The sequence below is a fragment of the Athene noctua genome, chromosome 3, assembly GCF_965140245.1.
Source record: "Athene noctua chromosome 3, bAthNoc1.hap1.1, whole genome shotgun sequence".
Taxonomy (NCBI): Eukaryota; Metazoa; Chordata; class Aves; order Strigiformes; family Strigidae; genus Athene; species Athene noctua.
Window position 1 is genome coordinate 30,283,204 of NC_134039.1, and position 103,507 is coordinate 30,386,710.

A 103,507-nucleotide genomic window follows, 5' to 3' on the forward strand; every position below is an offset into this window, starting at 1 on the left:
TCCTCTCGGGGACACAACTAAGCACAAACACGCTGTAGCTTCACATCAGATGATATGCCGAACTGTTGATAGACCCATCTGTTTCTTGATTAATCTTGTTTGGACAAAGACCCCTCCTACAGTCCCAGCTTTTGGGGTGGAAGTATGAAGATACTAAGCCCACAGAAGGGCAAATTTCTGTGTTGGCGGCAGGTGGAGTTAAAAATGTGTGAGACAAGATGTTGCCAAAAGCAAAAATTTAAGATGAATAAGACTGCAACATTAGTGGTTGGTTTGTCTTCTAATCATTTGAAATATCTTTAATTTTGCTTTCTGGTATTTCAAGCTCTTATGAGTCATGTTTTGAAGCTTCTCCCTGCAGCCATGACATCTAGAAACATAATTCTATTATAAAGTTTTTTTTTTGAAAAAAGTGCACATGAACTTGAGGAAATGAGACTTTGTTTAGTGTATCGAGGAATTCAATAAAATTGTTATGTTTTGGCACTACTGAAACAGCCATATTTCCCTCCCTCAAGAATCCAGCTGGACTAATGCTCTGTACAAACTCTGTTTAGCAGTGATACTTGTCTCTCTCAGGGGGGATCAGCATGCCCTCACCATTCCCCCTCCCCCTGACAGTAGCTCCCCACGTTGGCTCTCCAACTCTCTGGAGGGTGCTGGGGGAAGGAAGCTGCTGTTTTCAGCTCTCCTTCCTTAATGCTTGTTCTTTCTATAGCTCCATCTCTATTTCTTTGCTGTTCCAGCCTGCCTGGAAACAGTGGCCTGCAGGGGAGCGAGGAGCATTAAGGAATCTGCACCTCTGGGAAGCATTAGGCTGAAGATGGTAGACAAATCTGGGGAGAGCTCAGAGTGGAGCTGCGTGAGGGCTTGCAATGCCACCCCCTCCACCATCCCTTTCTGTAAGGGTCTGCCATAGGAGCAGAGCCAAGTGTGGCAAGCTGGCTGTCAGAGAGACCTTTTTTTCTATATCACCTCCTGCAATCATGACTTTTCTTTCCAGTCCCAGCCTCCCTGCTCCCCATGGCACGTTGTTAAATCATGTTGTTCATCTTCTACCCAGCAGCCCAGCAGTGACCATGCTTCTTCCTTTTCTACAGAGAAAATGTTAGTAAAAACAGGAAGACAGCAGTACAGCTTGGCACCAGAAATACCGTGTGTGTATTCCCTAGCACTGGGCACAAAGAAGCAATGAGAAACAATAATTATTAAAAGAGAGAGGGGGGAGAGAGAGGGAGGAATAAGAGATGTGGGAGTTTAACATGAGAGAGGGAACTGTGGATCTGGTAGGCACTGAATCATGTAATTCATTTACTGGTGCATGGATGATGAGGTTCAGTCTTACTGGTACATGGATGATGAGGTTCAGTGACTGACATCCTGCATTCTTGGGGAGATTCTGGTTGCATGAGAGTACAGCATGGTAATTCCTGAGAGGATTTACAGAAAGTAAGAAGCATAACTAAAACAAAGGATAAAATAAGCTTGATCAATACAGCCAACTAAAACTCGGTGCAGTATTTCAGTCTTGTGAGTGCTGCATAAAGCTATTGCTCTCTGAGCAGATATTCATGAAGAAGCACACCAGCTTTGGTAGCACTTTCCTTTGGAGGACTGTGAAATGCTGAACAAATATGCATTTAGCACTGCAAGCAGCCTCATTTGGTAAATCTTACTATTCACTTTTTGCAGGCCAAGCAGTTAATTGCCTCACTCAAGGTTAGGGCAGAAGTTCAGTGACAGGACCACAGGAATATCCAGACAGAATCTGGCACAAGTATTTCTTCACCAAGAAAAAAAACGTTTTGCACCAGGTCTGTGTTCCAGCCTGAATGGGCAGGAAAAAAAAATTCAGAATGACAAAGATTAGTGACTATGAGCTGAAGCCAGACATTTAAATTAGGAAAAGGGCACATTTTTAACTGCAAGAGGTGACTAGTCGTTGTATAAACAAAGTGGCAGCTTTTCTTTAGGAAAGTTGTTTTGCTCTCTCATCGAGATCACAGTCTGCCCTATTGCACCCACACAGACTGCTCTTGTTAGCCTCAGAAGATCTCACTTATGGATCTAAGAAGACAGAAATGACTCCTAAATTCCCAGTCCTGAAATGTGATACACGCTGGCAGTCTCTGAGCACACCCAGAGCCTTACCGATTTCAGTGGCGCTCTGAGCAAGGACAGGGTCTGCCTGTGCTCATCAAGCTGCATGACTGCAACCTTGAATGTCATTAAATAAGCATAAGCTTCTGCTGCAATGCTGAAGAAGTGACATTGTGTTTTGAAGCAGAGAAACTCGCCTGTTGTTTTTAATGACAATGCTGTTCCACACATATTTCTGCAGCACCAGGAATTCTTCTTGGTACTGGTAAGAAAACAAATCTTTATCAGTACTAAATCTGTCCATCCTACTTTTAATGCAGACTTGAGACCCATTCCTATAATTATTTGTACCCACTTACAGCTTTACACACAGGAGTACTCCAAATTGCATCGTTGAGACCAAGCTTATACAGAAAGCTAAACATACGGAAACTTGTTTGCAGACTGAGGTTCTAAATTTAGCATTTTCTTCTACTTTTGGCCAATATAACCTTTAAAAAAGTAATTCTGACTGTCTACCTAAGTCTGCTTGAATGGCTGAATATTTGTGAGCCTTGCATTATGGGGAAGGATCTGTAATCTTTGTATATTTAGGAGATGTAACAAAACAACAGACAAAGGATTTACGGGAAAGGGAGATGGAATCCTCCAGCAGGATACCCTGCAGCAAAACCCATCATTTCATAGAATGAGGTTAATTAGCTAACAATTATTTCTGAAGTGTGTCTGGATCTGATATATTTGCCACAAAGATGTCATTAAGAGTATCAAGCCACTGCTGGAAGTCAAGACTACTTAACACTCCTACCCTCACCATAACTGCACTGCTACACATGACTGAAACAGTACGTCTCTCATGTTGGAGAGAGACCCTTAAGCCTCAATTCACACAGGGAAATGTGCTCGTCCCCAAGATTCCCACTGTCGCAGTCTGTCTGATGGCCATCACTCGCTTCAAGATATGCCACTCACACACCTGGAGGGCTCTTGTGCGGACTTACAATGCTGAGAAGGTGGTGGGAATGATCCCCGTGTCTTCCTCCTGCTTCAGCTGAGCTGATTCAAAGAAAACTGTCCCTCCTGAAACAGCCTACCTCAGCCTACAAGGGATGTTAAAGAAAAGCAAAATTAGTAATCTCTGGTTGTCTGTAATCATTCAGGCAGGCACACAAGTGATTTTACTGTTGTGCCTGACTTGCGACTACCAAGAACTGCTCCAAATTGCAGTGGGTATTACAGAATCACAGAATTATCTAGGTTGAAAAAGACCTTGAAGATCATCCAGTCCAACCATCAACTCAACATTAATAATTCTCAACTACACCATATCCCTCAGCACTATGTCAACCCGACTCTTAAACACCTCCAGGGATGGGGACTCCACCACCTCCTTGGGCAGCCCGTTCCAATGCCCAACAACCCGTTCTGTAAAGAAATGCTTCCTAATATCCAGTCTAAACCTTCCCTGGTGCAACTCCAGGCCATTCCCTCTTGTCCTATCGCTTACTACTTGTTTAAAGAGACTCATCCCCAGCTCCCTGCAACCTCCTTTCAGGTAGCTGTAGAGGGCGATGAGGTCTCCCCTCAGCCTCCTCTTCTCCAGACTAAACACCCCCAGTTCCCTCAGCCGCTCCTCCTACGACCTGTGCTCCAGACCCTGCACCAGCTTCGTTGCCCTTCTCTGGACACACTCAAGTAATTCAATGTCCTTTTTGTAGTGAGGGGCCCAAAACTGAACACAGGAATCGAGGTGCGGCCTCCCCAGTGCCGAGTACAGGGGTAAGATCCCTTCCCTGCCCCTGCTGGCCATGCTATTGCTGACACAAGCCAGGATGCCATTGGCCTTCTTGGCCACCTGGGCACACTGCTGGCTCCTGTTCAGCCAGCTGTCAATCAACACCTCCAGGTCCCTCTCTGACTGGCAGCTCTCCAGCCACTCCTCCCCAAGCCTGTAGCCCTGCTGGGGGTTGTTGTGGCCCAGGGGCAGCCCCCGGCATTTGGCCGTATTGAAACTCCTGCAGTTGGCCTCAGCCCATGGCTCCAGCCTGTGCAGGTCTCTCTGCAGAGCCTCCCTACCCTCGAGCAGATCAACACTCCCACCCAACTGGGTGTCATCTGCAAACTGACTGAGGGTGCACTCGATCCCCTCATCCAGATCATCAATAAAGATGTTAAACAGGAGTGGCCCCAAACCCCAGCCCTGGGGGACACCACTCATTATTGGCCGCCAACTGGATTTAACTCCATTCACCACAACTCTTTGGGCCCGGCCATCCAGCCAGGTTTTCATCCAGCAAAGCGTGTGCCCATCCAAGCCACGAGCAGCCAGTTTTACCAGGAGAATGCTGTGGGAAACGGTGTCAAAGGCCTTACTAAAGTCAAGGTAAATTACATCCTTTCATCCTACAGCCTTTCCCTCATCTAATAAGCAGGTCGCCCTGTTGTAGAAGGAGATCAGGTTTGTCAAGCAGGACCTGCCTTTCATAAACCCCTGCTGACTGGGCCTGACCATCTGGTTGTCCCGCATGTGTCGTGTGATGGCACTCAACTGCTCCATCAGCTTCCTGGGCACTGAAGTCAAGCTGACCGGCCTGTGTATTGAGAACTATCTGTGAGCTGTCCTAGACACCTTGCCGTTACTATCCTGAGGGCATGGTCCCACTACGTCCTTATTATGGCCTGCAAAGGAGTGTGAGAAAGGGCTGTGAATCAGGTGTGCAAAGAGGTACACGCTTCTCCGGGGTGTCACTTCGGGAGCTCCAGCGCGCTCCACAGCATCGCTCAGGGCACGTTTCCAAGTGCCCTCAAACCCGACACACCAGCGCGACGCCGCGGGCGCGGGCACGGCGCGGGGCGGAGCCGGAGGCGGTGGCACTGTGTGCCCGCGCGCCTGCGCTCGAGCGCGCCCCGCCGCTCTCGCCCATTGGGCGGGGGGGAGGTGGAGGCGTGGCCATCCCATAGCAGGTGGGCGGAGTCGGTCGCCGCCGCGGGCTGGGGGAGGCGGGTTCCTGCGGAGCGGCCGCTCTATCCGGCGGACTCGGCTGCTCTGGAGGAGAAGGGTGAGCGGAGGGGGGGGAGGAGGTCCCTCCTGCTCTAAGATGGCGGCGCAGAGGAGGAGTCTGCTGCAGAGTGTGAGTGGCACCTTCCCCCCTCCATGCACACGCACCCCCCCCAGGGTGGGTGCGAGGGGGATACCCGGGCCTCCTCCTCAGCCGCCCCCCGCAGTGCTGTGTGGGAAGGTGGAGGCCCGGCGAGGGCGAGGAGCGCCCCACCGTCAGTGGGAAGGTGGGTTGCTGCCCTCCCGCTCCCTGTGCCGCTTGAGGGCAGGGGGTCCCATCGTGCGGGGGGCCCCTGCGTGGTCGTCGATCCCCACCCTGGGCTGACCTGCCGCTCTGCAGCGCTGTGGGGCGGCAGGTGGCTGCGGGGGCCGTGCCTGTGCTGCGGACATCGGGGTGCCTGGCTGTGTGAGGGGGGACAGCAGGCGTTTGCAGGCCGTGTGTACGTGAACTGATAGTGTCCGGCAGGGAGGTGGCGGCCCCAGGGATGTCTCCCTGATTGCTGGCAGCAGCAGGGCCTCAGTCCCCTTGTCCTGGGTGAGCGTACTCCGGCGAGGGAACCAGAGCCTTCCCTGTACTCCCGTGCCGTGGATGCGTGAGGCTGTGATTCATCATATGAATAGCTAAGCTAGCGCTATATCAAGCGTAAAACTTGGGTGGAAATTTCATTTCTGGTTTCTTGTTAACAAGAGCCAGAGGTGCAGCCAGAGCTCAGCTTCATAGGGAAAGGAAGTGATAAGTGATGCAGTTCTGCACCAGTTAATACGAAGTTACTGGCTGGGGTGGTGTGCTACCCTGTCGGCAAAGCAAGAAGGGTTGGAAAGAGGGTGGGGATGGACTTGCAATCTGTACTGGACCAGGATCCTCATGTCAGGCTGCTTGGGGTTTATGTGGTCTCTTTCCTCTTTCTGCCTCCCAGGAACAGCAGCCCAGTTGGACAGATGACTTGCCATCCTGCCATCTTTCCGGGGTGGGCTCAGCTCCAAACCGTTCCTACAGTGCAGATGGTAAGGGGACAGAGGGTCACCCCTTGGAAGATAACTGGTTGAAATTTAGGTAAGTGGGGTGTACCTGGGACACAGACTCCTGCAGACACAAGGGCAGGTAAAAGTGGTATTTAGTTTGTCACACAGGACTCTGAAGAAGAGGGTGGGGTCCGAGCATGCAGGAGGTGTCTGGAGGAACTTGTTACATATGCCTGTGTCTTGCAGACATCTGTGGCCTCTTCGCTTCTGCCCTCTTTTGACAGGAGTGAGAACAATTGCTACCTCTATGGTGTCTTCAATGGCTACGATGGCAACCGAGTCACCAACTTCGTGGGTCAGAGGCTCTCTGCAGAATTGCTGCTGGGCCAGCTACATGCAGATCACAGCGATGCTGATGTGCGTCGAGTTCTGCTGCAGGTAAAGAAGTTTTGTCTGGGAACGACTCCTGCTTCTCACACTACCCGCCTGCTCTTTTTGCCACCATGGGAGCAGCATCTGGTTTCTGTGGGGGTTGGAAACATCTGCCAATGGTTGCAATTGCACTCATCCTGAGCAGCTGTAGTGCTTTGTTTCACTCCCGCCTCACATCCATCTGTCCCCCTGGCTCTGTCAGCAAAGTGCTGAAAGCTGCACCTAGTCTTCACTGGACATGCAGGAACAAGTCAGCCTGAGAAGGAGATGACAGCAAGTGAAAGGGGGAAGTTAATGTGTGGGGAGATGGATTTGTGAGTGCACTTTCTTGAGTGATAGGCAAGATCTTACAGTCAACACACAAAATCAGATAGGTATCTGACATTGCTGTAAATGTAATTTTGATGTTTTTGTCTCCTGTTTTGAGTTGTTGTAGATTGTTTTTAACAAGCTATTCACTAGTTGTACCGAAACAATTGTGTTTCGATTGTGATGTAGTGATCCTTGAATGTAAGAGTGCAGTGATCATCCACTCTTACAAGCCAGTCCTAGGTGGGGGTGGGTAGCCTCAAAGGTTAGTAGGCATTGGATAAGAGCTTAGTTTCTCTTTATGGCCTTTTTTAGGCTTTTGATGTGGTGGAAAGAAGTTTCCTGGAGTCCATTGATGATGCCTTGGCAGAGAAGGCCAGCCTGCAGTCACAGCTACCAGAGGTAATATAGCCTTAAGCATGGAGATTGCTGGAGGTCCCACCTTCCAGATTGCTAGATGAGGTTTGGGCATATTAATCAGTCTGGTTTAAGGGAGGATGTAACTGAAAATTATTTCTCTGTGGTTCTCTTCTGGGAGCTTGCATGAAGTGAAGCAAGCATCTTGGTCCATTTCTCAGAGTTTCCACTGTTCATACTGGCACTACTTAGACCCATCACTGAGTATCTTAGTAAGGAACTGAATATATCAAGGAGAGGAGTTCATTCTATATGTGTGGCTTTTCCAGGACAAAGCCATATGACACAGATGTGGATTCTGTTCTTCAGGTGAACTGGACTGTCGTCTCCAGAAGCATATCAGAGCAGTGTCATTTGTTAGGATTGAACAAATAATTGTCTTTCACAGTCTTGGCATGAGGCTAAGACATGCCATGATGAGTCCCTTCCCTCCAGAATTTTGATTTCAGCTGTGCATTTTGTGTGGTGGACAGTGTATTTAAGCTTCCCCCTCATTTTGGGTTTCAGGGTGTCCCTCACCACCAGCTGCCTCCTCAGTACCAGAAGATTGTGGAGAGATTGAAGGTTGTAGAGCAGGAGATCTCTGGAGGAGCCATGGCTATTGTGGCTGTTGTTCTCAACAACAAGCTCTATATCGCCAATGTGGGTGAGTGGTTTTTTTGTCAGCAGCTCAGTCTAGGCATTTCTGAGGATGACTGCGGTTCTAGGAAGTGAAAGAAATTTGAATGTGGGGGACAGTTTCTTTGGTCTGTGGCCAGGGAGTGATATGCTTGTTGCTTATAGGAGCACTTGAAATAAGCCCAGCTCTTTATTTCTGCAAGTGTTGGCTGATGCAATGTGTATGACCAAAGAGCAGAGGGAAAATGGGTTGAGAGGCAGTAGTGCAGGTTCACTGAGAAACGGAGAGCTTTCTTGTGAGGTACCAGCTCAGGCCAGGATGAAGAGCTGTCTAGCAGGCCTACTATGCTGCTAGCAAGGCTACTTTTTGGAGATCATGATGAGACAGTATATGAGCCTTTCTCTTCTTTTCTGTCTTTATTCCCCTCTCCTGTTCCTTTTCCATTTGGATATGTTCCCCTTCTTAACAGCAGAGCTATCTGGTGCCTCATCTCGCTGCTCCCACTGCAGGTACCAATCGGGCACTGTTATGCAAGTCAACAGTGGATGGGCTGCAGGTGACTCAGCTCAACGTGGACCATACTACAGAGAATGAGGATGAACTTTTTCGCTTCTCCCAGCTGGGTAAGTGTTGGGTTTCATGTTCTTATCTGAGAACATCGCGTGCGTCCGTTTATCTGGGGCACCAGGAATGACTCAAGCTGCTGCAAACAATAAATGACCACAAAAAAGAAGCTTACCATGGTTTCAAATGGCCAGTTCAGTGCCACCTTTTTCTGCTTATCTAGCCATTGTGAGGCTACAGAGTGAGTAAATCCAGCTCACTGCACCAGCAGAAAACTATTTCTTTTTTTTTTTTTTTTTTTTTTTTCCTCCAAGCTTTGAGTGTTTTGTGTCTGACTGCCAAACTGGCATTGATTTGCCTTCCAGCTGTGTGATTGCTGGAGTCCATAGGAAGGCGGGAGAAGAAGCACACAGCCAGAGGGTAGAAGTGGGATGAACAGTATATGATTGTGCCTTTGGAGGCAAACCACAGTTATGCTGGGTTAAGTTCTGTGTGATGCTGCACCCTCGGGATGGTGCGTTTCTATATGCCTTTGTGCAAGCTGCTGAAAAAAAAAAAAGCAGCTATACTTCAGACAGAGCCGGGCCAAGCACTGGCACTCACTGCTTTCACATCAATAACTATTGAACTCTTAGTGCAGACATTTTGCTTTAGGCAATTTCCCTTTTCCTTTACCATGTTTGACATGTTTCCTTTCTTGGTCTAGAACTAGCCCAGACCGTTTGTGTGATTGCTAGTACCAAATTCTTCTTATTGAGATACTTAAGTTATGTACCTTTGTTTGGGTAGATCTAGCTTGGTGTTCTTCATTAGGTTCACCTAGTAGATATATTCTTATCTGGTGAGGCAACTGATGTAATTTACTGCTGCTGGGTCTCATTTTATTCTATTTCTCTTCTGTTTCCTCTTTTACTCATATTCCTGCAGTAAGGGTTGTGTGCTATGAAGCACAAGACTGAATACAAGAATCCAGGGCAAGAGACCCTCTAACTGCCTTTCTACTGCCAGAAATGTAGAATTTACCTGCAGTCCATAGCAGAACAGGGGTCTTCTAGAAGTGATGACCTTAACTTGGTGCAGCAGTGGCTCTTCTGCTGGCAGTCCCACCAGAAGGGAGAGCCTTGAACAAGCCAATGTGCAGAGGCTGTTTGATATTTTTTGCAGGGTGAGGTTGAAGGACAGTGATAAGAGGTAGTGGGGATAGCATTTGTCATGGTGGTGCCTATGTTGCACCTCTCTTGGGGGAAGGTAGGGAGAGGTCTTAGACCTTTGTGGCTCTTCACCCAGCACGTTGCAGCTTGTTCAGTGCTCCGGGAGAGTTACTGTGATTTAGACACAACCTCTCTGGCGTTCTGTGAGCCTCCCTGTGTTTGTGTCTGTCGGCAGCATGTATCCCCCTGCCAGGAGCTGGCAAATAAGCCAGGCCATGTTGATGAGTCAGCTGTGGTCTGCAGCAGATGGCAGAGTTGTGTCTTACTGCTGGGGTAGGTATGGAGCCATCTGTGCAGTGAGGCTTTGTTTGACTCTGGGAGAGTTTCAGTTGGACCCCTGCCTTCACCTTCTACTGAGGACAGTCATCCCCAGATAAAATCTCAAAATAACATTTTCTGCCTGTTAGCTCTAGGTATAACCAGGAAAGGGGAATTGCCAGAACAGACCAGGTAAGTGGCTCAGATAGTAGCCCCACCCAGATGGTCCCTGTTAGAACCTTCAGGATGGGATTCCTTCCTAGACCCTGCCAGAGGTATAGGCTCTTAGTTTTATTTAAATAAAGACTTGCTTGGTCATTATCTTTATTTTAGGACTAGCCCACATCAGTTTGAGCACTTGAGCAAATTCAGTACCTCTTGTAGATAGTTCTCCTTTTCTCCCTCTGCAATCTAGTGTATTAGTGAAATTGTCATGTGGAGTTTAGGAGCAGGGATCAGTAATATGCAGGAGAAAAAGCAGAATCCTTAACATATATTTTCCTCCTTCCTGCCTTCTCCCATCGCACAGTCCAGAGCTGACAGGCGCAGATGTTCCCCTGCCTTTTCAGCAAATGCCTGTGTGCCCAGGCCAGCTGCTGCCAGTGGCTTTGAACCAGGATGTGGGCTTTGTCTCAAGGCCAACTGTTGCATTCAGAGTGCATGTGGCCTGTGTGTATCTCTCCTCTCTCCTTCCCAGACTACAACTAATGAAAAGGTGTCCCTTGGAACACAGCAAACTGCCCTTCCTTTTCTCCCTGTTGGGCCCCTGATAATTCTTTGGCATCTCAGTTTGTCTTACAGCTCTCTTTAGGTGTGGATATTTCTTTTCTCATTCCTGACAGCGTAGCCAGAGGAAGTCCTGCAAGTTTCCCAAAGTCAATTAAACTTTTTTTATTTTTCAATCTGGCAGGCTTGGATGCAGGAAAAATAAAACAAGTGGGAACTATTCGTGGGCAGGAAAGCACTCGGCGCATTGGAGATTACAAAGTCAAATATGGCTATACTGATATTGAACTACTCAGGTCAGAAAAAAATCAACTTTGTGGTTTCAAGCCCTCCTTTTTTTGTGACCCCTCCATTCTCACCTACTACATCACCATCAAATACTAAATGATACCATCTCATTCCAGTGCTGCTAAATCTAAGCCCATCATAGCAGAACCTGAAATCCACGGTGGCCACGTGCTGGATGGCGTGACTGGCTTCTTGGTGCTCATGTCTGAAGGGCTCTACAAAGCACTGGAGGCAGCTCATGGGCCTGGGCAGGCCAACCAGGTGAGCCTGCTCACAAAGGAGATGTTCCCTTGGCTGTTGACACACTCTGTCAGTGTCAGCTGCTCTCATACAGACTCTCCTCCTCGTCTCTCCTGTGAGTGCTGAATGCCTGTGCCACCCCATTCCAGTCTGTAATAATATGGGAACTGCTCTGCCAAGCCAGTTCTTCCAGGCAGCTACCTTTCCCTTTGGAGCTGCCCGTTGAAGGGAATGGGGTGATCCAAGGCGCAATGGCACATACCAGCAGGTAAGACAGACAAGCGTCAGATGGGTTGCCGTAAAGCCTCTTTGATGAGATGGCAGGGAAAAGTTTCCTCCAAAATCTCCTAAACATCATTCCTCCATTTTTATTTTTTCCTCTCATTCTCTGCTCAGGAAATTGCAGCCATGATAGCCACAGAGTTTGCCAAGCAGACATCGCTGGATGCTGTGGCACAAGCAGTAGTGGACAGAGTTAAGCGGATCCACTGCGACACTTTTGCCAGTGGTGGGGAACGGTCCAAGTTCTGTCCCCGGCATGAAGACATGACGCTGCTTGTGAGGAATTTCGGCTACCCCCTGGGTGAGATGAGCCAGCCCATGCTGACACCAACGCAAGGTATGTTGGGGAGAGAATGAAGCAAAATGGAGGGTGGAGGGTAAGATCTCTTGATTGATCCAGCATTGACCTAACATTGGGAGAGTAGATGCTTGGTGTAGAAGGAATTTTCTTATTAAAGGGATTATCAGCTTCTGAGACATAGATTCTGTGACAATTTGATACTGTACGGCATCTAGCAAGGCAGTTTAATATAAATACTTGGGTTCTTTGAGCTTTTTTTACTGCTGTGCATCTCCAATCACTCATGTTTCAACTGCATTTTATAGCTCTTATTTTTTCCCTTCTCAGGGGGCCGTGTCTACCCAGTCTCAGTGCCATATTCCAGCTCCCAAAGCACAAGCAAGACGAGTGTCACACTGTCTCTTGTCATGCCTTCCCAGGGCCAGATGGTCAATGGTGCCCACAGCAGCTCAACTCTGGATGAAGCCACCCCCACCCTCACTAAGTAAAAGTCCTGCTCTCTCACTGCCTGCAGTTTCTCCCTGTGCCTCACTCTGTGTAAAGTGGTTGAAAAGCAGAGACACACCTGTCAGTTACCTGTCAATCAAGCCCTTATCTGGAGCATGGCCCTCCTGACTGCAGTGCTGACAGCCATCATAATGTGTTAGCTGGAAAGCGATTGTGTGAGGAGTGGGAATGAATAAAGTGAGCAGCTTGGAAGCCAGCTCTGGGAACATGGCTCGAGAGCAGCATCTGCTACTGTTCACAGAGGGCACTCTGGCAGCGAGCAGCTCTTCTCTTTGGATGTTGTGTGCCAAGTGTGTTGGGTGTTGTGCGTGGAGGGAGCGTGGGTGCCCTTCATCTTAATAAGGAAGAGGGGCTATGCAGGTCACATGTAGGGCTGCTGGAGAGGCTGTGCTATGCAAGTTGGCTTGCTCATGGGCAGAGGCCAGGATAGAAAAAAATGAAAAAGGTTAGAACTGGATCTTGTATTCACTTTGCAGTCATACTAGTTACTGGTTTAGGTTCAGCCTTTGGCACAGGCTGGTGTGTGTACACACTGCAAAGTGAAGAAGTTCTCTGGTTACTGTGTTATGGTAGCTCCAGAAACAATGAGGCTGATGCACTAGAGCTGCTTTGGCTGCAGCATGGGTCATGCAAGAATAGCTTTCCTTGCTGCCAGACTCTTCCTGTAAAACTCATTCTGTATGGGTATGGGGAGGCCAGCAGAGTGCATGCCTTTTTTTTTTTTTTTATTCACCTTTTTTTTTTTTTTCCTGCTTCCTCTCCTCTGTTCCTTAGATGCCTTGATGTACTTAAGGCCTTCCAGTTAAATATGAATTGGGTATCTGGTGTTTATCAATTCCAAGCAGTTCTCAACACTTCTAATGCTCTGATAGAGCAAGAGACTGCAACTTCCTACCTCTTTGCTAGGCATAGCTTGATCTGTGAAGAGGCTGGCACTTGTTCTGGTGCATTTCTTGTCCAAAGCATCAGATGTGGAAAAATAAAGATGTCTTCTCTTTTTCTCTCCCTAGCCAAAGCCCAACTGTGACACTCCAGTCGACTAATACTCACACGCAGAGTAGCAGCTCAAGTTCAGATGGGGGCCTCTTCCGCTCCCGGCCCACCCACTCGCTCCAGCCAGATGAAGATGGGCGTGTGGAGCCCTACGTTGATTTTGCAGAGTTTTACCGGCTTTGGAACATGGACCATGGCGAGCAGGGAGCACTGACTGTGTCCTAACATGGAAATCTGCCTCCTCCAGACACCCTGCGCTTGGCTGCACGAACAGAGACTGAGGCAAGAATGAGAGCGCTCCACTGAGGGCTATGTTGTGCCAAGAGTTACTTGCTATTCAGGCTGTGTTGAACATGGCTGGGGAGCATGTGCAGCGTGCTTGACATGTGTTGCCTGTGCCATGCACCCTGTCCTGACCAACCTTGTTCCTTCGGAAGCCCTGTGAATAGGGGAGGGGGTCTTCAATGCAGCCCTCGCTGCAGGTTTTCACAAATAAAAGATGCAGAGAGGACTCCCTCTGGATAATGCAAGAGTAGGGGCCTGTACAGTTGCGGGGGGTGTGTGTGCGTGTGTAGGTGTACACATGTGTGCCTGTGTGTGTGCTGTCATAATGTTTCCACAACTCAATGCTGTGATTCCAGTGTTCAACTCCATAGAAGATACCTCTATTTTGCAGAATAAATAACTTATAGCTACACTCATTGGCACCTGTGTGGCTTGCTTACATTTCTTATACCATGTGTGGGTGTGACAGCTCTTCCTGGTGAAACCCTCTATTCTTCCAGAATAGGGGGTTGTACCTTGCAGCAGGCAGGCTTTTGTTGTAAAAGTGGCCTGAGCTCTTGCAGGTGACTTAAAAGCATAAGGTGTTTGTCCCAGGCTTACTTCTTTGCTGAGCTTTGGCGCTGGATTATGGTTTGGAGTTAAAAACCAATAATCTGAATTTGTAGTTTGTAGGCAAAATGCACATTGTTTCCTTTAAATGCAGGCCATCTGGAAAGTTGCAGAGGGCAGGTGGGGTTTGTAATGCAGTTTTCCTGTACAGGCTTCTGGAACACAGCAGGAAATCACGTGGATAGAACCAAAACTGTGTCGTGATGCGGCTGCCTGGAGGATGCAGATGTGCACCCTCGTATGGGAGCAGAGAGGGGGGGCAGTGAGGAGAGGACGGTCCGTCGGTCTGCTGGATACATGTTGGGTCAGCCAAAGCCTGGTCTCGCTGGTGGAGGCGTCGGGATCATGGCGATCTTCCTCTTCAGTTCAGGCTTCTGACAGCAGGCGGCAAGAGAGCCTCTTCCCGCTCTTGCTCCAGCCCTCCTCTTCAGCCTGCCTCGCTGGCTCCCTGGGGAAGGAGCCTTTCCTCAGCAAACGGGGAGGCCTCGGGGGTGACCGCTGTGCTGCAGCGCCTGATGCCTTCGTGGGGAGTTGTGATATGGTACCAGGCAAAGCCAAGAGAGTGCTAGAGGAGATTACAGGAGAAAGGGCAAGTGAGGGAACCAGCCTGGGTTCCATCCTGGATATATTTTTTTTTCTTCCAGGCTTGTCACCTTAGGAAGGAGAAGGGGAATACGAAAGGATCAGGATGAAGTAGCAGAGGATGCTGTAGCCAAGCCCTGGTGTGTGCAGGTTCAAGGCACCCGTAGTGTGGAAAAGAGCAGAAGGGGGTTTATCTCTTTGGATAAATCAAATACCACCGAGTGCCCTGAGGCAAGATTTGAGTTCGCCGAGAAATACGTGGGCAGGATCAGAGCAATGAGAAATGCCAGCCTCCTCGGCAGGCACAGCAGGGATCCCCTGCACGTAGGTGTGTGGCTCTCCACTGCTGCCCCGTCCAGGCCCCGCTGCCACAGCTTTGCCCTGCAGGGTTTCACGTGAATTGCGTGGGGCTCTCAGCTGCTGGGCTGCCTGCAGAAGCTTGTGTTTCCCTCCCTCCTGTAGTTCCCGGGAAGGCTGGGTGTGCCGGACGTGCCAGCACAGGCACCTACCGTCAAGACCCTTCCAACCCTACCAGGGAAGTGGCATTCAGTGGTGTGGAGGGAAAAGCAGCAGAGGTGTATGAGGTTTGGTGCCATGTCCCCAAGGGTGATTGAGACAGCTGCTGGCAGTCCCTCACCGGTGTCCTGTGAGGAGTTTTGGTATCTGAGCCCAGACTTGACTCTGTTGTCCAGGACCACTCCAAAATGTCATTTGACTCGGGGAGCCTATTCTTTCCTCCGGGTTGTTATGTGGCTATTTAATAGGATGCTGTGATCCTGATATGGACTAAAATGGAGTTGAAAAGGTTTTATCCTATTCTGTGTTCCCTAACCTGGCATGGATTTTGATAGCTGTATAAACAAGTCTTTTTTTGCTTATTTCCCCCATCTATGTTATTTGCTAATTTACACCGAGAACAGTTCCAGTGGGAAATATTCCAGCATGAGGATGCTCCAGATAAGTTTTAAGAATTGCCAAATGTGCTTATATAAAGCAGAACACGCAAAACAAACTTATCCTTAGGCATAATTACAAGTTTATGAAGTGGGTAGGAATGGGTGGATCACACTACAGTGTGTCTATGCAGCCACTGGAAAAAAGATGAGGAAAATAGGATTTTTGCACATGCTATATATGCTGTGGCTTAGGACTCCAGGTCGAAGAAACAGACTGAACGTTGTGTACAGGGGAGGGAGGCTCGTGAGCAAATGTTAGTGTTTAATATTGTCTGTAGGGAGTGATGGGAAGATGCAGGCTGTAACAACAGTGGAAAAACTTCCTCTTCCCTGCCCCTTTAAAATGAAGGAGTGGGTGGAAGAGGACAGAACCAGAGCAATCTGGAGAAACAAGAGCAGGGGCCTTTTTGCAGTGTAGTGAAATTCAAAACCACTAGAAACATAAAGTGCTAGGCAGAAAGAGAGAAAAACAGTGCAGCTATGCACCACAAGACTGCTGCAGAGGAGCTGGGAAATTTAAGATTTGGATATGCAGAATAAGCCTGCCGTAAAGGCATAAATATTATATTTCAAGAGGTATCCCCCTGCAAGATAAGGGTAGAAATGAGAAGCCCTGTCCCTGTAATGGGAGCAGTGGGGATGCTGGCTGAGGGTTGTTAAAAGTTCTCAGGCTCTGGCCGGTGGGACAGGCTGGGAGAAGGTCCCAGTCCCAGTGCTCACAGAGAGTCAGCAAAGTGAGCAGGAAGCTGAGCTGAAGCGTGTGCTGAAGATGATGCAAAGACTTCAGACGCTCTTGGGGAGGGCCAAAACCTTATGCACCTTGCTGCACATCAGGGGTGTGGAGAAAACCCAGCAAAGACTGGAAAGGGTTTTGTAGACCCCCTGCTGCCTTTGAACACCTCCAGAAAGAGCTGACCGAAAGAGGAGATTGTGTTAGGGCTGGTTTCAGTACAGAGCTGGGGCTTGCATTGCTCTGGAGTTTGAAGCAGTGCCTCTGCCCTGAGCCACGCCCAAAAGCCTTCTCTCAGCTTGCACTTTTGTTCCTCCCCATCCATCTTTGTCGCCTCACCAGGTGGAGGTGCCTGGGTGGGAGAAAGGAGGTGCCCCATTGTCCCTCTCATCACTATTTTTCTGTTCCTCCTTGGTTCTCCTCCCTGAGAAACCTTTCCAGCAGCCCGGTGGGGAGCACCTGGCACCGGTGGAGGAGGCTTGGCCGGTGTTGGTGAGACACCCTTGCTGGCAGCTATCTGCACTTTCTGCCCTCCCACCCATACACCTTTCGGTCCCAGGACAAGCAGGGGCGTCTCTTCAGCACAGGGAAAGGGTGGTTTCCAAAAAATGCTTGTCAAGGTCATATCCACCCTAGCCTGAGGTGGAAATAAGCCATCAGAGGGAGACCTGGAAACTCCTGGGCTGCCTTGGGGTATGGGGGACTGCAGCATGGGGAATCCTTTGATGCTACCTAAAACTGAGGTCCTCACCACCTCTGCTGATGAAGGATCACTGGGTACTTTTTTATTTTAAGCTCTCCATTAGCTGAGCAGCACACCCCTTTATAACAAAATCTTTAAGCAGAGGAAGGGTAGGTAGCCAGGCAGGGTCATGGCTGGCTGTTAGTGTTAAGTTCCAGTACACAGTCTGTGGGCAGGTCATGCACACCTTGGGCTTTCTTCAGCAGCCGAGGCATCAGCTGAAGCAAACATGGGCTGGTTTGTTCCCATTCACCTCTTCACACTAAGTTGCTTTCAGCACACCTGGACTTTCCAATAGGGGAAACGTGCAGTGAGCGAGTGCCACTTGGTGCCACCAATGCTCCCTGGATCATGCAAGTGAAAGGCAGCATCCTTGACCAGAGTCTCTGCTTCTTCAGCTGCCGTGGTCTGAAGAGGAAGGAATGGGTTCCTCTCCCCTCACCCCTTTTATGTTCACCACATTAAGGTTCTCAGAGTGTTAGGAGATAGCAGAAGGGTTTGTGGCACCACTGCAAAAAATGTTGCATTTGGCCTTCAGTTATCACGAGACAGAGATAGCCATAGCTGAAGGGTGAAGCTGCCTAATTTTTTTTTTTTAATTTGATAGCTAATGGATAGTTGTTTATATATAATAGTCTATTTTTTTCCTTCCCTAGAAATTCTGCGGTAGGGCTTTAGAGTAATCCTCTATAGTTCAGTACTCAAGTCACTTGCCTCTCTCTCTGGTTAGAGTGTCGCTGGCATCCTAAAACGTCAGTGCTGTTAATGTAAGTTGTACATAAACCACCAGGGATGGGTTAGGTATTTTAAATCCTATAGCTCTTTCTGTAAGCATAAGAATGCTATTTGGAGTATTCTGGCTAAAATTCAGCATGAATACTTATATTCTGCCAACTCCAATCCCCTCCTGGAGTTTCAAATGGATATGATATTTATCTTCACTTCCCCTCTTAACTATTGTGTGTTGTCGCTGTAGGTTGCTAAACAACTGCTGTCTCATTGGTGGTTGTATTTTGCTGGCAAATAAAGTGAGCCCCATGTGCATATGAACTATAAAGCTATTTGGAGTCCTTGCATAAGAACCCCAAGATACATGTAAGCTGTTAATATTTATTATGTGGAGCTGAGAACATCTCTGAAGATGGAGGGATTAGAGTAACTGAGTTCAGGCTGTTGAACAGTCAGACAGAAAGGAAGAGAAAACAGATGACCTGGAGGAATAAGAGCAAAAAGCATGAGGAATTTTCTGCATGCAGGATTAGACTCCAGTGGAGCATGGAAAGAAAAAGCCTGGGAATGCTCCAGAGAGCCAGGGCAGATAGGACAGATGCAGAATTACAGCTTCTTGTTTGGAGGCAAATCTTCCCCTCTTCACTTCCCCCAAACAAGCAGCAGCTTAACCATAGGCTCACTGGACTGCAAACAGCAAGAGGCCTGTGAGAAGGGACCTCTCCTCAGCAGGAGGCAGGTCGGATGAGGTGTTTTCAAGGCATGTGAGAGAGGACTTGATCTTCTGGGCTGTGCAATCCTAGGGCCTGGCCCTCTCTGATAGGTGTTTCAAGAGTCTCCTAACCTGTTTTCTCTTTTTGCCTCATCTCTCAAGAACAGTGCAACCTAGAAACTCTGCATTTCTTCTGCTGGTTTTGCCTGAGCCAGGCAAAGAGCTTTTCTCTGTCTTACAAAAACCAAGCAATGGCAGAGAGCAACACCAGCCCCTTTCTGCAGAGCTAGGTCCTCAGTAAAATAGCTGCTTTGATGTCCAAAGGTCTGGTAGCAAGGAAAGGCAAGGCTTGGAGAGCCAGAGGCTCTGGAAGGGTGGCCAACCCTACACCTCTGTTCAGGAGCTACAGAAATGCTTCTGCCCAGAGCCCTTCTGGTTACCGTGGCACTAATGTGGCCAACAGCCACCAAAACATCTTGGGAAGCCACTGTGGTTTGTTTCCAAAAGCAACCACAAGCCTGGTTATCCAAAACTGAGGTTCTTAGAGGTGGTTGGGCATTTCCGAACACGCAGTGCAGAGCTCCCAACCAAAGTGGAATCGGGCAAACACTGCTGCCTCTGACCTCTGATGAAAGTTTGTTGCTTTGGAAAATTCAGGACTTCTTTAAAAGTTCAGGGATCAAAGCTGAGCTGTTAGTGGTTTCATGCATCAGCAATTCGGAAAGTCCCTTACTCCAGCCAACAGCAACTGGCAGTTGAAGCAAAACAGGTAGCTGTTCTCATTTGCCTGTGTGCTGTGGGTTCCTCCTGCCCTCCTTGGTGCCTGAGCCACTTGACCCCTGTCCTGGCTGCAAACTTGTTCAGCAAAATGGCTAAACTGGTGCATCCGTCACCTCTGAGGCAGCTGGGCAGGGTCCCCCTCCCAAGACCAGAGAGAATGTGGTTTCGCATTGCTGTCATACAGAAGGGGACCATACAGGGGAGGAGGAGAGCTCTGGTGCTTTGTCTTAACCAAATCACCCCAGACCCACTGTGCAATCCCCATGCAAGGGGCACCAGCCACCTTCATCAGGAAACGGTTGCCTCTGTGCCTACTTCTAGGCAAAATGGAGCAAACTGGCCAGGTCACACAGTTTAGCCTTGGTTAAAGGTTTACTGTGTGGGCCTGCCATGGTATGGCTATGAGGGCAGAAACGACAACTCATCTCTGAACAGGCTCACTGGGTGCTGCTCATCAGTTTGGCATGGAGGCTGGTCCCAGCCAGCCCTCCCATGACCCATAGAATTTTTTACCTGCAGCCATGTGCTATATGAAAAGGGAAGAGGCTCTTCTCTCTGAAGCAAGAAATATGCAGAGAAGCAGCTTCAGAGCTCATCCCTAAAACACAGCTCTTAAATATAAATGAGAGTCAGGCACCAAGGTGATATAACTTTTAGATACAAATTCTTTATCCAGGTAGTTCAGTAATTTACTGAACTCCTCCCTCTAATCCCAGTATATTCTGGGGCCCATTTTGCTTTTTCTTATTGCTCCTGTCATTAGCTCTTCCAGGAGTTCTCAGCTGCTGTGGTGAGAAATATCCAAAATAGTTCCACAAGGGACTTTTCAGAGATCTGAAGCCTTGAAACAACAACAGAAAAAAAAAAAAAAAAAAAAAAAAAGCTAGATGGGAAATGGAAGAGGTGAGGAGACAAAACCAACATGCAGTCAATAAAAGCTTTCAGAGAAGAGATAAGAGCAACAAAACACAGAATGGCTTACTGCTAGCTAAAGGTGTGATGGGAATGAAAAGAGCTTTTGCAAATGACTGGAGGGAGAAAGAAATTAGAGAAGTGTATCCATTAGTAAATGAGTGTGTGAGTGTATTATTCATGGCTGCAAATATCTGATCTGCAAAAGTGTGACATTTTTATTTCTATCTGCCTTTAGTGGCAAATTTAAGAATTTTGGATAGCAAGGGAGTAATTAAGACCTAATAAAGCAGCTTGTGCCTGCCACTGCAAGCAAGGAACGTAGCAGCATCCCTCCTAAACTCCACAGGGCTGTTCACCTGGACAGAGTTACTCTGTGTTTGCAGAACTGCAGCTTGAGTCAAACTGAAAAAACCCAAACAGATACAGCACCTTGACAGAAATAAGGTACAATATTCAGTGATTTAGCTGAGACGCATATCAGCTGGTGCCCTTCACCATGGGATTTTGTTTTTGGTAAGTCACTAAGGTCCTGCAGCTGTTTGGCACCAAGGGACCCTCACTGTCATCTCCTTGACCCCCAGCAGTGCCCCTTGGAAGGGTACAAGAGGATTATGCTGCACTTGGAAGCAAGGTGGGCGGCCGAATGTGCCTGCAGTTTGCAGCTGCCATTGCCGGTCCCACCACAAAGCGGCTGTTAATTGTTATGCTTGGCACCTCCAGACAGCCTGGCTACATCTGGTCGGTCGCCTGCCAAGTGTGTGAGCAAATGCGTAGTTCTGGGGAGACATGTTGTTGCACTAATGGTCATGTTGAGCTTTAAGTAGGCTGAAGACCTGTGACTCTCCAAGCAGGAGAAGCATTTCACTCTCCTCTAATTAGACCAGTTTCTCAATCCAGGCCATTGGAGTGGGGCTGTGATTCCTGGTTAAAGGGACGGCTCTGCAGGCAGTTTGCCAAACCCGATGCAGGCGAGGGAGAGTCCTGAGTTAGCAGAACCCCGGATGCAGGGGAGCTGGGAGGCACACTGCTGCACCAAGCCTTTTTACCACAGCCTCTTCCACACCCCATGGCCAGATATGTGCCAGTTTTATGGTTCTCAGGGCAGCCAATACTCCATGACACAAGCCAAGACATGGACTGGGGGAGAGATGTGAGGTCTAAGTGTTAGCCAGGTTCCACATCCACTGGGAAAGCCAACTTCATGCCAGCAGCAGAGAAATGAGGGTAGTTTCCAGAAGAAGAGCAGCCACAGCTAGCAGAGATCAAGGGATGAAAGAAGAATATGTTGTGACAAACTTCATTTGAGAGGTAGCTGATGTTTACTGAACCACAGGAGCGTGGCAGCTTTGATAGGAAATTTCCGCAGAAATATAAGTATTTCTGTATTTCTAAAAAAAAAAAAAAAAAAAAGAAAATTGGCATGGCTATAAATATAGCCATGTGAAAGCACACTGCCTGGAGGACCCAGACTGCAATGATAAATGACTGCTGAGTGCTATTTAGGGCATGGAGGCCTAAGGAAGTGCCAGCGAAGTAAATATCTAGTCGAGTCTTGGCATCTTCACTAATGAGTTCAAAGGAGGATGGCAAAAGGAGCTGCTCCAGGCTCCTTACTTATCCGGGGCTGGTGAAGTCCCCGTGCTGGAAATAGCTCTGAAAGGCATGAGCTTCAGCAGTGTCACTGCAGAAACTCCCCTAGGCAGTCACACTGGGGTTGTGATGGCCTCATTAGAAAGTACATTCACTGAACTGCATTAAGCAGATCATCTAGGGTAGGGACGTGCCCAGAAGGTAGCACAAAACCAGGCTATGACATGTACGCTTGGTGGGGACAACCCACTGAAACATTAGAAAATACAATGGTCATCAAAACCAAAAGGGTTTGGTGGGATGCATCATGTTGGACAGCCTCTGGAGAGAAAGTCCTACAGAGCTGGGCTGTCCAAGCAACCTGATATGCTGATCACTCCATTTACTTCTGCTAGCATGATCAAAAAACTAAGTCACAGAAGTGTTTTCAAATCAGAACAATTCCCTGGCCAAACACCAATGAAATTCTGCATTTTTATTCCCATCTGGTATGTAAACACATTTCAAAGGGCTGCAGCAGTGGACAGGAAGGAATCTCTACTCCAAGCCAGCTCTGGTCTGCAGAGAAGAGGCTCTGGAGTTTGGTGTTTCAACTCACTTTGGATGGCTGATGTTGCAGCTTTATTGCCAGTGGGCTGAAGTCTATGGTGTCCCTGTCCTCCCACCTGCCTTCAGGATGCCCTTTGGCTCTTTTGGAGAAACCAGAGGAAACCAGGTCAAGGAGTTGAGCTGGATTTAAAAAATAACCCGGGGGAAAAAAGAAATTTTTTTTAAAAAAAGGATTTTTACAGCCTGATCAGTTCCCCAGCTGGGCTTGGCGAATGGACTCACGTGCAGCCAAGCTGCTTGCAGCGCTCAGTTTTGGAGCCATTCCCACTGCGGGGGTTGGACTGTGGACAGCAGGCTGGAGAGGTGCAAGGGGGCCTGAGAAATATGAGCAAGATGCAGCCTTGCCAAACTTGTACCTCGCAGGGACCGCTCACGGGAGGAGGCAGAGTGAGATACACATCTCCAAGGGCTGGGGAAGCTGGAGAGGAGCCAGCGTGGTGATGGCAGGGTGGTGATGTGGGCAAAACTGGATTCTCCTACCCTGAGGGGAGGGACAGGCTGGAGACAGGAGGGTAGAGAAGCATAGTGCAGGCACAGAAAGCAGAGGAGGGCCCAAGTGACTGCCTGCACTGCTTGCCCTGGTCCTGGCCACTTGTGGCGGTGGCCAAGGTGCCCAGATCTTCCTGCCATCAAACAGCTCTGGTGCTTGCCCGGCAGCTGGCAGCTGGGGAGGGCTGCGGTGCGCTAGCATGGGCTTGGCAGGTTGACGACTGTAAGATGGATTCAGTTCCCTTCTGACAGCTGAGATCTGAGGAAAGATGTGCAAACCACCCCATCAGTGGTGTTCCTGTTTCTGCAGAGCCAAGGACAGGGTTCCCCAGTCTCCTGAACTCAGCTCCCATGTGCTGGCCGTGTCTGTTCACGGAGTTGGACAGCAATGTCTTGCTCATCCCCAGCTTCCTCACTCTCCTACTGAATCCCCAAATACCTCTAGTTTATCACTCCAGCAGCAGTGGCATTCCCATGAGGGAGCAAGCGCCATCGTTCGCTAACCAAAGCATGTCAGAGAGACGCTTTCGTTCCCTCTTGCTCCAGCTACGCTGAGTGCGTGGGCTGACTGGAAATGAGAGATACCAGGGGAGATCAGCCCCGTGGGAAGCATATCCTCCCTATGGCATTGATCTGCTGCTCCTGGGGAGAATCGGTAATGGGGAGAGAGTCAAGTCTCCATCATCTGCAGCACAGGGAAGGCAGGGGGATTGCGGGGAGCTGGCAGGAAGATGGAGGAGCTGAAGAGATGCAGCAGAGTTTGCGCTACGTTTACTAAATGTGTCTAAAACATGAGGCCAAGCCATTTATTTATGGTCTGGCTGATGTGCAAAATTTTGACCACAGTGCTTGCTGCTAGAGAAAGACCAGACGCCCTTAGAAAGGCCGCCAGCACAAACCCTCTGCTTGCCACGTTCCTCCTACACAGGTGCAAGAGGCCACTATAGACTTACAAGAGCAGCACTGCTGCACACAAAAGCATGGTGCAAAAGCACAAGGATGCAGGTACCAGCAAAGGAAAACTGCACTCAAAGAACTTCTCTCAGCTATTTTGCAGGAGCCTGAGCCCATGTGTGCGTCTTGCCCCGAAACATCACTGCTTATTCCCAAATACCTGCAAAACACCATACCTGGCCAGTGCATTATGCAGATACCTGAAGGCAGGAGAGGATGATCTATGCAAGGGGGTATGTGGGTGGAATGAGATAGCCATAAAACCACCACCACCAACATGAATCTTGCTAATTTAACTAAGCCTCTATATTTATTCACTGATCCATAAGGCCTTGATTAGATTGGCTAGGAAGACATTTGTTTTAGATTATACGCAGGAAAAATCTCATGGTTCTGAGAAGGCTCTGCTGTGTATCACTCCCAGGTGTTCAAACACCATGAATCAGATCCCTTAATATTCTTATGTTTGGCTTAAAATAAAAAGAAAATAATACCAACTCCTTTCCATTTATGTTCTGCTCTTCCAGCCTCTGAGGTGCCTCAGGTAGCTTTTCCAGGTGATTTTTTGCAACCCTCTTGGCCCGAAGCTCCCAGAAAAGTAAAAGGGACAGGACAGGGCGAGATGCAGCCAGGGGATGTTACCTCCTCACCCTTCTCCCCAGCTCAGCGCTTTCCCCCATCCCACTGACACTAAATGCAAATTCACCAGGCCTGAGCTTGTTCTGTCCTTAAGGCATCTGTAGTATTTTGGACACATGCATGTTCCTCCCACCCTCTAGTTCCCATGACACATCTAAGGGGCTGGGGAAGGGGCTGCAGCCCCAGTGGGCAGCAGCTCCCATGGCTGCTGCTTAGCCCCAGGTGGGTGAGCACTTCCCCTCAGCACCAGAGCATCTCCTTGGCCTTGGCTGTGAGCAATGGGCTTTGTGCTAGTAGTGATCCGGCAGCCTGAGGGGACTCAAACTAAATCTGAACCATGGGAACGTCTGTCTGCATCCCCACCAGCCACAACCAGGGAAGTAGGTGCTCGGGAAGACCTTGTTAAACAGAGTCCACTGATCCCTCTTAAATCTGGAGAAAAGCTCTGCCAACATCTAAAACCTGCCTCCTTTCACCTGCAAGGATTGTTCACTACAAGAAAAACAGGTTTAAATAAGCAAAAAGAAAAATAAAAGAGCACTCAAAAGGGAAATGGTTCTGCAAATTGAGACCCAAAGTATCCCGGAGTTATTTGATGCTTGAACAGCTGAATGAGATGCCATTCTGCAAGGCGAAGCATTCGGACTCATTTATTTATTTAAATTGGCATCGAGACGCTGCTCAAATTTGCTGCCTGCAGCTATCCATCAGCTGGGATACAGCGGGTTGACAAGGACACCGCAGGCACTGCAGGATGCAGAGCCCTCCTCACTCAGTGCTTTCCTTGGGAGGGTTTTCTTCCACACAGTGGGCACAGCAGCGAGGGCGGGTGAAGTAAGGGACTGCATAATCCCCCAGCATCCCAGAAATGCATTGCCCTCTACTCCAGACACAATTTCCCAAGCCAGATGCCATCACATGGGCGGTGCTGGGGTGACCCGTGGTGATGGGACCATCCTTCACTTCCCGGGCTGTGACATTTCTGATATCACGTCAGAAGGTGGTAAAACAGCCCAGCAGCAAGGAGAGCAATAATTCACTGAGTGGTCTGGCCCTCAGCCGACAGTGCGTAAAGCACACCAGGGAAACCCAGCTCTGGGATGCCTGTGAGATAGGGCAGCCTGTGGCAAGTTGCCCCAGATTAATTTGGGAGGGGGAGTTAGCAAAAGGCAGGAGTGGCCTGTCAAACCAGTCCCAACTAAAGGTTTTACAATGCCAGTAACACCTGTACATGTCTGGACAAATCATCATCAGGCTCTGGATGCAATGTAGACCTCATGCAGTGATGTGGAGCTGGGGCTGGCAGCCCAAACACACTGCTGTCTCCATACAGAGATAACTGCTTTTTCCACCCTGTGGCATGCAGGGACAGAGCAGTTTCGGTCCTGGCACAGGACAACAGCCGAGCGAAGAAGTCAATAGTTCTCCTGAGCATCCTCGTCAACCAGGCACAAGACCCTTCACCGGGCAGGAGGGCTCCCAACACCAACCTGCAGATGGAAAAGGTACTGGTTTGGAGGGGTGGGTCCTCAAATACAGGACCCCACTTGGAGGTACCCACCAGCCCTTCTCCTGCTCCATGACCCAAATGCAACTGCTGCAGCTGGTGGAGACAAATGGCTGTCAGGGCAGGAAGCAGTAGGAAATGGGAATAAATTGCATGAGGTTTGACAGGTCCACATAGGACCAGACCACCTCATTTTTCGCCACCAGCCTCTTCCTGGCCTCTTGCAGTTCAGGATATATAAAACAGCCCATGGGTTACTGCAGCCTGTCAGGACTGACCCACAAAAAATCAGGCAGGTAGGAAAGCAAGGAAAATTTTGTTTCCCACCCACAGCAGGCCCTGAGCTCAGCTGCATTCAGAGGAGAGGTTTGTTGGTTCAAGGTGGAAATAAAGGTGAGCTAAACCCAATCCAGGCTTTGTTTAACCATGTTATGCTCCTCTCTCTAGGGCTCTGCTGACACTGTACGCTGTTTTCCAGACTAACACCAGACATTTTCTGTGGACAGATTCCCAATGTCTTTCCACACGAAGAGCTGCGATAAAACCTAACCTGTTATGTTGTAGGGCACTTCCTCTTCACCCTTGCATAATCCAGGAATGGGATTTATTTGGGATATTTACAGCTGCAAAGGAACAGCACCTGGGCAGAATGTATCACCAAACAAAAAGGAAAACCCCACAATTAAAATGCAGCTAAAGAAAACATGTGAAACCTGAGATATGGAACAAATCCCAGCTTGAATCATCTGGTTCCAAGACCTGCGTGGAGCCCATTGAGCTTGAGCTAATATCTATTCACAACATGCAAGAAGCAAAGACAAATAGGAATGGCCTGGAGCTAAAATTACACGGAGCTGCATCCAGAGGTGATACCAGCCCCCTCTTCTGTTCTGACACCGGTCAGGACACCAGCATGCCTCTGTGGTGCTGTCACCACACTCTCAAACCTCAAAGCCCTTCTCCAGGGAGGGCAGGACCACCACCAATGGGAGCACACAGCCCTCTGCAAACTCGGGAGTTTTTTGGCGTACCTTGGACGTGGAAAGCACCTTGGTATACTCCTGGCCCCGTGGCAGCCCTGTGGTGCTGGTGCATGTTCCACCTGGAGGGCCGGCAGTTGCACAGGGCACTTTCTGTTGTCCTGACCCCCAGCTCATCCTCACCAGGGAGCTGGCTGGGGAGCCGATAGCTCCTGGTCAGGTATCCCTCCCATGGGAACTAGCCAGAGGCGTAACATGCAGCACCCAATTAGGTGTTGCTCCCATGGAGGTGCCTTCAAGCATGCCTAGATGCACTGCATCTAGGGGGGTGAGATGGAGTGAGCCATGTGTAGCACTTTGGAGCACACATACTTACTGAAGCCTCCTTTGCAACCCTAACTGACCCACAGGACTCGATCTGCTGGCAGCTGCGCCCTGACAAAAAGTCACCGCTGGCTTTCTCTACCCTGGCCAGGACAGTGCTGCTCCTGGCTGCCCACCCCACGCGAAGCCCTGCCTGCACCAGCACAGTCAACACAAGCTGGGCAAGAAAAGGCTGGCTGATGAAATAGTCACAGTCAACCTGAGTCACTTGAGAAAAATAGGTTTTGCAGAGGCTGAGCCAGTAATTTGGAAAGTGCCTGGGAGGAGGCTGAGTCTGCTGGCAGGTGGCTGGTAGTGACAGCTAGTCGGGCTCAGTTACCTTTTGACCCCGCTCAGCTGCAGGCAGCTCAGATGCTATCAGACCTTTAGCTGTCATTTCCCTTCCAGGTCTCATTTTGCTTTCAGGGTGTTTTCCTAATTTTGCATTTCTGGGCTATCAGGAATCTGTCCTGGCTTGGAGGATGAGTAAATCTCCATTGAGAACTCTGTGCCCACTTGCAGCTTCCCAGTGAACTAGAGAGGGGTGGGGAGCCCCCGTGAAGGCACAGACTGTGGGTCTCTGCAAAAGCATGCCAAGCCAGACACAGCAAGCAGCTCACTGCAACATAACCACATTAGCCCTGCAATAAACTGTCACCCTGAGCAGCATTTAATAGTTTAGTTAGATTAACGAGCCTGGGAGAGCTGATCTGGTTCATGCCCCAGCCATATGGTTTAGTCACTGCAGTGAGGGTGAGCATCACCGTTAAGCCAATGCAGCCAAATTTTGCCAAATAAGAGGCTGCAGGGTCAGGGCAGCCCTGCCAATGGCGATCCTGCTGGCCTTCCCACCTGTGCCTATCACCCCTTCCAAGATGGTCTGAATGGTTCTCTCTGGGAAGCTTTGATAAGACGCTGTATGCCATGGGTTCTTCAGAAAAGGGCAATAAAATAAGAAGAGGGGCTTACAGGACAGGCAGACCAGAGGAGAGCAAATGTTGTATTTGCTAGTTGCCACATGTAGATGACAGCCCCCTCCTTGGCATCCCCTTTGAAGGGACAGGCAGCTGTTGTCCTTCCAGGATGTCCCTCTGCTCCACGGCCCCTTCTTCTTCCAGGGTGGAGGAGCCATGAGTGAGTCAACATGACCCAGGTGGAAGCAGGGATGAGGCAAGCAGCTCACCAGCATAGTGTGGGACAGGCTGAGGTCTCCCTCCTTGTCCTGACCACTGCCCCAGCCCAGCCACAGGGCACAGGGTTGCTCTGGCTGCTCACTTCTTGCAAGGGATGTTTTTCGAATGCTGTAAGCACTTGCTGCTACCTGCCTCCAGCTCCCCTCTGCCAGAAGTGAGGGAACCGTACCTTCGAGATGGCCCTGTCCAACATTGATAACTCCTCTCCGCAATGTTATCAAAGGCCTTATCAATGCAGGCAGCTGGCGCTGGTTGCAATGAAATTGGTTTCAAGACTGTTTTCTTTACAATTCCCTAGCTGGACATGCTTGTATCAGTCACAGGGGCCAGGGAAATCAATCCAGCTCCAGTCGAAGCTCATTCACTCAGCAGCATTTTAACTCGTTTGGCTGCAAATCCCACCGCAGTTTTGTCTGTGTCAGAGGTTGGATGAGGGAAGGCAGGGGTAGCAGAGCCCACTATGTTCCCCGGGGAGGTCGGCCGCAATGCGAACCAGCCTCACCTTGCATGGGGCTGGGCTCATGGGGGGCTACAGTGCTCCTGGACCTACCCTCATTCCCTCCCCAAATCCACTCACCATGTCTCTGCATGGCTGAGTGGGTTAAAGTCCAGCCTGTGGCTTTTTGATAGATGCAATCCTGATAAGAAAAGATGCTGAATCGAGGGAGCCTCATATCAGCATTGAGGGCTAGGAGGGGAGGGCAAGGGAAAGCAGAAGGGTATAGCTGGGCTGGCGCCTCACCTGAGACCACTGAGGCAAGGATGTGGTTTCAGGGAGGCTGTGGTGGGAACCATGCCATGGGGAATATTTCAAAACAAACTCCATAAAATGCCATCCCAGAAGCAAATCTGCAAGTGGGTGAGAATAGCTGTGGTTTAATGTGGCTCCCCCACCGTTGACCTGTGGGAGGAAAAGTCACAACTCAAAGGTGTCGGGACCATCCCCACGCAACAGGCAGCCAGAGAAAAGCCACGAGCTGAGGTGAGCTAACAGTCTCAGCTCCAACAGAAAACTCCCAGGATCCCTTCCTGGGTACCCCAAGGCAGATCCCTCCTGCTCTCTGCACTGCTGGTGAGTACTTTAAGCCCCTACAGCATGCACTAAAGAGTTAAATGCTGCTTTGCCGTAGCCACAGTGAGCTTCCTGTGGTTGCTCGCACTGCCTGCCATCCATCCCTTCACTGTTTTCTCTCCCACTTGCTGCCCCAGTGACCTGCCACATCCCTCTGACAGCAGGCTGAGAGTTTTGTGGCTAAACGGCTGAGCTGCGCATGAGTTCTGCTACGACTCAGGCTTCACGTAACAGGGTAGATGTGGGCTCCAGGATTTGGCCATGTCCAGTCCAACGGCACCTTCCTGCATTTCTCCAGGTTTCTTCTTTCAGCCCCAGAAGCTGACATCTGTGTTAAACACTGAGGTTGGCCTTTAGCCCCGTGTCAGGGCCCCGGGGCTCAGACTCCCATGGCACTGCAGTGCTGCGGCACCGAGGCTTTTCCTCCTCTGTGGGTGCTGGACGTGGCCAGCAGCAGTAGCACCAGGGGCCACCCCAGAAGCTGATAAAGGTGAAGGTTCGTCTGGAATGAATGGAAACAACAAAATAAAACCCCTCCAGACTGCAGTCACCAGACAAAACACACCAGCATGACATTTTCCTTCCCTCTTGTTGGTAAAGTGGCTCTAAGCCACATCTCAGTACACCCAAGCACACGGCTGCTGCTGCTCTGAATGGACCTTTGAAAGAAGAAGTTTTCAACATATCCTCATTTTGTCTGTGGGTATTGCCTGGGACACTGCTGGGATGGTATGAAGTGCCTGGAGACAACACGCCAGGTGAAAAATGTGACATGGAGATGCTGAAACTCAGGTCTGGAAGAGGCCCTGGGGTGAGGATTGAAGCTGGCAAGACAGGGGAGAGCACATGCTGATCTTGTTTTCCCCCTCAGCACCCCTGTGGGACCAGGGCTTTCTTCTTTGATGTGTAGGCACAGCTCCATTTTAGGGGATTTGGAAACTTCATCGTGCTGGCCCTGCTTTCCCCACAGAAGTTCCCAGCCCTCCCTCAGGAGCTCCCAGCAGGCCAGGACCACAGCAAGGTGAGGCACATGAGATGGGAAGTCAGCAGGCTCAGGGAAGTGGGTCAGTTTGACCTGAGCCTGGTTAAGCAGGGAAAAATACAACACAGGTGCCTGCAATGCCGGGAACTGGGGTCTGGAGAAGGGTGACAGGTGATAGCTGAGGGGTGCTGTGTGTGTGAGGAGGAGAGGGAAGCATGGTTCACTTTTTTCCCCTCATGTTGTGATAATTATGTTTACAAGACAAAATTAACACTCTTAAGAGTGAAGAGCAAAACTCAGCCCTGGGAAGGATGGAGCAAACTATCTCCCTCCAGGACACCTGCTTCTCTTTGACCACAGCAACAGCTCTGTGCATACCCAAAGGAGGGCTGATGCACCCAGAGTCCTTCCACCCCCTGTCATTGCATCACTTGTAGAGATGCGTTCCTTTTGACTTCTCCTTTATCTTTGTTTGGGCCAATTCTGCATAGTGAAGAAAAAAAACCCCAAACCTCTGGTTTATTTGGTTTCCAAGGCCAAATGGTGATGACTTGTTTGTTGGCTTGTGCATGCAGCACTGGGATTGCTGGCAGGTACTGACTTCCCTGCAATCTGGAGGGTGCAGGCTAACCTGAGCTCATTCAGTGACAAGAGCTAGAGAAACAAAGGCAGGCGACATTCTCCTTTTCTGCTTGCTGTTGTTCCTGAAGGGAAGACACCAGAAAGGTCCCAGCCAGGCAGCATTTTTTTCCACAAGAAGGGGTTTGTTGTCACACTCAGAACAGGTGATTCAGAATAAGAGCATCCAGTGACACGGACTCTCGCTGCCCTCCACTGCTTATATGCAATTGCTGTTAGAGACCTCTTCTGCCTTGATGCAGAAATGCCTCTGAAGCCAGCTATGCACATGCTTTTTCTTGACTGCATGGTGGGGTTTTTTTATAAAATTTATGTAGAAACATAATCTGTTGCTGCCAGGACAAACTTTTCCTTCACCATTCTTCCGACAAGCCACCACTGACTTGCTATTATTTATATTTCAGCTGTTTTAAGAGGAAGTGATGGAAGCTCTGATACATCAAGTGGTCTAAAATCATACAGCAAAATATATCCCCATACTAAAGAGTCTTCAGGCTGGAGAGGCACAGCATTAGTACATACATGTGGCGTGACCTGGGTCTGGCAGGACGCTGGTGGCAGCAGACACCCTCACCTCCGTGTCCACCGCCTGGGGCAACAGTGTCACAGCTGCCACCCTCCTTTGCTCTCCCAGCTGCAGAAAGATCGTATTTTTCATGCTGCCCAGAATCGCTCTGTAGTAGGAGGTGAGGATGAAACTCGATCACTTTGCCTTTAAGATCGCTAACTGAAAAAAAGCCAAATGCATTTCAGCAAATAATCCAAGGAGCAGGGCTGCCAGAAACTCCTAAATGAGAGCAAACAATCCTTATCTGAAAAAGTTTTACGTTACTTAACACCAGTGCAAGTTTAAAGGCATTTGATTGCTTCTGTTACACACAAGGCAGGAGGATTTTCTGAGAGGATCCTGTTGTTAAGAGTTAGTCCCTGAGTATTTGAACCAGCACTTATTCATCTTCCCACTTGCTCGACTAAAGCCTGATTGCTGGAAATGGTGATTGCCGGTGACTGCAATTTTTTTCAGATCTGAGGCCTCAGAGCACTCAAGGAGGAGATAAATATCATTGTCTTGGGCTGTTTGCCTTGTGACCGACGATAGAAATGTCACTTTGTTGTTTTCCTCCCCGCCACCAGCAGTGCAAAATGAACAAGGGCATCGGATTTCAAGACTGGTTGGCTCAAAGGAGGACTTTGTTTGAGTAGTCTAGCTCAGAAGGGTGTTAAAAGGACTGTAATCCCAAAGCGGGGGAAAAGAGGTGACCTTTTGGTGATCTGGGAAAAGGGCGGCAGTGAAAGTTAGGCTCTGTGGGGATCAACTTGGGTCTGTAACTCAGAGTGAAGGAGTTAACCAAATGTCAAATGACTTGCATACAGGGAGCCCAAGAATCACTTCTCAGTAACAGCCCCATGGTGAAAAAAAGATCACATAATAATGACCAAGTGGGAAGTGTTTAAAATTCCTCTTAGGAAAGGAAGGGACTGGCAGAGTTGCCTCTTTCTGTAGCAGGAAACCCTTAGGCACAGTCCCTCAGATGGGAACCGGGTTCACACAGAAGTGTAGAAGCGCCTTTCCACACCCTGCCTTTGGCTGGCAGGTACTAGCTACCAGGTTCTGCTGGGGTTGGTAAAGCCCAGCACACATATGACACCCTGCCTGGGAGGCTCTTGCCCACACCACCAACTTTTGGTGCTGCCCATGAGGAAGAAAATAGGGCCATGTCACAGATCATGACAACAAAAACCTAAAAAACCCACACAGGACAATGTTTTGCTTCAAAGCCTTGCACATGGCAAGGCAATAGCATGGGGTGGGGAGGTGCAAATTGGCACGGGACTGAGTGCATCACCAAGGAGTTCACCATGACTTCAGCTGCAGACAGAAGTGTCTCAGCAAACAACCTGAGCTGAGGGCTCGGTTGTGGCTGGGTGGTGTTTTATCTCTCTTTTTCCATCAGAATTCATTTGCATGCAGAGGTGTGGATTTTAAAACCATTTAAGGTTAACTCATTGCAATATGTTAATCGGCTGCTTTCCCAGAAGACCAGCTGCTGGGGGTTAGGGAGCGTGGAGAGCAGAAGTTGCTCTGCCATCAGTGGGATGAAGGGTCTCCCACATGCGTGCCTGGGGTTGCTGCATGCCCAGGACATCCCTGCCATGTGCTCAGCTCCCTCCTGGCCTCGCCGCACATTGTGCCCTGAGCTCAGTCCTTTTCTCTCACCCTGGAGAGGGGCAGGAAGCATCACACACCATGCCAAGAGCGGTGCCTGGCCACCCCTCAGCCTGCAGGCATAGAGGGGCACATTCTGCTTTCTTCCTCTCTTCCCTCCCCTATTTCTTCTCATCATGGAGCTCAATCAAATTGCTTTGCTTTAAGATCCCCTCCTTGCTGCCGGCTTTGGTTGAAATTGGCCAGTGGATTCAAACTGTATTGTGGGCAGCTGATAGACAGGCAGATGGACAACATGATTGTGAGAGCTTCATTTCTGTAAGAAATCAGGCTAAAAATGACTCTTTATCCCAAGGGAGCTTGTCCAGCATGTCTCAGACTGAAGTATGCAAAGCAGAGAAAAAACACTACACAGACAGCAATGGTTAGGGTGCTAATTTGAGATCCACAGTCAAATTTCTCCCCTACCACAGCTTCTCTATTTGGCCTCCAGCAAATCACATAATTTTTCTGATCCTCTGCTCCTTTTACGTAAAACAGAGCCAAAGGTTTTGTATTTTTACCTTTTGGAGAGGGTATGATGACTAAGTAATTTAGAAATCATGAGGTGCTTGGATACTACATCTAAGCCTACACCTTCATTCTAGTGCCATCAAAGCACATATTGCCACTGAAAAAAAAAAAAAAAAAGAAAAAAAAAAAAAGACTTCTGCTGTCTGGGCCCACAGACCCAGAACCACACGGGTTTGGAAAGAAGGTCTCACTCGGGAGGAGGTACATATAAGGGCAGTGCTGGGGCCAAGGAGGTACTAGCATGCTATTGTATCTAGTAACATACTAGCACATGCTGAAACAACAGCCTTCTGCATTATTCTGCTCTGGGGTTAGCTTAGGGAAGAAGGGCAAAATCTTGCCTTTCCTCACACAAAGATTGAAAGGCAAAGCTAAAACCCCCCTCCAATCTTTGCAGAGTGTAACAGAGGGGCAAACACCTCCAAGGAGGCTGAGGGAGCCTGTCTCTCTAGTTAGGAGTACTCAGTGTGGCAAACACTGTTTGTCACAGGACAGGGGAGCTGTGGTATTGCAGCTGCCTCTCTGTGCACAGGATGTTATTCTGACTCTAGATTTGTGGTCTGATGTTCTTGAACATTTGCAATCTGAGTGAGCCTGTAAGCCTTTAGTTTTATCATATTAACACAGAAAAGTGTTGGCTGTCTTCAAACCGCTCCAGGGATAATATTTGAAGCAAAGGGATAAAGTTTTGCAAGCAAAGAAGGTCCAAAACAACAATGTTTTCTTCCCATTAGCACCACCACCCCTTCCATGATGGGTGTTCACTGGGAAATGAATTGGTGCTGCCCATCCCTAATAGGATTCCAGAGCTGAAATCACCCACACAAGCAAGGCTAATGCCATCACTTGCCAGCCCTCTCAAAAAAAAAAAAAGTAGTTGTGGACTCGGTGCACATTGAATCACAGCTGCCAGATTCCCCCTAGTTTTCTGCTAGGGAACCATAGCTGTCCCAGAGAGCATCATCTTGCAGGCGAGCAGCTTCATACCTAACCCACAGAGACGGGGATGTTGTTGTCTTGCCAGCATGTTCCCACTGATATGCTATTGCTGTCATTTGAGATGGAGTCTTTTGGCGTCCTCAAGGACTTGTGCTGGTGTGGTATTGTGCTCTGCCACAAAATGACTTCCCTCATATGGTGAGAACTTCACTTGCTGTATTGTTGTCTTCTTCCTCCGACCTCATTCCTTTCCCTCAGTACTTCTGCAATACTCCCAAGGCACTTCTGAATCCAGCTGACCTCTGGCTGTCTTTAGTCATCCTTCTAGCTGAGTCTGCAGTGAGGAAAATTCCCCTTTGCTTATACTATCTCTTTGCCTGAGCTCTGAGATGATCTCCATCTTGGCTTCAAAACTCAGAATTAGGGTGGCCCTTTCCCAAGGAAGCCCCTCTCTGGTGCCAGCTAGGTAAGATGAGAACAGGCAGAAGATCAGTCCGTAGGGCAGATTCTTGCACATCCCCTGTGGGTCGCTGCAAGCACCGCTCAGGCGGCGGCAGTTTAACAGAGCTATTTCTCCCTTTCTCCCCAACAAGCCTCCCCATTCGCCCATCTGATAAATGGCAGGTTGGAGGAGTGTTGGCACCGATGCTTTGTTTTTAATGCGTTGTTTTTCTAAATTCCCATCGAATCAGGAGGAAGGGTGTACTCTGGTTCTGCTTCCTTTTGACCTCTCCTAAGCTCTAGGCCTCAAGGGGTGAAGTCTCATGCTTGTGTTTCAGCATGTTTGTAGCGGTGCCGTTCGGCCGGGGGGGGTTGTTTTGGCATGGCATGGCTTTGTTTTCCTTTCCAAAGATGGGCCTGATGTGGAAGAAGGCAGGGAAAAGTTGAATTAAGAAAAGGCAGCTTTTGCGGTTGGGGCACAGGATCGAGAGTCAGCAGACGCAGGTTCTATTTCTGGCACCGCAGCAAAACTTCCTGGATGTCGCTGGGCAAGGCGGCTCGCACATCTCCACTTCGCTTCGCCTCTCTCCCGCCAAACAACGACTGCTCCTGCCGCCCCCTCGCCCGCCGGGGCACGGCCGGGGGGTGCTGCCGCGCCGGCGGAGGGGGCCGGGCTCTGCCGGAGGGCTGCGGAGCAGCACCGCGACTCCGCAGCATCCTCGGAGGTCACCGCCTGGCCCGGCGCTGGCTACCGCAACCCGCTCAATAAAGCCCCCTCGGCCTTGCCACGGACCGCCGGCCCCCGCCGCCCCCCTCCTCGCCCGCCAGGACCCCCGGTTACAAGGCGCCCCTTTGTGCGGGGAGGCGGGGGGCGGCCGTGCCGTGCCCGGGAGGGGGGGGGGGGGCGGGCGGCGGCGGCCCGGGGGGGCGGGCGGGCGCGCCGGGGGAGGAGACAGGCGGGGAGGGCGGCACAAAAGGGGCTGCTGCAGCCCTGCCCGCCGCTGCTGGTGGGGCTCGGCTCCGCATCGCATCGCATCCTTTCCCGCGGCCGGGAGGAGGTGCCGGGCCGCTCCGCGGCGGCGGCGAAGGAGGAGGAGGAAGGCGGCGGGGGGCTGCGGGCTTGCCTCGCCTCGCCTCGCCGCGGCCGGCGCCGAGCCATGCCGGGGGGCGGCGGGCGGGCCGGGGGCGAGCGGCAGCCTCGCCCCGCCGGGGGCCCGGCGGGCACCGACGCTGCGCCGGCCGGGGGTGAGTGAGTGAGCGAGCGGGCGGGGGGGAGACGGGCGACGGGGCGGGGAGGGGGGGCAGCGCGCACCCGCACTCCCCGGTGGAGCCGCCCCGGGGCGGCGGCGGGACCCCCCCTCTGTCCGTCCCCCACCCGCCGCTGCCGCCACCTGCAAGTTGTGCCTCGGCCCGGGGCTGCGGCGTCATCCCCTGCGGGCCTTCCCCCGCCGAGCCCCCACCTTTCCCCTCCGTATTTATTTATATTAGTGTTATTTTTTTTATTCTCTTCTCCCCCACACACACGCCCCCCCCATAATCCCGGCATCCCCTGCTAGGGAGCATCAGCGCCGGGGAGGAGGGAGGCGATGCTGCCAGCCCCCGGCCCGCAGATGCGGGCTCGCCGGGGATGGGGGCACCCTCCGGCCGGGGCACTGCAGTGAAAGCCCATCTGCTGCCCGTGCTCGGCTTGCAAGGAGGGCACGAACTGGGGATGCGTGCCAAGCCCGCAGCAAGCGAGGAGTAACAGGAGAGTGTGCGTGGGAGGGAAAACATACATACAAATATATGTGTATCATCATCATCAAACATCCCCTCTCCCCCTGCTCTCCGTCGCTGTGTCAGATTGCTACAATCTCCCTGTTGGGGGCTCCCTGCAAAGGGACAGGGGCACCCGAATTCTCCCGTGACTTGTGCAGGGTTGTCAGGTCATTTGGAGGCTAGAAATAGCTGCGTCCTGCTGGAGTGGCACAGGCTGGCGTAGCTCTGTCCTTGTGAGTTTTGCTTCCCCGGGTGAGCATGACAAGGGTGATGGGGAACAGGCATCTGCTGCAGCTCTAGACTTCCTCAGGCAGCTCAGCAAGGGAGGGAGTGCGGAGCGGGATGGGGAAAGGCTCCGCTCGGTGCCTCAGCCCGTGGTTTTTCTCTGGGGACTTCTGCAGGTTGTGTTTCCATGAGCCGTGCCTGGGTTGTTCTGGAGCCCTGACTGTTGACCAGAGCAGAAGCTGGGGTCTTGCACCTCTCCCTTCCACCCTGGGGCAGAGCTTGGGTCAGGAGGGAGCCTGCCCTGTCTCCAGCACATGTCGTGGGTGTGGAGCACCTGCCTTCCCAGAGAATGGCCCTCCAGTTACCTCCAAATCCCTTCTCTTAAGTGGGAAGTTCAAGCCTGTGAAAACACTCGGGGGCACCACTACTAACAAGTATGACTTGAGTCACCAGGAGCCCCCAGCCCTGTGCAAACAATTTCAAGTTCCTGCCTACTCCTGCCCCTGCCTCCTCCACTGCAGCAGGGTGTGAGTCAGCAGGAACTTTACAGGCCCCCTCCCCAAAGGGTGGCTCATGCTTTGTAGATCCCACCTGCAGAAGTGATGTTCGAGTCCCCCTGGAGCCTGTAATTTAGGAAGCACCAGTCCCTGTTGCTGAAACTTGGTTGCTGCCAGCTCATCTGAGAAGAGCTGAAATAAAGTAGGACCTACCATTTCTTGACCTACTGAGAGCCATCTTGGGGAGGGGGGAGGAGGAGGAGGAAAGACCAGTGGGCTCCCTCTCCTCCAGCACACCTCCAGGTTCCGAAGCTCCCCCTAAACACAGCTGTAGCACCTGTGCTGGTTTTTCAGCCTCAGCAGTAGTGCTGGGAACATGTCATCCAAGCTGGGGTGGGAGAAGAGCACTCCTTTGAGCTATTCCTGGGGAGCCTCCAGCTTCCCTGTAACATAAAGCAAGCTTTGAATGAAAGCCATTATGAACTGCAGAAGAGGAGTGAAGCTGCAACTCTGCCACTGCATGTCATAAAAGTCCTCAAAGATTTATAGTCCCTCTACACCCTCAGGTGGTTTTGCAGTAGTGGTAAGAAATCCACTGCAAGGTGTAGCATTCCCTCCCTGCAAGGGCTCTCAGTTATACATGCATAGCTTGTTTATTGATGCCCCTTAGGAGAGGGGAGGGATTCTGGCTAGCTACAGGTTGGTTTTCTTTCCCCATTCCTAATGCAGTGGGCCAGCTGCTGCCTTTCGTGCTGGCACACCTTTGGTCCCAGGTGCTGCTGAGGCTTATCTCCATCAGAGGTGCCCAGTATGCAGTGGCCCATTTCCAAACTTGGTTCAGGGACTGAGCTGCTGCCTGCCTGCCTCCCTCCCTGCAAATGCTGGTAAGACTGGAAAAAGAGGTGCTTTTGTGTCACACAAGGGTTGCCTTAGCGAGGAGGTAAAGCAGAGGAGGTGGACAATAGTGTGTGTATTTGCACAGATGTTAGCTTCAGGGCATGCTCACAACTGTAAAAGCCTCTGTAGAGTACTTCGTGCCCGACATGAGACGGGGATAGCTGGACTAGAGGGTTGCTGGGGCAGCTCGGTCATCGCAGAGCCTGCTTAACCTAGGCCAGATGCACGGCAGCAAGCACAGATACACTTGGTGTGTTTGCTCGGGGAGCGTTCCTCTGAAGTTTGTGTGCTCATGCGTTTCCCATACGTCTTGTGTTTACCTTTCTCCTCCTTCTCCCACATGCAATTGGTTAAGTATGGTGTGACTTTGTTGCCTGCCAGATTGGTGTAATGTGCTTATTGCATGTCTTTAAGGGATGCTTGTGTGACAAATGCGGGTGGGTGTTTGCTGGGTGCATGCAGCAATGCACACAGGTCCTGCCGGGTGCACTGATTGTGGAACACATGCACTTCTGTGGAGTTTATGCCCACAAAAAGTGTGGCATGTATAAGCAGTCGTGTCTACAGCAGTTGTTCAGGACAGCGCACGTAGATGTTATTGTGCATGTTCAGTGCATGAAGGACATTTTAGAACAGACAAGTTTCTCTCCGTCCCTCACTTGCTTTGACCCATCCGCAAGCAGAGATAAACTGTCTCGCGGCAGTGTTTGTAGCTGAGTTTTCAGCTTGCTGTGTCTGAGCTTCCTCCTGTCTCAAGAATAGCATCTTTAAGATGCACCTGCTATCACAAATTGACATCTCTGCCCCTGCCTGCCCGCCCGCCCTTGCGTTGGATCATAGTGGCGGAGGAGGAAGTGGGGGAACTTGGTGATGAATAGATGGGGCAAGCTGCTGGGCCAGCTTCATTCCTAAAGGCTGATTAGGTTTGAGGTGGGGTTAGTTGCTCTAAAATGAGTCCTTTGTACGTTGTTGTAATCTGTGACCCAATCAGTGGGATGTCGCTGGAGGAGGTGGTGCTAACGAAGGCTGGTACAGCTGACAATAACTCTGGCAGAGAGGAAGGCGGAGGGGGTACTGACTGCCACAAGAGGCATCTTCACATCTTTAGGTCAGTGAAAGGTGCCTCAAAGGGCTGGTTCATGTTATCAGCCCTGACTGTAGAAGTAAAAGTGTGGCTGGTTATCTCCACCTGCCTTTCCCTACTGTCACCCATTAGTTCTGCAACAAAAGGTTAGGCTGCATTGCATTTGTCCTGACAACAGGATGGCATCTTGTGGTACTACAACAAAGCATTACAGTAGGATCTGAAATTTGGGGAAGGTAGGCACATGGGGCAGTGCAGTGCATGGGGACATGGGGGTACGTCTGAGGAATGCCCCTTTCTTGGAAAGGGGGTGACACATCTGCAGTGCACATGTGGACTGTACAGTCAGGTCTATGCTGTAGTAACAGTGCTGTGTGGGGTGCCCAGGACCAGCTGCTTGTCCCAGGGGCCAGTGCAGAGTTGCAGTCACAGAGCTGCTGAGCTTCTCCTGGAGGAGCTGGGAAGAGATGTCATGTGCTGGAGCCGTGGTGTAGGGTGCACAAGACCACTCTGTGCCTGCATCCTTGTGAAATGGACTCTGACTGCAGGTGTCAGGAAGACAGAAACATGATTTATTTACGTTCCTTTCTGACTTCTTTGCACTCCCTGCAGTGCTCTTCCTGAAGCACAACAGGTACCTTCTGTTCTTCAAACTTCTGAACACCTGGAACAGGGCAGGCATATTTTTATGCTCAGAAACTTGCCTGGTAGAGCTGATGGGTGAAAGGGAGTGCAGCACAGCACTCTGAGCTTTCATCAAGCAGGCTGAAGGATGAAGCCTTACAAAATGCGAGGGCTTGTTCTTGAGCTGTGATTTAGGAAGTGATTATTCCCTGCTTCAGGATAGCAAAAGTTACCTGAGCTTCTTGCTGTGGGGCCCTTGGCCTTTCGTACTGAGAACCTGCTGACTTGAATAGACAGCTTGATGAGCTCAGTTAATGTTCCCTGTTTCCCCAGCTAGGGGAGTGCCCAGGCCTGTGTCTAAATAGGCTTTTTTTAAAAATCAGCCACGGTTGTGGGGTATGACCAGACCGAGCCCTGCCAGTAGTCTTTCTCAGCCTGTAACGCACAAGCTGCAAGCAGCAGGAGAGGTGGATGTGGCTGTGGCTGTCCAGAAGGAGAGAGGCAGTCGGGGCAACTCTGAGAATCATTTGAGTATTGCATTTTATGAGAAAGGTTTCTCTCCAAGGGCCTCAAAGCAACCCATTAAGTTTCCATTAATTAGGCAAGCCCCTTACCTGGAGTATAAAAGTCACACTCTGATTTCCCACCCAGGGAAACTGAGGCATGGAGCAAGACTGCAACATGCCCAGTGGCACACACAGGGGCTCAGCAGGAGAGCACGGACTGAAGTGCAACACCTTCCATACTTGCTTTGCTCTGGCTGTCTTGGAAATCCCAGATAATGGCTGGGTGTGGGTGCTGAGCCAGAGGTTATTGATAACTTTCTGGTCACTGCCTGGATTCTCCTGCCCTTTTCACCACAGGTACCACCTCCTTCTTGATCGGCTGCCTAATCTATAATCCCAGCTCCCTGCTGCCTTTCCCTTGGAGATTTTCCCCTTGGTGTGTAAATTGTACGGTTTGAGCCAGGGTTAGCGAGCAGAATCAGACTGTTATCTCTTTAAGGCTTTGGGGTGATTTTTATCTCGGGATATTGCTGCATGTGTCTTGCATGATACCAAAGCTGCAGCAAGCAGATTTGAAGCATACCGAAAGACTAATGCAAATTAGACTCACTGCATAACGGCTTCAGCAACTGTGAAACCTGTGATCTAAACACAGGTATCTGCTACGCTGACTTTATCTGCGTTAGGATCCCCTGTTTCGGCATGCAGATACTGGAACAGAAAGCAAGAGAGAAAACATGGCAAAAAGACATGAAAGGGAGCCTTTCTCCTAGATGTTGAGCCCTTTAAGAAAGAAGGGGAAGGTAAGCTAGTGCCCTGAGATTTTAAGCTGGTTCTGCTGAGGCTGAAGAGAGGGCTATGGTAGCGCTTTCTATTCCTCCTTCCTCTGGCACAAATGCTTCTGGGTGGGCAGCAGGGAAAAGGAGGAGGATGGAGGCCTGTGCAGACTGAGCATGTTGGGCGCAGACAGATCTTGGAGTCTGCAGGAGCTGGGAAAGGTAGTGCTTTAGAAGAAGGGTTTTCCTGCATGGGGGCTGAGAGTGGATGGTGCTCAGTGCGTATGAGGAAGTCCTGTTTTTGTGGAGCTTGTAGTCTGAGGGCCAGCTCTGAGGCAGAGCAAAGGGCAGGGTAAATGAGTAGAACAGTGCCCTGAAGTGATCAGCGTGAGCTGCATGCTGTTGCTTAATGACCCCATTGCTGAGGGAAACGTCGGTGGCCCTGATATTCAGGGAGGCAGTTTTCTCTCTGCTTTCAGCTCAGCCTTCCCCATACATTATTTGTGCTAGCAAAACTGTTCCTTCGTTACTGCCTCCAGAGTGTTTTCAGTTCCCTTTTCTCATTCCCACCTGCCCCAGCAGTGGTCGTCTCCCTGCCTTGCTGTGCCAGTGCTGTCCAGCTGCAGCTCTTGCCAGTTAACCACAATCGATGGAGGCAAGATGTACCAAGCAGCCTTGCTTGAAGTGGACGTTATTTGCTGCTTTTTCTCCTGGGGCCACGTGAGGTCTCTGGAGAAGAGGTGGGTTAAAGGAATTGATGTTTCCCCATCAGCCCTGTGTCCTCAGATACACTAAATACGTGCTGTTGTTTGGTGCAGGCCTGACAGCAAGTGGCTGTTGTGCTCTCGGATATGTGCTATTGGCACAGAGCCTCTGTGGCCTCGAAATCCCTATCTAGCAGCAACTTCTGGAGCAAGGGTTGACCACACCTGCATTCAGCTTAGCCAGGGGGATGATGGGATTGCTTTTGCATAATTTAGCAGTCTCTTGAATTATTTATAGTGTAGTTGTGCTCTGGAACAGAGTCTTCTCACTTCCCATGAGCGCTGGGGGGGAGGGAAGGGGAGTTTGTCAGGCATCCAGAGTCTATCACTTAGCGATGAGGAAGTGCTGTGGGTTTCCTTTCTGCCCATGTTTGTTCCCATATGCCTCTGTGTTGCTGAACTGTCCTGAAAATCCAGTTCTGGTTTCTGCATCACTCAGGTGTATGATACAGTGGAGCATCTCCATGACTGGGGACTGTGCAAGAGGTTCCTGAGTTTGGAGCCTTGTCTTTGCAGTAAGGAGATGGTGTGAAGCTGGAGACAGTGAAACTGGTACTTAGATTTGGTCCCTGACTCAATTACAGGGCTGTGCTGTGGATCTGGGGCAGGGATCATTGGGACTGCTCTGTAAAATATTCAGATACTTGAGAGCATTTTTTTCTTTTGAAGGCCCATCTTGTCCTGCCAAAGTGTGTTTTAGCTTTGGCATGACACGGTCCATTGGACTTTACAAGAGATCATCAGGACCTGAAGACTTGGAATATCAGGTGGTTGAGTAGCAAACTGTGCAGCTGAAATTCCTGTAATTTCTCAGCAATTAAAGCCAGAAGAACAAACAGTTGAGGGCAGAGGGAGACTGGTGCAGTTTTTTACAGGCTCTAGCAGCAGAGGAGCATTGTGAAGATGAGCTGGGTGGTCTGAGCACTCACCCCAGCTATGTATGAGTTGCATGCCCTTTGGCCCTGTGCTTCACAGTGACAGTTTGCTGTACCATGCAGATGGGCTGTCCCACTCCTGCCCTGCTTTGTCCTGGCAACCTCAACATGACTATGGCTTCCCCCACTGCCTTGCACATACTTCTTGTTCACCACCAATTTTCATGGTGTGCTTACACATTAGTTTTGTCTTCCTCCTCTCCTTCCTTTCTGACTTGGCTGTGGCAGCTGACTTCGCAGAGTTCAATATAAATGTTTGTGTTACTGAAGACCTGAAAGAGGAGGGAAGGTGCTGAGGGTGGAGAGGGAAAGGAACTTGGCCTGTAATCAAGTGATTGTGGCATTAAACTGCTCTGTCTACTGTACTGTTGATCAGAAATGCTCAGCTTCCCTGTTTTTATCTGCCCAGTGTCAGTTTGTGGCTTTTGCATTTAGGGAGAAGTTGGCCAGACAATCACCAGATGTCCCCTGGACAAGCTGTGCTGTCCCACCTAGCCCTGGCCTGGTTCTTGGGTTCTTCAGCCTGAAACAAAATCCAGTCTTTTATCAAATGGGTTTACCTCTTGTCAGGGATGTCAGCATCTGGCTAAATGCAAAATTCGTCCTCATCCCTCCCAAGAAATAAGGCCATCTAAGGGGATAATGTGAAGACAAATGGTCCCAAAACCTGTGTGATGTTCAGGATGACATTTGATTCACTGATGAAGACTAGCTCTCTCCCTCTTTCCCCATAGACTTGCTCCAAGTTATTTCCGCTTGGTTTAATCTGGAGATCAGGGTACTGCTTTGCTTAGTGAAAGGGAATGTTTGTACAGAAGTAAACATATTGTTGAGACCCAGGCCTGCTGCAATGCCTGTAAACAACATCCAGCCGTCTGTGGGAGGCAGAAGAGAGATTTATGTGACCCTGAGTTAAGTGCATTAGGAGGCTTTTGATTTCATTCTGGGAAACTGCCCCTTTTTGTGGTACCATATGCCTGTTACCGGCATAGAGCCATTATGAAAGATTTGATTCGTGTGGATTTAATCCTAAGGGCTGTGATGCTGCAATCAGAAGGATTACATAAGCAGGGGGTTGTCTCTGCAAGCCAGAGCCCAAAGTGCTCTGCAGAGCCCTGCGAGCCTGTGCCCTTTGTCCACCCCAGAGGTAGGAGTCCGGGCTGATTCACTTCTGCCTTGGGGCAAGGCATTGAAGAGCTCTCTGCCTATCAGGGCTTTCTTTCTGAAAATAATAACAAAGTGAAGTGGCAGTGGGGGATCCAGGCAGCACTGTGTCGAGGTCTTGCTTAAGTCTTGAAAGAGGAAATGAAGAACAAAGGCAGAAGAGACAAATAAATAAGGGTCTGTTCTTGGTCCAAGAAAAATTCCCATGGGTTTGTGTAACATTCTCGGGAAGGCACAACACTCCCAGGACTGGAGTTAGTTTTTGAGAAATAAAAGGAAAGGGGAAAGAGGCGAGAGAACAAGGAGTGGGGGTCAGGGATGGGCAGGAGAGAAGGAGGGAAAGACACCCTAGAGAAACCTCTCAGCATGGACTCAGGTTTCTCTGGCTGTTCCCGGTAAAGAGGGGTTAATGCTCTTTGCATAGGATTGGCTGGTCACCAGACATTCAGAGAAGAGGGGGATCTGGGGGCTGCCAAGTGGGACCCCTGTGGCCTGAAAGGAGGGGAGGAGGGGAAGGAAGAGGCTGGGAATGCTCTTCCAAACAGTAATAGATCGGCTACTGTGAGAAAGTGAGCACACTGCCAAACCCCAAGTGGTTGGTGATGGATGGGGGAGGAAGGAGGGTGGGGATGGAGGGCCAGCTCTTCTCCGTGGCTGCTAGGATCTTGCTGCTCTTCCATAGCCTCTCTTTATTTATTGTCTTCCTGGGGTTTAATTGCTCCCCTCCTTGATCCATCTTGGAGAGCTTTTATCCTGGGGATGCACAAACAACTGCCACCTCCTTCAAAAATAGCTGGAGGCAACGTGGTTTCTGCCTGCCTCTGTGGGTCTGTGCACTCTACCCATCTCCATGGCATCATGTGCTTCTTGACTCCTTAATTCTTTAGCTGCCTTGCTCTGGGCCCACGGGGCACCCTCCTCACCTTCCTCTAGGCTGTTCAACCTGCTTGTTACTTGGACTGTTAAACAGTCCCCAGGAACTCTGCTGCTTTCCTTTGCACAGAGGCTATGTGCATGGTCTGACCCATGGATCCTCAGCTCTGAGCATAATCTTGACTGCTCATCTTGATGCTGTTCTCAGGATTTGTGACTTGTACTCTACTTGCTTGGCATACATGGACTGCCTGCCAAGATCTGCTTTGAAAGCAGTTACCTGCTGCTGCTTCTTCCAGATCCCTACTTGAGATGTGTTCCTTCCCTGATGCTGCTGGGAGGAGTTAGAAAGCTCATGATAGTTGAATGGGGCCCTCACTGGAGATTTAAAGTCCTGCAATTTTGAGTGTCTGAAGATGTATCTACATGATATCACAGTTTTGGTGAGAAGTGAACTGGTGAAACAACTTAGAAAGTTTCTTCTGGTCAGCTGCTTGTTCCTATGCCTAGGCACCTCTCTTGAACTTTATTTTTAACCCAGTTAGATCTGCTGCTGATTTGGCTTTACAAAGCAGTCTTTTATACAATTGACAACTTGAATTCATACAACTGACAACTGAGGGGTAGTGAGCTATGAAGGTGGTGAGTGAGGGGAGAGAACCTATGAAACAACAGCCTTTGTTACCACATGCCTCACTTGAGGTCTCTGAAAGCATGATTTTCTTTTATCCTCAGACAAAATGGTTTTGTCCTGTCCCTCTCTGCAAGACACTAAGACTAGCTGGGAGTTCTTGCGTACTTCTTTGATTACCCCATGGCCTGTCTGAGGACTTAAGTTGCTTTTTTGTGTAGTTTTGTCCCTTTCTCCTTTCCTATTCTTCATCTCATGATGGAGCATTCCTTCCCTGTAAGATACCAATGTCCAGAAGCAAAAGAACTAGCCAACTCCATTTTGCACTGCTGTAACTGCTGCACTTGAAGCAGTGAGCATCAGCAGTACTGTATTTGGCTGGGAAAATGGTCTTGCATCCTTGGGGGGGGGGGGGGGGGTGCGTGTGTGTGTACGACAGAGTGCAATGAGCAATGCCTCAGCTCACCCTCTGATGTCCTGAGAGATGCAGTCTTGGAGCCAAGTGGTGATGCAATCTCCAGGGCCATCCAGCAGTCTTTGTGGAACCAGATGTTTTGAGGAGGCAGTAAGCTGGATTGAGGAAGACTCCTTCCAGGATATCAGGCATAAGTGAAGGAGAGAAGAGGATAGAATTGCTGCTTCTCCTTTAGCAGAAAGAGCACTTAGACTAGTGGTGCTAAGAAATAAAAATTGCGGCTTCTGAGAGTGTCTGAAGAATGAGAGTGTGCCGAGGCATCTCTGGAGCCATGGAAATACCTGTGGTGTGACTGGCTTTAGCTGGAGAGAGGAGATTCGTTACAAGGGATCCCAGTACAGCTGAAGGATACTGAGAAGACTATTTGATAGTTTCCAGTGGAGTTGGAAATCCAGTTTGAAGTTTTCTTTAGCATGCAGTACTGTACCCTTGTGTTGTCCAAGTCCTTGGATAAAATTAAATTGGTGTCTCATAGGTCCTTACTGGATTTCAGTAGAGTTTTTTAGTCTTCTCTGAGCAGATCTTTTAAACCGGGGGTTGGAGAATTATATAATTATGCTGCTATTAGTATTATGGTAGTTACAGTAAGAACAGTCTGTTCAAGAAGAGGGTTTTATAATGGACTCTGAAGTTGTTCAGATGCTGGTCTATTCTGCTGACTTCTGTCAACAAAGACCACTTTACCTCCAGGTCCTGTGTGTTGTGTACAGAGGGTTAAGAGCTGCTTTGTCCCAGAGTGTATGAGTATCTTGATGTGGCATTTAAAATAACCAAAGTTTAGTCCACCAAAGAACAGGACAAGACACTTGAGAGAACAGTTGAAACAGTGAAAACCTATGGAAAGTGCAAAGTCCAAAAGGTGCTGTGCTTCCAGGAGCTGAAGGAGGAGGTGAGTAGCCACAATACTTAAAAAGCTGGAGGCTTTGTATTGTGTCCATCTTAATTTTTATATGCAGCAGATTGTACCTACTGGCATGGAGCACTTTGGTTTCCTATAAGAGCACATAGGAGAAGACACCTGTTTTCTTTTTGACTACGGATGCTACTGGTCAGTGGAGGCCTATCAAGGCTGCACACAATCTGGAGGCTTATGGTTGATATAAGGTATATCATGTGTCTGCCTTCACTGGGAAGGGGAAGGCAATGCCTTTGTTTCTCAGCTGTGCTCACATCCTTCCCTGGCCAGCCTCATCTTAGCCTTGCATAGAATCACCCTTTAGCGGTCTGGATTTTTTCCTGCATCCAGTTTTCTTACTGGCTTGATGAGACCCTTTAATGGTGTGTGGATGACAGCTCTGGAAGTCAAATGGATGCTATGGTGGCACCCCGTTGAGAGTGGTCACCTTATCTGCTCGCTTCCCTGTTGGAAGGGAGGGACGATGCTTAGGACAGAGCCTCGGTCTCCCATAGCCTGACCTTACTTGAAGAGTAACTGTGCTGCATGGCTTGCTCCAGCTGCTTGTCCTGGCAGCAAGTCATTGGTACTTTGTGGTCAGTTGCTTCAAAGCTGCGAAGGAAGCGCACAGCATGAGGTATTGCTGTTTTGCGTTAGCGCTGTGGGCAGCAGCTCTTGATGAAGGTTATGGAAGAATATCGTATTCCGACCTTGAAACTTGAATGGAAACAGATATGGACCTGCTTGCATTCAAACCATCTTGTACTGTGACTGCCAGAACTTCCTGCTGTGACATCATCCTAGATTGCAGTCCTTGAAAACACCATGGCATACTTCATGTGAGAGAAGTGCTGAGCCCTAGATACCTTCTGATACATCCTGCTTCTCTGCACTTGCCCTGCTGCCCATCTTTGTAGGATAACCTTCTCTTCCTGTCCTTATGCAAAGCGCAGTCCTGCTGTCCCCAAGCTAGTCACACTTCAGTTGTAGACAAATAGTAGGTTTTATAGTTTTCTCCCTACTTCTGTAGGTGTTTGCAGGACAAAAGTAACTTGAGGTTTTAGAGTGTTTTGAGGTACTGTAACCCCAGTGCAAGTTGTGATTCCTGTGCCCTGTGGATGGCAGGTAGATCTGGTACTTTAGAAGTGTGGAGCCTGTTCATTTGTCTTTAGCTGGAGCAGAGAGAGAGGGTTTAGCTGTCAGGTGGAGTGGGGGATGGAAGTCATGCTGGATTTTAATCTGCTCTGTGAAAGCAATTCTAATTTGAATTGTTGTTTTGTGTTGAAGTGTCTGAGTGATGGGCAAATATTACTGCATGGGTGTTATGGGATAACTTTTGGCAGAGGAGATGAGCATCTCTGTATCGAGGAAAAACAGAAGCTTCTACTCTGACTTGTCCTTCACAGCAGCTTTTCTCCTGTAACCACAGGAGAGGTCTAGGAAGTCTTGAGTCCCATGCCCTAACAAGGTGGAGTGTGGGGTATCATGCATTCGATGACCTGTTGCATGGCCTCTTGCCAGTGTCTTCCAGAAAAGAACATTAGGACTGGTGAACTGCCAGCTCTTAGTGGTGCGTATCTTTCTCTCTGGCTCCTTGAAAATTCAGGATATGATTTCAGGATGGTATAAATCAACTGGTCACTTGATATAATGGCAAAGTAAATCGGTAACAGGTGCCTGGGGATAACTCATGCATACTGCTTCTAGCTTTCCTCCTTCTTGGAAAGCCCTTCCCCTGCATGGTAGAGACATAACTTCAAGCAAGGAAATATCAAAGGGATCCCTTACAAAAAGAAGCTTTCAGCTTGTCTTGCCGAGACTGAATGTTGCTGAAGCGGTTTATAACTGCGTGTTCCCTAAAGAGTTTTGTCTTAATGGAGCTGACTGTCCATACTCCTTCTGGCTTTTTCTTCTACTTGAACATTAAAGCTTTTCTTGCTGTTGTTTTTAACCTGAGAGCAACTTGATCATTCTCCCTGAGATCAAGTTGACTTTTTGCTTTCCCCTCCTCACTCAAAATTGTCAGAAGGGAAATATCTCTTTCTTGCTGTTTTGTGTATTTCTGGTAACTGATGGCTGCTTTGTGACAGAGCAGCTGGACTCTTATGACAAACTGAGATGTCTACCTGACTGGTACCTCCTTTCTCATTTTTGCTGCTTGTAAACGTTCTGCATGGGGAAGGTGGGTAATAATATCTTCCTCCCCTACTGGCTTTTGTCTCCAATTAGCTACCACTCAAAGACACATCTTTCACTACAGTGCTAATCAGAGGATATGGGAAGGGATATGTGACTGATGGTTTTTAGTATCTCAGCCCATCCAAGGGTGCATGAGCTCTTGCCGCTCCCCAGCAGAGGAATCCCTGGCATGTGAGAATGGAGGTGGGCTCCTGGGGAAGAGGTTTTGAAGAGGTCACAGCTTGCTGCTTTGCTTCCCTCCTTTTAGGAGGGAATAGGAAATGGGTTCATGTTCCCACTCCCTAACAAAGGCAACTGAGCAGTGAAAATTGCCTCCTGGGACATGTCAGAAGCAAAACAGCAGAGGGTACTGCAGGGCCAGCTTGCTTTGGCAGAGCTGGAGGAGGGCTGTGCACGCCAGCCCAGCTCTTCCAGGCGCAGACTGCAATAACAGGGAGGCAACGCAGCCGTGCACAGACTGAGTTTTGCCAGTGGGTAAAGAGCTGCAGAGCCGTGTGCTGAGCCTGACAGATACTGATGTATGCAAATGTCAAGTGAGAAGAATATGCTTTACTTCCTAAAACTGTGTCCTGCTATGTTGACATGGCACATCACATCCCAGAAAGTGAAGCAGTTTGCTGAATGTCAACAGCTACAGCTTTTTGTCTGGGAATTTACCGTGGCACAAGGATCATCACAGCCATCTGGGAAGACGATGGACGTATGCCTTGTGTGGCTCCTTCAGCACCTGCCCTCTGTCCTGAGCTGGCCCAGAGGAAGCTGGCTGCCCTGCATTTCTGTGTCCTGTAGGAACTGGAGGGAAAACCAGCACTACCTAGCAGCTATTGGGATTGCCTTATTGGAGCGGGTCAGCTGTTCATCTCACCCAGGTTTCAGCATCTGAGAGAGCAACCTGATGTCTGGAGGTAATGCCTTGGAGAAAATGCAGGACACCTGATTGAAGAAAGCGGTACTCATTTACCAGTGAGGGACACTTTCTCCTGACAGCCAGTCACTGCTAATTTAGTGGTTTCAGCTTCCTTGTGCCCTTCTCTTCCCCACACTTCAAGACAAAGCAAAAACTGGTGACATGCAAGGAAGAGGCACTGGATACTCCTCTACCTTGCAAGTGATATCGCTGTTCCAGCAAGATATTAATGGGGCCTTAAAAAAAAAAAAAAGAAAAATAAATACCCTGGACACAATGAGATGCTGTTGGGGGTTTCTGCAGACCCTTGTTTTGCCCCCATGAAGAAAGTCTGACAGCAAGCCCCAACATGGTCCTTCACGGCTCTGAACAAGAGAACATCCAGCCCCTTCATGGCTGGGTCACCACAAAGATGGCCTTCCACAAGCTGGGCTGTGAGGTCAGGCCGTGGAGCCATGGCAGGTAGGTGCAGGAGGTGAGGGCCTGCCCTGGCATGGTCCTCTGAGGAGAGCTGCCATTTCTTCCTTCCCAGCCTGCCTGACAAGATGACCTCCTGGGGGTGCACAAAGCCAGAACCCTGACCCTTTTCTGGTCTGTGTCGTGTCAAAGTATGTCAAAAACTGTAATAAACATTAACAAATAGGATCAAGCTATCTCTCTTTTTCTTGCTTTTTTTTGTTTTAATTTTTTTCCCCTCCCATGGCAGTGCTGAAACTTTTCTGCCAGCTTCAGCAGTCTCCCCGTTGAGAGCTTGACATGGGGCTCCTCACTGCCATGGAAGCATGGGGGATGGCATCAGTGGACAGTGGCTCTCACTAAAAATGTGACCGTGAAGTGTCCAGAAACACTTGTTGCTGAGCTGTAATGTATAACCGCAGACAATCCTGTGCTGTAAGGTATAACTGCAGACAACCCCTCTACCAAAGTCCGTATTGGAGCCATCTGTAGAGAGGCAGATATGTTTTCCTTTGGGCAGTTGCCATCTGTCTAAATGCTTTATGGCTTTTCACTTTAGTATTAAATTCTCTCCAAGTTAATCAGTAAACGCGCTTTGCTGTTTTTACTTAATACCCTCTGAAGTGGTGGGAGCAGGCTGGGTGCTTCTTCCCTCTGCTTCTGTGCTGGGACATATGTTGGCTGTGAGGAGCCCTGGGGCAGGGGAGTGGGACAGCCCCTGTGTGGGGCTGGTGGTGTGGGGCAGCTCCTCCGTGCCCCCCAGGAGGGAAGACCTGCCTCCTGCAAAGGTGGCGCCGGCACCATTGCACACTGGGTGGAGGGTTTATAGATAACGGCATGGGGTGTGTGGTGCCTCTTGGGAACTTTGGCCCTGGAAGAGGAGATGGCACCAGGGCAGAGAGCTGCCATGGGGGAGAGTGTTATGGAGGGGGCACAGCAGTGTGTGCTGTATGTGTGGAGCTTGGAGGGGGTCTCTGCTTGTTTGCCTGCTGCTGCACAAAGGGTGTCATGCTCCAGGGAGAAGAGAACCGCCTCTGCTTTGCAAAGGGCTCTTGGGTGACCTTGTTTCCCTGCCCATCTTTGCCCCAACTTTCCTTCCCTAAACAGCAGAAGGTGAGTGCCTTTTCTCCTTTTCCTTGGTGAAGCATTGGGTGAGCTTAGGGGTTTTTTTTTATTTTCTTCTCTTTTTTTGTCCTTTTTATGGATTGCAGTCTTCAATCACTTCTCTGCCTGACAGCAGCTCTGTGCTCCCTGCCTGGGCTGGAGGAGGGGAGGTGATGTAGAGAGAGGATGAAGGCAGTATTTCATGTTGTTTGGAAGGAAGGGCTCTGCACCACTGACTTCTTGCTGGCCTGACATGGATCTGTCATGGTGGCACAGTATTACCAGTGGAGACAGCTAGATGTTTATTTTGGTCCCCTTGATCCAGATAAACCTCAGAATCTGGTCCACAGAAAATGAAAAACAAAGGGCAACATTTGGAGATACAGTGAACTTGGGAAGGACAAGAGAAGAGTAAAAGTGACACAATCTTTTTTTTTTTTTTTCCCCTGCTCCCCCACGTGAACTTGGGTAACATTTCCTAGGAACAAGGGTGGTTTTTAGGGTGTGTGTTGAGCAAACACTGAAAAGATCTGGGGAGCGTAGGTGTGTTCCTGGCTCTGCCAGCCTGGCTAATGATCTCAGTCCTTTAAAACTGCCTCTTTTACGCTGGTCACGTTTCAACCATGTACCCCTACTCAGTCTTGTCCCTCTTGCTCTCTCTTCATTTTCGCCCAACCCTCTGGTGATGCAGGGGCTGTGGAAGCTTATGTTCATTTTGTTTTCATCAATGAATAGGGAGAAATCTGCCAAATGCGGTGAGTTCCTGGTACTGTGGATTTCCCATCTTTCCACCCTGTTGTCTGTACCTTTCTTGTCTGTGAGTTTATAAGACTGTGACTGATCTAGAAGAGGTTCAGCTTAGTGTAGCCCAGCTGAGGCAAAAGACCCACTGAAGATGGCAGGGGGTGGGGGGAGTAGTTCTTGGATTCAGGTCTCAAAAGATGCATGCTGAATTTGAGCCAGCTTTCTGCCACCCCCAGCCTGTCTTTCCACCAGTGGTAAACTTTTTGCACGTCAGTAACTATTGAATGTGACTTTCCTTTTCATGGCTTTTCCACAGGATGAAGATGAGACGCCATAAGCTCTTTCTGACTCTCTGCATGGCTGGTCTCTGCCTCATCTCCTTCTTGCACTTCCTCAAGGCCCTTTCCTATGTCACCTTCCCCCGGGAGCTGGCTTCGCTTAGTCCCAACCTTGTCTCCAGCTTCTTCTGGAACAATGCCCCCGTCACACCTCAGGTCAGCCCTGAGCCAGGGGGTGCAGAGTTTCTTCGCACACCCCTGTACTCCCACTCCCCCTTGCTCCAGCCCCTGCCTCCCAGCAGAGCCAGCGAAGAGCTGCACAAAGTTGAGTTCGTGCTGCCGGAAGACACAACAGAATATTTTGTCCGTACCAGAGCCGGCGGCGTTTGCTTTAAACCAGGCACCAAGGTGTTGGAGAAACCACCTGTGGGAGGGCGGGCAGAGGAGCGAACAGATGGTGCAGCTTCGGGACGGCCAGCTCGCAAGCCGCTGAGCGCCAGTGGGACCAAGCGGCGCAAGTGGGTGGAGTGTGTGTGCTTGCCAGGCTGGCACGGCCCCAGCTGTGGGGTCCCCACTGTGGTCCAGTACTCCAACCTGCCCACCAAGGACCGCCTCGTGCCACGGGAGATTCCCCGGCGGGTCATCAACGCTATCAATGTCAACCATGAGTTTGACCTGCTGGATGTCCGCTTCCACGAGCTGGGAGATGTGGTGGATGCCTTCGTGGTGTGTGAGTCGAACTTCACAGCCTATGGAGAGCCGCGGCCCCTCAAGTTCCGCGAGATGCTCCTCAACGGCTCCTTTGACTACATCCGTCACAAGGTGCTCTATGTCTTTCTGGACCACTTCCCCCCTGGTGGCCGTCAGGATGGTTGGATTGCTGACGATTACCTGCGCACCTTTCTCACCCGGGACGGCATCTCTCGCCTCCGCAACCTGCGCCCAGACGATGTCTTCATCATCGATGATGCCGATGAGATCCCAGCCCGTGATGGCGTGCTCTTCCTCAAGCTCTACAATGGCTGGACAGAACCCTTCGCCTTTCACATGCGCAAGTCGCTCTACGGCTTCTTCTGGAAGCAACCAGGCACCTTGGAGGTGGTCTCAGGCTGCACCATGGGGATGCTCCAGGCTGTCTATGCTACTGACGGGATCCGTCTGCGGCGCCGTGAGTACTACACCATGCCTGGGTTTCGGCAGTACGAGAACAGCACAGGACACATCCTGGTGCAGTGGTCGCTGGGCAGCCCCCTTCACTTTGCTGGCTGGCACTGCTCCTGGTGTTTCACCCCAGAGGGGATCTACTTCAAACTGGTGTCGGCTCAGAACGGGGACTTCCCGCGCTGGGGTGACTATGAGGATAAACGAGACCTCAATTATATCCGGGAGCTGATCCGGACTGGTGGCTGGTTCGATGGTACTACACAAGAGTATCCCCCCGCCGACCCCAAGGAGCAGATGTATGCTCCCAAGTACTTGCTCAAGAACTACCAGCGGTTCCGCTACTTGTTGGAGAACCCCTACCGAAAAGCGGAGGGTGCTGGGTGAGGCCACCAGGGTTTGCATGGGAAATCAGAACTTCACAACAAGGGAAAGAGTTGGGTGTTTTCTTCTGTTCCTTTTTTTTTTGTTGTTGTTGTTGGTTCTGGGTGGAGCGTGCCATTTCTCTGGGGTCTCTGTTCTGTCTCCCTTCCTTCTCTTCTTCCCTTCATCCCAGGGTGACCCTGGGGACATGAATTCCTCAGTCGTGTGATGGGCAGGAGGAGGAGAGAGATTTGGGACCTATTCTGGCAGTAGCATAAAGACTTTCCTGCATCTCCCGGACCTCTCCTGCTGGCTGGACAGAATGTCTGCAGCCAGCTGGTGGATTTTCCTCTGGGACAGGTTGGGAGGGTCCCATGGGGAGAGGGGGCAGCTGTTCCTGTCCACCCTTGTCCTTTGTGGATTGGAGCAAGCACAGATGCGAGCCTGGGCTATTCAGTGAGCATGTGAGTCAGCAGGCACAAACCGATGCGAGTGGTCATGTGTGCACATGTGTGTCACAAGCATTTTTGAGATGCGTGAATGTGCAAAAGCATCTAAGTATGTGTTTATTTTTTTGCATACCTCTATATTCAAAGAGTATTTTGGGGAAGGAAAATCCTTTGCTTCCAAGGTGTTCTCCCCAAGATGCTGCTTTCTCCTGCAGGCTTAATGCATCTGTTCTTTTCTTGATACTCTCCAGGATACAGTCCTGGAGCAGGCAGATGGGAAGCAGAGGAGAAAGCTGATTTTTTTAATTATCTTTTTTTACACTCCTTTGTCACCCCTATCCCCACAACACTGCACTGGCTTGGCCCACAGAAGCTAAAGCATCTTCCCCGCAGTATGTGCTTCTACTGGGGCTGGGATAAGCTGCAGGGGACTTAATCAGATGGTGGGAGTGTATGTTTACAAGTGCATGGTTTCCTATGTGCATGAGTGCTAACATGCATGGTTTTAGTATGCACGTGGGCGTTTGTTACCAGAATTGGGGGGGAAGGGAAATAGTTGGGTTTGGGTGTGTGCTTTCAGGAAATGGTGGGATCCAGAAGCTGTGATCTCTGTCTTGGCATGGATGACTTTTTGGGGAATTCATAGGAGAGGGCCAGGGAGAGCATTGGTTCTGCATTGCAGTGCCACACTGTGGGACTGTTGGGTGCCTCTCTGGCCGCCTCTGTAACCCTGCAGGCTGTGTCTGTTGCAGGGTTGCTGCTTACATGTGTTGGCTGTTCCTTCTTGCCACAGGGTAAAAGGAGAGGAGAAGGGCAAAGCTCTGAGTCAGCGGTGGGTGTTGTGGGGAAACACAAAGCCTGTCAAGGCACAGGATCCATCTGACTGCTCTTAGGGTGTGAGGGAGCTTGTGGAGAAATGGGCCATGGGCAGATTCTCCCTGGGGTCAAGAGACTATTTTGGGACAATCATGCAATAGAGAGAGCATGTGCAGCCCACACATGCAGCCTGGGCCATGCAGATAAGACCATGAAGAGGAGAAGGGATCTAGGAGGACTCTAGTTGCAGCTGATTAGGCCAGTGTCTGCCCAGAGTTTGCCAGTGATGGGTAGTCAGGATCTAGCCTGCTCTTGTACTGAATTGGTTTGGCCCACTGAGGCAGCTCCATGTCTCCACCCTTACCACCCTTCCTTAGTATATGGCTTAACAGGGTGCCCGGAGACTGGGCTGTAGCAGGCAAAGGGTGAAAAACATGAGGAACTCGCTCTGTTAGCCCCGTAGTGGAAAGACTGGATCATATTCCAATCAGAGAAGTGAACATCATATAGAGGAGGAGGAGAAAAATGTCTTAAGAAAGAATGACCCTGACATCAGGCCAGCTGTGTGAAGCAGGAGGGTTTCCATTGCCATTAACTCACCTCATCAGGGCTCCAGACTCCTCTGTTGCCCAGCCCACTCCCACCCTTGTACCTCATTCCTATCTCTGTATCTCTCTTTTTTTCCCTCCTGTTCTCCTCTCTAGAGAAGTGAATAACATCAACAAAAATAACTTGATTGCCTAATAAGACTGAGACTGAAACAGAATGAAGATTAATTTCTTTTTCTGATCAAACTGAGATAGAGTTCATTTTAGCTCCTTCCACATCTCATATGCCATAATGCCTGCTTAGATGAACTGAAGGACCCTCTTTTTTTGTTGTTGTTTGCTTTTTAAATCACTGTTCTCATTTCTGTGTCTTCCCCATGGATAGAAAAGCTCCTTTGGGAAATAAATAGAGGGAGAAGCTTTGGTAGGCAGAATGTTCTTCCCACAAAGGGAAGCTGTGGCACTAAGTCCAGACTTCTTGATGCAGCAGAAGGAATGCTTGTCACAGTAATGGGGTCCTTGTGCTAAGCAACTGCATAGAGGTCGTGAGTATAGAGAGATTATAGAGAAATGGGGACCCAGCTGAGAAAGGAGGAGCCTGTGTTGAGCAAGATGAGAGAAGTAACACTGAGGCTGCACAACAAGGGAACAATGCTTTCCCCAGGGGCAGCTGGAGGAGAGTAGGTGTGTTACCTCATGTGATTCAGTAGCAGAAAAGTATGGAAGGAAGAAGCTATTTCTCATTTTTACCCTTGGAAGGGAGCCTGACGTTTGCTCTCAGACCTTTGGCTTTACCTTATCTCAGTGACAACACAAGCCCAGTGCCAGACCTTGCTGAAGACAGGAGAGAAAAAGAAAGCAGTCTTTTCATGGGTGCTTTGGCAGCACCAGAGCCCCATGAAGCAGGGGCTAAAGTGCATGCATGCTGGGGCTGCATCTCATTATCATCTAAGTGGGAGCAGCCTCTCCTGCGATACCAGCCCTTCCCATGCATGTGTGTACTTGGGGATTTTTAGTGTACTGCGAGTCACACTTTCCTTGCCTGAGGTATGGCCCTTGTCTCTTGGGAGTTTCAGATGAGCCCACAGCTGCAATACCTGGTTCTCCTATTCATGAAATACAGCATGTTGCCTTCTCTTCACCCCTCCATTATTTGTTCCATCATTCTGCACCTCTCCCTCTGAATTTCCTCTCCCTTCTACCCCCTTGGGCAGGAGGAGAAGGTCCTGCTGGAATTAGTGGCACTGGAGCTCTTCTGGAGGACTCTGGCCCTGTCTTCATCCTGGACTTACTGACTTCCTTATTCTTAGGAAATTAAATTTATAACAGACTCAGACTTCTGTTGTGGTGGGAGGAAGGGACTTTACAGATAAAATGCATTCTGTTTTGTTTCTCTTTTTTAAGAATCGTTTAAACATTTTTTGATTTAAGACCAAACCAGTCAGTGTTTCTGTCTAATTTGTCTGGCTAACCCTGTGTTTATTATCCTTAGAGAGCTAGAGAACTTGTCATTAAAAATCATCCTTCTTGTCCCTGGAGGGGGTGGGGACTAGCAAGATGAGTTTTGCACAGTGATTTCCCAAGGAGGTGGTGTGCCCTCGTTCCAGCCTTGCCTTGTACTGCTATGCCCGGACCTCCATGGCCAGCACACAGGGAGCACCCTTCCAGACATCTTCCACAAGAGGGAACCCAAAAGCATGTGGGTGTGTGGGGTGGTGAGAGAGGCAAAGGAGGAGGCAGCTTTTATCAGATCCTCATTTCCCAGTGCTGAACTCTGAGGTGAGTGTTCAGGCTCCTTGGTCGTGTCTGAACCAGGTCCTGAGGTGTGAGAAGGGAAGGACTGAAAAACACCATCCTGCCCCTGGGCTGGAACTGGGATCAGACCACCAGAGCCTGATGTCTGTTGGTTGGTGCAGCCATGAGTAGTGAAGCCATATGCCCGCTGCCTCTCTGGGAGTGAAGTGCTCTGGTGAAGGGAGGGAAAGGATTGCCAGCCTTTCCCTGCAACCCTCTTTCAGCTCTGTCCTTTTTCTTCTCCAAAACCTTTCCACCTTCAGATTAATTGGTGCAAAGGAGGGCCAGATAGTAGGTGAAGCAATGTGTACCTTGCTCTTCTCTTTCTGTCTGCCCATCTCTATTCTTGCCTTTCCTTGTGCTTCCCACCTAAAAAAGGGATTGTGTGCCCATGCATGGCTTTGGACTGGGGAACTAATCTTCCTCCTTTGCAATAAGTGAAAGGAAGGACATGGGCTTTGGTGGACCTGCAGCCAGTGAACTTGCTAAAGCAGAGGGAACAGGACAGGTCAGCTGTCTTTTGCCCTTCTGGATGACTTCAGGTAATGCCGTACCCAAGTGATGGACAGAAAAGATGGGGTGGTTTTGTGCCTGTGTGGTTGGTATGAAGGACGACATGCTCAAGTCCACTCTCACTGTTGCTTTCTCTGACTCCTGTGTCCTGCTGAAGTGTTTGCTGTCATGCAGCTCAGGCCAGCCTGCTCTTCATGTCTCTGTGGCAGGTAAATGAGGGGAACTTGTGGCCTCCAGGTAACATATGAGTCAGGATGGAGGGAGAGTCTCAGAGCAGAATGAGTATTTGGTTCCCTTCTGCCATCCTTGGTGTATCCTTGTGGGATGGTAGTGTCTTTTTCATCCCCATGGCTCTGTCCCTGTCTCCCAGCTCCTGCCAGCAATCTCTGTGGCTGCTATGCCTCTGCACTGTGAAGAAATGCGTCCGGGGTCACTCCTGGTCCCATTAGCGAACACTGGTGGTGAAGGGGAAGGGATGGCTCATCCTGGCTTCACTGACCTCAAACCTTGGTGAGAAAGGAGGGAAGTGAGTGGAAGAATGGATCCTGGATACTTCCATCGTTGTGTTCTCCCCACCCCCCCTAAGAAAACTCCCTTCTGATTTCTGAGACATTGGACACACTTGCTCTTATTATGGAAAGAGTGGGGGAGCTGGAGGTAGGGGGGTGGCAGGAGGGGCTCGGATCCAGCACCAAGAAAGGAGAGCTGTTTCTAATGCAATACACTGACACTTAAAGGTTTGGGGACTACATATAATGGATTAAGAAGGGATCTGAAATACTCTGAGACTAAGAATTCAAACCACTTTTTTTTTTCCTTTCTGTGTGGATGATGATGCAGTATCATCCTGGAGGTAGTCCAGCTGCACTACCGAGTCTGGGGTCCACCTTGACCTACTGGTGGTGTTGCCCCTGAGGTGGCCCCAGAACACCCCGCTTTGGCAAAAGAATGTGTGGACTTGCCTAAAATAAAAAAGGAGAAAATAAGAGCGTCTGCAAAGCTCCTTTCAACTCTGTAATTTATAAACAGCAAGTAATAATGAACTTTTTGTAAGGATAAATCGAGTGTACATTCTGAAATCATTTTCTCTGTAAATGGTTGGATTTCATTTCACCCTTAAAGGGATGCTTAAAAGGAGGAGATAATAATAAAAATTTAAAAATTTACAAAGTATGAAAGGAAACCAAGGGGTGTGTGTGTGGCAGCTTTTATTTCTGATCGCTTGGAAGAGGGGCCGCTGGACAACGGAGTGAGGGAGGTTGCTTCCCACCTTGGCAGGACCATGTTCCCAAGAAGGGAGATTGAGGGGGAACCCGACTGGTTTAGGGAATGATTCCTGATTTTTGTAGGCCTGGGTCAGACCTAATCTTCTGCGTGTTAGGTGAGTATGAGCACGTAAAGGCACATGAGCGGGCAATAATGGGTACCAGGCGGCTCTGGGAAGAGCTGGTGGATGTGGGAACCAGCATCACCGCTCATGAAATGGTCCCTTGTCGCCATCTTTCCCTCCTTAGATAAATCCACATTTTCAAGTAAAGCTGTAGAAAACCTGGAGCCCCAAATTAAATCTTCCCACTGCAGAAATGTGTCTCTGGTGGCTGACTTTTGGCATGGTGCATGAGAGAACATGACCTCCTTGTTCTGGCTTATTTTTAAACCTGTCTAATATAATTTTGGCTGTTCCCATTGCTTGGTATCAAAGCCTGGTCCTGCTCTGAATCCTCCTAAGCATCTGGCCTCAGCAGTGCCTTTGGCAAGGGTCTTTTGCGAGCTCATGTGCCATCTACAGCTATTTAACTTTTTTACCCTTTTAAGCGTCTTGCACTTCAGGTTCATTTTTGGTCCCATTTGGAGTAGTGAATGTAAGCATCATAGGTTTGTTTCATTATAATCATTAGATCAGCACATTCCCTTTTCTGTCTTTCACATCAGACTCTTTTCAGTTCTCTTGTGGAAGGGTCTCCATCAAACTAGAGACTTGCATTGTGCATTGCTTAATGCCTTTCTGCTGCTTCTGTCTCTGGAACAGAGGGCCCGGGATAAATATACCACTGAAAATTAACTACTAACATTTTTTTATTAACAATTTTTAGCATTCTTAGTGATAGCTGTATTTTTGTGCCTGAATAGGAGATAACCTAAACATAGATGATCACCCAAATGCCTGAACTTTCAATTTTTCAAGAGGGGAAGGTAAGTATATAAGCTTAGGCCAATGGCAGTTTAGCAAGACACCTTAAGAAATGGGAATTGACTAGGTCAGAGGTTCTTCCATGGTTTTTTTCTTGCCTCCAACATGAAATCTTTTACTGACATTTATATTGCTTTAAGAAGTAATGTAAATGGCATTTCTGCAGTTTCTTGTGAGGTTTTAAAAGAAGGCACTGACAGAACCCAGGACCTTTTTCCCAGGAAAGCACAAGCTTCTGCTGCAGGATCTCAAAGTGCCTCTGTGAGCGAGGGGTTGACTCTTCCACAAGCCAGTCTGCAGTGGAGATCCTCAGTTGCAGGAGCAGTGCTGACAGCCCAGCACAGGGGGCATGTGGCTCTACCGTGAGCCTTGTACACCATCTCTCAGAGGGTCCCTCAAGACATCACAATGGATCTTGGTACATGCAGTATGCATCCTGGATATGGGTATGGAGCCCTCAGTGCCGTATTGAACAAGGAGCACGCAAGCCACCTAACACCAAGTAAATTCTGTGTGTTCTGCAGCATTTCAGTACCCCAACAGGTGTTATATGGGAAGATGCACCCTGGAGGGGCTCTGGCATAACCTGCCTGGAAATAAGCTGTTTCTTCCAAGTTCTCACTGTATGTCAGGGATGTCCAGTGCTCATCGTGGGCGCCATGCAACACTGTTTGGTGGGAACTGAGGCTGTGGCAGACCCTCTGTCTCTGGCTTGCGGTGGGGGCTGGCTCCGCCTGATAAACTGATTGATGCCTGCAGCAGGTTTGCTGGTGGACATGCTGTTTCCAAACCCTAGAGTGCTTTGAAACAAAGTAACTTCAATATAAACTTTAGAAAGCTGCAATGGATATACCAAGAGCCTGTCTTGCTGGCTGTTTTTGTTGCTCGGATATGTTTGTTCCCTGTGTAAGCGCACAGCTTAATATGCTGTTTATCAGGGACAATTAACTTTTAATTAGTCCAATTTGATATTTTTTTTTTTTCTAAATCTCAATGCTTTAGTGGCTCAGCTGGGGAAGCAGTGAGATTTCAGCTGGCCGGCAGGCAGCCCATGGAGCAGCCAAGGAGAGAGTTGCTCCAGCCCTGGAGAACGTCACCAGCAAATGGCTTCGTGCTCACATGCCCCCAGCTACAGGTGCCGACTGCCCTGCTTTCCAGAGAGCACTGCCACAGAGAGGATTTGGCCACAGCCATGGCAGAAAGGAGGCATATTCCTGCTCCTGACAGTGGCATGTGTTTCTGTGGCTCACAGGCACGGTCATACCCCAGCTATGTCAAACCTTCACCTGGGAGCAAGCCTTGCAGGGCTTTGCTCTGTTGCTGCAAAACAGCCTCAGAGAAGCCGTGCAAAACTGTCCCATCCGGAGAAAGGTCACTGAAGTGAGAGGCTGACATAAGGGATATAACCCATGGATGCTTGGGAGAGGAGCCTGGCTTTGGGCCAGGCTGCTGCAAGCTTTGCCTTTGTCCGCACTTCAGCAAAAGGGTAAAGGACAAGCCCACTTCAGGTAATGTTTAGGACGTTAATGTAAGCATCTCTGAGAACCCCAAACACAAACCCTGACTTAGAACTAAGGAAAATTTGTCAGTCCTGTTATTTCCAGCATTTCTGGGTATGCTCTTTTTAAGCAAAGTGAGAAGAGAAAATATTCCTTACAATCTTTTGAAATATATTATAGCTATGTAAGAATACAAATCTTTCAAGGCCATATCTCTTGTTACCCAGCCAAATGAAATAAAAAATAAAACTCCATTGTTTTCCTCTTATGTTTCCTGTGCGTTATGGCTTGAACCATGGATTCTCTTGGCTGAAGTCCATCCCAGTAACGATTTAATTTGGGAACACTTCACCCTTCTAAAAATAAGGAAAACTGAGAAGAAGAGCAACTAACTTGTGCTGAATAAAGATCTAAAATGACTTCTTCAGGATCTCAAAGAAAATATGTTACTCAGAGAATGTATAAAATTAAATATTATAAGCTTGCCTCTATGCAGCAAACTCTTTCCTGGCATTTTAGCCCTATCTGGACCTTTTCCAAAGGGAGAGAACAACTCATCAGTCATATCTTTTTTTTCCTTCTCAGACACTTACTAAGAACCAGGCACACACGCAAAAATAAAAGAATGTAGAAAACATCTACCCACTTCTGTTTGGTTCCCAGTGTTTTTAAAGCATTTGACTCAAACTGTTACCCAGAAGTGAATGTCAAACTACTGCAAAACCAGAACCAGACATATTTCCCCAAATGGGACAGAAATAAATCTATCTAAGGACCTGTGACTTAATGGGACAAGATGTGCAATGAGTGCCTTCGCCTAGAAAAAGAAGAGAAGCAGCAGGATATAGCAGCTCTGCCCTTCTCAGGTTGTGTATATATATATATATATGGGACCAAATCCCACATGATGCTGTGAGTCCAGATGTCCTTTACACAGACCAAAATCCCATGTTCATGCTGGGAGGACCTCACAGCAACATGCAGTAGGTAGAGGAGTACAAAAAGCCTGGGGTCAATGAGTGCAGCCCTGCTCAGAGAGGGCTGGTGTCACCAGCTGCAAGCTCTCAGCTCTCTGCAGACTCTTCTGCAGAAAGCCCACGGGGCTGTTAGAGTGATGCAAAATTGCAAGGATAACAGCCCTCACAAAAGCAGGGTCTCTGAATGGCTCTGGAAACCTTCTGTAGTATGCAGTTGGTGCAAAGTGAAAAAGGGGGGGGGGAATCTTACTAGCCAGAGAATTAAAAAAAAAGTCCCCAACAAACTCAGCCACAGGGAAATTTGGCTGAAGAAACACAGAATGAAGATGTGCACAGACCAATTGCAAAAATACCACAGCAGCATTTTCAATTTGTTAGGTAATAAAACTGAGCTTCCTCAGTGACCGTTGGTGCAGACCCTCACAGTGGCAGCAGCTCTGCATCTCACAAGAGACCGCTTGCCGCTACCAGTGTTTGCAGCCCCCTGGGCTGCAGGGATGGGGAGCTGAAAAGTCCCACTTCAGCAGCAGCAGGGCTGGGAACCTTTCATGTCTTGACCCCTGGCAAAAACATACCCTGAGTGTGGCTCCCTGGAGTGGGTAGTTACTCTCTGTTACTAAAATCTGGAATCAGGAGTGCCCTTTGAAAGGCAGCTGAGTACCTGCCGTCTCTCCTCCCTCAGCACCTGTGTTCCTTCCCATGTGTGCTCAACATCAAAGCTACTGGGGGTTCAGGGAAAGAAGCCATCTGCGCCACCCTTGGCCCTCTGCCCCTCCTGGCTTATTGCAGCCAGAGAGCAGGAGCCCAAATGGCATTATTCCTTGTGATTGCTCAAGAAAAATAAACAGGGCTGCAATGAAAGAGAAAGCTGCTGAATGGAGTTAGACTGCCAAAACACCTCTTGCAAGATCCATTTACTAGAAGATACTAAGGATATTAAGCCCAAGCTCAGATGGCATTGGTGGCTCACTACCCATCTTCCCTCTTGTGTTCTGGTATTGTTTTCTGGCTCCTGTGAGAGGCCAGCCTTCAGTTACCAAGTGCAAGGTTTTTTCCTGACCCTACAGAGCCCCTCCAAGGTGCCACTTGCAACTCTGTGGGTCACTCCTTGATGCCCAGGGAAAGTTTGCTGGCTGGTGGTGGGCAGTACAGGGATGTTTGCCTGGCTGGGAATGGTCCTGCCCTTTCAAAATGGGTGATGGGAAGCCCTGGGGTCAGTGCTTGACTCCCAGGAGCAGTGTCTGCAGGCCAGGCTCAGAGGCAGCAGTTTGCTGCTTTTAGTGGCCATCAGAGCCTGCGGCAGTGGCCGCCTGAGCGGGAGGACGGGCTGCAACCATGAGAAGACTGACAGAGGAGTGGCAGCTCCAAAGACTCCCGGGGAGGTGGGGGACAGGGGATGTCTGTGCCTTATCCTGGGTAACAACATGGGTTATTGTGCCCCATCACCCATGTTGCTTTTGATATTTCACAAGCTCACTTAGTCATTTGGGAAAACAAAGGCTGTTATTGTTCTCCAGGCACAAGCTAAGGTTCTCTCTCCTCTCTGCCTGCACCTCACCCCGTTGGAGCAAGTAAATTCCCTTTCTTTCAGGGACGCAAGTCTGGAGTCATAGAGGCCACCCCATTCACAGTGGGTCCATGGGCAAAGAAGCCACAAGGCAACAGGGCTCTGCAGGCAATCCCATCAGAGGAGCACAAGTCTTTGGGGGTGCGGGGTGGGTCCCCACTGGTGTGGCCGCATGCAGTGGGTCATCAGAGGACCCAGCCAGGTTGGGAAACACTGGAGAGAGGATGTTGCGTCACTGTCTCAAGGCAGAGTTCAAGTTTACAGACCCCGGCAGGTCACCAGAGGACCTGGACTCACACAGCAGCTGGAATGGCGTTGGTCACGTGTTGCTCTGCCACTGCGCTTGCAGCGTCTTTGCAAGACAGAAGGGGCAGGCTGAATGAATGAATACCCCTGCCTGCATGGTGTGGGCGTGGGGAGCAGGCAGTGGACACAGCAAGTGGCCTCCCTGGAGGGGCTGGCGCAGTTGGGAGGCACGGTGGCCAGAGGAGTTCACAACACGCACACGCAGCTGCTGGTGAGGGGCCCGTGAGCTGGCGGCCAGCCCGAGAGGGAAAAAACAGAAAGAAACACTAAAACAGGCACAACCCAAGGGGGGGCAGGCTGGGGAGGGGGTGTTTATGGAGTCCTGCAGTCCTTGGCTGCCATGGCAGGAGGGCAGCAGGGTCGTTGTGCAGCCCGATCCGGCAGATCCCATTCATAGCACATCAGGGGTTTGCTGCATGTAGCTGCACAAGTTTTGATCCTGACTTGAGCGTTTCAGGGACTGGGCTCATCAGCGCACCTGTCCAGAGGTGACAGAGCCCTGTTGTGAGAAGTGAAGTATTTCTGTGGATCAGAATGCAAGGAGGAGGCAAGAAGCCGGGAGGAAGGTTCAAAGATCGATTTTCATTCTGGCAGAAGGTTAAGGGTAGAGAATACAAATGCTGCCTCCAAGGTCCTGGAGAGCTCAGTGTATGAACTGATGATCTGGAAACAAAGATGAGCACTATACCAAACATTTTTAAGAGATGACTCAAAGCTATTGACTCTTGAGGAGATCAGAAAGGACTGTAAGTAAAATGCAAATGTGGCAAATGGGCAACGCCATGCATTTGCCAAGGTTTAACTGAGCATGTGCAAAGATAGAAAAGAATAAAACAAATTGCATGTAAGAATTACAAAGCTCCAGACGGTCTCTAGCAACTCAAGAAAGGATCTGGATGTCACACAAACCCTAGCTCTGTGAGTAGCTGCAGGTTAAAAAAAAAGCACACACAAAATACCAGTATGCAGAAGGAAGAAGGGGAGAATAATATGGAAAATATGATAATACTATTATGTAAATCACTAGCATGGCCTCTCTGGGAATACTGTTTGCGGTTCAAGTCAGCCTTTCTCAGAAAGGGCTGATTAGGGGCATGTCCAACTTGCTCATAAAGAAAGATTGAAATGATTGGGGTTGTTTTTCTCAGAAGGGAAATGAACAAGAGGAGATTGGCATGGAGAGAGCTGGTCCAGAGCTTCTGGTTTTCTTCCTGTTGAATTCTAACGCTCTCATATCTGGTGTCACTGGGAAGTGCATGAAGTGATGTGGCTCTCCTCTGTCACACACAGTTTGCTCTTTTTCTCACTCTCTCCCCCAGGGGAGGCACAGCATATGCAGTTATGTTTTACATTTTGGTAGGATCTGGGGAGGAGGAGATGGCTTAAGGAGGAATAATTACTCCCCAAAGTAGGCATATAGTAAAGAAGGTGAGAATGGGAAAGAGGGATTTGCACCTGGACAGAGGGGTGGAAGGTCCTGATTTTGGGAGGCTCCTTCCATCTCCTCAGACAGACTCCAGAGAGGCTGGCAGCTACTGCCCTTCTCCCAGAGCACTTGGGACTTCCAGACCAGGCTTTAGGTTTCCTTGGAAATAAAGATAAGGCACTTGAATTTGACAAGTTATTCTGTAAAAAGCATCAGGGTAGTCAGTTACCTTTAGACAGACAGCATTAAGCCACTGCTCTCAGTCTACTCTGAAGAAACCTTCTCTACCCCCACATTACCCTAGGCAGCCAGCACATACAGCCAGAGACAACTGTGACAGCCTGTGCTGTGGATGTTGACTCGATGCAGCATGCTGAACTGTCCCTTTCTCATACAAAGACATTTAATGGCATTTAGGCCTGTCAAAGCCAGAATGACTAAAGGAAACACCTATAAGTGCTCCAGCTGTTCTGGGCTGCAGGAAGCACGCTTGCAGGCACATGGAGCTGCTGAGGCCTACAACCCTGCCTGTTTCACCACAGCACATGAAGCCCAGGCTGCTAATGAGACTGTCAATGGTGGAACAAGCCTGGTGTTCCTAGGCGGATTCAGCATGGGTGCCCACCCCGGCCTCGAGGGCAGCTGCAGGTCTAAGGGGGAAGAGGAGGCTCCTGTCTCTGCCACAGTGACAGCTCAAGCCAAGGTGGGAAGCAGCTGCTCCACCCTGGGCTGTCCAGGCCCAGCCCGGGTCCCTTCAGGCCACACCATGGGGGTCCCACCTGTCTCCTGCTCCCCTCAGCCCTACCCCATGGCCTTTCAGGGTGTCCCCGGCCTCTTCCCCGCAGACATCCCCGCTGAGGAAGCTGTCACCCCGTGCAGGGCCCGGCCTCCTCAAACCAGAGCAGCACTTGGCCCAGCCCGCCCCGTCCCAGCTGGGCGCAACGGGGGGCGACAGTGCCCCTCCCGCCGGCAGGGGGCAGCCTCCCGGCGCGGGCGGGCGGAGCGGAGAGGGGCGGAGCGGGGCGGGGCGGAGCGGAGCGGGGCGGAGCGGGGCGGAGCGGAGCGGGGCGGAGCGGAGCGGGGCGGGGCGGAGCGGGGCGGAGCGGAGCGGGGCGGGGCGGAGCGGGGCGGAGCGGGGCGGAGCGGAGCGGGGCGGGGCGGGGCGGGGCGGAGCGGAGCGGGGCGGGGCGGAGCGGCCCCTCCCGCTCGCCATAGGGCGGCGGGCGCGGCGCCCCGCCCCGCCGGCAGGGGGAGAGAGCGCTGCGCCGCCGCCCCCGCTGCTGGGGCGCGCGCCGGCCGGAAGTCCTTCACCGAAGGGACGGTTTGAGCCCCAGCGAGCTCGCTCTATGATTGGCCGCGACAGGGGTCACGACCCGGAAGCGGGCCGGCCATGTTGCTGAGTGACCCCGGGAGTAGTGCCGGGAGGGAGGCGGCGGCGTCCGCCGAAGGGAAGTGGTTGTTGTGAGGGACGCGGAGCGCCTTCCCTTTTCCACTCCGGTGAGTGTGATTCGGCCGGTCCCCGTGAGCCTCCGCGGGCTCAACCCCAGCTCGGGACCCCGGCGGGGAGCGGGTGGTGCGAGCGGCCCTGGGGCGGCCCCCCACGGAAAGGGCCAAGTCACGGGGCCTGCCGATTCCCTCGCACCAGGGCGTGCGGCCTGGTGCCCTTAGAGAGCCCGTTATTCCCTGTGCGCTGGTAGAGAGGCTGTCCCGTCCCTTCCCGGGACGCGGGGGGCGGCGGTCTGTGGGGCCTTGCATGGAGGGGGAGTTAACGGCCGGTGCGTCCCTCGGGGAGAGAAAAGCTGACTCGGATCCCGCACTTTGTCACTTCTGTCTAGGTCGCCCGTCCACGCATCCGTCCCCCATGGCAGCGTGGTCTCGGGAGGCTGTCCTGACCCTCTATCGGGCCCTGCTGCGCCAGGGCCGTGGGCTGCGCTACACTGACCGGGATTTCTACCTTGCTTTCATCCGCCGCGAGTTCCGCAAAAACCGGGGGCTGCAGCAGCTAGAGGACAAAGAAAGGCAGTTGGAGAAAGGGCAAGCTTTCCTACAGAGCAAACTTGGGGGCCTGGTTTAAAGATTCCCTGTAGCTCCTTTTGGCCCCACTTCCCTCTTTCTTCCAAAATCTCCTCGCCAACCAAAGGAGATGATTTAATGTTCCTTGCCCACCACTGTCTTGAAGAAGCCTGGAAGGTGCTTCCACAGCCACACCAGGAGGGCTCTCCTGTTCTCTTTACAAATGCATTAGGTCACAGGTAGGTCGTTTACAACGATATAACAATGTTCTTAATGCTACTATTACAGTTAGCTTTGTGAAAGTGTGGTTTTATTCTGAGAATGAAGAGTGATGGGATTCTTGGTTCATCAAGGCAGGAACATTCCTCCTGAGGTTTCAGCTTGGTTGCAGAAAACCAAAGGACAGTTTTAAACCACCCAAGTCAAGTAGGCTCTGAACCTTTGAAACTGACTTAGGAAACAGATTTTGAGTCAGGTTGGAAGAGTTTCCTGGTGTTTTCATGTAGGTTCAGTGAGGATCCATCTATGGGTACAGTAGTGGCAAAGTGTGTTTTACACATGTAGGTGGCCAGGGAGACTCTTTACATTTAAATATCAAGATCAGGTTAAATGGGAATTGGGGAAAACTAAAGTACACGTGCAAGAAAATACTAATATTCTTGCTATACATGACTTGTATGAGAGTGAAACCCGCTAGCCTTGAGGGCAGGCATAAATGTCCAGTGAAAGCAAGGGAGCTGTTCTCTTTGTGGTACATTGTGGTCTCTATTGTTGGTTCTTGGGTGTCTTTTGAAGTATCTGGGACCAGCCATTGTTCAGAAATGAGTCTGAGTGGATGCCGAGACTGCCTGTCAACTCTTAGGAAGATTCTGATTTGTTAACAGACAAGTATCTGCATTGCCACCTCTGTGAGCAAAATTGCATGCATTAGATTGAGAATGGGAAAATAAATTGGCATTAAAAAAGCCATGCTTTGGTTGAGAAACAGAAATTAAAAGAAGACCTGAATGGTCATAGAGTTTTATCGTAATAATATACAGGATTTTCTTGCAGAATATTGCTGAAGTAAATCTTACTTTCTTTTTTAAAAAGCATTAGATGATTGCACAGTTAAACCTGCATCAATGATTAGAAGCCCCACATTAAATCTGGGGTTTTCTTCAGGTCATGAATGGAGCTGGAAGCAAAGAAATGTTGTCATTGCAGATCTTGGTCAGTATTGTTCTGGCATGCCTGGGAATAAGCAGCTCCTCAAAGGAAGATGATTAAAGAGGCTGCAGGGTTAGGTGGTCCGTTCTTACAGCTCTGTGCTAAGACCCCAAGAGCCCCGAGGATGGGGTGGAGGAGAAGGGAGTGAACCGTTAGAGTTGCAAGTTTTGACCCATTTGTGTAATGCTCCTGCTCCTTCCAGGTGAGATGGCAGGCGCTGGGCAGCGCAAAGGGAAAAAAGATGACAACGGCATCGGCACAGCCATTGACTTTGTGCTGTCCAATGCCCGGCTTGTGCTGGGCGTGGGTGGAGCAGCTATGCTGGGCATCGCCACACTGGCCGTCAAACGGGTGAGTGAGCGTGCAGGACGGTGGGGTGGGACCTGAGCATGGGGGCCCTGGAAAGGAGTGGGAAACAAAAAGACCCAGGACGCTGGCAGTAGGCTGGGTAAAATGCAAATGCTGGTCCCTTAACAACTCAAACTGTGCCTGGTGATGTTGCTTTAGATGTACGACCGGGCAATCAGTGCTCCCAGCAGCCCCACTCGCTTGAGCCAGTCGGGAAAGAGAAGCTGGGAAGAGCCAAATTGGTTGGGTGGCTCCTCACGTTTACTGACCCAGGACATGAAGACTAACCTCAGCCGCTCTCTGCAGACCCTTCCTACTGATTCTTCGGCCACAGACATGGGTAAGGAGCAGGGTGATACTCCTGCATTACAGAATCATCCAGGCCCATAAACTCTGTATTCATTTAAAGGAATACGGGAAAGAGAATACTCTGTCTAGCCCAGGATTTTGATAGGGGTTTTTTAAGCAGGTCTACTGGTAACTTCAAGAATTAGAGGTTGGATCAGGAACTAGTGAATAATAGTCATCTATTTTCATTCTTCATTCCTCTCATGACTTCATGGTCTTAAGCTTTTTTCTCCCTCAGTCTTTTCTCTTTCAAGCTGGATACTTACCTGTGCAATCTTGCCCCATAAAAAGCCATTCCGTTCCTTTCAAGCTCTTTGCCTTTTTTTGACCATTCCAGTTTGTTTTTGTCTTTTTAAGAGGAGAATATTCAAATTATGAATAGTAATTTATAAAAGTATTTCCTGTATTATTCCTACCATTTTCCTCATAATTTCTGTAATGCTGTTTGCTTCTTTAGGGCTACTTATCACTGAGTTAGTCTTCATCAGGCTGTAAAAAGTGACCTGCACTCTTCTTTCTAAATGGGATAAGAAGTTATTTAGAGTCCCTCGGTGTTTGTTATATTTGGTTGTTTTTTCTCACTGATTTTTACTTTCTATCCCTGGCCACTTGAGGAGATTTACACTTGGAGATTTAAAATAAAAATCAGGATCAAGCTTTTAACTAATTTCCAGATTCTCTGCAAGAAAGTCAGCTTCAGGATGGCAGTGGATTTTCTGCTGAGGAAACATTAAATAACTAGACATCTCTGTTTAAATGGGGTCTGGATCATTTGACTGGAGTCCCCAAAGATGAAGATTGAGAAATAAAACCATTGATGATGGCATCTTGCATTCTTGACTTAAAAATAAATTAAAATGTAAGATGGAAAACTACATTTTTTTTCAAGAACAGGCAATGAAGTCTGGTTCCCTGTGGTTTTGCTGGCTATTTCCCTTTCACACAAAACCTGAAATCTTTCCAGAAGACCCCAGTGGGACACAAGACTGCAGCGGCTGAGGTTGGGCGAGATGGGTCTGTGTCCAGCTTCATCAGCCATTCTGCATGTGCTGCGTGGCCAAATGCCTCTTGTCACACAAATGTGCAACAGCTGATTGCCTTAATGGGGCCACTGACTTGGGGCTTTCTCCTGCACCCATTACATACCACAGCCCTTCCACAGATCTCTTAGATCTGTTATTCTTCCTTATTTCTCATTGATAACTTCTGAAACTCTTGGTCCATATTGAGAAGTCTGAAATATAGATGGGAAGCATTGGCTTATTTCTTTAGGAAACCAGTCAGAAAAAAAGGGGCTTCAAGAATCTGTGCAGGTTAGACATTGCTTAATAATGCAGTTGGCAGCATAAAGCACTGTATTGCTGTATTGTGCCTAAGAGTGTGCTTTCTGTTCTTCGGCCAGTGAAACTCTGAGGGGAATTTTCAGTGGGGCTATGATTGCCTGAGCTCTGCTGGCCCCAAGATATTGCCATCCTGGTAAGTGTTGATCAGATTCCTAACAACTGTTTCATTTCCAGGTAGCATGATCTCTGCTCTCATAACCTAGTCAGGACTGGGGTTTGCTGATAATTTGTAAAAATCCATTATAATGTTAAAAACTTAATGAGGTCGTGTTGGTTGTTCAAGAGTGTTTTATCCACTGGTCTGGTATCATATTGAAAGCTTCTGAACTGGTAACAGTGCTGAATCTTTGATTACATTGAACTGAGGTACTGCCCATGTAGCCATTAAAATTACTTCCTGGTAAACGGTATTAGTCTTGGCTAAATTTCAAATCTAATACCTTGTTTTCATCTGCTTTGTTGCTCATAGTAGTATCTTTTGAAGTTTCTCAGCACCTCCTTTTTGACTGGTGTCTGTGTAGAGCATGCAAAATGTCTACTGAAAGCTTTTGAGACTTAGGAGGCTGCACTTCTGCGATGCAGATTTTCTTCTGTGGATCACTTCACAGTGAAACACTGCAGACGATCAACAGTTGCCCTTCTGTCTTGCAGACTTTTTCCGACCCACAAAACCCAGGCCATCTGCCAAGAGGAGTCAAGTGGAGCTGAAAAAATCCCGCCTTCGTCTGTCTCTGCAAGAAAAGCTCTTTGCTTATTATCGGAGGAAGGTAGCTATCCCAGCAGATGAGCAGGCCCGGGCCAAGCAAGCAGCTGTGGATATCTGTGCTGAGCTGCGCAGCTTCCTACGTGCCAAGCTGCCGGACATGCCCCTGCGTGACATGTACCTCAGTGGCAGCCTGTATGATGATCTGCAGGTAATTCCTGGGGCTGCGTGATGGGTCATTTTTCAGAAGGCTGACTAGGCAGGGCCATTTCAGGCTTTCCTGTGGCAGTGCTGGCTCAGCACAACATTTCTCTTTAATAAGGCTCCTGGTGTTGCCTTTCCCACTGTGGAGCCAGGTGTTGATTTTTGCAGTACTGTTGGAACAGGCATGACCAGGCTCCTCTGGTATTGTCTGCAAAGCATTTGCTTTTTGCTGTTTTATTTCTCTGGATTATCTCAGCCCTTCTTTCCTTCCCCTCCATCTCTCCCTTTAGCTGTGTTTTTTATTGCTGTTTCTCCCATAGACCTCTGTTTTCTCTATATTCCTTCTATCTCCTTCTAAATCCTTCCAAATACATGATATTCCCTTAGAACTCCAGTGTATTCATGTAGGTCTTCCCTACTCTTTTTTTTTTTTTTAATGCATGACAGACCTGGATTGGACAGCAGTCCCTGCTGCATATCTCCCTGATGGCAAGATGCCCATGGCTATAGTGAGTGATTCAGAGGCACGCTTTTTGTTTGAGTCAGAGCTCTGGAATGGAGTGTCAAGTATCCAGTGAAACGTAGATCTGGGGTCTTAATCACATTGGTGAAAAGGGATCTTTGATGACCTTTTTCCAAACAATGTGGCTGAGGGCAGTACGTAGTTATAACATGGGATAATTAAACCATAGCAATTTAAGCTTGTCAAGAAACTTAATACTCTGCCTCCTGTTTTAAGTTATCATGTGGTGGTGTTGTGCCCTGGGTCAGCTCCATCTCACATCCAAGGAGTGGACTTCAAACAACAGGAGGCATAATGATTCATCTATATGCAGTCCATGTCAGGTCCTGAAGTAATTAAAAGTCTCTAAACAGTACATAACACATAAGCCCTAACTTGGGTTATACCTTGGAGTTATCCCACTGATGATGGGAAATAGTTCTTCAGAATGTTTTTTGACAAAGGGAGGCTGTGAATCCCATGCAGAGTGAGACAGCTGAATCCTTATTCCAAGTTCCTTTGAACGGAAGGCTATCTAAAGGTGATGAATAAAACTGAGTGTGGAGAGAGAAAGCCTGTTCTTACCAACTTTTCTCTCTTGTGAAAGGTAGTGACAGCTGACCACATCCAGCTCATTGTGCCTCTGATGCTGGAGCAGAACCTGTGGTCGTGTATCCCTGGGGAGGACACTATCATGAACATTCCTGGCTTCTACTTGGTGCGTCGGGAAAACCCAGAATACTTTCCCCGTGGGAGCAGCTACTGGGACCGCTGTGTGGTGGGAGGTTACCTTTCCCCCAAAGCTGTAGCAGACACCTTTGAGAAAGTTGTAGCTGGCTCCATCAACTGGCCAGCAATTGGGACCCTTTTGGATTATGTGATCCGTCCAGCAGCTCCCCCAGCAGATTTGACGCTGGAAGTCCAGTATGATCCAGAACGGCATCTTTTTATTGACTTCCTACCATCCCTGACACTGGGTGACATCATCCTTGTGGCCAAACCCCATCGATTGGCCCAGAATGACAATTTGTGGCGACTCAGCCTGCGGCCAGCAGAAACAGCTCGCCTCCGGGCCCTGGACCAGTGTGATTCTGGCTGCCGCTGCTTGTGCCTGAAGATCTTTAAAGCAGTATGCAAGTCAAACCCAGCCCTGGGTCACCTCACTGCCAGCCAGCTCACCAATGTCATCCTACACCTATCCCAGGAAGAGTCCGACTGGTCCCAGGACATGCTGGCTGATCGCTTCTTGCAGGCGCTGAAGGGGTTGATCCGCTATTTGGAGGCAGGTGTCCTCCCTAGTGCTCTGAACCCCAAGGTGAACTTGTTTTCAGAGCTCACCCCTGAAGAAGTGGATGAGTTGGGCTATACCCTCTACAGCTCTCTGTCAGAGCCAGAGGTCTTGCTGCAGACGTAATGAGGCCTTACCTAGGGAAATACTGAGAGGGTTTAGCCAAGGTGGACTTGGATTACTGCGAGATATGCCTCCTCCACTTCTTCCTCTCTCTCTGTCTCCTTTTGGTTCATTATTATTTTCTGCTGTGGAGTTGGTGCTCCCACTGAATTTTTTGGTGCTACAGGTCCATTTCCATTATCTCTGTCCCAGCAAGTACCAATTGGCTAGGAAAAAGAGGCTAAAATTGCAGCCCTAAGATATTCCCATAAATTCTGTGGATGTTTAAGTGTCTACCAAAAATAAAGCCAAACTATGCACTTCTTTCTCCTGTAGTACACTTACTGCAGTGAGTCTGTTTTGGTCTGAAGAAGATGGAACTGAGCTGGTGAATCCAGTGATGATTTTAGCAGACTTGCATTGAGGTCCTTCATTTCCTCCAGTCTGACTTTGCCCTATGTTTCTTTTTCTCTGCTGTACTACACTGTGTCTTTTTTTTTTTTTTTTTTTTTTCCCTGGTCCCTTTGACCCAGTCATGCAGGGCAGACTGAGATGTTTTGGATAGGGTTATTTTTTGTATTTTTGAGCAAATAATTGATTACACTGGCAGTATTAGGGCTGTAGAGCTTGGCATAGGAGAGTGGCCATGCCCATGGTTCCTGCTTCTACAGACCCTTCTCATCCTTTGCAAGCTGGGTTCAGGAGTAAGGCTTGAGGCTTGTCCAGTCTGCTGCAGCACAACCTCCACTATGGAGCTTCTCACTGAATTCTCTCAGTTCAGTGAGAAGTCTCTCAATTCTCACTGAAGCTGTCATAGGGGAGGAAGAAACCTTTGTGGTCTGCCTGTGTGATGAGGCTGAAGGAGCAGGGCTTGCCATTCCTGCCTGGCCAGATCTGCTGGGTGTTACTGGTGAGAATGGCCCTGGGAATGGAGAACAGGGTGGCTCCTTAGATGTCTCTGGCCTAGAGGAAGAGAAGCTGATTCTGGGGGAGGGGTGGGAGACACACATGGGAACATGGATTTTTAATTATTTTTTTTAATCTTTTCCCCAAGAGCTTATAGCTGTTCTGGTTTATAGGAGGTGGATGCAAGATTGCAAGCCTCAGAGGACTTTGTAATAAGCACACGTAAGCCAGATTCTCACCACTTGTCTCTGAAGGTGATAGGACTGAACTGGTGTCATCAGCCAGGTTTTGTCCCATACACTGATATTAGGGTACATATGCAGAGCTGGCATTTAGAGATGTGTTGGCTTTGCCATCTGCTCTCAGTGTGTGTTTTAGTCCCCTCCCCAGCCACCTCAGAACTGAGGCTGTTTGTCCCCTTCCTCATTCTCATGTGCTGACTTTCCAGTGCTCCTGGTTTACAAACTCTTGGAAAGCTGGTGAGGGCACACCTTCCCATTCTGTCTGTTTGGACCTGTTGGTAATGCTGTTCTGCCCACTCCTGTTGATGGCTGCTGTCCCATCTGCTGCTGGACTGCAGTATGGGTTTTGGGGAGCAGCTGCTGCACTGTAGACTCTACAATCTGCATTAAGCCTTCTGGCCTTCTGCCTTCAAAAAGGGGGAGGAAGGGTGTCCTTCTGAGTCTCAAGCTGTGTCCAGCATAGGTATTGTTATGGAAACATACTTGCCTTTTCCCAGTTTTAGCACCTTTGCTGTCTAGCTTCCCTAGCCAATGGAGAGGGGCACTGCAGCAGCAGAGTTTGGAGGGAGCAAGAATCTTTTTCTCCTCCCTTCCTCTCAGGACTTCCCCTCTCCTTCCTTTGACAGAGAAGTTTCAAGGTGAGTTTCAGGAATGGAACCACAGAGGAGTCTTTAGCCCTTGTTTTCTTTTTAGAGGCAGTGCTGGTGAGATGAGGGAGGGAGCATCTTTCTCAGACAATCTGTCCATTTTAGCCAATGTGTCAGATAGTATTCTGTATACAGTGATAACACAACATTGCATTTTAAATTATTTAATCCTTAGGGTACTGGTATTTTCTAGACTGCCAGATGCATACTTTGAAGTTTGTGTGTGTATATAAAGTCTGTAGTCTATAAAAGGTTAACAGAAATTCTGTTTGTATGATTTTGTGTTTTGCAAGTTTTGCAGCAGTCATGTGTTGGTCAGCTGTTGATTGCTCTTCACTCTGGTTCCCAGATTTTTTCCCCTATCCCTTTCCCTGCCCTCCGCTGCCTTTCTGATGTCAGCCTTCCTACCCTAAAAGCAGACAGATGAGACTTGGAGCCTATAGGTTCCTGGGGGAAATTCCCCTTTAATTACTTGAAGGTCAACAAAAATATTAAAATATCTGGGTTGTCAGGAGTTCCCCCTGAGTTAATTTCTTCAGTGTGATCTCACCTCTCACTTGGTGCTGACTCCAATACCATGGTCTTCACACAGAATTGAGCTACAACGTGGTTTGAAATGATTAAAACTATAGAAACAAAAAAGGCAAGACATAATCAGGAGGAAGCTGCTGGGAGCTGGCTCGAGAACAGTTACCACATACATATCTCTGTAGAGAATTTTTTTATATGAATGCTTTTACATCTTCCTGGCAACCTAATTAATTAATATTTTATGGCCATTTCTTGCTGCTATTGAGCTCAATTTGTGTATCAAATGGAGACTGAAGCTACCTTTTGACCTTTTCTGGAGACTTGACTCTTACTTCACTTGAATCACTTGCATCATTTTTTCATCTCAGTTTTTTCCCCTCTGAGCTAGCCGCAAGCCTGTTCTTAGGGGGCAAATGCTCACTTCCTTCAGGCAGCCACCACAGTGAGCAACAGCTGCCCTGGCAGTGGCAGTCTCAGCAAAGGCCAAAGACGTAATGGGTCATGGAGACACTGCAACTAGGAGTATTTCAGGAGCAAGGTCATGCATAAGGGCAACAGAGACAAGGAAGGAGTAGGGTTAGTATGCAGGAAACTTACACGAATGTTGTACCCGCCCTGTGGGTCAAACAGACTGTTGCAGAGTCTTTCCAACCGGCACCTTTCGGTATTAAATGCAGTATGTGTGGTGACATACAGCCTGGAGGGCAGTCTTATATGTAGGCTCCTTCCTAGTGAGAGCTGTAGCCCAGAGCAGGAGGACCTAAAGTTGAATGTGAAAAGGGCAGCTCCTGGCCACCTTTCTGGCAGAGCAGCTCAGAGACATTGATTGTAAGATGCCCAGAGCATGTGTTTGGTTGGTTGCTGCCTGGGCTCCAAGAATGCCTTGGTGTGTTCTGCTGTAGCTTAGCTCACGTGAGTTTCCCAGGAGATTGTTGTTTTGTTCCCTGTAACCACAGGACAAGGACCAACTTGCTCAGCTGGAGGTTTCACTGCTGCTGAGCTCCACCGCTAATCCTTCAGGTCTGATGGATTTCTTTTCCTGTGTTTAAAAACAATTATGGAAACAAGAGGCTGCTTTCTGCCTTCTGGTGAGCTGTCATCAGGGCCCTCACTCTTAGCATGTGGGTACTCACAGTGAGAAGTGAAATGATGCCCCATCTCTTCCAGGCCTGTAGGCTGTGGATTTGCAAAGGGGGGAAGTCTTCAGTGCATGGTCTGTGACAGAGTGAGTGAAATTCTGAAATAAAAATACTTTCTACAGTAACCTGTTTGTCTCTAGTGTGTTTATAAACAAAGGAGTGTCTCTCTGCTTTTGTCTCAGAGCATCACCTTTATGCTGATACAACTCTGCACCACACGGGTGCTTAGGGACTGACAGCCCCTTGCTGATTTACTTGCTTTCCCTTTGTGGCTCTGGGTGCTCAGTACTCTGCAATTTGTCTGGAGAGAGCAATCAGCTTGGTACTGCAGTATGCTGGCTCTTGGCAACATTTGCACCAGTCACAAGATAATTATGGCACTCTGCCTCCTATCCTTTCTCTGATAGCCTGCGTGCCCAGGCAGGCACCTGCTTTTCGTATGGCTCCACAAACTTCACAAGCTTCCATGCCTCTTAATATTAAACTTTCCTGTGCAGACTTCCCCACCCTTGCTCAGTCACATGTTGGTTTCTGTGTGCTAATCCTCTCCCCTGCAAACGCACTCCTCTCTTATCCAAGCATCAGCCTTGCGGCAGTGAGGAAGCCGCTGTGTCAGGGCACTGTGTCTGGTGTATTGAAGCTCTTTGCAGTAAGATCCAGTCTTATGTGCCCGCTTGGGAAGGCGCAGTGGAAGTGCTGGATGTCAAGTAAAGCATGAAGTGACGTTGCTTTTGATGGATCCCAGGCTTCATAATTGAGATGTGCTATGGTGACAACATTGTCTTGTGAGACTTGTTTTAATGAGGACTTGGCAATTAACATTTAACTATTTTAGAGGATATGTTATGATACAAAGGCAGTCTATGTCTCTTATTTTTTTTTTTTTTCCTCTGATACTCCTTGCCTGTGTTGTTTTGGTTTGTGTTTTTCCTTTAATCTGTTCTGTGGTAGGAACAGATCAGAGATCAAGCACATTTCACATCATACGGTCTTATGGGAACAGCTAAAATGAGCTGCTTTGTGGAATCTGTGCCAGGTATTACCCCCTCAGGTTAATGCCCCTGGAAAGCGTAGAGCTTTCGATACGTGTTTAATGTATGCAGCGGTTTGCACCTTTGCATAAAAGCTGTCCTGACATGAATAGGGACGAAAGATCAAAAGATACAGGTTTGTTTAATGTAGAAAAGAAATAATTGAGAGGAGTTATGATAATTATTCCAAGTATGGAAAAAGTTGCTACAAAGAAGAGGAGCATAAATGGTTCTCCAGGCTGCAAAGACCCAGCATCTCTTTGTTCTTAGCCTAAGGAACAAACAGTTTAGGAGGACAGTGAATTTTGGAAAAAGCAAAGTGTTTTGCATACTTTGTTGTATAACCACAGTCCTGTCCTGGAAATTAATGTAGCTGAGTTTACATTTTATTTATTTTTGCATCTCTTAATTTTTAAAATTACATAAATTCCAGCCTGACTATTCTGTAGCTAATCTTAGGCAGGGGGAGAGAGGGTGACTGTACCCCAAATTTGAGATTATCATGCTAAAGTGTTGAACTGTATGATGAATGTTTCTTTCTTTCCACAAATACTTAATCACCTCTGTGTTTTTTAAGGTTTATTTTAATATTCTAAACTCAAGAGAGAAAAGCTGTAAACAGCTGTGGCTTTTTAAATTTAGTCTCAGAAAAAATAGGAGCCTCTTCCAAATAAGGATTTTCTCTTCCAAAGAAGATAAAATATATTGGCCTGCTACCCACACTACATATGATTCAGTGGCTTCAGCATGGCTCACTGAATCTCGAACTGGATCTTGAAATGCTGGGCTTTACTCAGAGATGCAGCAAGGAAGAAATGGGAGATTCTCCCTCCTACCAGTGAAACCCATTATTGGCTTCCAGCCCTAGGAGGACTGCTGCAGTCTAGACACTTGGGAGAACTGTTTGAGGTATCTGGACTCTACCTTTATCCTTGCCAGGCTGAGTTATGATCTATGTTTATAATCTAAGGGATTATTTTATAAACTCCCTCTCCCTTTTTTCTTTTCTTCCTTTCTATTTTTAAAGAGTCATTACCTTCTTAAAAATACTTCTCATGTAACAAGTGTGTCCCCTACACAATCCTGGATAGCACGGTGTAAAAGTTTTACTAGCATACTCCAAGACAGCAGTCACAGAAATGTTGTAGTGAGCAGGCTAATAATATCTTTATAGTATGTGATCCTGTGGAATAATCTTGCAAATGGTAAAGCAAAAGAATGTGGTTAGAGCAACAAGTAAGGCAGGGAAGATCTGAAATCATTCTGTTCATAGAAGGTGTTCTTGTCATCTTATGAATAGCGGAGAGTGGGAGACAGAGTTTGGCTCATGGAACTCAAACTTCATGATCTTAAGCTTTCCTAAGTACTCATGCAAAAGTCAGTTCTGAACAAAAACACTTTAAACACACTAAAAGTCAGACTGATTTTTATTTTGCTGCCCTGGTTCAATTTCCCTGGCTCCAGTGGCTAAGTAGCTCTTTGATCTGTCCATTCAGTGCTAAGCTTCTCAGGGGAAATATATATATATGTCAATTCTAACCACATTCTTCATGAAAAGCCTTCTCCATACAAATAATGTGCAAAAGTTGCTTGCTTGTTTTGATTTTCTTTTTTTAGGCAACAGTTCTCTTGGTTCAGTGCAAGCCCAACCCTTCCCCTGCTTCTCACTGTGGTAAAATTGTCACTGTTCCACAGAAGCACAGGGGTGATATACTGTCCCATCAGACATCCGATTACAATCGTCCCAGTCCTGTAAGATTCTTGTCTCATTCTGCTCAGCATTGCAAAGGACAGAGACCTAACAGGCAACAGACATAAGGGCATAGATGGCAAATGATGGACTGTGCTGGCTCTTTTCCTGTCCCATGACAGACATTACTTCAAAACTCATAATGCCCTGGCAGGCTCCTTACCCCCTCTGAAAGGCAAGAAGCAATCATTCTTGGAAGCAGTATGGCAAAGAGACATTTTTGCCTTCAAATTCTTTAATTTATTTAGCACAGAGTATAGTTAGAGCCTTAGACATAATAGCTACTGCCACTTACATAGATAATATAATCTGAATTATATTAAACTCCTGGTTGTTTATAGCAGTGGTGATATGCTGTCAGAGGGCCTGAGATATGCTGAAGCAAAAGTATACAAGACACAGTAATCCCACAGGCCACAGAGCTGCAGCTCCCACGTTGCTTGTTAGAGAGCATGTTGGCAGGGCTCCCAGCTTCTTGGCATTCGAGGTTGTTTTTTGCCAAGGCAAGCGCATGACCAAGGCACAAACCTTCTCTTTTCTGAATCACTGCCTGTGGCCATGAGAGAGACTGTAGAAAGAATCTAGTCCAGTGCATTTTCTTGAACAAAGAGATAGTGATTTAGATTAGGAACTTTTCTCCTCTTTTTTTTCTTTTTTTTAAATTTTTGTAGTTTCTTTCTCATGTAAGATGAGAAAGTTAATAAAAAGAAGAGTGATTCATCTGCAGTCAATCACTTTGCATTGTAAAGGAAGATGCTTGGTGTCACTAGTGGACTGGACTCTCGAGCCTTGTGGTCTGGGACAGACTTCACCCTTTTGTGGTCAGACTGAGCATGCCCTGCCTAGGGGAGACCTATATTTCTGGTAAGTGCTCAGCATCCAAATCAGTCTCAATGAGACTGCACGACTAAGGAGAATGGCTCAAATGTTACCTTTCTGAACATTGCCTACGTTGCCTCAGACCCAGAGGAGATGTCTACCGTCATCTCAATCCCAGGACAAAGCCTCAACAGTATTGCCCTCTGACTGCCAAAAGAGCAGGGCAGCAGTACCTCCCCAACAGAGGTGGGTGCCATGGCTGGTTCCTCAGGCAGATCTGGCTTTAGTCTCAAACCAGCTCTCAGCAGTCAAGCACAGAAAACTCCTGTTAAGAGAACTCCAGACCTCCCTCACCAAGCACCAAGAAGGGCAGTGGATTGAGAAGCCACAGCACCTACTCAGTACGATACTTTGGCCACAAAGTCTTCTTTGAGGACTATTACAAAGCTTGTCCATGGCCAGACCCCCTGTAACACATCTGAGGAGGCTCTACTGAGACCACCCACGAGCCCATGCATAAGTGCAGGGAGCAGAGCAGTCTTAAAGTCTTCTGAAAGAATCTTCTTTCTGACACTGTTTGCCAAATCTAACACAGAGGCCTTAGGAGGGAAAATTACACTCTTTCAGGAAAAAGCTATACATTCAGTGATACCACAACTGCGTCAACATCCACCAGGAATTTCTCTCCCCTCTTCTGTAAACAAGTAGATATTAAAACAGATCAAAGTCTGCTAGTAAATTCCATCCACTAAGCAGCTGCTGCCTACGAAGAGTGGAGAAATATTACTGAATAATGTCTGCAGTGTTCCTCCCTAGGGACCTGGTGAGCTACAGCCTCAATGGTAATTTATCCCCAAATGAGTTTCAGGGCCTCATCTGAACTACCTGTTTGTCACTATTCCTGCTGAAGCTGCCTGCCAGCATCAGAGACAAAGAGATCTCACATGCACACAAGATATCCCCAGGATTCTGCTCTATTTCATTAATAGGGTATACCCATTCACAGTCTCTCTTCCTGGCCTTATCAAGCCACTCTGAAGTTACGTGAAGTTAAAAACAAATCCCCAGATGGAGCACACAGAGCATAGTCTGGTATTACCAGCCTTTCACTGTGCATTCTCCCTCACTGAACAGAGGCTGAATTAACTCACCTGCTACAGGCAAAGCTGCTAGTTTAGATGCCAGGTTCAGGAGAGCAGCGTAATTGCTGTTGGACTGATACAGCAAGGAGTCCTCACGATGACAAGTCTAAGGGACACTGAGACAGTGAAAGAATTCCACTGAAGTGGCAATGGGCTGTTAACTCACTCACTGTGGCTGACTGAGATGCTGCAGTCTCATAATCCATACCTGCTAGTCAGGCCGCAGCTCTTGCTAACTTTGCGCTGCTAGAAAAAGGAGTGTGCATTACCATTCTCCATCCTTTTGCACAGGCAGGCACAAGGCATGTGCCACGTGTATGACTCCAGCAGATAACGATAATGTACAGATACATACATTTTGATAGGCACTGAATTCAGTCTGCAGCAGGGGCCACTTAACTACAGCCCGGTGAAGAACAGTTGCTGTGAGATACATTTCTGTTCTTCTATCGCTTGGACAACTGGAAGGCTTTTCTTTGTGTGCTAAACTGCTCCCACATGTGCTAAAACACAAAAGGGATTATTCTTGACCCCCGAGTTCTTGCATCATCATAAAACAAGGCTGCACAATGAGAAAACAAAAAAATCCCCTGATGGTCTGAACAAAAGTCATCAGCACTACCCCCCCCCCCCCCCCCTTCACACATATTTTTTGCTAAACATCATTTTCAACTAGCTGTACCTTTGCTCAGGAACTTCATGCTTGGGCAAGCTACAAGTTAAAACTCACCTCCCTCTTACCAGATTTCCAGAGTGTTTTCACTTGTGGCAGCTGGCCACAGCCTGGCTGATTCTGAGTAACTAAGCCTCTAGAGAGCCGTATTTTGCTATCAGCATGTGCTTGGCACGCCCACGTTTGTTCAGTAAGAAAAATGTAGGTGGACAGCCACGATTGTTTCTGTACCTGTCTAAAATAATTGAACTGTAAGTTGCAATTGTAAGTTGCAGATTTAATCCTTTTTTTTATTAGTCTCATTTCAATTGTCAGTGATATTTACATAATAGGATGGAAACAGAAGACAGTGAGGGGATTGGTAACCAATGAATGATTTATTAGAGATTCCATTTGGTGTACTAGTCCAAAACAAACGAGGCAGAGCATATGGCTAACTTATTTTCTGTTTGCATGTAATAAAAGATGGACGCTAATACCTCACAGCCTGATTTTTAATCACATGCATTTGCTTTTCAATCTAGTTTTAAAATGGAACGTCTATAAAGCAATCCCTAAAGAGTTTACGATGAGAATCTGGCAGAAAAGATACCTGTTTGTGCCACATGAGCAGAGAAGCAATGAAGCACTGCAAATTAGCCTGTGCTGTAGAGGCTGTAGGTAATTCTCCCTCAAAACTGCTCAAAACGTCTCGCTGCTTTGCCTCATTCCTCTGTTGTGTTTCCCTCGGCACTCTGTCTCCAGGAAAAATTCCTGCTGGTCTCTAGAAATGCTTTGCTCACTGAAATGCAGAGTAAGGCTTCCTGTTCCTTCTGATGGAAGGTTCAAAGGACAGAAATTATCACAACAATCCCCTTGGGGACTTGCCCTCACAGCTCATCTTTCTGCAAAACAGGCAGTACCCTCTCCTCCCCAGCCACCCCAGCAGGGCCCAGGGCCAGCCAAAAGCCCATCTTGCCTCTTCTCCGAGGCAGTGAGGCTCAGTGGGGGCCCAAAGCCACCTGCCCAGTGCCGTCATGGGGATTGGGTGCCCTCCTGATGCAGCGTCTGCCAGCCCTTCTCCCTGCGTGCCGCTTTCTTGGCACTCCAGGAAAGTGCAAACATCTCCATCACAGAGGCCCACAAGTACCAACCCCCCCAACCCAACCCCAGTCTCTGAGAGCATCCTATACTGAAGGTCTACACTGTGTGAGATGTTACTATGGAAACATTTATGTCCTCCCTGTCTTGTGTACTTAATAACATAGCATTCAGCATGTTTATCTCCTATATACTTGCTGGTGGAAGAAAACCTCTTTTCTTTTGCAACGTTAACTTTAAAAGAAAAAAGAAAGAAAGAAAGCCCATATATTGACCTTCCATCTTAATGGAGGAGAAGGGTGAATGGAGGAGGATTAGTTTTCCTCCTCCTGATGCTGCTGTTTGGCCAGAGGTGGCTTTCTGCAGTGCTGCATTTATCAGGGCATCATCACTTCCCAGCAAGGTCACTTTGGCCTCTATCCTGCAGTGAGCTCTGCACGAGCAGTTCCTTTCGCCTGAGGCTGGCCCCTCTCTTCTGTGTCGGGATGGATCTTACTTATTACAGGAGCTCTTTTTACCAGGAGGTATGGTATTCAGGGCAAGCAAATAACATCCACAGTGCTAAAGCTGTTAATGTGTCAGCAGCAGTTCATTGACCATGCACATAAATTCATCTTCATTCAGAAGCCACCTTTTTGCACTGTAAATTCAGTTTTCTTCAGAGCTGCCAGACTTCTCGATCTCTGACCCACGAATATTCTGTAATACTGGAAAGGAATGCTTTTTGGACACTTCTGAGTTAGTAGAGGGTAGTTAGTAGTTCTCTCCTTAGAAAATACTTGTAATTTTTTTTGTAGAAAAATTCACAAGGAATTGTTACTTAAGCTTAAAGAAGTGTCTTCTACCTTGGTCAAAAACTCTAGCCACAAAGGAGAAACCTCTGACATAATATGTGCAAATACAGAGAGATGATTTATAAAGGAATTGGGGATGTAGCTCATGGCATTATGTAACAACAATAATTCTGTAGTCCTTCAGCAAACAGGGAAAAATACGCTGTTCCCTAAATGGCTAGCTTCTGGTTACTTGATTTCACTTTTTGGATAGGGGATTGTTAAAAAATTTCTGTCTGGAGCTTGTAACAGACAAATTTCCACACAAAATGGAAACCAGGCAGCTAGGAAACAGGCATATCTGGATTAAGTTCCTCAATGCATATTTCATTTTTGCTTGCGTGATTCTTGCTCACACATACCCAGAGTCCTTTCAGAGAAATCTATAATTATCTTTTCAAGATGAAGGATTGGGTGTGTATAGCATTTCTGTTTATTTAGCTATGATTATAGTTGTACAATCACCCTTTTCACTTAAAGGAGGGGCAAGCAGGCACGGCAGGGGATGTGAGAGCTCTCCCTTAGCCAGTGAGGACATGGAGATGCTGTCCACCCATCTACCCAGCCAATCACCTACTTGGCTTCTTTAAAAGCTGCCGCATCCTCTGAATTTTGCTTTGAAGCAAGATCTGCCTGCTCTGTGGTGTGTTTATCAGAACAATCATCTTAGATCACTCGGTTGCTACTGTGATGATTTCTGGTGTTGGAGGACATTTTTCACTGCCTCCTCCATTTTAATGAGTCATTCCAAAATCTGCGTTTGCTTCTAGACAAAAAAAAAAAACAAACAACCAAACAACAAAAAACCCCCAACAATCCAATATGGAGGAAAAATTGCCATTTTCATTCAGCAGCAAGTGTTCAGTTTACAGACTGAAGTGACATAACTCTACTTTGTAGTGGTGATGGTAACACCAAACTGCTAAAAGTAGAAACTGGGTCACCGCCCATCCTCACAAATTATCAGTCAAGTTGTTTAATAGATTCCAGTTACACCTGAGCAAACTCAGTGAAGGCCATGGCTTTATACAAGTGCTACTAAGGCTCTAACTGCAAAATAGCGGAGCCTTTTGCATAAGTAATTGAGAGTAATTTGACCTGCAAGATGATGATGTTTGAACAAGCAAGGACCCACCAAAGCTCTGAGAGCTGATAGTATGCTGTGAGGTTGGCAGCGTGGAAAAGCAACCATTTGAAGGTGAACAACTCTGACACAGTGAGGAAACACACAGGCACTGATCCTTGCAGCTCACTAGAGCTGGCTGATGCTTGTATGACCCAAATGAAATGATGAAGGGACTGAAACCAGAAGAAAACTGTTGACCTCTGAGTTTCCTGCTGGGTTAGCTGGCTGAGCTGGCACACTGAGGGCCAAAGCAGCTGATGGAACTGTATAGCCAGGAATAGGGGCAGGGGGGGGAAGAGGGCTGCTTCCTTTCCTAGCAGCAAGTTGATTTAGACCAGATAGAAAATGTGAAATTGCACTTTAAAGACTTTCCAAGGTGACACTGGCCTTTACAGCTGTGAGGCTATGTAGGTGATCCATTAATGCTCACATCAATCTGAGTAATGCCTGCACAGAGAACCGAGAAGCAACTGTGTCAGCATGAAGCCACATGGCAGGAGGGGCAGTTCTCATTCATCAGCTGGGGAATAACCAACTTCATTTTCAGCTCTTGCATAGGTTGAAGGCACTAATTGCACTCATGCTCTCGGCTGCTCTCCAGCGAAGCTCTGCATGAACCACTGCAGCTCGATCGTGCGCCATGGCTGCTTGAGGCCGGCAGACTCGGGTCAGAGATGCAGGCGCCCTGGTGCACGCAAACACGCGGCCTGCGCCCTGAAGCGGCCATAATCTGAGCTCTGCATGTGTGGGGCGGGCAGGGAGGGAAGGCGACGCTGCGCTGGGCTGACACGTTATCTGAGAGAGCAGGAGGCCACGGCGGCCCGCCACCTCAGTGCTTCAGGGGAGCCACGCCAGCACCTCGGCCTGAGCAGCAGCTGCCCGCTCCGGCCTGGCCTCAGCAGGCCTTTGCGTAGATAACAAAGGGGGCCGCTGGCAATTAGAGGGAGAACACAGGCTTCTTCGAGAGGGACCGGTTAGTGAAGGCGCAGCTCCCCCTGCCCCCTGGCGCGGGCGCCATTTCTCTGCCCAGGTGCCTCTGCTTGCCCCCTTCCCTCAGCATCCGGCCTCCCTCGGGCCCTGGCCAATGACAGCGAACAGCGCACGCGAACAGCGCGCCTCCACCAATGAGCGCCCCCCTTCCCACGTGGCGACCTACGTGCTGCCTCCTGTGCCGGCGCGCGGCTTTGTTGGCGGCTAGAACGCACCCGCCCCCACGCTCCCCGCGGCACGGGCGGGCGCGTCCTCAGCCGCTCCGGTCACGTGACGCGCCTCGCCTCGGCGGGGAAGCGGCCGGCGCGGATGTACACCGTATAGTCCCTCCGCCGTGGCTCCATCCTGGAGTGGTAGCCTTTGTCGGTGGTTCCTCCGTTTAAACCGTGGCAGAAAGGCAGGAGAGAAGTACTGAAAGATAAGCTACGGGCCGGCGGGCGCTGGTGAGAGGCAGGTGACGTGTGGCGGAAGGACACCTCACAGCCGGATCTTCTTGTGCTTAATTCGGTTCCTATAAAAGGCGGTGCGCGGGAGGTGTCGCCCCATTGTGTGTCTGTTGCGGAGGGATCAGTAGTGCTTGTGTCTGTGCGCGCAGCACCTTCCCGCGCGGCCCGGACCGGAGCAGCCTCCCCTCCCCTGGCCGCCATGGCTCTTTAAGGGCGGCGGGGCCAGCGGCGGCATCGGCCAGTGCAGCAGGCGCAGCAGCAGCGGCGGCGGCCTCAGCACATCCCCGGCACCTGCAACCATGGCGTGAGTATCGTGTGTGAGGGATGAGTATTCCCTCTCCTATGTGTTAGTAGTCGCCCTCTTTTTACCCTTTAAATGGGCTTCGGGGGCGGGTTTATTATCCTTACGGTAGTGGATGGTATCGCCCGGGAAAAACAATAAGAACGGGGGGGAGAGCGGTGGGATCCTTGTGTAGCTCAACCTCCCCGGGGCGGCGGGTGTGAGAAATGGCAGGAAATGCCATTTCAGAAGAAATACGGAGAAATTTCTGTGTCTTAAATAGTTCAAGAGAAGTCAGATACCCAAAATTCGGTGTTTTTCCTTACTGTGGGACTTTGAGGGGAGTAAGTTTAGTATATTCCTTCGGGGGTGGGGAAGATGTTCTTGACTCCTCCCGGTAGATGCTTTTGTGGCTGACGGAAAAGGGGGCATTGGAGGCATAGGGGTTCTGAAAGCAGCAGGAGTACCATTTGGTACGTGGTAGATAAACGAGGGCTGTTCATTAGCTGGCAGCGGTGCTGTAATTCTTTAATACTGTAGCGTTAAGCGTGCCCTGATGATCTGGAGGGGGTTTCATAACCTTCAGGGAACTCGTGTAAAAAGTGTTGCGTGTGACACTTGGTTCGGTTTCTCATCCAAACGCCCCCGTTCGTAAGTCGACTCATTTCAGAGGTCTGTTGTCCTTTTCCACCTCGTCTCTATCACCGCATCTGCGGCGCTTAGCGCGACTCTGCCCTGCAAAGCTTCGGCAGCAGCCTGAGCCGCCCGGTGCTGGAGCCCCGGTGGAAACGTGGCAAGCTACAAAATGGCGGCCGCTGCCAGGGTGGGGAGAGGGACGCGGCAGGATCACGAAATGGCTGCGGCTGCTGGCGTGGGGGTGAGTCACGGCAGCGGGTGGGCGGGGCCGGCGGCCGCCGTGCCCATATTTGGGTATGAGGAAGCCGGGCGGCCCCCGGCGGGAGACTCGCGCCGGGTGCCTGCGGCTGCCGCTGGCCGCCCTGCAGAAAGGAATTAAAAGCGCAAAGATGTGTTGCAGGCAAACGGCGTGGAGAAGTCGTACGAGTCTACAGAGTGCCACAATGCTTCCTGAAGTGGTACTGCTTTTAAAAAGCTGTTGAACAAGTACTGATGAATTAAAGTTTTATTTGCAGGTTTCTCAAGGCACTGCACAGCAGCATTGCTGTAGTCGACAAAAAGACCCTCTACTTGTCTACATCCTTCGACATCAAAGCATTAAAAACTGACGAAGATGAGCCTCTTGAACAACGAGATGCTGTTGGGGGATTCATTATCCCCCTTCAGCCAGCCGTGTTCGGTGGCTGAGGAAAGTCTGGGACTCCTAGATGACTACCTGGAGGTGGCCAAGCCCCTCAGTTCGCATGGGTTCTCCAGCGACAAGGCTAAGGCAGTCTCCTCCAATTGGCTTGCTGTGGACAGTTTAGGCAACACCATAGATAGCAGCCAGGGTAAGGTATTACTTATTTGCATAAAGTGTGTCAATTAATGGCACATAATACATTAAGTAGCCTTCTGATTAAAACATTAAATTACTAGGTTTTGTAAATCTGAAGGGCGACCTCACATGCATACCTCTGCTTGGAAAGTATTTTGTAGTACATTTCTTACACAATACAAATTGCTGGTTACTGGACAGGCCTATGGTAAAGTGGTACTTCTGTGTCCTTCTAATAACATACCAGCTGTTACGGTACTATTCCTTGGCAGAGGTCACAAGAAACAAGCCTGGCTGTATGTTTCAAATGGCCATGAATTCTTATGGTGGTGGAGTAAGAGGGACGGAATGTCTGAACAGCTGACTGCTTGCATAGTACCCTGTAGTCTTCTGCAGCTGAATGGCAGAGGATTTTTTTACTGATGATTTTTTATACCAATATAAGAGATGGGGAAGACATTAAAAGATCATATTCTAGATAGTTTTCAGTAGCTTGAGTTACACTGGTTGCTCATTTACTGAAATGGTAATTTTCTTATTGCATAGAGGATGCCTTCTCTGGCATGGAGTGGATGGTGGAGAAGATGGATCTGAAGGAATTTGACTTTGATGCCCTGTTAGGTATGGAACATCTGGAAGCCACCGTCTCACCAGACGAGCTGATGGCCACGTTGGAAGACACGTGTGATCTCCTATTTAACTCTACCATCCAGGAATTTCACAACAAAGAACCTCCACTGATAACTGACCTAATCACCCATCTCCCCGAATCTCCAATTGGAGCAGATCCAATGGCCCCACTGGCTTCCCTTTGGTCTTTCCCCCTTTCCCCAGGGTCTCTGACTTCCACTCCAGACCATTCATTTAGTTTAGAACTAGGTAGTGAAGTGGATGTTCTGGAAGGAGAAAGAAAACAGGAGGGCCCCACCTTAGTGGTAGTGATTGCCAAGTCTGAGAAAGAGGAGGAGAACCATTCTGATGATAGTGGAATATGCATGAGCCCAGACTCCTACCTTGGAACACCCCAGCATAGTCCTACCAATTCAGTTGGATCCACCAATGACAACCAGTTCCCTACAGATGCCAACTGTGCCTCTGTGCGGTCCAAACCGTATGATCATCCTGCAGAGAAGGCAGTGTCAGCAAAGATGAAAGGAGAAAAGAAAATAGACAAAAAATTGAAAAAGATGGAGCAGAATAAGACAGCTGCCACACGTTACCGGCAGAAGAAGAGAGCGGAACAGGAGGCATTGTCTGGGGAGTGCAGAGAGTTAGAGCAGAAAAATCAGGCCCTGAAGGAGAAAGCAGATTCCCTGAGTAAGGAAATTCAGTACTTAAAAGATCTGATTGAAGAGGTCCGCAAGGCCAAGGGCAAGAGAGCTAGAGTCCCTGAGTAGGGTAGTCAGCAGTTTTTATGTGCATGTATATAAGCTTGTTGTGAAAGCTGTGTGTTGCTGTCTAATAAATTATTTTATAGTAAACTTGCAACTGTGCTGTGAGATAACTGGGTACCTGTAAAAAAAAGCTTAACTTGCACCACACCTTGCTGTAAACACAAGTGCCAAGGTATTGGGTGTGCTTCAGAGGAGTGTGTGGTGTAACACCATCCTGTGCTGCTTGTTCTGCTTGCAGTGCAAGTCAACAAAGTGCTTTGGCTGAAGCTGCTTAATAACTGGTGTGGCATCACCTGCTGCACTTAACATACAGTGGGTAATTGTAAAGGGAGAGATAATATTGGGGGGGCCCCAGGTGTTCGGTAGCAAAGGTGTCATTCCAGTGGAAGAACTAATTTAGAGTCCATACAAAACAGGACTACATAAGGTCAAGAAAAGTCTGGTGGGAGGGTTTTGTTTTTAGATTGGGCGGACCTGAACATTCTGAAGGAGGTTGGATGATCCAAGGTGCAAAATGTGAAAGTTGGGAATACAAGTTTTAAGAAATGAGCACCTTGCTAGGAGACCAGTCCAGAGCATGTAATGGCAGTGTTGAACTGGCAGTTCTGGTTTTTCTCCGTGGGAGCTGTCAAGTGTCCAAAACAGCATGGGCTGTGTTTCCTGGCCCAAGCTGGTGGGGTTTGGGGTAGGGGCTGCCCTCACTGGTATGTGAATGGGTGAGATGGGTGGGGTTGCTCTTAATGATGTCAGACATTTGTGTACCAAAGCGTGAAAGACATGGAGGCTTCTTGAGACAGCCACTGAAGAGATGCATTTCTAAGGTGTAAACATAAACGGGGCTTCTACTGAGGGAACAGATGAGTTGGTCCGTAAGGGTAGTTAAGCTCTACTGACTCAGCCGTGCAGCTGGTGCAGAGAAGGTGCTGGTGTGCTGGAGCACCGCATGTGCACTAGGGATACAGGCAAGCGTCGACAGCTGCAGCCTTGCTCCTGGGGTTTGTGTTGCTCAGCGGGGCTGTGGTAGGCAAGTTAGTGCTCTGGTGCTGGAGCATGGCAACAAAGATTGAATGGGTGAAAAGAAAAACAACCCTGCTGTGATGGAGTCTTGTCTACTATACGCTGCAAGGATGACAGGAAGGAGCCTGGGTTATAGGGTGGTTTCTGCCTGTAGATATTAGTGTCCTGTTAGTGGGTAAGTTTATAGTCAAGCCACTCAATACAAGGAAATTTTTTCTGTGGCTGGTTTTAGTTCTGTGAGGTTCTGCACATTGGTGAAGGTCCACATCCAGCGTGGCCATACTCTGCTAACAGAAGCGTCAGGATTTGGGATGTGCCATTTTTAATAATTTTGTGGGGGGGTTGTTTGGGTTTGTAGGGGCTTTTTTCTGGCCACTGATGCCCAGATTTAGCAGCACCTAATCCCTCTTTAGCCTGCCAGAGCCAGCTTTGGCACGTAGATGTGCACATCCTTGCCTGAGGAGTTAACATTCCTTCTCACTTGCACTGACACGACACAGTGAGCTACCCAGTGCAGACACCCACACGGCTGGAGGGAGCCCAGCACTGGAATGAGGAGAGAAAAGGTCCCTAAATGTATTAGAAAATCATTTGTCCAGTTGCAGCCTCGTGGGAGTCCTGGTTTTTGACACTCAAGCTCTTTATATCCTCAAGTTGGGGCTGCAGTCTCCAGCCCTATTCATTGCCATTAGCCGATGTGTGATACAGGATGGCAGCCGTGGGATCTGGGAACCTGCTGCTTGAAGGCCCTTCTGGCAGGCAGATGAAGTAGGTAACTGCTGGCAGCAGGCAGCTGCTTGCTGGTAAGGAGGTCTGAGCAGGCCAGGCCTTGGTGGTGACTTCACCTGTGTAGGCTTACAGCTGGTGCCTGGGTGACATGGATGCTATTTAAATCACAGTAAAAAGACTCCCTGTCGGGAGTTAGGGCTCATGCCACACTGAAAGTGGTGTGGATAACTAAGACCCTTACCTTGGGTTTGTTTCACAGGACAGTCAGTTCCCTGTTGTTTGAATAGTCTCAGCCCAGAATCCTTACCTTCATAGGAGTGCCTGCCCCATCAATCACCTCCCCTGGGCGACCACTATGACTACTATGCACTATTTAAATGGGATGAACTGTAAACTGGCAGGCACATCGAGGTCCTGCTTTAAGGGCTGCTTTGTTCGCCAGAGCTTACTGCGGACTTCATGCAGGGACAAGGGACTCTTCTGTTTTGGGAGGTAGAGCAACCTAATAGGTTTCCTTCAGATTAGCTAGACTGTCAGACTGGGCACAGGGATAGAGGCAGGAAAGCCCAATGAGCAGGGCAGTCTCCCTTGATGGGTCAAATCTGCACCTAAGGTGTCAATGTACTTGGTCTCAGCTGAGCCACAGAAAACATGGTAACTGGTATGAGTGCATGAGCAAGTGGCTTCTCTGTGCAGGGCTCCTCCCCAAACTTATCCCCCTTTCCAACTGCAGGACAACCACCTCTATTTCCCTTAGAGTCATTGCAACTTCTGAATAAAGTCGGCAGCAGCCTCGGCTGCAAGGGCAGTGGGGGCATTTTGCAGCCCTTGCTCAGCTCACACAAAGCCTGGAAAGATTGTCAGCACATTTATTCCCCACCCCATAGCAGGGCTGTCTGTGAGCCACCCTTGACTAAAATAAATTTTTCTTTGAGTGTAAGCTCTGCTGGCGGATGAGGCAGTATCTGTGCTGGTCAGTAAATACATTATTCTGGTTTCTGTAGCCCTGCAGAAAATATGTAGTCCAATTTACCAAATTGCACTCACTCCAGAGAAGGAAGATCAGAGCTGGAACAGGAGACAAGGAATGCATGACGCACCTATGCTGTTTTCCTCTCTGCCCTGTATCCACGTCCGTGTTTTATAGGAGTCCTTGCACAAGAACCAGAAACCTGCCCTTAAAGGGCAGCTGGTGTCCTTACCGTTTGATGAGGCTCTGAGCTTGCAGCTTTGCAGAGGCAGCCAATATGGCAATCTTATGCAACGCCTGCTGAAATGATGCCGTGTTTCTATACTTAGTAACTTAGTTAAGATTTTACACTGGCTAGAGATTAGGGCTGATTCTTCCTCTGTGTTTTTCATCTAGACATCTCCTCCAGGCTTGTGTTAGGCACAGTCAGCATCACGCCACTTGGCTCAGCAGCCCAGCAGCTTCTCCAGCCTGCCACAGGAGGCAAGGAACACTAAGGACACTGTCACTTAACAAAATCCAGCCCCTGGGCGAAAACGCCTGATAACCTCCTGTCTGGTGACTGATTTTACATTTTGCACACTGCAGGAGCTGTCTTCTTTTTCTTACAGGCTCTCAGAACAAATGTGCTTCAATCAAATCCTTGCAGCTAGCATACAGCATGATACCATGTCCAGAAAGAGATTGTAGTGCATGAAATGCAGGCTTTACCTACCCCCGGAGGAGCCCAGTTTTCCCACATACTTGGAAACAGCAGAATTCCGCAAATCTATGTTATATAAAAGCTATTTGAATCTGAAGTTGGCACAGGCTAATGGGATTCCTGTTTTGGTTATTTTTCCCCTGAATTAGGGGCAGTGAAATGGACTTCACAGGCACAGTGTGCATGACCTTCAGGCTGCTGATACCTTAGCTCATTTTGCACTATGTGGTAAACCAGAATCCAATATTCCCACACACAACCAACCAACCAACCCCCAGTAGTTCACTGCTCGCAAAGCTGCTCAGACAACATACGGCCTCTTCTCATGAGCTTGTTTCTGTTGTTATCATAATATTTGTAACTACCTACCTCTTTGCCCTGACTTTAGAGAGACCCAGGTGCTTGCACTTTTCTTTGCAAATAAAAAGAAACCACCACCTTCTTTGCATGTCTGTGTGGAGAAGAAGATGCACCTTTGCAGTGTGCTTACAAAAATAAATCCCCAGCTGCAGCTTTGGAGATTGAAGAAAGAATGACAATAAAATCTTCCAAATAGCTTTTGTCCTGGCAGAAAGCCCAGGAATAGCTTCAAGGTCAGGCTGTCCTTTGGGAGATGAATGCTCCCTCAACACTGCTGAGGTGGACTGGTAGAAAGAAAATGTGGGTTATTTTGATCGAAACAATTTCACGCAGTGGTAGTCCAGCCACAGTGCCCCCTCCCCCAGCCCCAAAGCCATGTCAGCTCCAGAGAGGAGTCATGTGCCTCTTGAAAAAATATACATGCCTTGTCTCACCTGTGTTTCCCACAGCCTCGTTAATTATTGTCTTACATTTTCTTTAATTATGGTTCAGCTTCTGGTTTTGGCAGATCCATATAGTTTCTCCATTTTGAGATGTCCCTGGCTTTCTAAACCTTCACTGCTGTGTAGCCACCCTTTTCCTCCACTTAATAAACATGTTCCTAATTCAGAAAGACTTTTAGAGGTGGGAAATATATACATTTTTGGTCAGAATAACACATTATCTTGCTATAGGCTTAGGCCTTCAGAAACAACAGGATCTATATTTTCCTTCCTATACACATAACTTGCACATACATTTCTGTTACACTGCATTTCCAGTGCAAAGACAGTCTTGGGGTCTTACCATGAGCATTCTTTGCTGAGCCAAAAAAGCTCATCTTTGCTGACTTTCCCATTGAACTGTTTCAGGCTGTTTAGTTGGACTTCGTGAATTAACAGAGTACCTAACATGCAATAATATTTTGGCTGCTTGGGTATCCCAGGTATGCTGTCTCTGCATTATTTTCAGTGCACTCATGCAGTGTCACAAGCCACTGAATGAAGCTAGGTCTACCCACAAGCTCCAATTTCCCTATTACATAGGTGCACGTTCTCCAAATAATGGGAGCTGCCTCCCATTTCTCCTTCAGCTGCTGTTTTCCTCTCTTTCTCACATACACACCCTTTTAAAAAATGGCAGGGAACAAGTTCCAAGAACAGCAGGTGCATCAGCTTAATTTATATAGGGCAGAGCACCTCCTAGTTCTTTAGTTCCTCTGCATCTCCAATGCAGCACATGGACAGTTGGAGAAAGAGACCTAGTCTTTGCCTCCCATTAGAGATATAGATGAACTTCTTGGCATGCAAACAGTTTAGCTCAGGACAGACCAGCTTGGCTAGATTACTGGTTAGCCCTGCCAACAGCTAATTTGTTCAGAAAAAGGTGCATGTAACCCTGTGGGCAGCTGCAGAGCAACCTTCATGCTTTTTATTTCCCCTGCCCCCACCAGTTAGTGGTTAGCACTGTTAATCCTATTTAATGTAACTATGGATAGATATGCAAACCTTTAATCCATCTCAAACCTACTAACTCTTCAGGCTGGCTTGGCTGCAGTTCCACGTTCTGAGCTGTAAGCAGGCATTAGGCACCTTGCTTGCTTTTACACTGCTCATTTTTAATTGAATTGATGGGTCTTCTTATCTCAAAATGAGCAACTTCCTTTTGCTGTAACTTCTTTGTTTTTCAGGTTATTCAGGGCACTGCTGCTGTGCACCCTTTCTACAATAACCAATCCCTTATCCAACGTGTTCATTAGCCTGTCAGTGTAGGTGCTGGTGCTGTGTCAGTAAGACTGAAACCACAGTCATGAAAAAGAAACCACAGAGTAACATTTTGAAAGGTTTCTAAGACCCTCCCCCCCTGGTTTCCCCCCCCGCAGCTTTTTCAGCATTTCAAGTCTTGTTTGCCTAAGCAAGTTTTACAGTCTGTCTTTGTTCACTGGCAGCCAGGTTTGTCACTGCTATGTCATTTCAGAGGCAAGAAATTGGTTAGTGTCCTGGGTAAGCACGTTTTCTTGGTTTACATTGGCAGTCCTCCCCTCTCCCGATAATGCTGATATTAGCTGCTGTTGTTGCTTTCCACACTAAAGAAGTAAAGACTAGCTGATACAGCAGAGGCTGTATCGGCTTACATTAGCTTGTACCTGTCTAAACAAATTTTCCTGTGTGCTTTTCATTCACATAACAGAGGGTGCAACAGGCCATTAACCAGCTTGATGAATCTTACTCACAATGAGCTAACTCAATACTGAGCATCTGGGAACTATTCTGCCTCCTCTAAACCATTTCCCTGGTAAGGTTCTACCATGTTAATAACACTCCAGAGCTTTTATTTGCATTTATATTAAAGCTTCTGCTGCCGCCTCCCATTCCAACACCCTGCTGCATGTAGGGGGGATGCACTGTAAAATGGCACCCTCCTCCTTCTGTAGTTCAGCTATCTCTATTTTCTGCTGCAGGATGCTCAGCGGGTGTCGCAGAGCTGGGAAGAGAGCCAGCAGCCCGATGAGCTCAGCCAACACATGGCCCCGGCCCCGCAGCAGCAGGACACCTCCCTGTGCTGGTGCTCGCAGCTGCGCGGGAGAGAAATGCTGTCCCGCAGGTCTGAGCGTTGTGGGCTGCAGCGTCTTACCTTCCAGCGTGGGAACTGGAGGTTGGAGGCCAGCTAGGAAAAGCAGCTATGGCACCTGCTCCTTCCCTAATCCTCTCATACATGGGACAGAAAAGTCTGGCTGAAAGAACAGAGATGGCACAGGTTGCTCCAAGGTATCCACCTCCCAGGGTCCCAGCACAGCAAGGAGCTACCATGCTCTAGGCATGACTAGACCGTCTGGAGTACAAGAAGATATTTAGCTCTAGCTTACCACCAGGTACATATAACAGTCTGGTGATTATTCTCCCCTCTAGCTTGAAGACATTCCCCTCAGAGGCCAACTCCTGTCCTCAACTACAGCTGTTCCTCTTTCACAGGAGCTTCTGCTCTGCTAGAGAGGATGAAAATAAAGGCTAGAACATGACAGATCTTTGCCCTTGCAGAAGATGGGTTATCTAGAGCCACCTGTACTCTTCTGCTTGATTTTCCTTCCTCCCGCAAAATAAAGTTTAATTTATTTAAGAATACTGTTGGCTGTACAACCAAGTTTGATTTCAGAGGGAAAAATCCAGTCTGCCAGGTAGCTTTACCCTCTTCGACAATATAACACCTCATGGCATATAGCCACAAGAAATATGCTGATTACTTGTGGTGCTCTAATAGTCTTTCCAACCAGTAACAACTTTAAAACTCCACAGATCTGTGTGTTATTACACTTGGGTAAAACTGCTCTGGGCCCCACTTCAAAGCTCCTCATTAACAAGCTGGGTTTTATACAAAGCAAGTGAACCATATTACCCCAGTGCTCCTTTCTGGAGCAACAAAGGATAGTTTTGCTTTCCTCAGCCTGCAGAAGAAGGGCCTAGGAGCTGAACAACCACAGAAAAAAGGGTGCATAGGATGAACTGGCAGAGGAGGTGTAGGGGGTGACATGAAGGACCTATGTAAGGTCAAAGGAAGGGCCAAATATTGAACATGAGGGCTTGAAACAAGTAACACCCCAGAAGTCTACCTCTTTCAAAACTTAAGTTGTGGCACAGCTGTCTTTTTCACACTGTTGTCGCCATGACAGCTCCACACAGAGATGCATGTGTTAGACCAGCTCACATACACTGCAGCAGGCACAGAGTGCAGTGGTTTTAAGGAGACATGTGCTGCATACACATTTTGCTTAACTACTTTTTCAAATTATGAAGAAAAAAATCATTATTATTTTACATGTTTTTTAATTTTAGGAGCAAGAACAAACTCAAAAAGAAGGGAATTGGTCTTTGAACTGTTCTATATTTACCACTTTTGGCTGCAGACAACTGAACTTGATCCTATTACAAGAAATCCCCTCCCACATGCTATTACACTATTTCCAGTACACACACTTCAGCATGTTCACTATTTCCCCTGTCCGGACCTCATACATCTGGGCAACCTTCCCTCCTATGCAGACAAGAGGACAAGAACACACAGAGGAGACACAGACTTTAGAGGACAGGACCAGGAATTATAATCGGAGCGTAGGGAAGCGACACCAAATTCTCTCTAGTACTGGACATCTAAGCAGCTGCTGCTCAGGTCAGCCAAGCCCCTTGTAATCGACTCCTAGGTTTAACCAAAGCTTGGCATTAGTCCTCCTTACCTCTTTTTTTCCAAAGGGAAGACACTACCCATCTTCTTAAGTAAGGGGCAGGAAAGAGCAGTGGCAGGAGCTCCGCAGAAGCACATTTACAATGTTTTAGTACAGAAGTGTCTGGAACAACACTCCCACCTGCTGGGCCTTCTATTTGTTGCAGCCGGGAATTTAGCAGTAGTCCGATAGAAAAAAAACTAACTTCCCTTCACCCCAGCACCACAACCTCTGGCTCAGTTGGTTTCAACTTCATGCCGAGGCTAACATCTGGGTCGCAACGCCTCTTGGCTACAGCAGCTGGCAGCACCAGCTGAACCTCAGTGAGAAGCTGAGGTATAAGCATCCAAAGGACAGCTTTCTCTATGTAAGAGCTCTTCCTTGGAGAAGGGAGACCGTGAGTAGGCAAATCAGAGGAGTCATCTCCATTCCAACCTGCACTCTGAGCATGTCAGAGGGAAGATTAAATACAGACATCAACATGAATCAGAGAGGCCATTCACACAACTGAGTCATCCTAGAGAGGGATGCTTGGATCAGAACAGCGACATGGTTTGTCTTCATCAGTCATAGCCTGTCACAATAATCACTATTACAAAAGCAAGAAGAGGCAGTGTTTTCAACAATTATTTAATCAAGTTACATATATCAAGTTTTTGCAATGACTGAAAAACCTGACAGAGGCTGTAATAAGAACAGAAACTGCAGGGCTATTCAGGTTTAAGTCTTTCAAAGCATCCTTTCCTTCTAATGATTTATTGCTGCTGGTTCAGAATACTTCTCCACTCACAGTACTTTAAATGCTGCACGCCAAATAATACAGGTACCAAAAGCCTTAGATCATGAGGAAGGGGAAGAAGATTTGTATTTAGCTTGGTCTGCCCTTCTACATTAAGAATGCAAGACATGTTGGCTGGAGGGAGGTTAATTAGAAGGACAACACATTTCAGAGCCGAAAGAACCTCTGTGGCTCTAGCTGGCTGCTAACAAGTTCTGCACAGATGCAGAGCTGCTCTGCAAGTGTAACATTAAATCACTTGCTGACAGAGGCACATCTCCAATGTCCCATCTCAAACATGCTGAGGAAATGGCCAGTCCTGTGTGCTGAGCACTCAACTGCAGAAAGACTTGAGTTGCAAGAATTCCTGTTATGTTGTTTATGGTCTCCCAAAGTATTCTCTCTCAAATTTACGGAAATCTTCCTCCGTAAAGACAGTTCCCTCGGGCTTCTTCTTTGACACCTTCTTTGGAGGCTGATCTTTGGACTTCCTGCCTCTGTTCTGAGCAAGAACCTTCAGGCAATAAAAAAGAAAACCACAAGTCATTGTTATGCAGACCAAACCACAAAATGGTGATTTTCAAGCTCACCTGCAGCATCTCTGCTATTCTACTAGTACCCTGCCATAGCCCAGAATGCCTCCAAAGAAAAGCAAGAAGCAATCACCGAAGTTAACCAGTGAAGGTCACTGGGACAATAGCAAATACCAAGTTCATATTTGAAGTCTCAAATACGAAAACTACTCTTTGGTAACTGTCACAGAGATAGAAACACTGATGGCAATTCAGAAACTTTCTGAAACTATGATCTTCTTTTATCTTGTCTCTCCACGGGACAACCTGAAAACCCAAGAAGTTGGTGGAATTCCCTCAGCATTTTCTAATACACTTTACTTCCTTTCACAATCTCCAGCCTGAGAAACACTGGCCTAAACCACTTGGTTTATGTAAGTTAACAACCTGTATCTTATAAGAATAGCCCAAGATTCTAGCAATGTCAGCTATTTTCCTCCTCAAATCCTGGCATGTGACTACCCTTTGGGGAAGACCACTGGTTAAATTCTCAGGTTACATGACACATCATTCAAGATGCTATGAAATTCCTGTTATGTGAGCCAGCAGCACATCTGGTTCCTTGATAAACAGTCTCCAGCTACAGAGAAGGCCAGTTCAATTAACAGTAAGGGGAAGGTCTGAACCAGGGCTTCTTTGCTAGCTGAAGCTATAAAATAACTGATAATTAAGAAAAGCCAACAGCTGTCAGTACATTTTAACTGGTATCAGAGAACATCACAGGGGATAACATATCAACAAGAGTTTAAAGTTTTGTAAGTTACAGCACATACAGAAATTCCCCAAGGCCACTTGCAGACAGAAACTTGACTCTTCTGTACAGGGTCTAAGCTGGAAGATCTGGGGATGATTCCCATTCATCTGTGTTCCTTAGCAGAAGCAGACCCCCAAACAAAGAAGTGACAGTCTTACCTGTTCTGTAATGGCTTTGTCTGCAACAAATCGTCCCTTCAACATGTACTGCAGGTTTTCTCTCAAGTGATTCACAGCCTTCTTCTTATGATACTCCTCTAGACCAAAGCACAGTGGTACAGAACACATAAGTTGCTCATCCAGGCAGCACAGGTGGATCAGTGAGGCCCCGGGAGAGAGAGGCAACCACTACAACTTAAGGATTGGGGTGCATCCACAGCTCAGGCTGTGTTTAAGTGGGGGACACCAGAAAGGCACCCAAGCGACCAGGAGGGTGGCTGCAGGACACCACAAGCGGACCCTGTGCGAGGGCTGGGGAGGGCAGTAAAGCCGCTTCTCTCTCTCCCCTCAGAGGCGGGTCGGGACTCACCTATCGCCGACTTCACGACTCTGCCCTTAACTGTGGCCTTGTTCCTCCCGGGATCCGGCGCCCTCTTCCTCCGCCTCGCAGTGCCCGCCGCCCTGAGGCCGCCTCGCCCCCGCTGGAGTCCCGGTGGGGCCTTTCCCCGGCCTGCAGGGGGAAGAGGGACGGAGTTACTCCCGCCGTACACCGGGAATCACCTCCTCCCTGCCCCACAGTCCCTAGTCCCTGCGGGCTCACCCGGCGCCTCCAGCAGCTCCAAGCCCCGCCGCAGCAGGGAAGCCGACATGACCGCGCACCCCCCGCCGGCGGCCAACTTCCGTCTCGTCGCCACACTTCCGCCCACACGTGACGACACTTCCGTCTCTGCAAGCGCCCCGACGCGCATGCGTGGGAGGAGCTGCGGCGAGAAGCAGCGGCGCCGTGGTGGGGCGCCATGTTGCGTGGAGGCCGTTTCAGACCCGGTCTGAGGCCGCGTCGCCCGCAGGGAGGGTGCCGCGTTCTTGCTGGTGGCCTTTTCTTACCGACCCCGTCTCCCGCGTCTGCAGTGTTGTGGCCCGGCAGCCGGCCTGCAGGTCCTCTGTGTAACGCCTCGTGGAGCCGCGGCAGTGGGGCCAGAGCTCCGAGTGGCTCCCGCCATCACAGGGATAATGATCATAATAACAGCAGGCCAGGACGACAGCAGCGGCGTCATGTTTTGTCTTGGCGAGGCCCCAAAATCCAGATTTAACTCTCAGGCACAGAGGTTCACTCTGACATAAATTGCATGTATTATTCAGTATTTAGTTATTTAAAGCTTTCTTACCCCTTTTTCACTCTCTAGAGACTTGATGGTAATATCTGCTAAATTTAGCTATAATCTGAATAAAGCTTATTCAATTATAGCCACTGCTGGCAGTTACAAACTGGCACTGAAGAAGGAGACGTTTATTCACCCTCAGATACGTACTGCAGGGAGAAAGCGATACAAGCAGCTCTCGTTTTTCATAGTAATGATCTCTAACAGGGACTGATAACAGCTAAACCTCTGTTCATTAAAAGGCATTCATTCTCTGAAAATTGTTCTCCAGCCCCTGCAGATGTCACCTCAATGTCTGTGTTAATTGTTCATTCTCTTATGAATCCCTCCCTGGATAGATCCTGGCATCCCATGTCAGTATCTGCTGATAGGATGGTGCTAATACGTTTTTTCTGGACAGGAGCTACTCAGTACTAATTCCTGTCTTCGGGGCTGAGGAATGTTAACCATTTACTGCTTATTCAGCATGTTGCTTCTCACTCATAGTTTTCCTTTTACAGTAATCGGAACTATTTTTTGATTGAATCAGAGGGACAGTCACTGGGTGTATAACAGAGTGCTTCTCCATTTTCTTGTTCTCCGTTAGCAGCTAGTGGAAGATGGAGCTTCTGCCAGGTTTGTTCCTCCAGTCATGTGAAAGCTAGTGAAGTTACAAGGAGGTTATTATAGTTTTGCAAAGAAGCTGAACAAGCAGTGAGATAATAGCCTATTGCTGAAATTGA

At 48.8% G+C, this 103,507-nt stretch overlaps 6 protein-coding genes and 1 long non-coding RNA gene across 9 annotated transcripts; 5 read left to right on the forward strand and 2 right to left on the reverse strand.

The window, feature by feature from the left end:
* Positions 1–5,125: 5,125 nt before the first annotated feature.
* TAB1 (TGF-beta activated kinase 1 (MAP3K7) binding protein 1) lies at positions 5,126–13,959 on the forward strand. 2 transcript variants are annotated; one of them, XM_074902512.1, is made up of 11 exons: positions 5,126–5,231; positions 6,076–6,212; positions 6,406–6,559; positions 7,178–7,264; positions 7,787–7,925; positions 8,408–8,521; positions 10,842–10,953; positions 11,062–11,206; positions 11,582–11,804; positions 12,096–12,252; positions 13,286–13,959. In XM_074902512.1, exons 1-11 carry the CDS (start codon positions 5,199–5,201, stop codon positions 13,491–13,493), a joined length of 1,509 nt encoding a protein of 502 aa, XP_074758613.1. In that variant the 5' UTR covers positions 5,126–5,198; the 3' UTR covers positions 13,494–13,959. The 2 variants fall into 2 exon arrangements, with proteins under 2 accessions (XP_074758613.1, XP_074758616.1); XM_074902515.1 differs by having other exon boundaries at positions 11,582–11,799; positions 12,085–12,252.
* Positions 13,960–36,435: 22,476 nt separating this feature from the next.
* On the forward strand, positions 36,436–62,816 carry MGAT3 (beta-1,4-mannosyl-glycoprotein 4-beta-N-acetylglucosaminyltransferase). The gene is made up of 2 exons (XM_074902518.1): positions 36,436–36,690; positions 53,276–62,816. Exon 2 carries the CDS (start codon positions 53,277–53,279, stop codon positions 54,783–54,785), a length of 1,509 nt encoding a protein of 502 aa, XP_074758619.1. The 5' UTR covers positions 36,436–36,690; position 53,276; the 3' UTR covers positions 54,786–62,816.
* Positions 62,817–68,228: 5,412 nt separating this feature from the next.
* On the forward strand, positions 68,229–68,930 carry MIURF (mitochondrial elongation factor 1 upstream open reading frame). Its single transcript, XM_074902520.1, has 2 exons — positions 68,229–68,344; positions 68,683–68,930. Exon 2 carries the CDS (start codon positions 68,709–68,711, stop codon positions 68,919–68,921), a length of 213 nt encoding a protein of 70 aa, XP_074758621.1. The 5' UTR covers positions 68,229–68,344; positions 68,683–68,708; the 3' UTR covers positions 68,922–68,930.
* A 45-nt stretch (positions 68,931–68,975) lies between these two features.
* On the forward strand, positions 68,976–78,484 carry MIEF1 (mitochondrial elongation factor 1). The gene is made up of 5 exons (XM_074902519.1): positions 68,976–69,099; positions 70,272–70,420; positions 70,577–70,757; positions 72,760–73,022; positions 74,125–78,484. The coding sequence occupies exons 2-5, from the start codon at positions 70,277–70,279 to the stop codon at positions 74,929–74,931; spliced, it is 1,395 nt and encodes a 464-aa protein (XP_074758620.1). The 5' UTR covers positions 68,976–69,099; positions 70,272–70,276; the 3' UTR covers positions 74,932–78,484.
* Positions 78,485–81,280: 2,796 nt separating this feature from the next.
* LOC141958541 (uncharacterized) lies at positions 81,281–84,235 on the reverse strand. Its single transcript, XR_012633288.1, has 4 exons — positions 83,845–84,235; positions 83,470–83,617; positions 83,124–83,360; positions 81,281–81,751 (listed from the first exon to the last, which is right to left on the reverse strand). It is a non-coding gene; the product is annotated as an uncharacterized LOC141958541 (long non-coding RNA).
* Positions 84,236–88,347: 4,112 nt separating this feature from the next.
* ATF4 (activating transcription factor 4) lies at positions 88,348–91,483 on the forward strand. Of its 2 annotated transcripts, none has more exons than XM_074902521.1 (3): positions 88,348–88,566; positions 89,694–90,008; positions 90,542–91,483. In XM_074902521.1, exons 2-3 carry the CDS (start codon positions 89,792–89,794, stop codon positions 91,390–91,392), a joined length of 1,068 nt encoding a protein of 355 aa, XP_074758622.1. In that variant the 5' UTR covers positions 88,348–88,566; positions 89,694–89,791; the 3' UTR covers positions 91,393–91,483. The 2 variants fall into 2 exon arrangements, with proteins under 2 accessions (XP_074758622.1, XP_074758623.1); XM_074902522.1 differs by lacking the exon at positions 88,348–88,566 and adding an exon at positions 88,589–89,419.
* Positions 91,484–99,974: 8,491 nt separating this feature from the next.
* Positions 99,975–102,358, reverse strand: RPS19BP1 (ribosomal protein S19 binding protein 1). The gene is made up of 4 exons (XM_074901370.1): positions 102,227–102,358; positions 101,996–102,136; positions 101,626–101,723; positions 99,975–100,655 (listed from the first exon to the last, which is right to left on the reverse strand). The coding sequence occupies exons 1-4, from the start codon at positions 102,273–102,275 to the stop codon at positions 100,521–100,523; spliced, it is 423 nt and encodes a 140-aa protein (XP_074757471.1). The 5' UTR covers positions 102,276–102,358; the 3' UTR covers positions 99,975–100,520.
* Between the last annotated feature and the right edge of the window lie 1,149 nt (positions 102,359–103,507).

Excerpts from the sequence above, each read along its gene's own strand:
- TAB1 (XM_074902515.1), top strand. The coding sequence starts at position 5,199 with ATGGCGGCGCAGAGGAGGAGTCTGCTGCAGAGT. Across the intron at positions 6,213-6,405 it reads GATAACTGGTTGAAATTTAG|GAGTGAGAACAATTGCTACC; the intron begins GTAAGTGGGGTG and ends CTCTTTTGACAG. Across the intron at positions 12,253-13,285 it reads GCCACCCCCACCCTCACTAA|CCAAAGCCCAACTGTGACAC; the intron begins GTAAAAGTCCTG and ends TTCTCTCCCTAG.
- MGAT3 (XM_074902518.1), top strand. The coding sequence starts at position 53,277 with ATGAAGATGAGACGCCATAAGCTCTTTCTGACTCTCTGCATGGCTGGT.
- MIURF (XM_074902520.1), top strand. The coding sequence starts at position 68,709 with ATGGCAGCGTGGTCTCGGGAGGCTGTCCTGACCCTCTATCGGGCCCTG.
- MIEF1 (XM_074902519.1), top strand. The coding sequence starts at position 70,277 with ATGGCAGGCGCTGGGCAGCGCAAAGGGAAAAAAGATGACAACGGCATC. Across the intron at positions 70,421-70,576 it reads CCACACTGGCCGTCAAACGG|ATGTACGACCGGGCAATCAG; the intron begins GTGAGTGAGCGT and ends ATGTTGCTTTAG. Across the intron at positions 73,023-74,124 it reads GCCTGTATGATGATCTGCAG|GTAGTGACAGCTGACCACAT; the intron begins GTAATTCCTGGG and ends CTCTTGTGAAAG.
- ATF4 (XM_074902521.1), top strand. The coding sequence starts at position 89,792 with ATGAGCCTCTTGAACAACGAGATGCTGTTGGGGGATTCATTATCCCCC. Across the intron at positions 90,009-90,541 it reads CACCATAGATAGCAGCCAGG|AGGATGCCTTCTCTGGCATG; the intron begins GTAAGGTATTAC and ends CTTATTGCATAG.
- RPS19BP1 (XM_074901370.1), bottom strand. The coding sequence starts at position 102,275 with ATGTCGGCTTCCCTGCTGCGGCGGGGCTTGGAGCTGCTGGAGGCGCCG. Across the intron at positions 102,137-102,226 it reads GGAGCTGCTGGAGGCGCCGG|GCCGGGGAAAGGCCCCACCG; the intron begins GTGAGCCCGCAG and ends TTCCCCCTGCAG. Across the intron at positions 101,724-101,995 it reads AGTCGTGAAGTCGGCGATAG|AGGAGTATCATAAGAAGAAG; the intron begins GTGAGTCCCGAC and ends GCTTTGGTCTAG.